Genomic DNA, 144,179 nt, shown 5'->3' with positions numbered 1-144,179 from the left:
GTCACTGTAGGTTGAATGAAATTAGCAATTTTTCACATTGGAAGCACCATTTTTTTCCTCTTTTAAAAAATAGCTATCTTGAGATATAAGTGAACATACCCCACAAAGCAACTATTTGAACTATACAATTGGGTAGTTTTGGTATATTACAGTATTACCTTTTTTTTTTTTTTTGCTCTTTTGGATATTTTATTTATTTATTTTTTAATTTTAGTAGCCCCAGGGGTACAGGTCTGTAAATCACCAGGTTTATACACTTAACAGCACTCACCATAGCACATACCTTCTCCAAGGTCCATAACCCAACCACCCTCTCCTTACCCCTCCTCCCCCTGGCAACCCTCAGTTTTGTGAGATTAAGAGTTTCTTATGGTTTGTCTCCCTCTGATCCCATGTTGTTTCATTTTTTCATTCCCTACCTCCCAAACCCCCCACTTTGTCTCTCAACTTCCTCATATCAGGGAGATCATATGATAATTATCTTTCTCTGATTGACTAATTTTGCACAGCATAATATCTTCTAGTTCTGTCCATGTCATTGCAAATGGCAAGATTTCATTTCTTTTAATGGCTGCATAGTATTCCAGTGTGTGTGTGTGTGTGTGTGTGTGTATCACATCTTCTTTATCCAGTCATCTGTTGATGGACATCTAGGTTCTTTCCATAGTTTGGCTATTGTGGACATTGCTGCTATAAACATTCAGGTGCACGTGCCCCTTCAGATCACTATATTTGTATCTATAGGGTAAGTACCCAGTAGTGCGATTGCTGGGTCTTAGGGTAGCTCTATTTTCAACTTTTTGAGGAACTTCTGTGCTGTTTTCCAGAGTGGCTGCACCAGCTTGCGTTCCTACCAACAGTGTAGGAGGGTTCCCCTTTCTCCGCATCCTCGCCAGCATCTGTCGTTTCCTGACTTGTTGATTTTAGCCATTCTGACTGGTGTGAGGTGGTATCTCATTGGGGTTTTGATTTGTATTTCATTGATGCTGAGTGATATGGAGCACTTTTTCATGTGTCTATTGGATGTCTGGATATCTTCTTTGCAGAAATGTCTGTTCATGTCCTCTGCCCATTTCTTGATTGGATTATTTGTTATTTGGGTGTTGAGTTTGATAAATTCTTTACAGATTTGGGATACTAACCCTTTATCTGTATATAGAGTGTAAACATTTTCTCCCATTCTGTCAGTTGTCTTTTGGTTTTGTTGACTGTTTCTTTTGCTGTGCAAAAGCTTTTGATCTTGATGAAGTCCCAGTAGTTCATTTTTGCCCTTGCTTCCCTTGCCTTTGGTGATGTTTCTAGGAAGAAGTTGTTTCAGCTGAGGTCGAAGAGGTTGCTGCCCGTGTTCTCCTCAAGGATTTTGATGGAGTCCTTTCTCGCACTGAGATCGTTCATCCATTTGGAGTCTATTTTTGTGTGTGGTATAAGGAAATGGTCCAGTTTTATTCTTCTTCATGTGGCTGTCCAATTTTCCCAACAGCATTTGTTGAAGAGACTGTCTTTTTTCCATTGGACATTCTTTCCTGCTTTGTCGAAGATTAGTTGACCATAGAGTTGAGGGTCTATTTCTGGGCTCTCTATTCTGTTCCACTGATCTATGTGTCTGTTTTTGTGCCAGTATCATACTGTCTTGATGATGACAGCTTTGTAATAGAGCTTGAAGTCTGGAATTATGATGCCACCAACTTTTGCTTTCTTTTTCAACATTCCTCTGGCTATTTGAGATCTTTTCTGGTTCCTTATAAATTTTAGGATTATTTGTTCCATTTCTTTGAAAAAAATTGATGGTATTTTGTTAGGGATTACATTAAACATGCAGATTCCTTTAGGTAGCATAGACATTTTCACAATATTTGTTCTTCTAGTCCATGAGCATGGAACGTTTTTCCATTTCTTTGTGTCTTCCTCTATTTCTTCCATGAGTACTTTATACTTTTGTGAGTACAGATTCTTTGCCTCTTTGGCTAGGTTTATTCCTAGGTATCTTTTTTGGGTGCAGTTAGGTTTGGGGTGCAATTGTAAATGGGATTAACTCCTTAATTTCTCTTTTTTCTGTCTTGTTGTCGGTGTACAGAAATGCAGCTGCTTTCTGTGTATTGATTTTATATCCTCACACCTTACTGAATTCCTATACTAGTTCTAGAAGATTTGGAATGGAGTTTTTTGGGCTTTCCACATAAAGTATCACATCATTTGCAAAGAGTTTGACTTCTTTGCCGATTTGGATGCCTTCGATTTCTTTCTGTTGTCTGATTGCTGAGGCTAGGACTTCCAGTACTATGTTGACTAGCAGTGGTGATAATGGGCATCCCTGCCATGTTCCTGACCTTAGTGGAAAAGCTCTCAGTTTTTTTTTTTCATTGAGAATGATATTCATGGTGGGTTTTTCATAGATGGCTTTGATGATATTGAGGTATACACCCTCTATCTCTACACGTTGAAGAGTTTTAATCAAGAAAGGATGCTGCACTTGGTCAAAGTGCATCTTTTGAGAGTATCATATGGTTCTTGTTCTTTTTTTTAATTAATGTATTGTATTACATTGATTGATTTGTGGATGTTGAACCAACCTTGCAGCCCTGTAATAAATCCCACTTGGTTGTGGTGAATAATCCTTTTAATGTACTGTTGGATCCAGTTGGCTAGTACTTTGGTGAGAATTTTCAAATCTGTGTTCATCAAGGATATTGGTCTGTAATTCTCTCTCTCTCTTTTTTATTTTTAAAGATTATTTATTTATTTATTTGACAGAGAGAGATGACAAGCAGGCAGAGAGGCAGGCAGAGAAAAAGGAGGAAGCAGGCTCCCTGCTGAGCAGAGAGCCTGACATGGGGCTCGATACCAGGACCCTGAGATCATGACCTGAGCCGAAGGCAGTGGCTTAACCCACTGAGCCACCCAGGCGCCCCTGTAATTCTCTTTTTTAATGTGGTCTTTGTCTGGTTTTCGAATCAAGGTAATGCTGGCCTCATAAAATGAGTTTGGAAGTTTTCCTTCCATTTCTATTTCTTGGAATAGTTTCAGAAGAATAGGAACTAATTCTTTAAATACTTGATAGAATTCCCCTGGAAAGCCATCTGGCCCTGGGCTCTTGTTAGTTGGGAGATTTTTGATGACTGCTTCAATCTCCTTGCTGGTTATGGGTCTCTTCAGGTTTTCTATTTCATCCTGGTTCAGTTGTGGTAGTTTATATATCTCTAGGAATGCAACCATTTCTTTTAGATTGTCAAATTTGCTGGTGTATAGTTGCTCATAATATGTTCTTAAAATTGTTTGTATTTCTTTGGTGTTGGTTGTGATCTCTCCTCTTTCATTCATGATTTTACTTATTTGGGTCCTTTCTCTTTTCTTTTTGATAAGTCTGGCCAGGGGTATTTCAATCTTACTAATTCTTTCCAAGAACCAGCTCCTAGTTTTGTTGAATTGTTCTTTTGTTTTTTGGTTTCTATTTCATTGATTTCTGCTCTAATCTTTATTATTTCTCTTCTCCTGATGGATTTAGGCTTTCTTTGTTGTTCTTTCTCTAGCTCCTTTAGGTGTAGGGTTAGGTTGCATATTTGAGACCTTTTTTGTTTCTTGAGAAAGGCTTATATCTCTATATATTTTTCTCTCAGGACTGCCTTTGCTGTGTCCCACAGATTTTGAACAGTTGTGTTTTCATTTTCATTTGTTTCCATGAATTTTTTTCAATTCTTCTTTAATTTCCTGGTTGACCCATTCATTCTTTTTTCTTTTTTTTTTTGTATTTTTATTTTTATTTATTTTATTTATTTCTTTTCAGTGTAACAGAATTCATTGTTTATGCACCACACTGAGTGCTCCATGCAATATGTGCCCTCCATAATACCCACCACTTGGCTTCTCCAACCTCCCACTCCCCGACCCTTCAAAACCCTCAGATTGTTTTTCAGAGTCCATAGTCTCTCATGGTTCATCTCCCCTTCCAATTTCCCTCAACTCCCTTCTCCTCTCCATCTCCCCATGTCCTCCATGTTATTTGTTATGCTCCACAAATACGTGAAACCATATGATAATTGACTCTCTCTGCTTGGCTTACTTCACTCAGCATAATCTCTTAGCACTGTGGTCTGAAAATATGCAGGGAATGATGCCAATCTTTTGGTACTGGTTGAGACCTGATTTGTGACCCAGGATGTGATCTATTTTGGAGAATGTTCCATGTGCATGAGAGAAGAATGTGTATTCTTTTGCTTTGGGATAGAATGTTCTGAATATATCTGATGTTCATCTGGTCCAGGATGTCATTTAAGGCCTTTGTTTCCTTGTTGATCTTTTGCTTGGGTGATCTGTCCATTTCAGTGAGGAGGTTGTTAAAGTCCGCTGCTATTATTTTATTATTGTCAATGTGTTTCTTTGATTTTGTTATTAATTGGCTTATATAGTTGGCTGCTCCCATGTTAGGGACATAGATATTTAAAATTGTTAGATCTTCTTGTTGGACAGACCCTTTGCGTATGATATATGTCCTTACTCATCTCTTATTATAGTCTTTGGCTTAAAATCTAATTTATCTGATAAAAGGATTGCCACCCGCACTTTCTTTTGATGTCCATTAGCATGGTAAATTGTTTTCCACCCCTTCACTTTAAATCTGGTGATATCTTGGGGTCTAAAATGAATTTCTTATAGGCAGCATATTGATGGGTTTTGTTTTTTTATCCATCTGGTACCGTGTGTCTTTTTTGTTGTTGTTAATTTTTTAAAATTATTTATTTATTTATTTGACAGACAGAGATCACAAGTAGGCAGAGAGGCAGGCAGAGAGAGAGAGAGAGGGGGAAGCAGGCTCCCCACTGAGCAGAGAGCCCGATGTGGGGCTCGATCCCAGGACTCTGGGATCATGACCTGAGCCGAAGGCAGAGGCTTTAACCCACTGAGCCACCCAGGCGCCCCAACCGTGTGTCTTTTGATTGGGGCATTTAGCCCATTTACATTCAGGGTAACTATTGAGAGATACGAATTTAGTGTCATTGAATTTCCTGTAAGGTGACTGTTATTTTATATTGTTTCTCTTCCTTTCTGGTCTACTACTTTTAGGCTCTCTCTTTGCTTAGAGGACCCCTTTCAATATTTCCTGTAGAGCTGGTTTGGTGTTTACAAACTCTTTTAGTTTTTGTTTGTCCTGGAAGTTTTTTATATCTCCTTCTATTTTCAGTGATAGCCTAGGTGGATATAGTATTCTTGGTTGCATGTTTTTCTCATTTGGTGCTCTGAATATATCGTGCCAGTTCTTTCTGGCCTGGCAAGTCTCTGTGGATAAGTCTGATGCCAGTCTAATATTTTTACCATTGTATGTTACAGACTTCTTGTCCTGAGCTGCTTTCAGGATTTTCTCTCTGTCCCTAAGACTTGTAAGTTTTACTATTAGATGACTATTCATACTGATTTTGGGGGGGGTTCTCTATGCCTTCTGGATTTTGATACTTGTTCCCTTTGCCATATTAGGGAAATTCTTTGCAATAATTCTCGCCAGTATACCTTCTGCCCCCGCCTTTCTTCTTTTGGAATCCCAGTTATTCTAATATTGTTTCATCTTATAGTATCACTATCTCTTGAGTTCTTCTCTCACGGTCCAGTAGTTGTTTGTCTCTCTTTTGCTTAGCTTCTTTATTCTCTGTCATTTGGTCTTCTATATCTCTAATTCTGTCTTCTGCCTCATTTATCCTAGCAGTAAGAGCCTCCATTTTTTATTGCACCTCATTAATAGCTTTTTAAATATTAGCTTGGTTATATTTTAATTCTTTTATTTCTCCAGAAAGGGATTTTATTTCTCCAGACAGGGTTTGTCTAATATCTTCCATGCCTTTTTCGAGCCCAGCTAGCACCTTGAGAATCGTCATTCTGAACTCTAGATCTGACATATTACCAACGTCCATATTGATTAGGTCCCTAGCCTTTGGTCTGGCCTCTTGTTCTTTTTTTTGTGGTGAGTTTTTCCACCGTGTCATTTTATCCAGATAAGAATATATGAACGAGAGAATAAAATACTAAAGGGGTGGCAAAGACCCCAGAAAAATGTGCATTAGCCAAATCAGAAGAGACCCCAAATCGTGGGGAGAAGAAAAGGGGTAAAAAGAAGTTCAAAATAAGTAAATAAATAATTAAGGAAAAAAATATATATTAGACTGGTGAATAGAACAGAGCCACCCACTTGATTTTGGGAGGAATTTGGTCTCTTAGAAGAAGCTATCTCCCAAAATTTTAAAGAAAGAAAACCATACACACACACACACACACATGCATGCATACATACACACCAAAAAGGCAAACATGATGAAGGGGTGGAATATGATTGTAATGAAAATTTTTAAAAAAATTATAAAAAAGGAGTTGATAAGGTAAGTTGGTTGGGAATAGAAAGAAAAAGAAAGTGGAGAGAATTTTCTCAGGCTGGAGACTAGAACAAACCTGTGCTGGATTTAGGGTATATTTTGATCTATTAGAAGAAGTTGTACCCCAAATTGTTTAGAAGAAAAACCCTGTGTGTATACAAAAGATAAAGTTAAATACAATGAAGGATAAAATATGACTGTAATAATAAAGGTTCAAAAAGATTTTTTGAAAGAAAGGTATTGTTAAGACAAACTAGTTTAAAAAATGTTAAAAGAGGAAAGATTAAAAGTTAAAAAATAATTGAGTAAGAAAAAAATTTTTTAAAAATTAAATTAACTTTGCAAGACTAAAGAATCATAGTGAGAAAGCCATGAATTCCATGCTTTGCTTTCCCCTCCTCTGGAATTCCACTGTTCTCCTTGATCAGTGAGCTTGGTCTTGGCTGGATATTCTTGCTGATCTTCTGGGGGAGGGGCCTGTTGTAGTGATTCTCAAGTGTCTTTGCCCCAGGCCGAATTGCGCTGCCTTTGCCAGGGGCCAGGCTAAGTAATCTGCTTGGTTCACTTTCTGGGGAGCTTTTGTTCCCTGAACGCTTTCCGTAGAGATCCGGAGGACAGGAATGGAAATGGCGGCCTCCCAATCTCTGGCCTGGAGGAGCGGAGAGCTCGGGGCCCCACTCCTCAGTGCGTCCTCGGAGAAAAGTGTTCACTCACTACCATCTCTCGGGTCTCCCGCCATGCTCTGAGCTCACCTGGCCTGTGACCAAGCGTCTCTGTCTCTGGCACACAGTCCCGTTTGGAGTCTCCAAACCCAGCAGATCCTTGCACTCTTCCAGGGGTGTCTCCCCGGATCTGACACGTGTGGGGTCCCTGCTCAAAGAGTAGTGGTCTGACTGTGCCGTGGATCACAGTTTAAGGTAACCCCGAGTTGAGAGCTCACTCCTCAGCTCTGTCTCTGTTCCCAGCTTTCCTGCTATGATACCTGTGAGCTCTGCGACACTCAGACACCCCTGATCCTTTTGTGACCCTTCAGGACCTGGGGCCACGCTGTTCCTGCAAGGGCTCCACCCCCACTTAGCCTCTGGAGCAATGTCCCTCAGTGGAGCAGACTTCTAAAAGTTCTGATTTTGAGCTCTGTTTGCTCCGCTGCTTGCCAGGAGCCGGCCCCTACCCCTGTGGTCTATCTTCCCGTCGCTTTGGATTCACTTCTTTGCCTGTCCCACATTCAGAAAGTGGTCGATTTTCTGTTTCTAGAATTGTTGCTCTTCTTTTCTTCGATCTCCTGGTGGCTTTGTAGGTGATCAGAATGGTTTGATAAGCTATCTAGCTGATCTCCTGCTACCTGATGTAATCTCAGCCATCTTGACTCCTCCTCCTACAGTATTGACTTTTTAAACATTGTGGTAAAATATTTATAACAAACTATCATTTAAACTGTTTTGAAAACTTTCTTTATAAAAATATTAATTAGTAGTTAAAAAAATCAATATATATAATATCAAATTTACCATCTTAACCATTTTAAAGTATACAGTTCTTCACTTAAATTAATGATTAAGTGTATTTGCATTGTCATGGAATCCTCATATCCCTACACAGAACTCTCTTTATATTGCAAAACCCACTAAACAGTACCCCCCATTCTTGCTTCCTTCCAGCTCCTGGAGACCACCATCTTACATTCAGTCTCTCTGATTTTGACTCTAGGTGACTTATTTAAGTAGAGGCATACAGGATATTTGTCTTTTTATGTCTGGCTTATTTCAGCTGGCAGGTCTTCAGAGTTCATCTATGCTGTAGCACATGTCAGAATTTCCTTCCTTTTTAAGACTGAATAATATTCCATTGTATGTATAGACCATGTTTTGTTTATCCATTCACTGGTCGCTAGATATTTGAGTTGTTTCTCAGTTTTGGCTATTGTGAACGATGCTGCTGTTAACATTGGTATCTGTTCATGTCCTGAAAGGAGAATTTTTGACCTTTTCTTTAAGGTCACTATAATACAATATAAGCTAACAAAAGAATTTTACTTATATTCTGGGGCAATTGTTCAGAAATATATAGGGTTCAAAAGGACTCCATAGTGAGAGATGCTTAGAGAACATACTGAGAAGGGAGAACATGGAGAGGGAATAACTCTGTCCTGCAAGGAAAGATTTAGTTCACGCAGTAGGAAGAAGACAGTGATGGGCAGAGAAAAGAGAGCATCACGTAGAGAAATGGACATGCTACTTCTTTTTCCTCTTTGCTAAAAGGACAAAGTTTGAGCAGGAAGCCAGACTTAGACAAATATCACCCTGACCTATATTTTCTGGATGGCCCATAGTTCCACACCCCGTGAACAGTGCCCAAACTTCTTTAGAGACCAGTAGAAGACTTTAGCTGATTAGAGTTTTGGAAGCACAGGGAAGTAGGGGTTTCAAATTGGCTAGTTTTTATTTATTACATTCCTTTCCAGTAACTCTGTATCAAGAGTACTTACCCTTTACTTCAGACGTACCCAAGAATGATTGGGTAGGATGAAAGAACAATGCTCATGAAAGTACCTACCCAGGAGAATTTATGTTGCTGGGCACTACCGGACGATATTCCCAGGACTTTTTTCTAAATGATTTGGTGGCACGTTTGGCTATAAATTCTAGTTGGCTTTATGACCAACTCTTAATTCTTTTTTTTTAAAGATTTTATTTATTTATTTGTCATAGAGAGAGAAGCGAGAGCAAGCACAGGCAGACAGAGTGGCAGGCAGAGGCAGAGGGAGAAGCAGGCTCCCCGCCAAGCAAGGAGCCCAATGTGGGACTTGATCCCAGGACGCTGGGATCATGACCTGAGCCGAAGGCAGCCGCTTAACCAACTGAGCCACCCAGGCGTCCCCCAACTCTTAATTCTTAATGATACTCTCCTTATTTGAGTGGAGAATGATTTGGCACAGTTGTTCTCACAGTTCTGTGGAGGTTCATGTTCACAAATTTCTGAACATTCAACAGAGGTCAAAACAGAGCCATTGTTAGAAAGGATAACATCTAAAAACTTGTGTGTGGAAAGTAGCTTCCACAAACATTGATTGTTGTAGCAGGAATAAGATGGACATGTGAGCATTTCATTTCTGTTTTTGGGAATGGAAAAAAGGAAACCTAATACTGAAACACAACCCCCAGGCATATGTTAAAGCTATGTTTAACTAATTTATCAAAATATACTTAAATATATATTTTAATATATTCAAGTATATTTAATATGTTAATATCACTGAATACAGAAATTGGGTAAAATACTGAAAAGTAAGTATTATACTCTACTGAGTTTACATACATATATGTGTGTAATTGAATTAAATATTTAAAACATATTGAGCCTTTCCTGGTTTCCTTGTAAATTTTTTTCTCGTCGTATTAAGTGAAGAGAAAAGTACTAGAGTGATTTGATCCAATACTATGGCAGCTATATGTCCTGAATTTTTCTGGGGTATTTAAATTTCAAACTATTACCTCCATAACTATACTTCCGATTTACATACTATGTGTCTTGCTTATTCACCTTTTTGTGTTTTGTTATGTTACTATAGAAAAATGGGGCTGCCATATCTATTCCTCTCCAACTTATCTCAGAATCTTCCGCTCTTGGCTGTCTGGAGACTTTGGGGAGGAAAAGTGTATTATTGTTGTTTAGTCTGATAATTTGACTCATTTACATCTTCAAAAATGTTGTCCTTATTGTTTATCTACCTTACCTATTTAATACACTCATTCATTCATCAGGAAACATTTACCGAATGTCTGTTATGTTAGAACCTCTGTACTAGACATTGGAGGAGAGTAATAAGGCAAAGCCTTTGCTGTCGGCACACTTGCCATCCAATAACTCAACTGGCACAATCAATGATGGCATTTTATACTTTCACTGCATGAGTTGTTAGCAAAGAAAAAAAAAAACTCATAAGCAGAAAATTGCTTTCCCGGTTAAGTCTGTGAGATAATTCTTACAATCTCATTTACTATAAGTCTTGATCTGTTAATTTAAATCTTCAGTGTTGATTTTTCTATAGCAGTTTTTTTTTTTTTTTGAGATTTCATTCATTTCATCTCTGATCAACAAAGAGGATATCCCACATCTTGCTAATGCAAAGGATATATCAAATATGGTGGCCATTTAACTACTGTGAACAGGTCTCCCTAATGGGAGACTTGGACTTTGTTCAATCAAGTCCAGCAATATAGCCCTGTTTCTTTGGAAAACAGTGTATTTTTAGCTTCAGGGCTGATATGGGAGTGGCCTTGCTGTGCTTCATTCCTGCCCCCTGTGAATCTCTTTGCAGGTGTAGCTCCATTCTCATCCTGGGAACCAGGAGTTATTGAAAATAGGAAGCGTCTGGAAGAATGGGCTGGTTTCTCCCATGGTTCCTTCTGCTTATCTTTGAAAACTTCTCTTTTTGGAGGGAAAGAGGCCTGAAGTCCCTTCTACAAATTATAATCTATTTCTTTGTTGTCTTCTTAGTGGGCTTGTCTTATTTCTTAGATATACAACCTCCATTTGGAGGATGAGGTTGTGTGTTTCTAGTGTTCCAGCAGGATAATCAGTCAAATTTTGTGCCAGAAATGTTTACCCTTTTAGCAGCTTTTAACTTTCATCAGTCTACCTCTGGTATTCTTCCAGCATAGCTATGCAGCCATATTCCATATTTCCCTAGAAACTTGATGAAATATTTGGATAAGCTAGTTTCATCTAGGATCTGTAACATCAGAGTAGTTTAAAAAAAGAAACTCATTCAGACAGGTGCATGTTTGTTTGGGGTCAGCTTTGGTGTAGTTTTATGTATTTATTTATTTTTTTAAATTTTTTTAGTTTTATGTATTTGAAGAGTAGGAAGAAAAATAGTTTTCTCCTTTCTTCTTTCAGAGCTATTAGGAAGCCCTATGGTTTTTGTTTTTGTTTTTGTTTTTCCTTCACTACTGGAGAAAAAATTTTAATTTTTGTATTCTTACTATTTTAAACACCTGAGTTTTTATGTTTATTATGTTCAATATTTCAGTAATAAAAGCTACTCAGTGATAATTCGTTCCCAATATCTTTTAAACTATATTTTAAAAGTAGTGGAGATGAATCCTAGTAAATCATATTTTTCTTAAAATTGAATTAGAGAATAAAATCTTAGTCTCCCTGGTGGGAACACATATCTCAGCTGTCTGCCTTGCTTTATTTTTTTCCTTCTGGCAAGGAGCAGATTTATTATTCGGGCTCTGTCTTAACCTGTAGTTTGACAGCCATGTCCTTGTGGTCACCAAAATATTCTTTTTCCATAAACTGAATAGCTACAAACAACCTATAAAAAGTTACATTTACGTCTCCATGGTAGAAAACTCATTACAGTAGCAGCATCGGGTTATAATGGAGGCTGCATTTATTGATGAAAATCTACTTTCTCCCTTAGAAAAATTAACAAACAAAAATATTTACGCAGGAAAAGCTAATACTTTGTTTTAAGCCTTGTTTTGGGGGTCCCCAAGACCATCCACACATTTGGAGATTTATTGGAAGGGTTCACAGGAACAGCAGATAGCCCCACTGTGGTTGAGATGGAGTCCAGTGACACAGCCAGATACAAGGGGGAAAGACACAGGTGGAGTTGGAGGAATCCACGCTCACTCTTCCTGTGCTCTCTCCACGAAGGGTCACATGGAGTGCATGGACCCTTCCTAATATTGCAAAATGCTGCCATCTATTTGCACTGTTTCTGCCCAGAGAAGCCCAGCTGAGACTCAGAGTTTAGTTTTGAGGAGAGGGATGGTCATGTAGACGTTCTCTGCCTAGCAACACCTACTAAAATTCTAGGCTCTCAGAAAGAGAGCAGGTTTTCACCATAAATCAGTTGTTTTGTACAAACAGCCTAGGCACAGCAGAAAAACCTTATCAATTAGGAAACTGTTCATGTCAATAAAGGGAACTTCTGGTAAGCCACATTCTTGGCCAACGGCCAACCTTGCAAATTGGCCTTTCAAAGGACAACAGCCTCAGGCCTGCTGTGTTAATGCTTCCCACTGGACCTTCATTTATGTTTGTAAACAGTTTGCAAAAATACACCTAACTTTAAGTGATAGATACTGATGGAGGAAGGCAGTGTGATTATTTCTCTGAATTGGTGTCAAGATCAGACTTTGCATTTGATAAAGGCACCTGGAGCCAAAGATGAGAAAATGACAATTCTCTGTGTAATACATTTCTATTTTTAGAAACCACATGAGCGTAATATTTTATAGAATTACAATTTGGTCATAATCTGGGTTACATTTTGAATATTCAGGTCACTGCTTCTGAATTTCTTGGATGTGGGCATCATGCGGTTGAAATTGGTTTTATTGCCAGTGGCTTAGCCTAGACCATGCTGTCTGCTTATTGCTGAAATATCCCACCTGTGGGGGATATTCTTGGAGTAGCTCTTACCTGTCTGATAGTTCATGGTTGGGAGTATGAACATGAAATTGGATTCATCAGGAAACAGAATTAGAATCATTACTTATATAAAATTAACCCAACAGTGTTGAAGCCATGTAGGCACCGGAACAATTTAGAAATTATGTTTTCTTCTTTCGTTTTGTTTTGTTGAATAACAACTGTTCCTAAAAATCAAATGAATTAAGAGGTTTTAGTTGGGTAAATAAATAAAAACGACGGGAAGATGAAGCAGCAGCTAGCACAAGTGGCTGCCTCTCTGCCTTCATACTAAGAGACATGAGTGTGTTTTCCTCCTACGCACAGATTCTCACAACTCCCCCACAGAGATTCATCATCATCTCTTGTCTCTGTAACTCCATTAGGATTTCACAAGGTGTCATTCAGAGCCTGAGGAGGTTGAAGAGAGGGAGGGCAACACCTCCCCCTCCCTTGTGGAGGAAAGGGGAAAATAGGCTGAAGAGGGGGAGGGCAGCACCTCCCCCCTTCCATGTGGAAGGAAGGGGAAAATGGGCTGGGAGATCTGGGGCCAGGGAGACTGTGACAGGGACCATGCCGTAGAGCCTGCTGTTGAAGATATTCAAGAATCTCTTTGCCACAAATACAGTCTTAATCTGTGAAATGAACATTCTTCTCTTTTGGTTTGGCTTAAGTGATACAGCTCTTGTTTTATTGACAGTGTTTTCTTTATAGGGAATTCAAATGGTTTTTCTTGGGGCTTATCTCATAGGCGTCAGTGAACAGTAACACTGTGTGTGTGTGTGTGTGTGTGTGTGTGTGTGTGTGCGCGCGCGCGCACGTGCATGCTAGCTTTCACATGCATGTGTTCTTGTGCTTTCTCTCTTCTTTCTTGGGAACTTGGAATAAAATTCTTGTCAAAACCAAGTGGCTCACAGAAGGGAACATTCAGAAAACGTGTCCTTGTCATTTAAATACTTCTTTTCCTTCCATCAAAAACCAGACAATCTCTTGGATAGGAAATATTTTCCATAATAAAATCTGCCCATGCCAGTTTCCTCTTCTTTTGTATAAGCACGTCTTTTCTCCATTTCAGTATTTGCTGATAACCGAAGACCTTTTCTGTCAAATGCTATGAGAGTCAAGTGAGAACTGCCAAAAGCATTATTTGACAGGAGCCTAAGGGGACTTCATTTAAAAGAGGCCCTCCATGCTTCCATTCAGTCCAGACAGTCATTTTAAGGAATAGGAGTATGAAAACATTCAAGAGTTACATTTTTTTTTCTATTACAAAAATACATTTTTATTAAAATAAATATTGAAAATGTATAGGAGCCAAATTAACAACAGCAAAAAGTCTTTATTACTCTACTACTCAGAGAAAATACGTGTGGCCTCACCAAGGTACTGGTGCATGGCCTGACTTACAGTCTCATGTGTGTGAGTCGGGGGGGTCCCCACAAAGCTTCCTGGAAATTGGCATGGAAGCTGATGAGGAATGCCTGGGGATTATTCTGACAGAAGTGGTAGGAGGTGAGGAGAGACTTCCCCACAACAGGAGGAACAGAGCTCTCCAGGTGCGGGGGAAGGGTAACACGTTGAGAAATTTACGACATAAATCAGTATGGCTGAAGCACAGAATCTAGGAAGTGAGGGCTGAGAGTTGAGGCAGGAGAGGCTAGTGGAGGGAGAACAGATCACAAAAAAACTTGGCCCACCATTTCATAAAGTGTGAAAATTTTCATTTCAGTGTTTTTTTTTCCCTTTCAGTCTCTTACTTCTATGTAATGGTCTCTCCTTACTTGTCATCACAGTGCAAAACATTTATTCACTAGTGGGTTTATGAGGATTTACTATATAGGCCAGAAGTTTTGAAGTTAAATTTTGTCATTTTTGTATCTGCACAGTGAGCCAGTGTGGGGGAACCCTGGGAGCAAGGGGAGAGGGGTAGACCTACCTTATCATCTTGACCCAGGTGACATAATAGCCTAAGTGCTTTTATCCTTCTTACTACCCAGCATTTCCAACAATCATTTTAAGTCTATACAGTAATCCAACAGATGGAAGGACCATAATTAACTGGATAGGACATGATTTTTTGGTTGCATATTTAGGTTGTTAGACTATTTTGGTAATAAGAACAAACTCCCATATATCATGTGAGGCTGGGATAGGGTTGTTTTTTTTTTTTAAGTTTTTAATTTATTTATGTAAATTTTTAAGCCCCAATGTGGGCCTTGAACTCACGACCCTGAGATCAAGACCTGAGCTGAGATCAAGAGCCTGACACTTAACCGACTGAACCACCCAGGCGCTACCGGGGTGGGAAAGTTTAAAGAAACACATGAGGGAGGCACAAATCTTATGAGAACCAGAAATGTCCATTTCTCAGGATCTACAGTGATTGTAGAGATGTTGTCTTATTACCTGTTTAGCGCCAGGAATTTGTGATCTTAAATCTAGTGTTTTGTGGCTTTGCTATTCCTTCTGTGTCTCTCTGTCTCTGCGTCACTTCTGCCAGCCAGTTGACAAATGCACTATTTCTTCATTCAAGAGGCTGCTGCACCCAGGTACTTACCACCACTCTTGACACACTTTCTTTCTAGGCTATGTCATAGGTGTCTCTTTTTTTCTTCTCCTGTCCTCCAAGATCATCTCACTGGCCATCTGTGTTCACCAGCCCAAGACTAGGCCCTCAGCAGGGGCTGTGGGAGGGGAATCACATTATAGAGTGAGTTGGGGGCAGTCACAGTCACCATGGCCAACATTTCCAAAATCAGTCATCTCAACTTTTTTCTTAAGGAAAAATACTGCTGTTACACATCACTATGCATGGTTCAGGTATGGCTAGTACAGGACTACCACCTCCTTTAATACAGAAAACATTTATTTCTTGGGACAGTCTTGGTTCCATTACATGCCTTGACATTTTGTAAGAGGACATTTTTCTACTTAATAGTCCTCCTGATTTTCATGATTTATGGAAGCCTTAGTCTTAATTTTCTCTCTTCCTTCCAGTCAAAAAGTACTTATTCATTCAGTGCCTTCTAAATGCCAGGCCATGTTTTAAGCACGAAGATTACAACAGAGAATAAGATGCTGAATATCCCTATTCTAATGGATTTAACTTTCTTGCAGGGGAGGCATAGAGTAAAGATGAAAATTAATAATGAGATCGTTTCAGATAGTTTCTTCTAGGAAGAAAATGAAACAAATGTCTGAGAGACTGCCTGGGGGTCAAGCACTACTTTCTGGTGTTTTCCCAGTGCAGGGTCTTTAAAGAGAAATGCCTTAGCTGAGACCTGACAGTATAAGCTAGGAGGGGTGGAGGTCTAAGGGAGAGCATTCCAGGCAGAGAATATAAATGTATACAAGCCTGGGGGCAAGAATGAGGTTGGTGGGTCCATAGAAGAGATGGTGAGTTGGTGTGGAGCATCATGGGAACAAGGGGAAAGGGTAGAGACCTACTTTACTACTCTATAACCCCTACCCAAGTGTATACAGAGAGTATTATACAAACCCTGGCATTTCCACCGATCTCATAGTTACCTCTCACTTGCCTTGCTCAAAGCAGAACTCATTGTTTTCCTCTTCGCCTGTACATCTTCCAAGTCTCCTTCAGCTCAGGAAATTAAACTACCCAATGGTTCATGTTACTCTAACACCTTCTCATTTCTCCATCCAAATCACCCAGCCTTTCAGTCTTAAATCCAACAGAAAGCTCAAGTTCATTCACTTTTCCCCACACCCATTACTCTCACCCTCATTCAGACCACTATAATCTTTTGCCTAGATCAATGTCTTAGTTTCTTGGCTGATTTCCCACCATGGGAGGATGTCTCTCCCATTTTCTAATAAGATTGTTTGTGTTTTTTACTGTTGAGGTTTGAGAGTTCTTTTATCTGTTCTAGATATTATTTCTTTGTTGGATATGTTGTTTGTAAATACTCTCCCCAGTCTGTAGCTTATCTTTCTATCCTCTTAATATCTTTTGAAGAGCAAAAGTCTAATTTTGATTAAGTCCAGTTTATTCATTTTTCTTCTGCTTTCAATGTCAAGTTGAAGAACCCCATCTAGTTTTAGATCCCAGAGATTTTCTCCTGTATTTTTTTTTTTATAAAAGTTTTCCCGTTTAACATTTTATTTAAATCTGCGATCCATTTTGAGTTATTTTTTTTGTAGAAGGTGTCAGACTTAGGTTGAGATTCTTTTTGGAAGGGGAGGGAGCTATTGATTTTCAATTGCTTCAGCATCATTTGTTGAAAACTATTTATTTTTCATTGAATAACTTTTGTACTTGGGCATCTCAGTTGGATCTATTTCAGGCTCACTATTCTGTTTCATTAGTCTGTGCATCTGTGCCTCTGTGCCTTTAATAATTCTTAAAATGGGTAGACTGACTCCACCCATTTTTATTCTTTTTCAAATTGCTTTAGTTACTCTAGTTCCTTTGGCTTTTCATATAAATTTTAGAACAATCTAGAATATATGCATAAAACAATTTTATTGGCATTTTTGTAGGCATTGCATTGAATCTACTTATCAATTGGAGGAAAATTTCTAAATTTCCTATGTTGAGTCTTCCAATCCATGAATATGTTTTCCAACCCATGACTCTGTTTACAGTTGACGCTTGAACAATGTACGGGTTAGGGACACCGATCCCCTGCACAGTCAAAAGTTTGCCTATGGGGGGCGCCTGGGTGGCTCAGTGGGTTAAAGCCTCTGCCTTTGGCTCGGGTCATGATCCCAGGGTTCTGGGATTGAGCCCAGCATCGGGCTCTCTGCTCAGCAGGGAGCCTGCTTCCTACTCTCTCTCTGCCTCTCTCTCTGCCTGCCTCTCTGCCTACTTGTGATTGCTCTGTCAAAAAAATAAATAAAATCTTTAAAAAAAAAAAAAGTTTGCCTATGACGTTTGGCTCCCCCAAAACTTTACTAATAGCCTACTGTTCACTGGAAGTCTTAATAACATAAGCAGTCTATTCACACAGATTTTATATGTTATGTGCATTTATCCTGATTTCTTACAATAAAGGAAGTTAGAGAAAAGAAAATGTCTTTAAGAAAATCATAAAGAGAAAATAGATTTACAGTGCTGTCTTGTAATTATTGGAAAAAAATCCTCATATAAGTGGACCTGCATAGTTCAAACCTGGGTTGTTCAAGGATCAGCTGTATTTAGAGGTTTGAATTCTTTCATTAGCATTTTGTAGTTTTCAGCACGCAGGTCATGCTTTGTTAGGTTTATACCTAATTATTTCAGCTTTTTGAGTGATTGTAAATGCTGTTGTATTTTTAATTTCAGTGTCCACATGTTCATTGACAGTATGTGGATTCAGTTTGGTTTTGTGTTTTCTATATAGATAATCATGTCATCTGCAAATATGGGCAGTTTTATTTCTTCATTTCCAATCTATATGCCTTTTATTTTATTTTCGTGGCTATTACACGAGCTAGAACTTTCATTACTAGATCTAATAAAAGTCGTGGGGAAACTGGACATCCTTGCTTTATTCCCAGTTCAATGTGTCATCATTCAATATGATGTTAGTTGTAGGTTTTTGTAGGCACTCCTTATCAAGTTGAGGTAGTTCTCTGTATTCTTTTTTTTTTTTTCTTTAAGATTTTATTTATTTATTTGAGAGGGAGAGAGGGAGTGAGTGAGTGAGCAAGAACGGAGGAAGGGGAAACAGAGTCCCCGCCAAGCATGGAACCAGATGCAGGCTGGATCCCAGGATGCCAGGATCATGACCTGAGCTGAAGGCAGTCGCTTAACCAACTGAGCCACCCAGGTGCCCCAAGGTTCCCTGTATTCTTAGTTTCCTGAGAGGTTTTGTGTGTGTGTTTGTTTATTTCCTGAGAGTTTTTGTCATGAATGGCTGCTGAATTTTGTCAAATGCTTTTTTGTATCAGTTGATAAGATAATGTGATTTTCCTTCTACAGTCTGTTAGTATGGTATATCACCTTATATATACATGAGTTCAACTTGCCATCCCACAATTGGAATCCTGTTTAGTTTTTCATTTTCCAGAAACTGACTTGGAGCATTGTGTTTCCCTCAGTCATAAGATACAAATTCTTACTTTGTAGTTGTTAATGTGGGTTTATTGTTTAAATGACTAGAAATATTTAAAACATTATTGTTGTTATTAATGGACATTTAATTTAACTCGTGATTTTGAGCACGAGTATGTTTTTTTCCTAAACCTTCTAATCAGGGGAATTCAGTTGAATTATCTATTACAAGAGGTCTGCTTTAAGAAGTCATCAACCTTTATCCCATTTTTATTGTTTTCTTTGGAACAGAAGTTGTAAATTACTAAGTTATCTCAGACCATCTGTTCTGGAAATCGTTTATGGGAAGCTTGGATGATAAAGCCTTCTTTAAGGTGCTAGGAGAATAATCTTAAATTTTTTTTTTTTGTAGCCTTTTAGCGAACTGGAAAGCTTTACTAATAATTTCATAAAATTAAAGATGGGAAAGACTATTTCCTTTATTGTTGACTGTATGTTGTAGTCTACTTGTAACTAATAGGCACAGGGCTGATGACTTGGAAATAGGTTTAAAAATGTTAAATACATTAGAAACCAATCTCTTTACACATTCCATTTCTTACCACAGATGGCTTGATACATGCTATCCTTCTTTCTAAACAGTCCTCTGGTCTTCCCTGCTAACTCTGCTCACTTACTTTAACCTGGCAACATCTTCGGCCATGTCAGCTACCACCTAATTTTTGGCAGCTTTTGGGTCTTGAAGTTTCTTTTCTGGGAAAATACTGTGAAGTGCAATTGACACAAAATCTATTGTTACAGTCACCACAGCTGTTTGGATTACAAACTCCTGACTTGAAGAGGAAAAATAATTCCGCCTGCAAGATTAGTTCTAATAAACTGCCTGTTATTATTACCTGATTTCTTCCAGGCATTTTTTATACCCCTTTAAACTGTCATTTTCTGTGCATTTTAGATATGTGCGAGTGAGTTTAGGTCACTTGGGGCTTTTCCATTTGTGATTCAATTTTCTATTCCTTCTGCCTTTAGTTCTGCCAAGAAATAGCTCTTGGTGGATTTCATTTAGTCTTTGGCCCCTGGCTTAATGGCTTCTGCAGGGTCTTGATGGGTGTGTTTTCCACTAACACACCACCATCTATGGCAATATGAGGGATCGGCAGTGGGTTCCTCTGGAATTTGCTTCTTTATTATATAACTACTCTTATGCAGCTGAATATTATATACAACCATGAACTTGCTAATATCCGGTGTGATTTTTTTCGCCCAAATTAGTTCTGTTTTTCACACATCACTGAAAAGGATATGTTTTCATTATTATACTTATTACAGATTTAGACCTTTGAAAGGAAAGAGAACCAAAGGCTGGATCTGAGCACCTCAGAACTGGGGGTTTGGTCAAGGGCGAGAGGAGATTTGCCAGAAAATTTTGGAGGCTATATTTTGGTGAATACTGAAGATTCTTTCTTTCCTTCCCTTATGGTTTTGAGAACATCTTAGTTCTTTTTAAGAAGTTCCATTTAAGCTTTGTTTTTCATATATCTAATTTTTTCCCTCCCCAATTAGATTGCATATTCCTTGAAGAGAAGATCTTTAAAAATTTCTCCTCTACTCCCACAGCAAGGAACTTTACGCATATACTGTAGTTGCTCAACAAATGGGAACCAAATGTTATCTGGTGCCCTTCATGCCGGTGAGATACGGAATGCACAGGATCCCATCCCTGTTCTCAAAGGGCTTCCCATCTGTAGGATGTGAAGCACATAAGAATACATGATCTGAGACCCAGTCTGGGGCAGGAGAAAGATGAAATCAAAGTGCTTGTAGACTAAGTAGGACAGAGTATATAGCAGTCAAGCAGAACTTCCTGAAGAATCTGGCATTTGAGGTAAGTTTCAGAGAAGGAGTAGGATTTGGAAAAGGGTATTATTTTAAAAGTAGGGAATGAAAAAGAAAAGACTTTTAGACAAAGTTGCAGCATGAGCAAAGCTGTGGTGCTAGGAGACGACCAAGTGCAGCGGACAGCTTGGTGCTACTTCGGTGACAGTAGAGAGAAGGCAGGGGATGTGCGCCCACCGTCGCGGCTGAGGTGGTTCTGAGTCCAGGTGCATGAGCTGACCCCTGACACTCTACTCCACCTCTGCTAAGGGGTTAACTGGCCTGGACATGTGCAGCCTTGCAGATGGGGAGCTCACCAACTCTTGAGGTACCAGCTGTCATCTGAGCGTTCTTACCGTGGGGCGCTGGCTGGAAGACTGGCAGGTAGGAAGAAGTCCCCATGAGAGGGACCGAGAAGGTCAGCCTGAAGAGTTTCTAGGCATTTCCTTTTTTTTAGGCATTTTTGAAGCTGTGAGTTTAGTAGAACTCTAAGGGCAGCTGCGCAGGAGAACACGGAGTGGGAAGCTCTTTTGGTGATCAAAATCTAAAGTGGAAAGATGTTTAAGGGAATAAAAAACAGAGGACATACCCATACAATGTTTTTGAAAATACTGAATGAACCAGTTGTTCCCAGTAACCCTAACTGTACCTTGTTGCCCTGCATCTTTCCAGCAGTGGCAACCAGGATCTTTATTATTTTTGGAGAAGGGTGGATACTGCCTGGAGGAAGCAGCCATGACTGGGCTTCCGGGATCAAAATGAGAGTTTGTTTTAAGATCCAGGGTGAGGCAGTCTGAACGCAAGCATTTTTGATTTCCAGAAGCAAGGCTTGGTTGAGAGAGGGAAGCAGGGAAATATCACAGAAGGAAGGAAAGGATCTGTGCTTCCCTATGAGCCAATGCTGACAGCCAAAGCATAGGATTTCCAGTTGACCTTCGTGTTGATGCAGGATGTAGCATCAGGACTGTTTCCTGGAGAATGGAAAAGAAGGACTCAGGCAGCAGGCAGGAAGGAGAGGAATTCTGAGGGGATAGGCTCTTTCTTTCTCTTCCAGGAGCCTGTATATCCAGGGGGAAGGGAGGGCGCAGACGAGAGAAACCTTGGGGCTGGAAAGAGACAGAGCTCTGCACTAGATAGTGCCTGATGCACAAACCCCGAATCAGACCAAAACAATCACTGGGTTGCCGTGAGCCCACCAGAACCGGATAGGACAGGCAGCCTGCGCCACGCAGAATTGGGGCGTGAAAGCGAAGTTAAATTCAGTGGTAGAAAAAAAAAATTCTCTTCTTCCAAAGAAGTCATAGTTGACATAAAATTTCACCTTGGCTACTCTGAAGAGGGTGAGGTGTTCCTGTCAACTGCTGGGAGGTGAGTAAGGTTTGACCACCATTTCACACTTGGGAAACTTAGGTCTGTGATTAGTTGGTGTGTGGTGCTAGGAAGGGACTGTGGAGCTGCCACTGAATCATAACATCTGACTGAGAACCAGAGGGATGTCAGAAATTATCTGGTCCAACCTTAGAATATTCCCAGATAAGAGATCTTAAATAAATGGAGTTATCCATTCAAAACTGCGTATCTGGGTCGGGCTGAGCAGTGCTTTCTGGAGTTTCTTCACTAGTCCTGTCTGATCAGCCTGGAAAAATTAATATCTATTCCATTTGACCTCCATTTCCTGTCTTAATTATGTGTTGGTAGGAGTGGACATTCTGACAGGCTGATTAAGGAATTAATTATTTTACATTTATCTGAAAAATTTGTGCTTTGGGGATTTAAGTTTTTTTTAATCACTAAAATAAGGATGATAGATATCTGATCCCTGAGTAGCTTGTCATGAGGATTTAGAGAATAACTTTGTCCCGAGTTTCCGGCTTCGTGGAATCAGTCTCGGGTTTTTCATTGCATTTAGCAGTAAGTGGTGGCTCTAGCAAGTCACCGCTGGTTTGGGTTCTTTGAACCCACGGCAAAGCCGAAGTTCCAGGCGTGAACTTGAGCCCAGCTGGCCTCAGTGGCATGAAGTACATTGCTGCGGAGAGTGGCAGAGAAGAGAGCTGTGGCCTTGGCCCAGCTGTGCTGGACCCTGTAGCCTCACAGACGCTGGATTGCTGTGAAGTGTTTGTGTTGAATGGAATTGTTCCCCTCGCTCACTTTGTGGGAATCTTTCTTTCCCTGATCCGTTTCTCAGAATATCTTTGAGGCGAGATGTAAAGTCCTGCAAATTTCGTGGACAGTTGCCTTTTTCTGCTTTGCTAGGGGTTCCACAATTTCTTGGAGGGAATTTAGAACTATAGTAAATCAGAATTTACTGACCATTTTTTTCCCCGATGACTCCAATCTGTACATTGCCATTATGATTTGACTGAACAAATCAGTGCAAACCCTATTACTTATCCATGTTAACGAAGGAAAGAGTTGCAGAGAGTATGAACTTATACATATGTATTTGGGGGTTTGGTGCATCGGTGCCATTTCCTTTTACCTTCCTTTCATTCACTCCCGTTCTTCCTACTTATGTCATCTGTAATGGGGGAGGGGGTTTGTGGTGACGTCAGTTAAGTGTTAATCAGAGCCCAAATCGTAAAGTCAAATGAAGCAGAGGGCCACAGGGTCCTCTTCCCAATTCAGCCGCCACCCACTTGCTATCTGTGCTGAGCTGAGACCCAGAGGCCTCCTCACTCATGCCGATGTCACGGGTTTCTCCCCGTCACACACTTTTCCAGCCATTGCTTGCCTCCTCATGCTTTTCCTGTGCAACTGAACTTCTTGAAAAAGCTTTCTGTAGTCATTGTCTCAATTTCTTTCCTGCTCTTTAATCCACTCTTCTCTGTCATTCATACCCATCCGACCACCAGACGAATTTTCCACTGAGTTACCAGTGATCTCTGTGTGGTTCAGCTCAGTGGCATTTTTTCCGGTTCTCAGTTTACCTGATTTCTCAGCAGCATCTCACATTGTTGATTTTGTATCATTCTTCTTCAAAGAATATTGTTAAAATTTTCAGACTGAAACATTTTATTAAGAGTATGACAAACAGCCTCATATACTCCTCACCAGGTTTAAGAAATAAAATTTTAGCAACATGAACACTTACTTCCTTATAGAACTTCTGAAGGCTCTGTACCCCTCTCCAGTCATGTTCAGCTTCTCTACTCCTACAGGTAACTGCTCATCTGACCTTGATGTCTGTGGGGTCTTAGGGTCTCAGTACTTTTATCTTCCTCATCTGAGTCTCTCAATATCCTCCAGCCCAGGACCATCAGGAATGCAATATTTGGACATGCTGGGTTTATTACTTGTTGCAGGAAGTGAGAACACACACCATGGAGAATCCTGGGGGGGTCTCAGTGAAAGGGCAGTAGAGAGAATCTATTCTGTGGATTTGGGTTTTAGTTGGATGATTTGCAAGAGTCTGAGGAAGGGGAGATTTCCTCCAGAATAGATGCTGTCGGAGAGCAGGGGTAATTCTCTGATTAGGTATCTCAATAAATCTTATCTATTGGGAGACCAGAATAAACTGGTAACCGATAAAGTAAGAGCCATCAGTCATTTTGGCCAAGAAAGGATGTTAGATATTTTGTGGGTGACACATTGATTCTGTTTTTGTCTGTGATAGGACAAAATGATGAAGTGGACTGATTTTGTTTCTTTCATCATGGTCTCAGAGTAACCTTGTCTGAGTCTGGTATTTTTGGAGATGGTTTATGTCTAGCAGGAGAATACATGGCCTGGCTAGGCATCTCGGAGGCAGCTTCTGATCATCAGGCGATTGCTTTCTTTATTTCTTTCACATTTTTGCACAAGTTGAGAAACTGAATTCAGGCAGATGGAGACCAAAGTATCCCCTTGGTTATAAGGTTAATTTGGAGAACATAGTTTGGGTATGCGGTGAAAATGGGCTTCCTAGTCCTGGACCCAGGACAGCAGACATCCCTGCTCAGTCATAGGTGGTACTGGCAGTGTTGAGGCCGACCTGTGCTGTCTCTCAGTTCGTAACTATACAGTTGGAGGCCATTCAGAGTCAGAGTGACTAGGGACTCAGAACCAGAATGCTTCTTGCTCTGGACTTCCCCAAAGTTGTCTCATCACTCTCAGGGTTTGATGACCATTTTTTCCCCGATGACCCCAATCTGTATCTCCAGGCTAGACCACCTCTCTGATAGGCTTGCTTAATCTCCATCTCTACCTGGCTGTTTCAGAGCACTGAAACTTAACATGACCCAGGTCAAATTCATAATCTCCTCCCCAAATTCAATGTTCTAGGTCCCCACAGCCGGACCCTACAGCTTCACCCTACATGCCAGCCACCTGAGCCACTTGCACTCTGTATGCTCTACATTGGCTCATGCCTCCAAGCTCTACCATCTGGTTATTTCTTGCTACACTCTTCCTTCAAGGCTTACCTTAGATGTCATCTCCTGCAGAAAGCCTTTGTGGAACCCTCTAGGTTAGATTGAATGCTCCTGCTCTAACTCTTCTTACCTTTTGCTCCTCTGTAGAACAATTAGCTCATTGATTTATCTGTTTGTGTGTCTGCTTCCTTCACTGTACCTTAAATTCCTTGAGGCCAGAACCCTGTGTTACTCATCATTGTATCTTGAGATACATCTGTATCTATATGTAAATACATCTGTACTTTGATCCTATGCCTATGTATCTATAGAACTGTGGGTTGATACCTATCTATCTGTATTGATAGAGCTAGATGTCTTAATACCTTGAACTAGACTTGGCACTTAATGAGTGTTCAGTAAATTCTTGTTAAAGAATTGTTGTCGAAAGACATTGTTGACATTTTGTCTAGCCCTGGAATGACCAGAGCTTTGGTAATTTCAGTATCAAAAAGAGTAAGACATGTTATCGAAAGACCTTGTTGACATTTTGTCTAGCCCTGGAATGACCAGAGCTTTGGTAATTTCAGTATTGAAAAGAGTAGGCCAAGTATTTTTTCATCTGGTTGTGTTTTACTTCACTCGAGGTGTATTTCAGATAAGTCATATTTAGATTGAAGTTTGTAAAGGACACAACATTTTCTTATTAAATTACATGATATTTTTAGCAAATTTGTTTAGTTTTATTTATCGACTAGGTCGTAGGTTAGGACTCCTAATAGTTTAAGTAATATTAACAGTCAAGTAAGCACTTTTTTTCCCCAAAGATTTTATTTATTTATTTGACAGAGAGAGCGAGAGAGATCATAAGTAGGCAGAGAGGCAGGTAGAGAGAGAGGGGGAAGCAGGCCCAATGTGGGTCTCGATCCCAGAACCCTGAGATCATGACCTGGGCCAAAGGCAGAGGCTTAACCCCCTGAGCCACCCAGGCGCCCCTAAGTTAGCACTTTTCATTTTATCTCTAATTTTTATCTGTAAATCATAAATTCATAATTTTAAAGTTAAGACCCTTTGCAAAATGGCTGTCCTACCCTTCTACGAAGGGAATGCAAGTGTCTGGGATGGAAATCTCTCAGTCCCATGTCCTTTCCCGGGCCCTGGGATTTCAGGCGACTGGTCGGTGGGAGGTGGGTTTCGACATCAGTCAGCTTTACTGGGCCCTGCCAGGAATCCCTCAGCTGGCAGCAGAGAGAGGAGATGTCTTTTCTCACCCAGCTGGCACTGACAACCTTCTCAGGTTGTGGACCTGTGGCTCTGGGTGTTCCTGTGACTCAGCTACCCTGTCAGGGCTGGCTGCCCTACTCCTGGTTGGCAACTCCTTCTGAAGGAAGGCTTTTACTATGGCTTTCTGAGCAAGGCTTTGGTTGTCTCCGCTCATCTTTTAAAGCTGGACCACACACTGAGCTATCTCTGCCAGCTGCCCCTCCTCTCTCTGAGGGGAGGGAATGCTGAGTGGGGTTGTCCAGGCAGGACTCTGCAGGGAAGACACCTGGTACCAAAAATGCCATGTGTGGGGGACTCTGCTGGGGGGAAGGGCAGGAGGACCAAGGAGCTGGGGGAGAGGCAGGCAGGTGCCAATGATCTGAGAACACACTTGACTGAACTGCAATTCATATGTAAACACAGATTTATTTTTCCGATTATCACCTCCTAATTTGGTTTTCTCAAGTCGTATTCCTTTGAAATGTCTGCGAGTTCTTAGCACCAGTCATAATGAAGATAAAAGCGGTAATGATACCACCCGTTGTGAGTATTTCTGTTTGTCCTCTGCAAAGCAGTTTCACATTTGTTTGAAGAAAGTTGACAATATTTTTCATCACCTTTGCAACGAGGATTTTGTGCCCTGGAAGAAAACTCTGGCCCTGGCAAATAAATTGGACAAAGAACACAAAGGTGCCCTATGGAGGGGCATGCTTCCCTTTCCAAAAGGGGTCTGACAATGTGGTCAGTTTGTGTTCTGCGCTGTTTGTGACTTTCAGTGGCCATGTCTCTGGGCTGGCATGCCACCTTTTATGTGTCTGCAGTGGAGACCATGTCCTTATGTTCTCTTTGGCTTCTTTTGTCTGATTCTTAAACTGAGAGTGTAGAATGTGTAACAGAGGTACCCTTTGTTGTGTTGTGTTTTCACTTATGCCTGTGGTAACACAGAGCCAGCAGGTTGGAAATAAACACCTGCCAGGCATCAGTCATCAGCAGGGTTAGCCCACGGTAGCTGAGGAAAGTCCTTCAAAATCTTATCTCATTATAGGCTTTTAATAGAGATAAAGCAATGTTCATTAAAAGCTGAACCCTCCTTAGACTCACTACTCCGCAGAATAATTGCTTTTATATCAATCTCGAGACCCATTAGCTTGGTGCCAAGAAAACAATTCCAACTCTTCTTTCTGGATAGAAGGAGCTATATAAAAAAATAAAGAAGGATGGTTACAGGGCCCATTGCATTTCTTTTCACCATGCCCTGGGGCATATGAAAAGAGTTGAACACTAAGAAATACTCAGACCAAAAAATCATACCAAAAAAATCAGACCAAAATATTTTAGAGAAGTATTAGACAACATCAATAAAATGGTGGATATTTAGAGTTTACAATTCCCCCCTATTTTAAATTAAGTAGTGGAATTGGAGTAGGAGTAGAAAAACCTTAATTAGGGGTGCTTGGGTGGCTCAGGTAGTCAGGACTCTGACCCTTCTCAGGGTCCTGAGTTCAAGGCCCGTATTAGTCTCCATGCCCAGCCTACTTGAAAAAACAAACAAACAAACCAAAAACCTTAATTAGATCTGTTGTCTGTTTTATATCCATAATTATTTAGGGTTTCTCCCCAGGGTCCCCTTTCCTACTCAATAAATAATACCCACCTTGAAAATTTCATCTGAAATTTCTCTGGTCTTTCTAACCAGAGCAGTCTGTCTCTGCTTGGAACTGCAGCGACATTTGTTCCTTCTATATTGCTCACAGAGCCCTAGTATCTCAGTTATTTTTATAGGGTCAGGGTCTGTCTTTAGCTTATCAGTAAATAAAATTGTAACCCCTGTTAATTTTACCAGCTTAAGAAAAGTTTTTCTGCGTTTGTATCTTTATTTATTCCCATTTGCAAAACTATATGAATAAAGGGGATGGATTATTTTAATGTTACATGCTGAAAAGATATATATGTAGTGTGTCATTTAGTATATTTAGACGTTTCTGTTGACCTTGATTGAGCATGACTACTAAATATTATGTAATAAAAGTAATTTATCATTAGTCTTGCAAATTCTTTGAATACAGAAACTTCCATAATCTACCCCATGAAAGGATGGTTTTTTCACTTTCTTTAGAAATGGAAATGCATGTAGAATGAGCTCATATGCTTGCAGTATAGCACATAACCTTTTTATATTTAAAATGTTGCTGTAGGGGCGCCTGGGTGGCTCAGTGGGTTAAGCCGCTGCCTTCAGCTCAGGTCATGATCTCAGGGTCCTGGGATCGAGTCCCACATCGGGCTCTCTGCTCGGCAGGGAGCCTGCTTCCTCCTCTCTCTCTGCCTGCCTCTCTTCCTGCCTCTCTGCCTACTTGTGATCTCTCTCTCTGTTAAATAAATAAATAAATAAATCTTTAAAAAAAAAAAAAATAAAAAATAAAAAAAAAATAAAATGTTGCTGTAGGAATAGAAGGCATATTTTGCTAATTTTATGACTAAAACATTTTAGAATGACCTGAATAATTATTTTTAAGCCATCTTGAAGTTGTATTTCTACCTAATGGGAAAATGGAACAAGATAGGTTAGTGCAGTTGTTTCATACTAAATCATCTACTAAACGGTGGTATTTGTGGCATATGTAAACATTCTATATGTAGTTGATGAGTGAGTGGATAAAATTCATATGAATTGGAACATCAGTGAAGAATTTCAGAAAACTAATTTTTTGTGTTCATGACATAATTTCTTCCTACAAGAGTCCCATACTCCTTTGTGGTAACGCAGGGAGGGTGTGGACTGAGTGTGCAGACTTTCAGGGTGGGGGTTTATCTTCCACCAGCATAGCCTGGAATGAAACCGTGTATGTTTTTCTCCTTTGACATTATGTAGCGCAGTTGTAGAAACTGTAGAAATTGTTACAGATTCTCCTAAGTCATCAAAAGGATAATATTCCAATTTGTCTTTCAGGAAGAGGGATTTTTTGCCTGTTGCCCATCTTGGGCAGCTTTGAACTGAGAGCTGTTGTATATCAGGATAATGAAGTACAGTCAAAAGAGGGAATCCAGGAACTCTTCTCACCAGAGACATTGTGAAGCCCTATTTTGGGAAGCAGCTTCTCTTGGTGTCTGAAGTTTTCTGTTGAACCCCAGGAATGTGCCAGCAGGTGAAATCAGAACACTAGTGTATTGTCCCATATCCTTTGGAGTTACTGGAGAATTGCATTTCAAAAGTATCCTAGGAAGTTCTGAGAGTTCTCCCAAATAGAACCTGCCAGCCTTTTAATAGTGACTCGGTGGGGCTAAGTGCTGAGTTGTGCCCGGAGTCCAAGTGGTCCGTTCTCTGGTCAGAGAAGTTTGCTTGTGGCTTGTGCTCTCATGTTCATAGCTCTGAAGTCTGTTATACTGAGGCTCAAGCTGTGTTGAAGAAGCTCAAGAAAACCACCCTTTTCCCTTCCACTCCGCCCAGAGATGCAGCCAGCTAAGCTCGTCAATGCCATTGCCCTTTCGTACCCCCAGCAGCCTGGCGAGCTTTCTACCACTTGGTGTAAATGGCAGTTTGGGGAGAACTTTTCAGATTCACTACCATTTTCTTTTTCTTTTCTTTTCTTTTTTTTTCAAACTGGGCTTTAGGGGAACAATAGGGATGTGAAAGAGTTCCTTCGATCGGAAATCTTGGGAGTGTAATTCAGAGGCAAGAGACCAGGAGTCTGGAGCCCTAGGTCCTGGTTCCACCTGCTTCACAACGCCGTAAATTTGTGTAAACATCAGCTATTCCTCCTTGGTTGATTTTTCTGAGCTGTGAAATGACATCAGTGCCAGGCTTGTACCTGGGGGTTTGAGCCTTATTTTGACTTGCGCGGATTACGTGTGAGCTTCGTGCCGGGCTCTGTGCCCAGCGCCTCACATGCACCGTCTCCTTTGCTCTCAGGAGGACCTGAGGCCCCTGTGCTCCCGTGTTTGGGAAACAAAGGCCAAGAGAAGCCAAGTAACTATAGGACTCAACTAGTCTGCACCCTAGAACCTGTCCTCTCAGCCACTGAGCCATACTGATAGGCTGGAAGGGGATATGAGATCGTGCTTCAGAGTGTCAAAACAAATAGAAGTGTGAAGTCTTGTCGAGGTGCAGGAATTGGCAGAACCAGCATTTGCCTATTCTGGTAATTCAAAGAAGGCAGGCAGAGGCCGCCTAACACAGGCCCCCAACCCCACACCTGACATTCCACAAGCTGTGCCAGGTCCACAGGTCCAAAACCAAGCTTGTCTTTCTGCTAAATCTCCTCTTGTGTGTGCTGGTTTCTTCAATGGTGGCCCTATCCTGTGAGTCTCTCAAGCTAAACCCTAGGCCTCGTTCTTGGTGGACACTTCTTTCTCCCTCTCATCTGATTGGTGTCTGCATCCTGGAGATGGTACCCAAGGAAAACTCCTGGAATCCACCCTCCCGCCATATTTACTGCTGCTGCTTCCACATGCCTTCGTTGGAACACCGAGGAGGTGGGCTGGCTTCTTACCTGGCCTCTCTAAAGCCGGTCTTTCCCTCTTCAGCCCGTCTCAGCACTGTGCATTTGCTAGAATTCAGTTCTGCTCCTGTGACCCTCTTATCTGAAAAGTTAAATGGCTGGTAACCATCACCTGTAGGGTAAAGTTTACCTCCGCTGTCATGATATAAGGGCTGGCTGTAATCTGTGTGGGCTCCTGTTATAAGATACCATACACTAGTGGTGTAACAAATGAGCGTTGATTTCTCACAGTTCCGAAAGCCAGAAGTGTGAGATAAGGGTGCCAGCATGGTTGGGTTCTGGGGAGAACTCTGTTCTACGCCGGACTCTTTGCTATGAAACTTTTCCCAGCTCCTCTCCTACGTTCTTACAGCCCAGCACTGTGCCTCATGCATTGGCATGCCAGCCTTCTCTCTACTTTTCCCCGTTACTGTGAACAGGTCTCTGTTAAGCATGTAGTAAGCTCTAGAGAAGCCTTGTAGCATAGTGTTCAAGAGCACAGACAACAGAGACATACAGCCTGGATGAGAAACCCAGTTCTGCCGTTTCATTGCCAGTTGACTCGTGCAAATGACTAACCTCTGCCTAGATGTCCTTATCTGCAAAATGGGTATGATATTAATAGAACCTACATCATAGGAAACATCAGAGAAATTGGAGGAAGATGCAGATAGAGTGGGATCATAGACAGAAAGGCAGAAGTTTGCAGAAAGAGCGTGGATTATGTTAAGAGTGACAGAGACATCATGTTTGTGGAACGTTACATAGTATTAAACTATAAAACGAACTTGGATTAAGTAAGTGCTCCATGCTGTTTAGCTTCTGTAGAAGTAGGATAGCGTCTTCTGTGGATAAATTTCTTGATAGGAGCAATGTCTTGAAATATTTTTAGGCAGAACTGTAATAATAGTTAACCCTCTGTCAGGGACAGTTGACTACAAGATAGACTTGGCACGGGCTACCGGGAGTGGCAGCCGAAGAAGGGGTAGGGAAGGCTGGAACAGGTGCTCATAGGCGCAGTGGGCTGGAGCAGAATCTACCTGCAGTCAGTGCAAGGTTTTATTTTTGTGAAAAATAAAATACATCTTGTGTTTATGTAATATTGGACTTCTTCCTATTAATTTTTTCTCTATTATTGGTTCTCTTTCCAGATTGAGATAGATGGCACAGAGAGAGAAGGCTTTGCTGATCTCGCTTTGTGGGGTTTCTAAAATAATTCTGCACAATCCGTGCTTTCTCTAGTCCTGTTATATAATAACCACTTGCTAAAAGAAAGCCCCTCATTTGTGTGCTGCTGTCTGCCTTGTAGGTGGGGAGGGAAGAGGAGAACCAAAAGGTGGTAGGCTGTTCATTTCATCTTGACTAAAAGTAGCAGTTATCTTCTTAACCCTTCTTACTCCAAACATGCCAGCAGAACACGTCAGGTGACACATGAGAGCCGCTGTCAGCAGCTTTTCGATTCAGGATGTTTCTAGCAGTTGCTCCTTCCAGCGTCTGATGGGGGCAGAGAGCCGGCACGGCCCTTTCTTCACAAGATGGGAGGCGGCCCAGACTCACGCCCAGCATCGTGCTGACCAATGCCCAGGACTGGGGAGCAGGGGCAAGAAGGACAGCCCAGGGAGAAGGCAGCACACACCAGTCGTGAGAAGACTACATATGCTGGAGAGAACAGGCTTCTCGGTCATCGCTCTTTGGCCATCGCTCTTTGCACTCAAGCACAGAGTCCCACCTAGGGGAGCCCGAGATGGAGAGGGGACACTGTCCTGTCTGTGTTCCCCCAACTCTTGCCTTCAGGTCGGAGTGCCATTTTGCACTCTGAGAGACTGGTATCTATGGACCGCTTCTCTTCAGAGGTCTCTTTTGTCCTGTTTCTAGGGCTCTCCCTGCTGTGTGTGTTCTCCGCTTCTGGCTCTTTGTCTGTGGCCCTGCTGGTAGGCATTGCCTCCCTTTGCTGGTTTTCTCTAATTCTGCATATTGCATAGCTCTGTCTATGCCCCACAGCATCAGCCTGATGGAAGCAGGTGACTGTGGTGGTGTTTGGGGATGTGCAGACCCACTAGCTGCGTGGGAAGATCACTGGCCTCCCTGGTTCCCAGTTTCCTCGTCTCAGAGAACAGGGATCAACGACTCACACATGGTTTAGGGGAGACAGCAGATAATGCATGGGGCCTAGTGGTTCTGCTGGGCTCTTCACTGGTGCCCCTCCCTGTCCCAGAGCTGCCTGAACAGACAACCCAGGGGAGCACTTTTATTTTACTCTGGGAGCTTTATGTCTACAAATGTTGTAAAGCCATTGGGTGGTACACGGTAAAGGCATTTGGTAAACATTTTTAAATTAAATTAAATTAATTTATTTGAGAGAGAGAGGGGTAGTCCATGAGTGAGGGAGGAGCTGAGGGGAAGTGGGAGGGGGAGAGAGGATCTTAAACCAGTTCTATCCTCAGTGTGGAACTCCACACACGGCTTGATCCCATGATCCTGAGATCATGACCTGAGCAGAAACCAAGGTTTGGGGGCGCCTGGGTGGCTCAGTGTGTTAAGCCGCTGCCTTCGGCTCGGGTCATGATCTCAGGGTCCTGGGATAGAGCCCTGCATTGGGCTCTCTGCTCAGCGGGGAGCCTGCTTCCTCCTCTCTCTCTGCCTGCCTCTCTGCCTACTTGTGATCTCTCTCTGTCAAATAAATAAATAAAATCTTAAAAAAAAAAAAAAGAAAAGAAAAAAGAAACCAAGGTTTGGGCTCTTAACCGACTACGCCACACTTGTTCCGCAGTAAACCTCTTTTCTCATCCTCCTCTTCCTTTTCCTGTTTGCTGATAGGGGGCATGGATCGTGTTAGCAGAAAGGAGAGAAGTCCAGTTTCCCTCTCTGTGCTGCTCTCACCATAACTGACGTGGGGCCCATCTCACCGTAGAGCCACCTTGGCCTTCCTGGCCTGGTGTGATGTGGTTCATACCTCTGACCTCACCTTGGAGCTGATGGTTACCACTCAGCAGCTCTGCCTGACATCTGCTCAGGGCTCTGTGCTTGTTATTCAGCCAGAAGTTCCTTGGCTGTGAGCATTGCTCACTCTCAATTAGTCCCCTCCTTGTTAATTAACAGCATGTTTTTCCCTGGAAGCTGTGCTGTGTGACCTTGGAATGTGGTCTCCTTGGGATGGGGGGCAGGGGAGGGCATACTTTTGCCCAAGTCTCCATGGATGCCAGGACTGACTCTGGCCTGCACATGAGGGTATTAGTTGATACACTGTAAATGGCCATGGCATGGGCGTCTCCTTTGCCATGCTTTGGGTGGAAAGAAGTGAGAAATCAGTGTTTGGCAGGAAAGAATTCCATAGCAATGCCAGCCAGCATCTTACCCATCTGAGAGATGTTCTTTTTTTCTTCTTTCAAAGAAGAACATCTCTCAGTTGATTGAAAATTCGACTTGCTAGGGTGCTTTTTATTGGAGCTGTCTTCAACTTGATATGTGGGCATAAGCCCTTGGCATCTGCTCAGAGGCACTTGAATGTTGCCGATGTCTTCTTTCCTGGCTCCCCCATGGGGTCAGGGCAGCGCTCATACTGGCCGTGGCCATGACCGGTGTTATTTCTAGGGATAGCATGAGTTTGCAGAGCTGGTAAGCGATGTGGAAGTGCAAACCACAGCTAAATGGGGAGCCAAAAAATTATATGGAGAGGAACCATGCTTACTGCCACAGCCAAAGGGCTGGACAAGCTCATAAATAGGAAGGTTCATAATGAGTTCAGAAGCAAGAAAGATTGGACACGATGGGGGCACGATGAGGAACGGGTCTCAGCAAGCAGCCCGGGATTATTAAGGGTGCTGAACAGGATAGCCCAGTGGGTAAGAGCAAGGTTTTAGCGTCATCAAATCCAGACAAAGCTGGATTTGAAACCGGGCTTGGCCGCTTGCCAGCTTGGGCAAATGACTTCACTGCTCTAAGCTTCGGTTTCCTTATCTTTAATGGGGGTTAATAGGACTTAGCTCATAAGATTGTTTTAAGGATTAAATGAGAAAATGTTTATAAAGTGCTTAGTGTGATGTCTGGCCCAAAATAAATGCTCAGTAAGTGGCTGTAATTATGAGCACTGAAGGGTGTTGGAAGCCTGGTTTCCTGGGGTTCTCATTTTGTGGGGCTGGGCAGCTCCACCAGCCACAGAGAGCCCCGTGGGACCGAGGGGGGAGACGGAGACCCAGGCAGATCTGTCTGTGGTGTTTCGGCAGCTGACTCAGCCCTGCATATGTGCACAGACACCTTCCTGCTGGGAAAAGGTTCTTTATTAGACTAAGACTTACTCTGAGTAATGCCTTCTTGTGCTAGGACCCTTCTCTCTTTTCACTCTGTGGGCTCCACAGTGGCCCCTTGTGCTCACTGACCCCGTAGGACCCTTCTTGAAGCAGGTTGGAGGTAGCGAGGTAGGGGGTGGGTGCAGGGCGAGTAGTAAATGTATGCACACTCAGGAACCCCCCCCCATCAGTTCTTCCCTTTGAAGTTTCACCAGCAAATTAAAAACCAAAATCAAAACAAGAGAGAAGAACAAAAATGATTTAGACCCGTTTCCTGATTTTGGGGCATGTGTGGTTGTGATTAAACTCTGTACCTTCACTTTCTGACGAGCAGACCCTAATTTCTTCTACCACATTTCTTTTTTTCCTGCTTTGAAGTAGGGAAAACGGAAGCAGAATGATTCTCTCAGGAGACCACTGCAGAGTCGAGGGGATGGAAGTGTATCTCTTACCTACGAAGTTGTCGACAGAGGTCATTAGCCCCATTCCTCTGAGCCGCTCCTTGCTGGTCCCTGGAGAACCTGCTCTGAGAGCCAGGTTATAGGGAGGACCTCATAGAACAGACCGGCCAAGAGTCTGAGTGCTCTAGGAAGGCAGGGGAGTGTGTGCCTGGCAGTGGTCTGGGTACGTGGCCTGGCGGCAGGCGTTGCACACCCTGCGATGCAGCGAGTGTGGTCCAGAGGCAGGAAAGTCACCCTGAGAAGGGGACAGCAAGGCAGGCGCCCTGGGCCGTGGAATTCGCTATTGACTGGGGGCCATGGAAACGAAGCATGATCAGGTCAGTAACACCCTGAAGTAAGGTCCCTGGGAGTGCCCAGGAAGGTTCATCAGGGTGAGAAAACAAAACAAATGTTCTACTACATTATTTTAAGAGTGCTGTTTTGTGAGCACATAACACAGCAATACTATAAAACGTGTATAGAACTTATAAATGAGTAGATTTGCATCCTTCTCTATCATCTATAGGTCACCTATCATCTATCACCTGGAGTGTGCCTTCATTTTGATAAGTTTGGAGTTGGCTGATCCTGAGGGCCAAGGTCAGAGGAAGAAAGTGGCAGAATAGCTGGCGTGCCGGGCGCCACAGCCCACGTAGACCCCGGTCTGTGTGAGGGCAGAGCCTCAGGCCCAGCCCAGATAGCTGGTGTCAGGGCTGGACGAGGTCAGGGAGGAATGCTTCAGACTCCTCATGGCCAGTCGGATGCTGCTCTGAGTGTTGGACTGTTGACGTCGCTTGGAAGCCCTGTCCCCATCTGGGACTCGGCTGCGGCCCTCCTCCATTTTTGGGCGATGATACTGACCCTCTGACCTCCTTGCTTTAGCTCTTCACTTGCTCTCAGGGTCATGGTTGAGGATAAAGCATTTGGCACTAGAGTCGACGCTGACTAGATTCATGGGGGAAAGGAAACCCACGTTCAGACAGCGCTGTGACACCTGGGAACCCCTGCTTGCACACTTCCAGGTGGTTGTGGTTTAGGGAGATTATGAGCTCTTGTGCTCCTTTTCAGGCCATTTTCCCTTCTTTGCAAGTGCCTCGACCCTCCATGAACTGTGAACAAGGGGCCGATGATTATGGACAAAAGCACTTGCAGGAATTGGTTGTACGTGCTCATTTCCTTTAAGAGAAGGCAGATGGGAAAAACTTAGGCAAGTCTGTAAACAGAATGTACTGGGAATAGGCACTGTGAGCTTCGGGCTTTTCCAGTGCTCATAATGACTTTTAGCTGTTTTCTGTTGAATTTTGCAGAATTGTGCTCCACTTTTGCCTATGCTACTGGCCACTGACCTCAGATCCCCAGGACAGTGTGGGAGGTGAACACACGGTGGGATGAAAGCCCACAGGTGACGACGCTGAGGGTCAGATTGGAAGCCCGCTACCATAGGCTGTATGGAGAGTCAGCCCCAGGTGGAAGGAGTTCTAAAGGGACCCATGTGCTTGAGTAAAGGTTGCCGTGTTACATACATTTATATCACATACACATTTTTGAGAGCATTTGGAAGCTCTTTGAATAAGAATTTTTGCATGATGCCTTTTCCATGCACATCCAGGATGATATATTTATCCAAGGGATAGAACCTCCATTTACATTCTGTTAGTACAGCTAATCCTTTGACTGAAGGTTACCTTGTGGCCTGGCCATCCAAGAGCTGACCGTGTGGGCCAGGGTGGACCAGACTTTCATGGCTATCCTGGGGCTTTGGTCTACCACTTCCTGGCCCGGGAGACCCTGCTTGTTTTTCCCCCATCAACCCTCTTGCCTGCACATAGGTTGGAGATGCCTTACAGAATTCACGGCCACTCCTTGAATGGTTTCCTTTATCACTCACAAGGCCTGTCATTGTGACATGTAGAGCTGCCAGACCTGGTCTCGAGGTGAAGCCACTGTCTTTCTGCCCACTGCTGATCCTGACAACGCTGCTTCTGTGGGACTTGTCCTAGAATCCTTAGCGATTTATGAGGATCTTGTGGCAATTAATAGACACATCTTGGCAGGCCTCTCTCATGGTACACAGATTTCGTGACCAGAATGTTCACTGGGATCTGTAGAGCAAAGTGCCTACACCCATCCTTCTACTTCTCAGAATAGGTACTTTTGTCCTAGTTATAGAACTTCTAACTTCCATTGTCCCCATTTGGGGTAAAATGTTGGACTCCGAACCAGACTTGGGCTTGTCTTGGTTTTATCCTCTAAGATCTTCCACTCTAAGATGAAATGATGCCCATAGCCACTCATCTATCTTATCGTAACTAATGTTGATTCCTACCATTTATTTTAACCTTTGACATTTTAAAATGTATTCATTTATACTTCTCAACACCCCTGCTTTCCACGTACATTTGGTAAGCATTAACATTTTGTGTCTGTTTTAATGGTGTTTGCCTGTAGAGTGCTTATATTACTGTCATTTGAGATGGCCTTATGCACTCTATAAGCTTATAAACGTGCTGATACTGGAGTTTGTGCATGGTTTGTCTTCTCCTGTAACTTCTTACAGGAGTGCATTCAGCATAGTGGTGCTTGGTAACTATTTGTTTTAAGTGTGATAATGGTATCCTAGATGGAGCTGACTGTGCTTCTGACCCACTGCTGGGTCCCTGCTGGGTCATTTGGAGATCTGGCTAGTTGGTGTTCTGGATGCTCCCTGAGCCCAGCAGGATGTCAGAGCTGTCAGACAACTTCCACCTAGCATCTGAGAAACCCATCCATTGCCGGACCCTTTGGCAGAGGTCCACTGGGTCTTTCAGACTTTCTGCCTTATGTGTTCAGAAATTGTTACAGATTCCTTAAACAACCCCCTATCTAGATACCCTAGGGAAGACGTTCTTAGAGTTATTCTGGCCCATTGATGCCAGTCTGCACTGAGAATGCTTTTCCATTCTGAGATTTTGGAGAATAACATTGCTTTACATGGGCTCAAACCTGGGTGGGTAGGTACTAGAAAGCATTGCTCTTCAGCACTGTCTTGCCTTTATAAACTATGAAAAAGCCTTTACGCTGTGGTTTTGTTGCTCAGAGATAGCAAGAATGGCAACAGAACCATTGTGCTTGGATAGTCCCTCCACTCTAATCAATCAATCCAGTGTTTGGGGCAAGATGTGTCACAGAACCATCCTTGGGAGGTTGGGCCATGGACAGGAAAGTATTTAGACAGAAGAGCAATTAGTAAGGATGGACATTTAGAAAGTAAATGGCAAGAGGGGTGCGTGGTTGCCTCAGTTGGTAGAGCACATGACTCTTGATGTTGGGGTGTGAGTTTAAAGCCCATGTTGGGTAGAGATTACCTAAGAGAATAAAATCTTAAAAGAAATTTAAAAAATTAAATTGAAAATGGCAAGAAATCTGATGAACACAAGGATTTTCTATAATTAAAAAAAAAAAATAGGAATGTGCATCTCTCTTCTCCCAAAGTTTCTAAAATTGGTTATTGACAGGCCTCCAAGCTTGCTCTCTACGCCTCCCCTGTTCCCAGCCACCCCCAAAGATTGAACTAGTCTAAAATCTGGGTGTCTTTTCTACGTTTTTAAAATAGTAGCACTATGCTGCTTTGAGCACATAAAGCTATATTTTCACTGTCACCTCTAACTTGTAGTAGTCCTTGGTAATTACATGGTGCTTTCCTTCTGTAAGTCTATGAACACATGATAAATGTTAACTCTTACTTCTCCCAGCACCTCTGTAGAGAGAGGGGGAGACTGCATGGTGTCTGTTATCCCTGCGCTTGGTCTCGTTTACGTACAGGTTTCGCTCCATGTTTGGTCTGGTTACATCTCCTTGAGGTGTTCTTTCCTGTGTGTGGAAGAGCTGGTCAAGTAGCAGGTGCTCTTAAGAATGATGTTCTGTGCTGCCAAGTGGAAACCCTAAAGTCTCCATAGAAGCAAGAAGCCAAAGGACAGGCCTCCTGGCTTTAGGAAGCAGATAGTCCTAGCCTCTACAGTTTAACCATTTTTTACTGTTTTGTTTACAGAGGAGATTGCTAGATCAGTTAGAAAGCATTCTGTCTGTCAAAGAAAGTATCTGCTCCTGACATGTAAGAGGAGAAATCCTTCATTGCCTCTTTGGTTGTAATTTTTTATGGCTTTTTCTTAGTTCTTGTAAAGAGTCATTTCTTCCTAAGATCTGTTTTTTTCTCCTTTTATATCCCGAAGAATGGAATATCAAGTAACTTTGAAATTTATACTAGTGAATTGCAAAAGCTGGACGAGATGTTGAAGAGACTTATGGAACAGAACAAAATAATTACAGTTTTAAATTTCTTTAGCCATCCATAGCTTTAATATATTGCTTCATTAAACAACATGATTTTAATTTATTATGCAAATGTAACAATTATTCCATTAAACAAAATCTGTTAGAAAGATCATTCTGTGGCACAATAAGTAATGTTGAATGTTCCATTTTTGTTTTTGATTTGCTTATTTTGTCTTTAATGACAACCCATTTAAAGTAAAAGTCTTTAAAATGGTAGAATAACATGATAACATGTTTTCACTGGTAATTTAATACTTGGATATAATGAGTTCATCTGAGAGATTTCATTAAAAACAGCAAGGTGCCTGAATACCAAAGCTGAGATGTTTTTAATCACAGAATTATAGTAATTACACAAATCCCAAGATTTTCATCAGACAGAACGGGCTTCCAGAGCTAAACATGCACTTTAAACTTAGCACTAATAACTATGTATTGTTCTAAATTATAGCAGAGAGACTCCTTGGGCTAAGGGGAATATTGGAATTGAATTTTTAAGGAAAATTGAAAAATAAACTATTTTGGTAATGGTATTTGTAAGAGGCACATCACCAGGATAATGGAAGAGGATCTCTGTGTGCTTTAGACATAGCAGGTGCATATCAGATAAAGTCAATGAGCCCATTATCGTTGACTATATTTTCAACATAGAAAGAATGCTAGAAGGAGCACCTCTTTCTTCTCCCAGGGGTCCTGAAGTTTCTAATTGACAGAATTCCTCCTTCCAGTCAGTAAATGAGACAGCAGACCACCAGTGAGATGATAATTGGCCCAGAATCTGGATTTTCTGGGTTGGATGAAGACTCTGGAAATTTGGTTATTGTGGGAATGTTCAGGACATAGTACCCTCAGGGAGCTTGCTTTAAGAGAAGTTATATAAAAAATCTCCCTAAGCAAGAAACTTTGTTTGCTCTGTTTTCCATTTATTGTTAATTCTTTCTGTTTTCTGGCTCAGAAGGGTAGGGGAGACAAGAAGCGGGAGTGAGGGGAGGAGAGGACATTGAAGGAGCGTGCTCTGAGGTGTCCGTGGTGGGTGGAGGAGGGAGGAAGGAGCCGGGGGCAAATGAAGAAGGGTTAGGTTGGCCTCTCGTGTGTTACAAGGGGTTTGGAGTTTGAATGAAAGGCTCTGCGATCCATCTGGGTATTCCTGATGATCAGGAAGGACCCAGGAGACAGAGACATGCCTGGGATTGGGGTCCTGACAAAACAAGTATTTCTGGTCTCCGTTCTCCCAACCGCATCCCTTTTTGTGGTAAACTCCTCATTCCTGGTGTTCAAGTTCCAACTGCCTCTGGACTCCATCTGATTATGTTGTCGTCCACATGTGCTATTTGCATATTTGAAGCTACCCCCCTGCCTCATTAGAAAGTTGGAAGACCATTCCCAGCCCTGCCCTCAGTGAGGGTGCACAGGTGAGCTCATTTAAGCCTCTGCTTTCTCATCCCTTGCTGCTGGGCGGGCCTGGCTGGAGAAGTCCCTGCCTGCAGCATCAGCTTCCTTGAAGCTTTGCTTTTTCCCTTCTAACCATCAAAATGATATGTGCCGTTGTGGAAAATTTATAAGACAGAGAAAGATGTAGAGAAGCCGGAAAGTCACCATTAATGCTTGCAGAGGAAACTCCCATTTTGCCATCTTTCATTCAGCTCTTTTTCCTGTATCCTTTGTTTTTTATGTGCACAGCCCTGCACGAACATATGGGTGTCCTGATTTAGAAATGGGTAACAGTATTTAATCCCCTGTCATAAACATTTTCTGTAAGACTCCTGGGAGGCCTATTGAATATCCCTTGCCACGGTGAACGTAAGGGTGTTCCTGTCTTGATTGTCATTGCCGTTTGGTGTCTTCCCAGGTCCCTTCTTTGTGGTCTGCTGCACCTCTGGAAGGCTATGATGGGAATGAAGGTGGCCGCCTGCAGGTTTCACTGGACCGGCTGCTTCTGCCTAGAAAGTCATCCTTTCCAAGCAGGAAAAGTGCTCCCCGTGGTGGTCGACCTCAAGGGACCAGACACACTGTAGAGAGAAATGGATGAAAGCAGCCTGGGGGGCCCCAGACGCGTGCTCCCCGCGGTCTAGTCCAGGGACGCCCTTCGGCGGGGCCCTGGCCTTCTGGAATGTGGCCGGCTGCGGCTGCATGGCTGATTGCTGAGTGACGATGCTTCGCCGGGGGCTGCTGGCGTGGGTCTCTCGCGTGGTGGTTTTGCTCGTGCTGCTCTGCTGTGCCGTGTCCGTGCTCTACATGCTGGCCTGCACCCCGAAGGGCGACGAGGAGCGGCTGAGGCTGCCCCGGGCCAACGGCCCCACGGGGAAGGAGGGGTACCAGGCGGCCCTGCAGGAGCGGGAGGAGCAGCACCGCCACTACATCAGCAGCCTCAAGCGGCAGGTCGCACAGCTCAAGCAGGAGCTGCAGGAGCGCGGCGAGCGGCTCAGGAGCGCGCAGTCTCACCCCAGCGACGCGGCGGGCCTGCGGCTAGAGCCGGGGCCTCCCGAGAAAACCCAGGCGGACCTGCTGGCCTTCCTGCGCTCGCAGGTGGACAGGGCGGAGGTGCACGCCGGCGTCAAGCTGGCGACGGAGTACGCCGCCGTGCCTTTCGACAGCTTCACGCTGCAGAAGGTGTACCAGCTGGAGACCGGCCTGACTCGGCACCCGGAGGAGAAGCCCGTGAGGAAGGACAAGCGGGATGAGCTGGTGGAAGCCGTGGAGTCGGCCCTGGAGACCCTGAACAGCCCTGCGGAGGGTAACCCGAATCGGCGCCCCTACTCGGCCTCGGATTTCATAGAAGGTTGGTGATGTGAGAATGGGGGTGGGGAGGCACCAGGGTCCAGGCGCCCTGGCCAGTCCCCGCCGCAGCAGGCTGGCAGCTGGCTTTGGGCATGGTGGGTAGAAAGTGTTATGGGAGCGACCGTAAAGGTATATGGCATGGAGTCTTATTTCTCAGAAATATCCGTTCTACTTACTTCCTCATGAAAATCACGCCTATTGAAAGGTCAGGTTCATTGCTTCCTGGTAGGAAAAGGCAGAAGTTCTTGCTTTCATTAATAAAAAAAAAAAAAAAAAGAAGAAGAAAGAAAGAAAGAGGGGCACCTGGGTGGCTCAGTGGGTTAAGCTTCTGCCTTCGGCTCAGGTCATGATCCCAGAGTCCTGGGATCAAGCCCCACATCAGGCTCTCTGCTCGGCAGGGAGCCTGCTTCTTCCTCTCTCTCTGCCTGCCTTTCCACCTACTTGTGATCTCTGCCTGTCAAACAAATAAAAAAAAAATTAGAAAGAAAGAAAGAAAAGTAAACCAAACATAAACAAAACCCATTGAAACTCCAGTGGAGCTTGATAGGCGGTTTTAACAGATCTCTTCCCTGGGCCCTTCTCCTAGGGGTCAGGCCTGGTTATCAGCCCATGAACGCCAGAGCGGTTGTGAACATGTAGTCTGCGGCACTCATCATCTGCCAGACACTGTTGGAGGAACTGTATACTTACTGATTCCCTTTTTCTCCTTAATGACCCTGTTAGGGGATGAGGAAACTGAGGTTCAGGTTAATCGCGTAAATGACCTAAGGTCGCTCAGTTAGCGAGTGACAGAGCCAGGATTTGAACCTGTGAAGTCTTATTCCAGAGTCCACATCCTTCCACTAGGTTACATTGTACAGGCTGCCAGATGGCATGAACACTAGTAAGATGAACAGATCAGCTTCTTTCATGGGCACAGAAACTATTAGTTTGTGTTTGTGTCTAATTTTGGAAGAAAGTGGCCTCGTCTCATTCCTTGGAAGATGAATTAGTATCCTCTTACCGGCTTTTCCCTTGTTACCGGGGCAAAAATCAACTAACAATTTGGGAGTGGAAATAACGTTCGAGGGCAGCCAGCTCTTCCGCCTCTTTCTGGAGAGAATCTACTTCAACTTCCCAGAAGTGTGGCTGCGTCCTTGTCACCCTGCTCCCAGCTTCGGCTATATAACCGTTCTCTCATCAGCCTACAGGCCAGACGGACTCTGTTTAGTCCTATCAAAAAGCTCTTGCCGCCATTTATGCCTCTTCTTTTCGGACACTTCCCCATCTTCCAATTTTTTTCCACTTTATATGTGAGCCATACCTCGTACAATTTTGGTAGAGAATTATTTTTCATATGCCTCGAGCCAGGCAAAGAAATCTTTTCCAAAATCAAAGTTTTGGTTGTCGAGATTTGTTGTTGTTGTTCCTCATGTATACGAGGTATTAAAGACACCCAGCATACCAGCAGCTTGCAACTGTAAGCACATGGTCAGCACTTAGGGGAGCTCGAAACATCATGATGCTGCTGCGTCCCATTTTATTGTGCTTCAGAGTTTATGAAACCTTTCCACATAGAGTATCTTATATAATAGCTGACCCACAGGGAAGGCCATTAAACATCCTTAAAAAACGAATCCTGGCTACCACTCACCCTGGATATGCTATGGTAATTGCCCCCACACAAAGCGATTTCAAAAGAACTTGATTACAAATCAAAGCCTGCAATTTGGAATGTCTGCCCTTGTGATTTTTTTCATCTGCATTCATGTTTGAAATCTGCTTTCCTGCGTAGAGTATCTTAGTACACCAGGCCTGTTGTCCTCACTCAGCAGTGACACAGGCCTTTGGGGCCTGCGTTCCTTTGCTCAGAGAGGTGGCTGGTTTTCTGTCAGAGACGCTGCTCTCCTGGCTAGCCCGGGCTGCTTCCGAGTGCAGCCCACAGCCTCTGGTGGCAGGCAGATCCAGCCTTCTCCCAGCGTTGGTGAAAGTCTAGTCAGCTATTTTCCTGGAATGGCAACTGATTGGCTGAACCTAGAGCGAGAATGGGGATTCTTTGTGTTTCAGGAAATAATAATAAAAGCATATGGAATGCTTCCAGGTGATAATAGTTCCACAAAGCTTAAAGCTGACTGTGAGGCAGGTGGCATGACGACATGACAGGGAGCTGTGTGACTCTGACCAAGACCCCGAAGCCCCACGGAGACTCGGTTTCCTCATCTGTCCTCAGAGGCTTGACTTAATGTCCTCTGAGGCCCTATCCCCCACCCCCCAACCCTCTGCAAAAAGCAAAGCACAGCTTCAGCGTCTTCTTATCTTTGCCAAGCAGCCATCGTGGAAGGGTACTCTACCACCTGCTCTGCTGGGTGACCAGGACATGCCACCAACCCTTTGGGATCTTCCTCTATAAAAAGGAGAAGTTCCGGAGCAGAGAGCCCGATGCGGGGCTCGATCCCAGGACCCTGAGATCATGACCCGAGCCGAAGCCTGCTTCCCTCTCTCTCTCTCTCTCTCTCTCTGCCTGCCTCTCTGCCTACTTGTGATCTCTGTCTGTCAAATAAATAAATAAAACCTTTAAAAAAAAAAAAAAAAAAAAGGAGAAGTTCTGGTAGATTATCACGTGTTGACTGACTGTGGCCACTTCCTCGGGTGGCATGAAGCTTGCAGAGGGAGAACACCACATCGATGACAATTTATTATCTGTATTAATGTAGTTATTTTCCATCTCTAAGACAGAGGGAACGGCACAAGCCTCCCTCTTCCCTTCCCTCGATGTTCTGTTGGCATCGATTTTTGCTTTGGCTTCTTACATAAGAGCACGTTTTTTTCTTTTTGCTTTTTCCAGCTATCTGGGAAAAGAATTTAAAGTAGAAAAATGGGATCAAATCCTGTACTGTAGGATGCCTAAATGTTTATCTCCTCAAGTGAACAGAAAATCTTTATGTTTGTGGTTTAGCTCTTCCTCAGTATTTACCTCCAAGTGGCATAACTTTTGGCTTTGGTTTCCTATTTTTCAGTAGACTCTTGGACATAAATTTGACATGGTTCCATGAGACAATTTCGCCTTCCAAATCATTCCTCTTTTACAATCCAAGTATCCGAGAACATGAATCTACATGAGGCATTTGTGTCTCCTGTCTCCACGGGGTTGCTTCTCTGCCGCCCTCCTCCAGCTTCTGCACCTTAGTGGTGGCCAGAGTGGGTCAGATACTAACAGAGTTGCTTTGGGGGTGGGGGTGGACCCAAGCCATGATCCGCAAGAAAGTGAAGGTCTTGAGGGCACCCTGAGATGCATTTAAAGCTAGGGGCATAGAAATCGTTATAAGACCTTAGTAGCTCTTCTATGGTAATTCCTGACCTATGCTCAATGACCAGCACCTCATGCTTTCTGGGAGAGAAAACTAAGGCAAGAAGTGAAGACTGAGTTTTAGACTTCCGTTGTGTCTCACTATAACCTCTAAGGGATGTCCTGTGACCCCTTTGCTAATGCTCTTTTGGACAAGTCAAATCCATTTCCAGGTCCTGGGTACTTGGAGAGCAAGGGGCTTGGGGCCGTGAGGACAGGAAGTGGGTTCTTAACTCAGCAGACATATCAGTGATATGCTTCTTTGCTGGCAACTTTGTGACTGGGGGGTTGAAAAGGGAAGGCAGGCATTTGGATGCATTTCTGGCCACTTCTGGGGATCTTGGTGCAGAAATAGGGGAGAGCTGGGGTGGGAGTGGGAGGGGGATTCTGCACAGTGGGTGGCTCTGACCTGTTTTGGGGTGTGGGGAGAGGGGCTGGCAGGTGGGACAGCAGGACTTTAGGTCGTGAGTTGGGCCTTGATTCTCGGCCAGCATCTCCAGGGCAGTGAGGGTGTTGGAGCTTATGACCACATCTCACCCTACGGTGCGCTGGAGTGATCTCGTTGGCTCCCTTTTAAGTTCTGAGTAGGCCTGCAGAATATTGGGTTCCTCTGTCACTCACCCTGTCCCTTCTATCCATACACTTCCTACCTTAGATCTCCTCCGCCTTTGTTTGCTGATGCTTTAAGGTCCTTTAAGGAGGGAGAAATGCTTTTTATTCTGAAATCAGAGATAAAAGGCTTAAGTGCACATAAATGGTTTGAGGCTACCCTTTGAAGAGGGAATCCCTGCGGTGATGGTGGGAGAGAAGGTGTCCCAGCCTAGAACTCAGCTGGTGGGCAGGAGTCCAGCTCTCCACTAGGGCGAGTGGGAGAGCCCCAACGTAGAGTGAATGCTCTGCTGTTGTAGAACATTTTGAAATTCTCAGTAATTTTGAAACAGGGGAACTTACATTTTCATTTGGCGTGGAGACCTACAAACTAGGTAGTAAGTCCCACCTCCAAGGCTGAGAGGACGGAGGGAAAGGTGAAGGGGGAGGGCGGCGGAATGGGGGGGGTGCTGTGCAGTCTGGCACCTTAGCTGAGGGTCGGCTCGGTTGACCTTCGGTGTGCTGAGACTAATGGAACCTGTGTTTGACATACATCCTGTGTGTACAGGGTATTTTGTCACAGCACTGCAGAAGCTGGCAAGTCTGCCTTTTTGGTGTATTTTCATTGTGCTCGTGCAAAGCAGTTTTGTTCCCAGGGGATTTTTTCAAAAATTGAGGTTGTCACTGTTCTCCTGCCTTGTTTCCTGTTAAGAACAGGCTACAGGGGCACTTGTGAAAGTGGGGGATGTCTAGGATGGACATTGGCTTTAGCAGGAGAGGATGCCAAGGCTCAGTGATGAGAGGGTCTGAATAGGGGCCTCACACAACGTGGAAGGATGGGGGGGTGATGGAGACGGGGAGACCCAGGCTGGAGCCCTTTCACAGGAATGTGTGGCCACAGCTGTTGCTCAGACTTTGGCCTGCTCAGCCCCTTTGGGAAGGAAGCGGTGTTTGCAGAAAGGAGCTGTAGTTTTTGTTGTTTTCTAACCAGACCTCTAGTTTATCCCCTTTTAGAGTTGCGGGTGAGGTCTTGCACCAAGGCATAATCAACATGCATGGACAGGACCCCTGTTATTTGTGTAGGGTGTCCCCACCTGTTTTGGGGGTTGGGAAAGGACCTGATTATGTACATGGGCAGACACGACTCTGGGTGACTGAGGGTTCAGTGGGGGGTACTTTTCGTGCTGTGGGCTTCGGAATTGGTGGCTGGGTGCAAGCCAGATGGTCAGGGAAGATGTCAGAGGAGGCTGGACCTGAACTGGTCTCTAAAGCTGAGAAGGGGTTCCTGGAGAGGGAAGGAAGCAGCAAGGACGGGGGTACCAGAAAGCCGACTGCCTCCAGAATAGGACTGGGGTATAGGCTTAGCATGGAGACCAGCCTGGTCAGCGTGCAGGACCTGAGAATCGCTAGGAGTGGACTTCGCAAGGGCCCTGAGGGCTGAGCCTAGGAGTTTAGCTCTGCAAGGATCATCTGGATCTGGAGTTAGGAGGTGGGTCCCTCCCAGGAGGCAGTGAGCTCAGCTCTTGCGTCTTAAAGAGCCCTCCTCCTCCTTCTGCTTGCAGTGGTTCCCAAGTGCTCAAACAATTCTCCAATTCTCCAATGTCTTGGAGGTCCTGTGGTCAGAGATGGGGATTGCCATGGCTTATCCCAGCTGTTCTTCCGTCTGTGCGCTGGGCACTATTTGTGACAGTTCACACACATCGGTTTATTTAATCCCCTCTCCCACCAGACAGATAGACATGCTCATTATCTCTCTCACATCAAGGTCACCCCTCTGGTGGGTGTCAGGGCCAAGAATCCAGTGCTTCCTGTCTTGGCTCCGCACCATGCCACGTCTCACCACTGATAGTCTCTGACCCAACGCACACCCGCCTTAGGTGCCGGAATGAGGTGGGGACACCTTTTAAAAACACGTCCAAAGGTGTGCAGATACCCTTGTGGGGAGGTCCTACACTAGTGAGTTCCATAAGATTGGGAAGAAGTTTTAACAGGAAGAGAGGAAAAACATGAGCTCCTGGGGTAGACGAGCAGACGGAGACCCAGGCAGAAGCTGCCAAAGACAAATCCTTCACCCAGCTGAGGGCAGAACCGACAGCCTCTAGGAGCCTTGAATACAAAAAGCTTTATTTAAACTGCTCAGACATGCGTTTCTTCAGAATCATTACAGCTTTATGGAAAAGGGTTTGAGAGAGGAGTGAATATTCAGTTCAAAACAGCTTGCTGAAAGCTGTTGAGCTGTATCGACATGCTTGTCTGTTCTTTAAAAGACAGGGTTTACTTTTTTTTTTTTTTTTAAGATTATTTCAAAGAGAGAAAGAGAGTGAGTGAGCAGGGGAAGATGTGGGGGTGGGGGGAAAGAGAGACAAATCTCCAGCATAGTCCCTGCAGAGCCGGGAGCCTGACACGGGGCTTGATCCCGGGTCCCCCAGATCATGACCCGAGCTGAAATCAAGGGTGGGACACTTCAACTGATGGAGCCAACCAGGTGCCTTTTGCCTTTTTACTACTGTCTCCAGCACATATTGCTTTGCCTAGTCTTGGAGGACTCCACAATCGGATCCCAGCTTATCTTTTTAACTTCACTTCCTCCTGCTCCCTCCTGCCCTTCTCACCCTGCTCCTGGATCCTCATTCTCTTGCGCCTGCCCTGACACAGCTTCCCTGTGCCTGTTCCTTCGCCAGAAAGACCCAGGTTCCCAACCTCTCCACCCAGCGTCCCCCATCCCGTAAGATATTCTTCTCTGAAACCTGTTCTCATTCTTTCGGCTGAAGTTCCTGCTCGTTCTGCCCAGCGCGGTGTCCCGCATGTGCCCTCTCCATCCGGTTTTATAGCTCTTCCTTTAGACTCAGCCCACCTTCGCTGGCAACTTCTAGCAACGGTTGCAGCTGCCAGAGCGGTCTTTCCTTTTAGCCAGCTGCAGGAGCCTAAAAGTCTGACTCCACCAGATCCAACCCCATCCCCTCTCTGCATGCACGGTGAGGGGGTGGGGAGGTAGACCTGGCCTCCTGACTCTCTTTTCCCCCTTATGTGCAGTGAACCCCCAGAGGGCCGGAACCACGCCCCATTTAGCTTTCAGCTCCCTTCTAGTTGTAGACACTTCACAATTAGTATGTATCAAAGAAATTGCTTTAAACCTTTTGGAATACTTGTGTACTTAAAATCCTAGGTACGCAGGGCACCTGGGTGGCTCACTCTGTTAAGCATCTGCCTTCTGCTCGGGGCATGATCCCAGGGTCTCCCATCCTGCTTTCTGCTTCCTGGTCTGCAGGGAGTCTACTTCTCCCTTTGCCCCTCCTCCCATTCGTTCTCTCGATCTCTCTTTTTCTCCTTCTCTATCTCAAATAAATAAATAAAATCTTTTAAAAAAATCATCACCTTACAAATCTCCTCTCCTCTTGAGTTCCATTGTAAATTAGGTGTTTGGATTAGAGGAGATTTTCCATAGAAGTAATACAGTAAATATTACTTGGGTTCCTGGGACAGACCACAAATCTGATTTAAACTCCAAGTGCTTGCCTGAGGGGAGGTTGGTGTGTGTGTGTTTCAGGTCGGGAGGCATGGTGGCAGGAAAATCAGTAAAGGGGAGTGGGAGGTACAGGCTTCCAGTTATGGAATGAGTAAGTCCTGGGGGTGAAAGGTATGGCATAGGGAATATCATCAATGCTATTTTAATAGGATTGTATGGTGACAGATGGGAGCTACACTTGTGAGGATAGGGTAATGTATAGACTTGTTGAATCACTATGATGTACCTGAAACTAACAAAATAGATTTTGTGTCTATTATACTTCAATAAGAAAAGGGATGTTACCCTCCCCCAATTTTTAAAATAAATTAGTAAAAGCAAAACAAAAGCTAAATAAAATTCTGTTCTTGGCATTACAAGTACATTCTCAATGTAGTACCTGACAGTAAAGCCATTTTCAAAACCTTTTATTTTGAAATACTTTAGAATTACCAGAGAGTTGCAAAAATAGCACAGGGGTCCGCTCTAAACCCTTTCCCCAGCTTCCCCTAATGTCAACATTTTATACAGCCAGGGTACAATTATCAAAATGAGGAAGATAACATGGGTACAGAACTATTAGCTAAATTACCCCTGGGTTTTGTTTTGTTTTTTTATTTCTCCTACGTGGTGTTCTCTGAGTTTCTTAGATCTGTGGTTTGGTGTCTGTCATTCATTTTGGGAAATTCTGAGCCAGTAGTTCTTCAGATATTTCTTCAAACATGTCTTCTCTCTTCTGGAATTCCAGTTATGTGTATGTCCCACTGCTTGATATTGTCTCACAGTTCTTGGATGTTCTGTTCCTTTGTTTTCACTTTTTTACTCTTTGTGTTTCAGTTTGGGTAACTTTTAGTGACCTACCTCCAGTTAACTGACTCTTCCCTCAGCAGAGAGAGGGTTACTCATGACACCACCATCCCGAGCATTCTTTATCTCTATTACTGTATTTTTAAATTTCTACATTTCCATTTGGCTCTTAGAGCTTCCATCTCCCTGCTGAAATGACCTGATTGCCCATGTTGTCCACTTTTTCTGCTAGAGCCTTTAACATATTGGTCATAGCTACTTTAAATTCCTCGTCAGAGGATTCCAGCATCCCTGTCCTATCTGAGTCTGGTTCTGATGATCACTTTGTGTCTTGGAACTTTTCTTCCTCATAATTTTTGTTGAAAGCCAGACATGTTGGGTAGTTCATAGAGACTGAGGTGGTGTTTATCCCTGGAGATGGCACACCTTCTTCTCCTAGGGTGTGTGTGTGTGTGTGTGTGTATGTGTGTGTAGGGGGAGTTCATCTAGTCAGCAGTGGGGCTGGGTTTGAGGTTTGTTGTTGCTATGGTTACCCTCAGAGCACCACAGTCTTCAAATTCCTCTTGTGATACCTTGTGTTCAGAGTTGAGGTTTCTTCCTCCGCCCAGCCCTGCAATTTAGGTCTTCCCTTCTTGCCTCAGAGAAAGTCATCTGGTACTTCTCTCCTGTCCCTCTCAGAAGTTCTGTTACTTGTTATTCAGGCCTGTAGGTTTCACCCTGCAGGAGAGTGGGGAAGTCCCTGGTGGTCCACTGTGTCACTAGGCCTCATCGTGTTCTGATCCGCCTCCAGCAATAAGGCTTTTTTGTACTTCTCCCTTCCCCTAGTTGCAGTGAGTTTCACCAGTTCCTTGAGGGTAAGAATGTTCTTTGCCTAAGCTTTTTGTTCCTGGGAGAGGAGGCAGGAGAGACTGGAACAGGAAGGATTTCTTGCCCTCTCGCACATGGCTGCTGTCCTCTCCCCTGGCCCGAACCACATAGGTATTTTCTTTTTCTTTTTTAAAATTGAAGTGTAATTGACATACAATATCCTATTAGTTTCAGGTGCACATACATTACAAAATGAGCCCCATCTGTCACCATACAAGTTATTACAATATTATTGTCTGTATTCTCTATTCTGTGTGTTACATCCCTGTGATTTATTTACTTTATAATTGGAAGTTTATAACTCCTAATCCCCTTCATCTATTTTGCTACCCTTGGTCTTCTGGGAGCCAACAGTTTGTTTCCTATGTCAATGAATATTTCCTATGTCAATGAATTTTATTTGTCTAGTTTTTCAGATTCCACATATAAGTGAAATTGCATGCTATTTATCCATTCTGTGTTTGACATTTCATTTAGCATCATACCCTTTGGGTCCATCCGTATTGTCAAAATCAGCAAGATTTCATTCTCTCCGTATATATATCTATTTGTGTGATTTTCTTTATCCATTCACCTACTGATAGGCACTTAGGTTGCTTCCATATCTCGGCTCTTGTAAATAATGTTGCCGTGAACGTGGGGGTGTATGTACCTCTTTCACTGGTGGTTTTATTTCCTTCATTTCATCTCCTTCAATTCAGGAGGATTGCTGGATTGGATGGCAGTTCTATTTTTAATTTTTTGGGGAGTCTCCATACTGTTTTCCATAGTGGCTGCACTCACTTATGTTCCTACTAGCAGAGTACCAGAGTTCCCTTTTCTTGTCATCTTCGCCAACACTTATTTTTGTTTTTTTGATAATTGCCAGTCTGACAGATGTGAGGCGATATCTCATTTTGGTTTTAATTTGCATTTCCCTGATGATGGGTGCTACTGAAAATCTTTTCATGGGCCTAATGGCCATCTGCATGTCTTTATTTTATTTTAGTTATTATTATTATGTCTTTGGAAAAGTATCTGTCAGGTTCTTTGCCTATTGTTTAATCAGAATTTTTGGCTTTTGATAGTAAGTTGTGTGAATTATTTATATATTTTGCATATTACTTCTTATTAGATATATGATTTGCAAATAACCGCTCCCATTTAGTAGCTTGCCTTTTTGTTTTGTTAGTGGTTTTCCTTCACTGTACAAAACCTTTTTGGTTTGATATCATCACATTTGTAGCTTTTGTACTTTTCACATTTGTACTTACCTGAGAAGACTGGTCCAAAAAAAATATTGTGTGAGGCTAACATCAAAGAGTTTACTGCCTGTGTTTTCTTCAAGGAGTTTCATGGTTTCAGGTTTTACATTCAGGTCTTTAATCTATTTTGAATTTATTTTTGTACAGGGTATAAGATAATGGTCCAGTTTCATTCTTCTGCATGTAGATGTCCAGTTTTCCCAACACCAATGTCTTTTCCACATTGTATATTCTTGCCTCCTTTGTCATAGTTAAACTGGCCATATAATTGTAGGTTTATTTCTGGGTTCTCTATTCTGTTCCATTGATCTATGTGTCTGTTTTTTTGCCAGTACCATACTGTTTTGATTACAATAAATTTGTAGTATAGTTTGTAGTCAGGAACTGTGATGCTTCTAGCTTTGTTCTTCTTTCTCAAGATTGCTTTGGTGGTTGGGGTCTTTCATGGTTCCATACAGATTTTAGGATTATTTATTCTGGTTCTGTGAAAAATGCTATTGGTATTTTGATGGAGATTGCATTGAATTGGTAGATCTCTTTGGGTAGTATGGACATTTTAACATTAATTCTTCCAATCTTTGAATATGAGATATATTTCTATTTATTTGTGTGATCTTTAATTTCTTTCATCACTGTTTTTTAGTTTTTAGAGTACAGGTTTTTCACCTCATTGGTTACACTTATTCCTAAATATTTAATTCTTTTTGATGCCATTGTATATGAGATTGTTTTCTTAATTTCTCTTTCTGAAAGCTCCTTATTAATGTCTAGAAATACAACTGATCTTTCTGAAAGTTCCTCCTGTTCTTAATTTCTCTTTCTGAAAGCAACTGATTTATATATGTTAAATTTGTAACCTGTAACTTTACTGAATTCATTTATTAGTTCTAATAGTTTTTTTGGTGGAGTCTCTAGAGTTTTCTATGTAAAGAATCTTGTCACCTGCAAATAGTGACAATTTTACTTCTTCCTTTCCAATTTGGATACCTTTAATCAATCTTTCTTTCTTTCTTTCACCCTTTTTATATTTTTCTTGCCTAATTGTTATTGCTAGGACTTACAGTGTGATATTGAAAAAAGTGGTGAGAGTGGTTTTCTTTGTCTTTTTTCTGGTCTTAGAAGAAAAGCTTTCTATTTTTTACCATTGAGTATGATGTTAGCTATGGCTTTGTCATATATGGTCTTTCTTATGTTGAAGCATGTTCCTTTTATACCCATTTTACTGAGAGTTATTTTTCATAAGTGGATGTTGATTTTTATCAGATTTTTTTTGCATCTGTTGAGATGATCATATGATTTTTATCCTTCATTTTCTTAATGCAGTATATCATGTTGATTGATTTGCAGGTATTGAATCTTCCCTGGACTAAATCCCACTTGACCGTGGCGTATGATCCTTTTAATGTATTATTGAATTTGCTAATATTTTGTTGCAAATTTTTGCATCTATGTTCATCAAGGATATGGCTTGTAATTTTCTTTTTTTTAATGATGTTCTTGTTTGGTTTTGGAATCAGTATTGCTGGCCTCACAAAATGAGTTTGGAAGCATTCCTTCCTCTTCATTTTTTTGGGAATAATTTGAGATGGATAGGTACTAATTCTTTATATGTTTGGTGTAATCCATTTGTGAAGCCATTTGGTCCTGGACTTGTGTTTTTAGTGAGTTTTTAAATTACTGATTCAGTTTCATTACTTGTAATTGGTCTATTCAGACTTTCCCTTTCTTTGTGATTCAGTTTTGGGAGGTTGTGTGTTTCTAGGAATTTATCCAATTTTTTTTTTCCTAGGTTTTTCAGTTTGTTGGCATATTTCAGTTTGTTGGTGGGTGGTCTCTTATGATCCTTTGTATTTCTGTGGGTTCGATTGTAACCTTCTCTTTCATTTCTGACTTTATTTATTTGGGCTCTCTATGTGTTTATCTTCATGAGTCTGACTAGATATTTATTAATTTTATCATTACAAATAACCAGCTTTTAGTTTCATTAATGTTTTCTCTTGCTTTTTAGACTCTATTTCACTTATTTCCGCTCTGATATTTATTAGGTCCTTGTTTATGCTTCATATGAATACTTTAAGGCTCTATGATTTTTCTTTGGTTACTTAATGAAGTTCCCAGAGAAAAACCCTGTAAGAGAGTACAGAGTTCTCTACTTTTTTGAACCCCAGGAGCTTCCCTTTTTGCCAGCCTTCTCTTAGCCTCCATCATTCTGTTAATTACTTCTTACCAGTGTCCAGTTGCATGTATCCCAATAAATGAGTGCTCAGGTCTCTTTTCTATCTGTGGGCTACTGCCTCTCCTCAGATTTTAGGCCAGCTCTTTGTTCTGTGGACTTTGCTGTCTACTAAGTCAAAAGAAGTGATGCTTCTCCAAACTCATTATATACTGGAGTGGAAACAGAAATGTGAAACCACTTCTTAAAATAATAATTTAAAAGCTACTGATTATTTTGTCTACTTCTGTTTCCCTATTAATCAATAATCTCTTCTCAAATGTAGTTTCAACCATCATACACAATCCAACAGTTTGAAAGAACTTAATTATATTGATTTAAATATAAATATTTAAATAAATTTAAAACATTTAAATAAATATTTAAAATAAATAAAATTTAAATATAATGAAATTAAATATATTGATTGATTTTATTGAGTAAGGATGCTGTGGTAATATCCCAAATCTGGAAGTCTGAATGAAAACCTCAAATTCCATGATCTCTTTTCTGTGACCAACAATCAAAGGAATGGCATTGTTGATTAATACCCTATCATGTACTATAACTCCATTCTTTATTTGAATTTAAATATTAAATATTGAACACCTGGGTTTTTTCTCAACTGTTGTATAATCTTATGAAGTAAAATTATTTTTATTGTGACAATTTATAATTTACAAATACACTTCCCAAAATTGGTGGTGTTGAGCCATCCCTATCTTCTTCATTGCCAGAATTTGGGATTATTATTTTCCATCTATGTCTTCCTTCCCCCTTCTAGGATCCCTATTATCCTCATGCCAGTGTTGATATCAGTCCTAAGTCAACCGCATTGGAGGAGTTAAAAGGGTAGTAGAGGGAAGGGAAAATGTAATTATCTTGTTCCCAATAAATATCCACCTTTTTGCTGCAGTTCTCCTCTCCCCTCCCCGCAGGCCTGGAGACATACACAAACCCTTAGTTAGGAAATAAGCCAAGACTTTAAAGTCCAGGAGGCTATTCATTACCTCTGATCCTTAATCCCAGGCAGTCACCTCTGCTTCCTTGCTTTCCTGCACCTGTCCTCCTGATCTGGAGCTTGTGCCCTAACCCACCATCAGCAGTGCCATCAAGTTCCCTCATCTCCAGTCCCCCACCTGTCCTATTCAAAGTGTTTTTCTACCTTTTGAAATCTAAATGTGAACGGAATTCACAGTTACACGCTTGGGTTGATTTATATAGCAAGACAAATGCTATATCACAGGCACATAAGGGGTTGAAGAGGTTTCTGTGAGCTGGTGTGAGGACTTCACCACAACAGATCATATTGTTTCTGTGCCTTCTGAGTGACTTACAAATACACTTTGAACATAACCAGTTTGTAAATAGATTACCCCCAGTATTTCCTTTCCATTGTGAATATTGCTGCCAGTGACAGCCAGTGTTTTTCCTGCGCTGCAAGTCAAAGTCTCTCTGATTTAGCCAAGAAAAGGGAACATATGGATGGCAGGGATGAGACTATTTTGACTGTAAGCAAGAGACGGGGGTCTATGAAGTGCCTTTCCTTTCTCCATCTGTTTCCATTAAGGTTGCTGATAAGAAGTCAGTATCCACAGAGAGATACGGTCTTGTTCTTCTTCAGTGTGAAAGGTCTGCTAAGCCTTCTGCCAAGATGACTTTACTCTCATTATAGGACCTGTAGGAGCTGAGGTGGGAGAGAGGTAAACACCAATGAAAGTGTCTCCATCATGGAAATGCTTGCCTAAATCCTACGCGATTCTCCTTCTGCCCTCAGCCTCCTGTTTTTACCGAGGACACAGATGAAGGGGAGGACCTTTCCAGCCTTGGAGGGTTCCATTGGATTCCATTATCAATGGGTATGGAAAATGCAATTCTGAGAGATGGCTTCATCTGAAGATGTTTATAGGGAAGACACTGATGGTAGAGAACAGAGCCAAAAAGAAATTAAATTGCAAGAGGAGGCAATTAGGTCAAGCACTACTTAAAACTTCACAGCTTGTTAAATGTAGGAACAGATGGGTAATGGGAGACAGTGGATTTATGCTTTGAAATTTTTAAAGACTTGGTTATTCAGTGGTCTTTTCATTCATTGGTTATGCCCTACACATGAGACATTGTCAGTGCTATGCATAGACAAAGTTACGCATAGAGTCCCTGCCCCCTCAAAAGCCCAGGGCCCAGTGTGAGGGATACCCACGTACACAGATGACAGCAGCATCACGCCTTAAACAAGTGATACAGGGGAGAGGAAATTAGCCTTAGGTTGGCACAGTCAGAAGGCATGAAAGGGAAGGCTGCCCTTAAATAGGGTTTTGAAAGAAAAGTAAGAATCAGTTTAGGTGGGTATGTGCTGTAGGGAGGAAAGAGTTTTAGGCATCAGGAATAAGTAACATGCTCAAAACATGGAAGCAAGTAAGGGTTGGTGGATTCAGGGAATCTGATAATGCTGGAGAGTTAAGCAGAAGCATGATAGGTCTGGGTGGTAGGAGAGGTCGTGGTGAGAAAACAACCCTGAAGAATTAGGCAGGGCGTCAATTATCAAGGCTTTTCTACACTGAGGGTTTAGAGTTTACCCTACAGGGCAGATGGCACTATTGGCTTTTAAATTGTGTGTATATTTATTTTTTGGCTGGGTTGTGATAGCAGTTTGGGGGTTATATTTGAGTGGGTTAAGAGTAGAGGCAGGTTTGGAAAATAGATTGGTAGTTCCTCAAAATGTTAAACATAGAGTAACTATAAACCCAACAATTCTAGTTATAGGCCCAAAAGAAATGAGAACTTACATTCACACAAAAAGTTGTCCACAAATATTCATAGTAGCCAAGTGGTAGAAACAACCCAAATGTCCATCAGTGAATGGATTGATAAACAAAATAGGATTATCCATATGACAGAAAAGTATTCTCCATAAAATGCAATGAAGTCCTGATACATGCTACCACATGGATGTCCCTTGAAAACATTTTAAGTGAAAGAATCCATATGCAAAAGATGACATACTGTATAATCCTTTTTATGTGAAATGTCCAGAGCAGGCTAATCTATGGAGACAGAAAGTAGATTATTGGTTGCCTAGAACTCTGGGTGGGTGGGGATGAGGAGTGCCTTCTAAGAGCTACAGGGTTTCTCTTTTAGGGAGATGAAATGCTCTAAAATTAGATTGTGTTGGTGGTTGCACAACTCTGTGAATATAGTAAAAAAACTGACTTGGATACTTTAAATGGCGCATTGTTTGGCATGTGAGCTATATTTCAATAAAGCCACTTATAAATAAATAAAAATAAATCTAACACTTTCTGTGTCCTAAAAAAAAAAAAATAGCAAAGGCTGGTTGACTAATGAGAAGGTTCTAAAATTAACTGAGGGGACGAGGGTTCCTGGACTGAGGCTGCTGCAGGGGTAGGAGGGTGGGAAGAATCCTCAGGATGCCCAGGAGAAGGCAGTTCTATAGGCGTAATCATAGCTTCCTAGGCGTTTCCATAGACCTTCCTTAAGAGTGTTTGATGAATAAGTTACTATGAACGTATTTATTTTTACCACAGCTTTTTCAAAAAAAGATTTAAGGCAGCTAAAATATTTATTGATGTCAAAGCTCTTTCTTACGTATATCAATGCTAAATTATATCCCTCTTATACAAGACACAAATATGGGCAGACACTGGGCAGGGGAGGTGGGGCAGAGGCTGACAGCAGGAAGACCCAAATCCTAGTTGAACTTATAAGGTTCATTCACCAGGCAGAAATATGAAAAACCTCTGTCAACGAATTGTCTTGGCAATGAATTTCCAATTTGTCAGCAGTCTTCCAAACATGTCATCATTGGTGGGAGGCTAAACATTCAAGCATGGACGCCATCACTGGGTGGGTGCCTGTCAGCAGGGAGGCCCAGGAGCCAGACTGGCAGGATGGAACAACTGGACCAAAACACAGCTGGGCCTCCAGCTGGTGTTGAAGTGGAAGACGCCCTTATCGCGAAAAGCCTTTAGGGCAAAACCAAGTCAGACAGAGGCCTCAGGCCTGACACAGGCAAGGCTTGGCCCTAGTTGGCGGGCGGGCCCAAGCAGGGTACATGGCACAAGATTCAAGGGACTGGACACAGAAGTTTGGGGTTCCACTGCATGCCAAGAAACAGGCCAGAAATGTGGGCCAAATCAGGAGATCAGGAGCCACTAGTGTGCTGGAACCTGTGTACCACTAGTGAGTGTACCACCCTGGGATGATTATTCAGCAAACATTTATTGAATGTCTACCACACGTCAGACATAGCTCAGGGGTATGTTGGTAGATCTCAGGATGAGGGCTGTGTGCTTCTCTGAAAAGGAGCCTTCATGGTTCTTATGTAGATAATATTCTGTTACTTAAATCCTATACATTTCTAGACATTTTCCAAGGGATTCTCACTATTTACTGATGTTCCTGTAAGACTGTAGTTTAAACACGTTATTCATTTTTAAGTTCATGGCTGAACCTCTTTGAATTATGAATATGTTTATGGTCAATAAGCAAAGAGAATTTATTAATAGTACTGAGTGTTCTATGGCCTTCCTTCCATGTTTAATGAAATCATTAATCTCTGTAACCTCTACCCACAAACTAAATTGCACTGGAATTCATGAAAAATAGCACTATATGACCTCATATAAAGTGTATGGATATAAAAAGTACGTCTTAGTACCCTTCAATTATGTACCAAATTTATGCAGAATCAGTCTTGCCCTTTGCAGATTATTGGACAATAGAGAGACAAACATGAACTGCTAAGAGTAAAGTCTAAAAATACCTTTATTTCAATAAAGATATACATGAATGTGACACAAGTTCTTGTTTACACTTAAGTCCAGATGAAAATCATGAAAGAAAAATGGGCAAAAGATACGAACAGACCACAAGGAAGAGATACAAGTGTCTGTTATACCCATGAAAATGTGAGATAGAGGTAAAAATGAAAACAAGAGTAGCATGTCAAATTGCCATAATTTTAAAAATGACAGTACGTGGGGTGAGGGTGGGGTAAAATGAACATTTACGGAGTAATTCAAGTATAAGTTGCTATAACCATTCCGTAAGGTGATTTGTACAAGACCCTGTGAACGTTCATACCTTTGCCCAGTATTTTCTCCTGAAAACTTACTCTCAGAAATGCCCCTGAATATTTATATCAAGAATGTTCATCAAAGAAGTATTTGTAGTAGTTACAAAATAGAAACAAGCCAAATGTCTGACAACAGGAGATGAATAAAATCGTGTTGTATCTATATAGTGGAATATCACACGACAACTAAAAACCACTTATTCAGTAAAATGGGGCTCAGCCTATGCCCTGAGAAAAAACCTGTAATTTTAAATATGAAAATAATTACAAAGTTACATCTCTCTGTGTATCTGTGGAAAGGAAAATGATTGAAGGGCGCCTGGTGGCTCAGTTGTTTAAGCAGTTGCCTTCGGCTCAAGTCATGATCTCGGGGTCCTGGGATCAAGCCCCATATCAGACTCCCTGCTCAGGGGGGAGTCCCCTTCTCCCTCTCCATTCTGCTCCCCCTGTCCGTGTTCTCTCTCTCTCTCAGATAAATAAAAATAAAATCTTTTAAAAATGAGAGGATAAAAATACCATATCAAAGCATTTATGGTTTTGTGCCTGAATGATACAGGGAGAGGTGATGCTGTGTTTTCCAGCCATTCTACTTTGAACATCTGCTAGTTTTACACTTGCACAAAGATGTACCAATGCTTGAATCATGTTGGCATCCTTAAGAAAGAAACTAGTGTTTGACCTCCTAAAAGCGATAAAATCTGGTGTTTGAAACAGACACAGACTTCAGGGTGGTGTTATGAGTGTATTTCCTGCTTCCTTAGTCTGACTGGAGAATGAAAAAGAGAAAAGAAAAATTGTAGGTCACTTTCTCAGTCTTACCCTAAATACCAAGACTGGAGGAAGCAGCCACCCCGCAGGGGTGAGGGTAGTTTTAGGAAAGGTGACTATCAGCCTCTTGGAAGACATTTGAATACAGCTGCTTTGTGCCCTCGGTTCCATTTCTGCCTTCTTCACGATGGATCCTGGGTACCCACGCTGCAGGGGTCAGCTCAGCAGAAAGCACCCCGTGGGTGCAGACGTGCCCCCATCAGTTAGCTCTGACGGGTGGTGGCTCCAGGTCCTCATGGTCCCCGGACAGGTTTGGCAGAACCTGCTTCCCACTGCCACTGCCCAGCTGCTGTGGTGCTGTTGCCGAGTCCCTGTCCTCCTCTCACGGCCTCTTCTATTACTCTCTGACTTCTTTGTAAACCCTCCTAGTGCTCCCGTGAGCAGAATGGGAATTTTAAATGGCAGGAGGAAAGAGAACAAAACACCTCTTCCTCCTATTCCAGAAAGACCCTACTGTCGATGGCACTTTTTTTTTTTTTTTTTTAAGCCTGTCTCTCCCTTTTCCCTTCTTTCCCCAAAATATGTTTCACAGTCAGTTTGTGAAAACTAGTGTGAGCTGCGGCAGCCTCCCATCCGTGGCCTTCCATCTGTAGCTCAGTCTGTGTTACGTGCCGTATATTTAGAACGCCTAAATTTGTAGAGCTACGTGTGCTATTTCAGGAGGAGCTGGAAAGTCAGATGGAAGAGTAAGGCTATTGATCAGGAACGGCTCTTGAACGGGTTGGCTCTTAGCCTCGAGTCCCAGAAGTTAGAGATATTTTGGGGACATCGAGACAACAGATGGTCTGCAAAGGCAGCTGGCCCATGGAGGCAACTGGTCATTTTCTGAGCTTGGAGCTAATGTTTGTGCCATTCAAGTTGTGGCCAGAGGCTTCGGTTAGAACTTGTAGGCCCCGGACGTGTATAAATGAATCATCAGAAATGGATAGATGGCCGCTCAGCCTGGCTTCCCAAGTGAAAGGTTCCTAACAAAAAGATGGAGATAGTTTTTGTTCTGTTTTGTTTTGTTTTTAAAGTAGGAGATGCTCAACTGTGTTTCATAGGGTTAGGGAAGGATGTCATTGTCAAGGGAGCCAGCGAAAATACAAGACAGGACTCTTGATGGTGCAGATCCCGCACACTCTTCTTTCATAGCCATCGTTTCCCATGATGCAAAGCTTTGTGGGTCCCTCCATTAGATTGAGATGAGGGACCATTTCTTATATCACTTTGTAGCCTAACACGAAACAGTGTGCCTGGTACACACGTGATAAATGTTTGTCGAATGAATACATGAATTCACAGAGGCTGTAGGGACAAGAGCACAGGTAGAGAGATTGATCTTTCCCAGGAGGAAAGAGAAGGATTCCTTTGAGACCTAAGGAAAGAATAGCTCTGCAGAATGATGGGTAAATTTTTGTTGAGTTGATTTTTCCTCAGAGAGAGAAAGACTAGGAATTTAAGGTCTAAACATACAAAAATAACCCCTGTCTAGTGAATAAGTGTTTGACAGTGATGATTTGATATGACACTTTTATTCTTCCATGTCTCTGTTTCTCGATTTGAGTCTTTAAGGCAGAAAGCTATCTTAATTGTGCATTTGCCATTCCTATTTTAGTAATATCCTGTTCCCTCTCACTTGGTCTGTCTTCCTTCCAAGGGCACCATCTTCCCACTGCAATTCACACCACACTCTGCCGTTCACCTGTCTTGGTGACCTGGCTTTTCCATCTCTCATCTCTATACTGTACCTGTAGGCGATACATCTCCTGCCCTTTACACAGAGGCCATTATTTCTTCCTGGCCATGCACAATCATAACTGCTTATCATAATTTTTCAACAATCTCAGCTCTGTGTAAAATGAGAACCTTCCAGTTCTGCTGTGACTTGTGGGCAAGTAAAAGGTTCTCAACCCAATGCCACTGTGTTACGTGGGGATTTCCCACACATCCAACAAGTAATTCTCTGACACCAGCTGGGTCTCCTAAGTTCCACCCAATTCTGACACACTCTGCCTACAGTTAGCATCAGCTCTCACAGGGTACGGTCTCAGTCCCACAAGACCATCCTCCCCACCATTTCAGGATGTCGGGCGCAAGCTCAGATTGTCTACTCTGCTTCTCACTGACCAGCTATCGACTGGAGAACCTGTCCTTTGGTCTGATTAATTTGCTAGAGTAGCTCACAGAACTCAGAAAAACATTGTATTTGCTGGATTGTGGGCTTACTATGAAAGGATAAAGTATAAAGTATATGGATGAACATCAGATAGAAGAGATGCACAGGGTGAGGTGTGTGGGAAGGAGGGCGGAGCTTCCTTGCCCTCTCTGAGCACGCCACTTTCCCTGCATCTCCCAACCGGGAAGCACCCTGACCACCACGCATATTTTGGGAATTGTTATGGAGGCTTCTTTGCGTAGACGCAATCAATCACTAGTACATTTTCAGCCTTTTTCTCTTCTCAAGACAGTGGAGGCAAGTTGAAAATTCCAACTTTCTAATCATGGCTTGGTCTTCGGTGACCAGCTCTCATCCAGGAGCTCATCCAGAGTCACTTCATTAAAACAAAAGCCTCTCCTATCACCTAGGAATTTAAGAGACTTTCAGGAGTCCTGGGTCAGAAAGATCAAAGACCAAGACCAATTAGTAAGACAAAAGATGCTCCCAGTGCTGTTCTCACTTAGGGAATTATAAGGACCTTAGGGGCTCTGTGCCAGGAACCAGGGACAGAGACCAATACAGTACATAGATTTTTCTATTCTCTAACCATTTATCAGACAATCCTGTCCCCTCTCTTGTAAGTTTGGCTTTGAAGTCGAGCTACTTGATTTAAATCTCAGCAGAAGAATTTTTTTAAATTTTAATTTAATTTTTCTCAGTGCTCTAAGATTCACTATTGATGCACTACCCCCAGTTCTCCATGTAGTACATGCCCTCCTCAACACCCACCACCAGGCTCACTCATCACCCCACCCCCACCCAAACCCCTCAGTTTGCTACTCAGAGTCCACAGTCTCTCATGGTTTGTCTCCCGCTCCGATTTCCCCCATCTTACTTCTCTCCATCTCCCAATGTCCTCCATGTTATCCCTTATGCTCCACAAGTAAGTGAAACCATATGATAATGGACTCTGCTTGACTTATTTCATTCAGCATAATCTCCTTCAGTCCTGTCCATGCTGATAAAAATGTTGGTTATTCCTCCTTTCTGATGGAGGCCTAATATTCCATATATGAACCATATCTTCTTTATCCATTCGTCTGTTGAAAGGCGTCTTGGCTCTTTCCACAGTTTGGTGACTGTGGAGGTATTTAATTGTGTCATGTAGATAGAGTGCTTAGCCCCTCCATGTCTCAATTTCTCTCATCATTATTAATACCTCCTAGGGTTTTGCAAGGAATATATGGATTAACACACATAATACACTCATTTTAAGAACAGGGCCTGGCACAGTGAATGTTCATAATTATGACTCCTCTTTCTGTTATTTCTTGGTAGGCCTCCAGAAAGCATTTTTATAGCTCCAGAAATTTTTTACACTCTTTCCCTGTATCCTCGTACCCTTTTGAGTTGAGGTTGATTTTCTCTAAGACACCATCGAGACAGCAGTGGGTTCATTTCCCTTTCTTGATTCATCTCCAAAGTCTCATGTGATGTAAACAAAATTTAAAGTTTCTCAGTGAAGACATTTTGAGCCATTCTCTTCACAAAGTTAGAATTCTGATCTAACCCAGTACTCGTGTTCTGGGTATCGGGAGTCATACTGGAGATGTCTGTAGGACGTTAATCATGGTTTCTGCGCAGACAGTATCTGTTGATGTGAGAAACTGTCTCTTGGGAAGTGTATGATAGGGAGAATTTGGGATCTAGGGTGTATATTAATGTATGCTCACATTTATTTCATCATATCTTGAAATGTGAGTTTTCTTCTTTATCCTTTCTTTCTCTGAGCTGCTGTGTTCCAGTCTAAAACACGAAGCCTGCTTTGGCTAGAAAGCTCCGTGATTTCAGGGTCCCTCCAGTGTTTTTCTAATTAGAATCCTATTAGGGGACGGATGGCATGGGACGGATGCCGCAGCTGGTGTGTACAGACATGTTCTATGTGGAGAGCTGCCCTGAACACAGGCGTGTACCGGGCCCCTTAGCCGAAGCTACAGACACACTTGTTTGGGCTGTGACTTCTCGCCTGTTGGGGTGTGTGAACAGCTGAGTCTTTCAAAGCCTGACCATTTTTATTTTCTGGTTTTCACCCATTGTTTTTGTTGACTTTTCGTTCATCATGTTAATCGCTATTAAATTCCAGTTTCGTTAACCCAGGGCTTGTTTTGCCCTCTGCACCCAGTGCTAAGACTCCACCGCAGGCCTCTGGCACATGACGGCCTCTTCCTTGACTGTGGCCTGCGCTGTTTGGATTTGGAATCAGCTTGACTAAGCCAGAGCAGCAGTAAGCAAAGGAAGTCATCCTTTTACTTCCGGATACAGTAGCTACAGTTGGGAGGTGAAATGGTCCTCTCTTCTGGGTATTGGTTGGAGTGAAATCATTTGTCTTTTTAAAGCAATACTGTATTTTAAGATGTAGTTTCTTCATAGTGCTTTTCAAATATTAACATGATAGATGAGTCTCTGGGGCAGAACATGAGTAAATGTTAAAGCATAAGCTTTCAGGAATAAAATTTAAGTTCTTTAGAGTTGTCAGCCTGAGAAAGAATTGAGGTAATTCTTCAGAAGGAAAACATCACATGAAAGCATGAGTTAGCATCTGAATGTGGGTTAACTTTCTTCCCCAAATATAATAGTTTAAGGTGTACTCTTTGCCTTGGCTTCCTAAGAGGGTGTATAGTAAATCCCAAGACCCATTCCCATAGGCATTAACTAGTAGATAGTCTTTTTAGTTCCCATTCATTCAACAACCACATGGAGCATCCACCATGTGTCAGGTGTGCCCCTGGCATTGGAGATCCAGAAGTGAACACCCAGACAAAAAGCGAGGCTCATGGAGTTTACGTTCCAGTTGGGGAAGAGACATAATCCTACATAAGCAAATTATATAGTAGGAGAAAAGATAATTTCCTTTATATGGGAAAAATGAAGGAGTTTAAGGACAGCGGGGGCTGCTGGGGGGAATTCTACCATCTTAAGATAAATTCATCCTTGTTGAGAAGGCGACGTCTGAACAGAGACCTGAAGAAGGTGAGGGAGCAAGTCATTCATGCATCTGGAGAAAGAGAATTCCAGAGGGAAGCGACAGCTGGCTCACTGGCTCTGGACAGCGCCCTGCTTGTGTGCGGAAGGAACATACGAGAGGCGTGGGATAAGGGGGAGGGAGGGGAAGAGGTGCAGTGGGGGGCAGGGGTGGGGGCAAATCATGTGGGCCACTTACCGTCCGTGAAATGGGAAGACCCTGACTAGTTTTTTTTTTTTTTTTTAATTAACTTATATTATTTGTTTCAGGGGTACAGGCCCGTGATTCATCAGTCTTACATAATTCACAGCACTCACCTTAGCACATACCCTCCCCAATATCCATAACGCAGCCACCCCATCTCTCTCACCCTCCCCTCTAGCAACCCTCATTTTGTTTCCTGAGATTGAGTCTCTTACGGTTTCTCTCCCTCTCTGGTTTCATCTTGTTTCATTTTCCCCTCCCTTCCCCTATGATACTCTGTCTTGTTTCTCAAATTCCGCATATCAGTGAGGTCATATGATATTTGTATTTCTCTCATTGACTTCTTTCACTTAGCATAGTACCCTCTAGTTCCAACCGTGTTGTTGCAAATGGCAAGATTTCTTTTTTATGGCTGCATAATATTTCCATTGTATATATAGACCACATCTTCTTTATCCATTCATCTGTTGATGGACGTCTAGGCTCTTTCCATAGTTTGGCTATTGTGGACATTGCTGCTAAACATTGAGACCCTGGCTAGTTTTAAGCAGAAAGGTCACATGATCTGACTTAAGTTTTAAAGGGATTATTTGGGATGCTGTGTTGAGAGTAAGCTGTGGGGAGGCAGGGTGGAAACAAGGGAACCTTTAGGTGTTCTCACAGTACGAGGCAGCAACCAGGATGGTTGTGGCTTGGCCCAGGGTAGTGATAATGGAGGTGATCAGCAGTGATCAGATTCTGGGCATATTTTGAAGGTAGAACCATTATGGTTGCCAGTGTATTGATGAGAGAAAGAGGAGTCAGAGATGACCGGGAATTTAGCCTGAGCAGTTAGAAGGGGGCATTGCTTTAAATGGAGATGGGAAGTCTCTGAGCGGAGCATGTGCATGTGTGCCCGTGTCTGTGTGCCAGGCATGTGTTTTTGTGTGTGGGGGAAGTTGTAGATGTCTAAATTGCACGAAAATTATTTAAAAAGTACACTGACAATAGATTCCTAAAAAACATATATATAATACATTGAAAAAATATATATATATTCATTTCATTCACTCAGTAATTGATAAGTACTTATGAGTTAGGCACTGACACAAGAATGAAAGAGTTTCCCTAGTCTAGGTGGGCAGCCAAGTGAGCAGGTGATCAGTGACAGTGGTGAGGTGCTATTTTGGATCACAGAGATTATGCATGTACCACGTGAGAGCGAGCACTTAGGAAGGAAAGACATCAAGCCCACTCTTGTAGATTGTAGAGAGGATGGGTTCCCAGGGGAGGATACTCTATGCTGAAGTCTTCAGGGAGGAGAGGGAGCTGGAGAAGGAGGGGAACAGGCAGGATGGAGATGGGGGTTTGGGCCCAGAGTGGCAGTGTGCAAAGTCCTAATAAGGGCACCAGAGCCTGGTGAATTGGGACTGCTATCCGTTTTGACTGGGGCTTTGAGTTCAGGGTCAAGGTGTGTTTCGAGGAGGCTGGGGATATCACTGAAAACCAGATGACAAATTGTTTTCGTTTTCCATGCCCTGGATGCCACCAGGGAGCCACTGAAGGGCGCCAAGTTAGAAGGGTGATACTATCAGAATGGGGAAATGCTGCTTTGGCTGCTCGGTGGTGAATGACGTGTAGGGACTCTGCCCAGGGGTCAGAGATCTACTGTAGTGATTTGGGGCTGCAATGACACTAGCCTGATCTGTAGTAGCAGAAGTAGGGATAAGAGAACTGGGCAGTTCCAGAGATAACAGCTGACATTTGTATAAAGCTCATCATGTCCCAGGCATGGCGTGGAGAAGGACGGGAGGATGAACCTCAGATACAGGCGGCTCATCTGACACTGGTTTTATCACTGCCCCTCTGGAGGGGATGGGCGGGGCGCAGGGGAGATGATCACATCAGTTCTGGTGGGTGATCGTGAGGTGTCTCTGGGATGCAGAAGGGGAGAGGCTGAGACCCTTAGAATATGCATTTGGAGTCAAGACAGAAATCAAGTGTAGAGTTGGAGCTGGGACTTGTTAGGCGTTGATGCAAATTTAAACTGGAGAAATGGATGAGGTCTCTGGTGGTGATGTTTGAGTAGAGAGAGACCTGAAATCAAAACTCTGGGGACCACCCACAGTTGCATGATGAGCAGAGGAATGATGCTTTGTGGGACTAAAGAGGAAGTTGGCAGGGAAGTAGTACCAGAAGAATGTGGTACCATGAAAGCCAAGGGAAGAAAATTTCAGATGGAGAGAGTGAGTATTCGCTTTGAATACTGGTGAGAGGGAGAGCAGTATAAAGGCTTGGAGTTTCTGTTGGATTTAGCTGTAAGGAGTCATCGATGACCTCTATTGGTGAGAACATTTTTAGTGGTATATCAGGGCAGAAATCCGATAGGAAAGGAAGTGGGTTGAGGAAAAGGAAGGAGAGGAAGCGGAGTCCTTGGGTATAGACTCTGGGTATAGACTGTTGCTCTGTACAAGAGGATAGCCACTAATCATATATGGCTACTTAAAATTAAAATTATATGAAATTTAAAATTCAGTTCCTCACTTTCACTAGCCACATTTCATGTGCCCAATAACCATTTGACAGCACAGATTAAGAGCATTTGTGTCATCACAGCAAAGTCTGTCTGACAGTGCTGTTCTAGATGCTGAGCATGGGGGGCTCCTGGGTGGCCCATTTGGTTCTGCATCTGCCTTCAGCTCAGGTCATGATTCCAGGGTCCTGGGATCAAGCCCCACATGGAGTTCCCTGCTCCACGGAGAACCTGCTTCTCCGTCTCCCTCTGCCTGTCTCTCAGCCTACTTGTGCTCTATCTCTCTGTCAAATAAATAAATAAAATCTTTTAAAAAACACTATTAAAAAAATAGATGCTGAGCAGTGAAGGAGAGAAAGAAATAGAACAGTAACTATTCTGCGTGTGCACATGTCTGTGTATACAGGGGTACATGTGTGTGTTTATGAGTATGTGTGTGCATGTGTATTTAATATAAATATAAATATAAAATATTTAGAATTGGTAGAAGAGCTCATGTAAGATCCCTTCCACTCCCACCAGCATTTTTTTTTTCTACCCTTAAAGAATTATTTTGAATACTTCTAGGTATGTTAAAAAAAATTTACCTAGGAAGAGAAAATACTGTTTGGTCCCTGTATCTCCATAATTTTTAGCTTGGCACATAAAGTGGGGTTTGCTGATGTTTGCTGATAAATTCTCGGTTGCTATTGGAGCACCAGTGTTCTAGTGATGTAATACATCCCATAATCACATAGCAGACCCGAGCTGAGTGCTTTCTGTGCTCCAGCAACTGTGCTGGGTTTGCAGACATAGAAATGAATTTTGACTAAGAATATACTTGTGTCCCAGTTGTGTACTCTCTTTCCCCAGAGGGGTTCTGAAGCCCACTTGTGCGCTGCCCTGTGCTGTTATTTGGAAGGTGGGGGCGGGGGGAGGTTAAGATAGTCCTGCTGAAGTCCTTGGGCTGGGTAGTTAGCTAGAGGTCTGTGACTTTGCATCCCCTGCTACATTGCAAACCTCAAGGTCACACCTGTCCACATATGTTTACTGAGCTCCTGCTAATGCCCTCCCCATTTGTTAGGCTGGGGATGTAGTAAAAATTTTAAAATAAGATTAAATCCCTATTCTCGTTGGGGAAGTGAGACACTCTAACCACAAAAAGCTAAAAACAGAACAGTGTGATCAGAAGGGTGGCGGCAGATCAGGAGGGTGAACGTCCAGAGTGCAAAGGGGCCCTTCAGCAAGGCTGCGTAGGAGTGAGAGGTGATTGTAAGAGTCATTGTGATTTTATGAGCCACAGAATATGCCGCATTATAAGGCTAGTGTCTGGTTAATGACAGCCTTTCAGATTTGGAAGAAGAAGTTTACCTTGTTCCCAGCCATGGGAACCAGGTGAGGGCCTTGTGCAGGGAAATGACCTGACGTTAGTGGAACCTGCCAGGTGAGCGGACCAGGAATGTGTCACTAGCGAGCACGCGAGACCCAGAGCAGCAGAGCGTGCGGGTGGGAGGCACTGCTCCTGCCTGCACTTGACTCTGTGTGAAAACTTCCATGCAGTCATTGAGGAGAAATAAAAATTCTTCCTTTTCCCTGCCAGTGCAATCAGCACCTCTCCTGGTCGCACAGTTAAGCCACTGCTGGGGTAGCCTTGGTGGGAATGGGACACAAGAAGAGAGAATAGCCCTTGTTGATACTCATTCTTCTCCTCAGTGCTGGACGCCAGACCTCTACTCACTCAGAGTCCAAGATGCCCAGGGATGCTATGGCGTCTGTGCTCTTGGCTGGGTTTGTATAAAATACACTACTTGTTCACTTACCAGAATTTCACCTGAAATAGGCATTGCTGTAGTTATTTATAACTCAAACTTAGGAAAAGAAGCCTACCAGATTGAGAAATGGGCCTTGAAGGCTCTGCCACAAGGAGGTATCGCATCCCATTGTTTCTGTCACACCTGTGTGCAAGGAGGATCCTGAGGAGAGGCCTCAGTGTGATGCACGGAGAGGAATCTTTTTGCTTAGTTAGAACAGCACTTCTTATGCCTTTGAGCTGTATTTTGTGGAGCACCAGTTTTCTTTCTAAGCCTCAGTTACTAGAAGAAGAAGAAATCCAGCTGTTTCAAATTATTGACATTGATAAAACCACAGACCAGCCTGCATGGCTCCTGGACTACTGGTCTCCAAATGACACTTTGAGAACCCTGGCTCTCAATGTGGGTTGAGTCTACCAGTCCTTAGAGACTTTCATCATGGTCTACTCGGAGAATAAACTCTTCAACAAAGGAAGACAGTCTAGAGTCCTTTATAGCTGTGGCACCCGAGGTACCTTGTGCTGTGTCAGTGACAGCTGTGATGACTGCTATATTTTGTGGAATGGATGGGGCCCTCGACCTAGAAGACAGTTTTTACACAAGTTGTACAGACAGGACCCTGTCCTGAAGTGTATTTTCACTTATCTCTTCCTAGTTTTATCTGCACATCATAACAACCCCAAACCCCATCTTATGAAGCAGTCATTCCTCAGACCACTTACCCTTTGGTCTACACTTTGTGTTCTGTTCTTTAACACCATCAAATAAGCCGTTCTCCACGAAATATTGTGCTACCAATATTTCCTCTCCACACTCTCCTCATAGAAGCGTCCACCATCCAAACACTAGTGATCTAAAATGGATTTTATTTTATTAAGATTTTATTTCTTTGACAGAGAAAGATACAGCGAGAGAGGGAACACAAACGGGGAGTGGGAGAGGGAGAAGCAGGCTTCCCGTTGAGCAGGGAGCCTGATGTGGGGCTCGATCCCAGGACACTGGGATCATGACCTGAGCTGAAGGCAGACGCTTAACAAATGAACCACCCAGGTGGCCCTAAAATGCATTTTATATAACAGGGAAAACCAGGGTTTCTCAAGATCATCATGGGTCCTCTCGTGGCAAAGATGCACAATGGACTTAAAGGTCCCTTTAAGGGGAGAAGCAGGTGCAGAGGGCTGGAAGCTCTTCTTGATTTGTGTGTTGTTTGCTGCTGTTTCATTTGACTATTAAGCCTTCAAGTGATAAAAACCTCTATCACATTAGGTCTCCGCAACATTAACGCTCCTTTACTGATGCAGTTTAGAGTACTAGAGCAGTTCAGTGGTGGAGAAAGGGGAGGCATTACTTCTGTCATTACTCAGCTCCTAGAATCACTCTAAAAAGTACCAGTGCCCCGTGACTGCCTGAGGTTGACTTTGCCTCCATTTGGGAATCACAAGATTGGGGAAGCATTAAAGTTCTGTTCCCTAAAGCAGTGTTTTTTAACCTTGGCTGCACATTACAATCTCTTGGTGGGGAGAGGGGGGCTGCACTGCAGACTCATTGAGAGTCTCTTGAGGGGGGACCCGGGCAACAGTATTTTTAAAGCTTCCGGGGTGATTCCAGTGTGCCACCCAAGTTGGGAGTCCCTGATTTAAAGGACTCACCAGATCTAGAGCTGGAGGCACCTGGCTCTGGAGCCTGTCCTCCCGGCTTGTGCCTCCTAGTCCCCAGAGTGAGAAAGGCAACACTGATTCATTAAACAGATATTTGCTGAGCACCTAGAATGTGCTAGGCGCTGCTCTAGGGTGTCCAAGCACACTGACTCGTACTTTCACCGTTATGAATGAGGGGTGGCTTTAACAAGTAATAGACCTGTGTATCACGCTCAGAAAAATAACTTAAAATTGACTGTCTCCAAATAATTATTCTTGATAGATGTTCTGGAATACCATCTCTTCTGTATCTAACTTGTGCTTATACAACAAGTTTAACTATTTAGCTGAATTTTTTTTTTTTTTAATTTTCTTTGAGATTCCCTTTTTGACCCATGGATTATTTAGATGCATGTTATTTAATTTCCAAGTGTTTAAAGATTTTCTTGTCTTTCTGTTACTGATTTCTACTTTGAATCCATTAGGAACAGAGAGTGTACTCTGTATAATTTCAATTCTTTTCACATTGTTGATTTGTCTTATGGTTCACAATATAGTCTGTCTTGTTGGATGTCCCATGGGGGCTTGAAAAATTATGTGTACTATTGGGTGGAAGATTCAATCTAAGGGAATGAGATCCTGTTGGTTGATTGTGACGGTCACATCTTCTGTTTCTTCCAGATTTTATGTCCAGTATTTTTATTTGTTGCTGACAAGGGGATTGCAGTTCCCAACTCTAACTGTAGAATTGTCTGTTTCTCCTTTCGGCTTTATCAGTTTTTCTTCTCTACCTTTTGAGGCTCTGTTGTTCGGGGCACACACTTTTGGCTCCTCCTGTCTTCGTGGTGAATTGAACTTCTTATCGTTTGGTGAGGTCCTTCTTTGTCTCTGTAACTTTCTTCATTCTAAAGTCTACCTTATCTTACACAGCCACTCCTTTTTTTATGAATGTTTGTAGGATATATCTTTCCCCATCCTTTTTCCTTCAAGTTACTGAATTTGAAGTGAGTTTTTTGTAAAAAGCCTATAGTTGTGCTGTATTTGTTTCTTAACCCCTCTGCCAGTCTCCTCTTGTAACTGGCATATTTAAAATACTTACACTAAAGGCAATTAATTGATATGTTAGAGTTTATATCTCTCAAGTTAACAATTTACATAACCAGCCATGGTTTTATCTTAGTGAGTTCACTAAGAGATTAAATTCAAAATAGCTATCAGAGGGTATTTAACTAAGAGGCCTTTTCTTATTTGTGTGATTTAATAGCCAAAGTAAGAGCTGATAGTCACTTGAAAGACTTCCTCAGCTAAAACACTGTGGCCATGCTGTAGTGCATGGGGCTTGGGGATCTCAGCTGCCCATTTGTCCACATATTTCGTGGCCCCAGAACTTTCTTCTGCAGAAAATTTTAGTCCTACGTGGGGGACTCCCGTCTGTCCAGCTCCATGCTGAGATTGGGTGGCCTTCTGCTCTGGTGCTTGCCTGGTGAGTCATAAGAGGATGTCCGTAGTACCATGAGCACAGGCACTGAGAATGTCTGCATGCGCCCTTAATGAGCAGCAGAGCCCATTTGCATATTTACGTGTTGTGATCAGTTACTCAGTTACTTAGTTCCAGGGGTAATGTGTATTACCGCTGCAATACACATTACCCCACCGTTTACTGGCTGGAGGTCATCGTTTCCATGTCCTGACAGACTGTGTGGGTCAGGGATTCAGAGAGGACGCAGTGGGGATGGCTTGTTCTGTCCCAGCATGTTTGGGGCCCCGTCTGGGAAGGCTGGAAGGCTGGGGCTGACAGGGAGGGGCGCAAATCATCTGGATGCTCATCCACTCACAGATGTGGCAGTGGGGCTGTGACGACAGGAGGAGCAAGACTGCTACCTGGATTGCATGCTTGTCCCTGCCACGTGGCTTCTTCACAGGGCGGCGACCTCAGGGTAGTTTCACTTCTCACGTGGCTGCCTGGGCTCCCAGAGAAAGTGTTCCAGCAAAGTTGAGACCATATCATTTCACTGTCCTCTCTTAGGCAAAGCAGTCACCCACTCCTATTTAAGGCAGTGAGATTAGGGAAGCAGAGACCAGCAGATAACTTGGTGGTCATGACTTACTTGAGGAAAATATTGAAGTATTCCCCATATAGGTTATTATCTATTTTTATAGTTTCTCTAAGTTAAAAAAAAATTCCTTATATGAAACCATCACCTGAAAACTGCGTACCTAATAGACCACATATTTTGCTTTCCTCCATAGGAAGGTTGTTTTAGAGAGAGAGAACACACATGTGCCAGCAAACAAGGGGGGAGGGCCAGAGGAAGAGGGAGAGAGAGAATCTTAGCATGGTGGGGCTCGGTCTCACGACCCTGAGATCATGACCTGAGGTGAAACCAAGAGTCGGACACTTAACGGACTGAGCCACCCAGGTGCCCCCGCTATGCAATTGTTCCTCTGCTTCAATAAATAATACATCATTGGTCTTACGATGTCACTAAATTTGCTATAGGAATTTCATAGAAGCAGTAGCTCTCTTAATCCTAAGGTTATAATTTGTGTTTCTTCTACTTTTTTGTTATTTCATGGGCACAGTGAATCGTGTATTATTTAGCGCCTGTGTTGCATAGCTGGGGAAACTGAAGCTTTGAGCACTGACCTTATCCAAAGTCATAGGGAAAGTTAATGGTTGAATGGAATTAAAATTCAGGACTGTCTCTCTCCTGGGCCAGATTATCTCTGTAGAACTTTTCCCTGGCTTTGTTATCAAGTGTCACTTTATGACTTGCTACCTCACAAGGCTCTCACATGACCACAATGTGGCTTGGCATTCTGAGCAGATAGTTATATTAAAAAGGATGGCTCTCTTGTGTTGACATACCTCATAGCTCCCAATAGTCGATATTAAAGTTGTTTCTTAATGTGCTTTTCATCCCAACGGAAAAACACTTTTTACTCTCTCAACATGTTGATTTTACTCTCTCATTACATGTGTTCATCCCTTGGTGATCAAATTGAGGTGTGTGTCTGAATGATGTGGAGGAAAGTGCGACTGAAGCTAATCTCAAGGGGTCGGAGGCGTTTCTTCTGAACTTTATACTGCTTAGAACATACTTTTCTGTTTGATTCAGATTGTTATATTTTTGTTATAGCGATTGTCCAAAAAAAAACATAAAAGAAAATCCACAAACCAATAGCAACACAAAACCCAAAAATCTGTTTCGGTGGCAAACAGGAAGTCCTCCTGAGCATGACTCACAAGGCCACCGTGATTTGGAACCTGCCTGGCCCTTGAGCTTCCTGTCTTGCCGTGTTCTTCACCGAGCCCCTCTCTTAGCCTTACTGAACTTGGGTGCTTTTCTGAATGGACCTATTCTTCCCCTGTACTGCCGCACACTATTGTATATGCTGGTCAGGTTGCCCACAGAGTCCTCATGCACCCCATACCGAGTCCGCCCCCACCAGAGCCCCCTCCCCCACGTTGCTCAGATACCTGCCTCTGGGCGGCTCTCCCCAAGTTCCCCCCAAGTAGAAGCTGAGGTCTCTCACCAGCACCCCTGGCCCTAGCCACAGTGCTACAGCTACTCATGCCTGTTTCAGTGCTCTTTGTGGGGGCAGATCCATGTTTTATTCATCAGTTTTGGTTTTACTCATCTGGTCTGTTCCCAAAAACTGCAGGTGCTTTTTGAGGGATTGTTGAGTGAATGAGTGACTGGATTAATGGGTTCACGGTAGCATATCCTATTATTCACTGTCATCTTAGCTTTACTTACTGTCCTTGTGGCCCTGGAATGTTTGCAGGAAATGATCCATTTTGTAGATTTCCTTTAAAATATTGCCAAGGTTTGGGCCATAGCTCCAAACTTTGTATTATGAAGTAGATGTTCTAAGACCAAAAAAAAAAAAAAAAAAAAAAGGATTCAGGTTTAAGATTGTGCTTTTTATGCTGATTCTCCAGGTGGGCATGGGGATCGGTTCCTCTTCCTTTTTGTGACCAGCCTGGAAGCATCAGAGATAAGGATCCGTCCTTGTCATAGGATGTGTTTAGTGGAGCTAGCTCTTCTCCCATCAGAAACTCCATTGACTGGAACTGTCATTATTTATAATAATGGCTAATTCTTCATTTTTTACTCTCTAACTTTTGTCCTGGTTTGGGGTACAACAGTGGTTCCCAAAAGTCCTCAGACCTAATTTAACAGGTCTGGTGTAGGGCCCAGGAATCTGTCTTTTCTAAAGGTTACCAGCTCCTGCTTGCAAGGAGATATACAAGTCATTTAATGTCTCTTATGGTGGAAAATTGTGACCTATATTCTGGGTTTTCTGATTCTTTCCTAGCTCTTCAGCTTGGTGTGGTTTATATGTAGATCAGAGGTTCCACAGAAATATACATATTTTCCCTCAGATGGCCAGTGATTTGCTCTTCTAGCCTATTTGTAAAGCCAAGATGAGTTTTTAACCACTAATTACATGAGTTAGTCAAATAAAATAAATGCTTTTATGTAAGATCCAACTAATGATTTTCCTTGAAGCACAAAGCAGTTGTTGTTGATGATTTGAGCATAGCCTGTGGTTCAATTTTAAGAGGTAGGAACCCTGTGTCATTAAATACCTTGTTTAAAGTGGCACAAAGTGTGCAGTGAAGCCAGAGTTGGGCCGCAAGTCTCTGGCGTAGGTCTTGGCCAAGTGCAGAAGCTGTCAACAAAGCCAGAAGACTGGGTGTGTCTGGCAGAGAGAGGGAGGCTGTTCTGATTATGTCAGTGTTGGGCGGGGGTGCCCATGTGATATGGTGCAGGGTTTGTTAACCAGTACGGTTATGAGGGAATGGTATAGTCAGACAGAAGGTCATGATATCTGGTAAAGGGCTATTTGGGATCAATGGTTTGAAAATTCCAGCTGAGACAATGAATTAGAAATGGAGTTCTCAAGCAACATCTAAAAAAAAATTCTACTGCAATATTGCTCAAAATCTCCTGGACTTAAGTATTATATATGCTAATTTGCATATTACCAGGCTTTTTACCAGAGTATTCGAGAATCCTCATATCTCTGGATCCACGATGATGACTTTTAAAAATGAGGGTCTGGGGACGCCTGGGTGGCTCAGTTGGTTAAGCAGCTGCCTTCGGCTCAGGTCATGATCCCAGCGTCCTGGGATCGAGTCCCACATCGGGCTCCTTGCTCCGCGGGGAGCCTGCTTCTCCCTCTGACTCTGCCTTCCACTGCTCTCTCTCTGACAAATAAATAAATAAAATTTAAAAAAAAAAAAAAAAATGAGGGTCTGGATTCAGCTTCCAAACATACGGAATGCCGGTGTAGTGCAGCAAGAGGAAGTCCTGTCCCAGAGCTCTGACCTGTCGGACCAAGGGCAGGAGTTCATTAAATGGCTAATGGAGCAAACTAGGAGACATAATAATTACAGAAGTAATAACAGTTACTAGGGTTATTGCTATTGCTGACATCGCTGAGGACTTCCCATGTACCAGGCGTGTACTAATTTATGTAATCTTTACAATAGCCCCGTGAAGACGTCACTATTACTTTTATCCCTTTTCTTAAAGATGAAGAAGTTGTTGTCCATGAATGAATTGATAATATATTAAGCTTCAACTATGAGTTTTTTTTTTTTTTTTTTTTTTTTATTTTTTATTTTTTATAAACATATATTTTTTATATACATATATTTTTATCCCCAGGTCTGTGAATCACCAGGTTTACACACTTCACAGCACTCACCAAATCACATACCCTCCCCAATGTCCATAATCCCACCCCCTTCTCCCCAACCCCCTCCCCCCGGCAACCCTCAGTTTGTTTTGTGAGATTAAGAGTCACTTATGGTTTGTCTCCCTCCCAATCCCATCTTGTTTCATTTATTCTTCTACGCACTTAAGCCTCCATGTTGCATCACCACTTCCTCATATCAGGGAGATCATATGATAGTTGTCTTTCTCTGCTTGACTTATTTCGCTAAGCATGATACGCTCTAGTTCCATCCATGTTGTTGCAAATGGCAAGATTTCATTTCTTTTGATGGCTGCATAGTATTCCATTGTGTATATATACCACATCTTCTTGATCCATTCATCTGTTGATGGACATCTAGGTTCTTTCCATAGTTTGGCTATTGTGGACATTGCTGCTATAAACATTCGGGTGCATGTGTCCCTTTGGATCACTACATTTGTATCTTTAGGGTAAATACCCAATAGTGCAATTGCTGGGTCATAGGGCAGTTCTATTTTCAACATTTTGAGGAACCTCCATGCTGTTTTCCAGAGTGGCTGCACCAGCTTGCATTCCCACCAACAGTGTAGGAGGGTTCCCCTTTCTCCGCATCCTCGCCAGCATCTGTCATTTCCTGACTTGTTGATTTTAGCCATTCTGACTGGTGTGAGGTGATATCTCATTGTGGTTTTGATTTGTATTTCCCTGATGCCAAGTGATATGGAGCACTTTTTCATGTGTCTGTTGGCCATCTGGATGTCTTCTTTGCAGAAATGTCTGTTCATGTCTTCTGCCCATTTCTTGATTGGATTATTTGTTCTTTGGGTGTTGAGTTTGCTAAGTTCTTTATAGATTCTGGACACTAGTCCTTTATCTGATATGTCGTTTGCAAATATCTTCTCCCATTCTGTCAGTTGTCTTTTGATTTTGTTAACTGTTTCCTTTGCTGTGCAAAAGCTTTTGATCTTGATGAAATCCCAGTAGTTCATTTTTTCCCTTGCTTCCCTTGCCTTTTGCGTTGTTCCTAGGAAGATGTTGCTGCGGCAGAGGTCGAAGAGGTTGCTGCCCGTGTTCTCCTCAAGGATTTTGATGGATTCCTTTCGTACATTGAGGTCCTTCATCCATTTTGAGTCTATTTTTGTGTGTGGTGTAAGGAAATGGTCCAATTTCATTTTTCTGCATGTGGCTGTCCAATTTTCCCAGCACCATTTATTGAAAAGGCTGTCTTTTTTCCATTGGACATTCTTTCCTGCTTTGTCGAAGATTAGTTGACCATAGAGTTGAGGGTCTATTTCTGGGCTCTCTATTCTGTTCCATTGATCTATGTGTCTGTTTTTGTGCCAGTACCATGCTGTCTTGATGATGACAGCTTTGTAATAGAGCTTGAAGTCCGGAATTGTGATGCCACCAACGTTGGCTTTCTTTTTCAATATCCCTTTGGCTATTCGAGGTCTTTTCTGGTTCCATATAAATTTTAGAATTATTTGTTCCATTTCTTTGAAAAAGATGGATGGTACTTTGATAGGAATTGCATTAAATGTGTAGATTGCTTTAGGTAGCATAGACATTTTCACAATATTTATTCTTCCAATCCAGGAGCATGGAACATTTTTCCATTTCTTTGTGTCTTCCTCAATTTCTTTCATGAGTACTTTATAGTTTTCTGAGTATAGATTCTGTGTCTCTTTGGTTAGGTTTATTCCTAGGTATCTTATGGTTTTGGATGCAATTGTAAATGGGATTGACTCCTTAATATCTCTTTCTTCTGTCTTGCTGTTGGTGTAGAGAAATGCAACTGATTTCTGTGCATTGATTTTATATCCTGACACTTTACTGAATTCCTGTATAAGTTCTAGCAGTTTTGGAGTGGAGTCTTTTGGGTTTTCCACATATAGTATCATATCATCTGCGAAGAGTGATAATTTGACTTCTTCTTTGCCGATTTGGATGCCTTTAATTTCCTTTTGTTGTCTGATTGCTGAGGCTAGGACCTCTAGTACGATGTTGAATAGCAGTGGTGATAATGGACATCCCTGCCGTGTTCCTGACCTTAGCGGAAAAGCTTTCAGTTTTTCTCCATTGAGAATGATATTTGCGGTGGGTTTTTCATAGATGGCTTTGATGATATTGAGGTATGTGCCCTCTATCCCTACACTTTGAAGAGTTTTGATCAGGAAGGGATGTTGTACTTTGTCAAATGCTTTTTCAGCATCTATTGAGAGTATCATATGGTTCTTGTTCTTACTTTTATTGATGTGTTGTATCACATTGACTGATTTGCGGATGTTGAACCAACCTTGCAGCCCTGGAATAAATCCCACTTGGTCGTGGTGAATAATCTTTTTAATGTACTGTTGAATCCGATTGGCTAGTATTTTGTTGAGTATTTTCGCATCTGTGTTCATCAAGGATATCGGTCTATAGCTCTCTTTTTTGGTGGGATCCTTGTCTGGTTTTGGGATCAAGGTGATGCTGGCCTCATAAAATGAGTTTGGAAGTTTTCCTTCCATTTCTATTTTTTGGAACAGTTTCAGGAGAATAGGAATTAGTTCTTCTTTAAATGTTTGGTAGAATTCCCCCGGGAAGCCGTCTGGCCCTGGGCTTTTGTTTGTTTGGAGATTTTTAATGACTGTTTCAATCTCCTTACTGGTTATGGGTCTGTTCAGGCTTTCTATTTCTTCATGGTTCAGTTGTGGTAGTTTATATGTTTCTAGGAATGCATCCATTTCTTCCAGATTGTCAAATTTATTGCCGTAGAGTTGCTCATAGTATGTTCTTATAATAGTTTGTATTTCCTTGGTGTTAGTTGTGATCTCTCCTCTTTCATTCATGATTTTATTTATTTGGGTCCTTTCTCTTTTCTTTTTGATAAGTCGGGCCAGGGGTTTATCAATTTTATTAATTCTTTCAAAGAACCAGCTCCTAGTTTCGTTGATTTGTTCTATTGTTTTTTTGGTTTCTATTTCATTGATTTCTGCTCTGATCTTTATGATTTCTCTTCTCCTGCTGGGCTTAGGGTTTCTTTCTTGTTCCTTCTCCAGCTCCTTTAGGTGTAGGGTTAGGTTGTGTACCTGAGACCTTTCTTGTTTCTTGAGAAAGGCTTGTACCGCTATATATTTTCCTCTCAGGACTGCCTTTGTTGTGTCCCACAGATTTTGAACCGTTGTATTTTCATTATCATTTGTTTCCATGATTTTTTTCAATTCTTCTTTAATTTCCCGGTTGACCCATTCATTCTTTAGAAGGATACTGTTTAGTCTCCATGTATTTGGGTTCTTTCCAAACTTCCTTTTGTGGTTGAGTTCTAGCTTTAGAGCATTGTGGTCTGAAAATATGCAGGGAATGATCCCAATCTTTTGATACCGGTTGAGTCCTGATTTAGGACCGAGGATGTGATCTATTCTGGAGAATGTACCATGTGCACTAGAGAAGAATGTGTATTCTGTTGCTTTGGGATGAAATATTCTGAATATATCTGTGATGTCCATCTGGTCCAGTGTGTCATTTAAGGCCTTTATTTCCTTGCTGATCTTTTGCTTGGATGACCTGTCCATTTCAGTGAGGGGAATATTAAAGTCCCCTACTATTATTGTATTGTTGTTTATGTGTTTCTTTGATTTTGTTATTAATTGGTTTATATAGTTGGCTGCTCCCACGTTGGGGGCATAGATATTTAAAATTGTTAAATCTTCTTGTTGGACAGACCCTTTGAGTATGATATAGTGTCCTTCCTCATCTCTTATTACAGTCTTTGGCTTAAAATCTAATTGATCTGATATAAGGATTGCCACTCCTGCTTTCTTCTGATGTCCATTAGCATGGTAAATTCTTTTCCACCCCCTCACTTTAAATCTGGAGGTGTCTTCGGGCTTAAAATGTGTTTCTTGGAGGCAACATATAGATGGGTTTTGTTTTTTTATCCATTCTGATACCCTGTGTCTTTTGACAGGGGCATTTAGCCCATTCACATTCAGGGTAACTATTGAGAGATATGAATTTAGTGCCATTGTATTGCCTGTAAGGTGACTGTTACTGTATATGGTCTCTGTTCCTTTCTGATCTACCACTTGTAGGCTCTCTCTTTGCTTAGAGGACCCCTTTCAATATTTCCTGTAGAGCTGGTTTGGTATTTGCAAATTCTTTCAGTTGTTGTTTGTCCTGGAAGCTTTTAATCTCTCCTTCTATTTTCAATGATAGCCTAGCTGGATATAGTATTCTTGGCTGCATGTTTTTCTCGTTTAGTGCTCTGAAAATATCATGCCAGCTCTTTCTGGCCTGCCAGGTCTCTGTGGATAAGTCAGCTGCCAATCTAATATTTTTACCATTGTATGTTACAGACTTCTTTTCCCGGGCTGCTTTCAGGATTTTCTCTTTGTCATTGAGACTTGTAAATTTTACTATTATGTGACGGGGTGTGGGCCTATTCTTATTTATTTTGAGGGGCATTCTCTGAACCTCCTGAATTTTGATGCTTGTTCCCTTTGCCATATTGGGGAAATTCTCCCCAATAATTCTCTCCAGTATACCTTCTGCTCCCCTCTCACTTTCTTCTTCTTCTGGAATCCCAATTATTCTAATGTTGTTTCGTCTTATGGTGTCACTTATTTCTCGAATTCTCCCCTCGTGGTCCAGTAGCTGTTTGTCCCTCTTTTGATCAGCTTCTTTATTCTCTGTCATTTGGTCTTCTATATCACTAATTCTTTCTTCTGCCTCATTTATCCTAGCAGTGAGAGCCTCCATTTTTGATTGCACCTCATTAATAGCTTTTTTGATTTCAACTTGGTTAGATTTTAGTTCTTTTATTTCTCCAGAAAGGGCTTTTATATCTCTCGAGAGGGTTTCTCTAATATCTTCCATGCCTTTTTCGAGCCCGGCTAGAACCTTGAGAATTGTCATTCTGAACTCTAGATCTGACATATTACCGATGTCTGTATTGATTAGGTCCCTAGCCTTCGGTACTGCCTCTTGTTCTTTTTTTTGTGGTGAATTTTTACGTCTTGTCATTTTGTCCAGATAAGAGTAAATGAAGGGGCAAGTAAAATACTAAAAGGGTGGCAACAACCCCAGGAAAATATGCTTTAGCCAAATTAGAAGAGATCCAAAATCGTGAGTGGGGAGAAAGGGGATAAAAAGAGGTTCAAAAAGGAAGAAAGAAAAAAGAAAAAAAAAAAAAAAAAAGAAAAGAATTTTTTTTTAAAAAAGAAAACACCTAAGAAAAATGTAAAAAAATATATATATATATTAGATAAACTAGTAAAAAATCGTTAAAAAAGAAAAAGGTAACAGTTAAAAAAAAAAAAAATTTTACCCGAAGGCGAGAAAAAGAAAAAAAAAAAAAATGAAAAAGAAAAAATTAAATTAACTGCAAGACTAAAAAAAATCACAGGAAAAAAGCCATGAGTTCCGTGCTTGGCTTTCTCCTCCTCTGGAATTCTGCTGCTCTCCTTGGTATTGAAACCGCACTCCTTGGTAGGTGAGCTTGGTCTCGGCTGGATTTCTTGTTGATCTTCTGGGGGAGGGGCCTGTTGTAGTGATTTTCAAGTGTCTTTGCCCCAGGCGGAATTACACCGCCCTTACCCGGGGCCGGGGTGAGTAATCCGCTCGGGTTTGCTTTCAGGAGCTTTTGTTCCCTGAGCGCTTTCCGTAGAGTTCCAGAGGACGGGAATACAAATGGCGGCCTCCTGGTCTCCGGCCCGGAGGAGCCGAGAGCCCAGGGCCCCACTCCTCAGTGCGCCCTCAGAGAACAGCGCCCAGTTACTCCCGTCTGCCTGACCTCCGGCCGCGCTCCGAGCTCACCGAGCCTGCGACCGGTTCAAGGTAACACGGAGCTGCGAGCTTACTGTCGGCTCTGTCTCTGTAGCCGGCTTTCCCGTTCCAATACCCGCAAGCTCTGCGACACTCAGACACCCCCGATCCTTCTGTGACCCTGCGGGACCTGAGGCCACGCTGACCCCGCGTGGGCTTCGCTCCGGTTTAGCCTCTGGAGCGATGTCCCTCCGCGGAACAGACTTTTAAAAGTCCTGATTTTGTGCGCGGTTGCTCCGCCGCTTGCCGGGAGCCGGCCCCTCCCCCCGGGGTCTATCTTCCCGTCGCTTTGGATTCACTTCTCCGCCGGTCCTACCTTTCAGAAAGTGGTTGTTTTTCTGTTTCCAGAATTGCTGTTCTTCTTCTCTTCGATCTGCCGATGGATTTTCAGGTGTTTGCAATCTTTAGATAAGCTATCTAGCTGATCTCCGGCTAGCTGAAGCAGTCTCAGCTTGCTACTTCTCCGCCATCTTGACCTGAAGCTCAACTATGAGTTTTAAGATCGACTTTCCTGATGCACTTTGGAAAGTTAATGATGAGCTTTCTGAAGTGATCTCTGTTGATGTTTTTCTGTCCTTGAAAGTCGGTCTTGAGAAGAAAGGAAGAGCAAAGGAGAAAGAACTACAAACACCCTTTTGATGGTCAAGTTAAGTTACCTGTAAAGAGATTTACCATGACAGGCTCTGAAATGCAGTCGTCTCGCCCGTCATCAGCCCGCGTACCATTTGTAACCTTGAGCATGTTCCTCATTTAACTGCTATGAAGGTCTCAGTTCACCCATCTGTAAACGGAAATGGGTAACTGGCTTACCTCGCAGAAAGACTGTTTTAGCTTAAGAGGAAGGTTCTGAGTGTGGTTTGAGAGAGACACCTGCAGTTATGTCCTCTGTTTGGGCAGTATGTTGCTTAAGTCGTTCTGTTCTGTGCAGACAAGCACAGCGGTTGGCTAGAGACAATACGGTCACACATTCCCTGCCCTTTGACCTTGTAAACTCCTGCCCCTTGCTGCTCCCTGGATCTGAAGTGATCTGCTTTCAGCTGCATTCTTCTGGTTGTACCGTCCCACCGTCCCACCGTGTGTGAAGAGGAAGTTCCTCACGGTGGCCGCTCTGACCACCGCCCCCACCCCAGGTGTTTCTTCTGGAATCCCTACACAGCTCCCCACTGCTCTATGCCCCACTGCTGCATTGAGCCCTTTAAACTCCCTTTATCCCAGGTAGGCATCTAGGCTGCCATTTTTCACCATTGGTTTCCTGAAGTTATGGGAAGAGATGGATCTACCACATCTTCATAAGAAGCCCACAGCCCTGGAGCGCCTGGGTGGCTCAGTAGGTTAAAGCCTCTGCCTTCGGCTCAGGTCATGATCCCAGGGTCCTGGGATCGAGCCCTGCATTGGGCTCTCTGCTCAGCAGGGAGCCTGCTTCCCTTCCTCTCTCTGCCCCTCTGCTGACTTGTGATCTGTCTGTCAAATAAATAAATAAAATCTTTAAAAAAAAAAAAAAAGAAAGAAGGAAAGAAAGAAGTCCGCAGTCCTTGGAGAATAAGAGCTCAGGGCGAACATGAGGTGTGTGAGGTCAGGGCTCTCGAGTGGCACACTGTGTGGTCTGACCCGCTCAAGGGCACGGAGGGAGCCGACGTGTGGCGGCTGGTTTCCAGGGCAGCGTGGGCCTCGTCCTCTCCTGCAAGAGCCCTACTTCTTCATTAAACGTACGCATCATCAGAAATCCATTTCCCCCCAGGACTTATGTTATTACTTCTGACCTTGGTCTTTCCTTTGCTTATTTGCACTCTGACCCATTCCGTGTCTTTGACCTGCCTCTCCCTAGGCTTGATGCCTCCCTCTCCAGCCTGGACTCTGTCATGTAGTCCTTCAGTCACTTGCTTCCCAGTGCCCTGACCTCCTTGCCCTGCAGAGCCTGGTCCTAGATCAGTCACTCACCGTCTTTTCCCCTCCTTTGCCTGCTCTTCAGGCTGTTGGAGGAAAGCCACTGAAGGTCCATACAAGCTGATATCCGTGCAAATTTATGATCTCCAGCCCAGCTGTGTTCTCTGGCCCCCCACCCAACCCCCCAGCCCCCCTCACGAAGACTGTATCCACCCTTAATCCCCTTGTCCTCAGCCTGACATTCCTCCCACTTCACCAAGAAGTTAAAGATATTTGTTCTCATGGATTCCTTTGGCTCCTTGCCCTGAATCTGCAACCCCGGCACCCTCGCTCTCCTGTGTCTGCCCTGTTTTGGAGAACAGGTGATGCTGCTTTGTCCAAAACCGTGTCTTTTCTGGGTGGTGATTCCCACCCACCTCTCACTTCGTCATTCCATCCGTGCATCCTCATTGCCTGGGTCCGCTTGTTCCTTCCTCTTGACGTATGAAAGGTTGTTTCTTCTTCCTATTTTTTAAAGATTTACTTATTCATTTATTTGAGAAAGAGAGGGAGAGTGCATAAGCAGGAGGGAGAGAATCTCGAGCAGACTTGGCGCTGAGCACAGAGCCTGACATGGGGCTCGATCTCATGACCTTGAGATCATGACCTGAGCTAAAACCAAGAGTTGGACGCTTAACCAGCTGTGCCACTCAGGTCCCCCTTTCCTATTTTTAAAAAATATTTATTTATTTGAAAGAGACACAGATAGTAAGAGAGAGCATGAGTGAAAAGGAGGGGGGAATCAGGCTCCCCGCTGAGCAGTGAGCCCAATGTGGGGCTCAATCCCAGGACCCCGGGATCATGACCTGAACCGAGGGCAGATGCTTAACCAACTGAGCCACCCAGGCACCCCCAGGCACCCCCCGCTCCCTGCCCCATATATATATATATATATATATATATATATATATATATATATTTTTTTTTTTTTTTTTTCCCCCCCAAGAGGCACTGTCAAGTCTAAGTTCCCCTGGCTGCTACTCTGTTGTATTTATTCCCTTCTAATTGAGCACCTTCCTTCCCACCCTCCTACCTCTCCTCGGTGTGCGCATTAGGGTTGCAGAAACAGTTCTGGTTTTCATGGTGGTGGAAATCGTACTGAATAGACGGGTAAGTAGACACATTCACATAGTGTGTGATGCAAACACTCAAACAAACGGGTAATGCGAAAGCGGTGACAGAGTGATAGGGCCGGTGGGGGTGGGGAGTGAGACCAGAGAAGGCCTCTTGAGGAGGTGGCTTTGGGCTGAGACTCACCGGCGAGAGGATCCAGCCATGTCCAGACCTGAGGGAAAGCATCCCAGGCAGAGGGGAGAGAAAAGGCATCGGTCCTGAGGCAGCAGTCGTCACTCCACTTCAAGGAAATGAAAATCCTCGACTCTGTCCACCGCGTGCTGCCGCTTCAGCTCTCGCCATCCTTCACGTCTGGCTGCAGCCCTGACTCTTCTCTGAAGCCCACACTGGTCAGGTCACCAGTTGTCTCCTGCTTACCCTCCAGGGGGCCAGTTTCATCCTTGTTGTACTTAACCTTGGAGTCACACCTGGCACGGCTGCCATCCCTCGCTGGCTCTCGCGGGCTGCTCCTGCCTTCTGGGTCCTGCTCTCCTGGCTCCAGCCTCTCAGCCTCCTTTGTTGATCCACACACGTGGCTCCTGCAGGGTTGGGACACCCCAGGCCTGAGTCCTGGCCTCCCTCTTCTCTGCTCAGAGACTTCCTGGCTGCTTGGACCTTCCACATGCTGGGGACACGTACCTCTGTGTGTCAGAGGGAGGCCCGAGATTGCCTGAGCATCATCCATCCTCATACAGCTCCGGAAATCAGCACATCCAATGCTCAGCTCAAAACCCTTTTCTCTGAAACCCCCAGATTGTTTTTCGGGGTCCATAGTTTCTCATGGTTCGTCTCCCTCTCTGACTCCCCTGCTTTGGATTTCCCTCCCTTCCCCTACAGTCCTCCGTGCTTTTGCTTACGAGTGAGACCGTATGATGATTGTCTTTCTCTGCTTGACTTACTGTGTTGAGGAGGGCACGTGCTGTGATGAGCTCTGGGTGTTAGACTTCACTAATGAATCATTGAACACTGCATCAAGGACTAATTATGTACTATATAGTGGCTAACAAAAAAGAAAAGAAAAAAAAAGAAATCCTTGTGGTATTAAAAAAAACCATTGAAATTGCTTGGGATATGAACCGTCAAAGGTCCTCGGGCATTTTTAAAAAGAAGAGTAAGTGTTGGATCAATTTTGTAAGATAAGAAGACCTAAAATAAAATAATATTTAAAAACAAACAAACCAACCCTTTCCTCACCTGTGACCAGAGTCACACTATGTTTCTCCCCCTCCACTACCTGCTGTCCCATTTCCTAACCACGTTTTCTTGAGTTGTTTGTGCTTCTCACCCTCTCCATGGGTGCTGTCACAGTTTAGGCCTTTGTCCTTTCTTGCTGAATCATCGTAGTTCTCTCCTCATGGCAGTCAGATCCCAGTCTCATGGTCCCTCCACACTCCCGCCACTGGGAGATGGTGGCACTGACATGGTCTCCCGGCTCCCCTGTGAACCACCTGCTGCACTTCCCTGAGCTCTGGGTCACCGTTTGCTCCCGTGAGGATGATCTTACGGGCCAGCATGGTGTGCCCTACCTGACTCTCCAGCTTCGTCTCCCATCTCTGTCCCAGACCTGGCTTTGGTACCCCCAGCTTCCCTGAATTGCCTCAAGTTTGCCAAACACAACACTGTGGTTTTTATTTTATTTATTTCTTTTCTTTTTTTCCCCCAGTATCTTAGCTTATGCAGCTGTCTTTCCATAGCATGCCCTCTCTGATTATGCAGTCTTGGCAAACACCCACTCAGTGTTCAGTTCTGGTGAAAAACCTTCAATCAGACTGTTCATACCCTCCTCTAGGTAGAAGACTCCCTCCTCCCTGTTCCCTCACAGCTCAGACAGACTCTCTTAGGGGCTTATCATGTCTTTACGCCAATGTTGCTTACTTATCTACCTTTCTCTCTGAGAACACAGTGATTTTATTATGTTTATTTTTGTATTTCTAATATAAAACACAATCCACAGTAAATAATAACCCATAACAAAAGTCAATGAGTATGAGAGTAACTGTGTCACATGAATACAAAGTGTGTCAGGCTGGCGGGTCCCTGGTGAGGATCCCAGCTCACTGTTGTGCTAGAATCACGGCGTGGCTTAGCTTCCTCTTTATTGTCAAGTACCTGATAGCCTTCCTGAAGTGATAGGTGGGTTGTAGTTTTGTGTGTGTGTTGGGGGGGCAGGTAATGCCTCTGAAAAGAAAGTCAGCTGTTAAGAGTAGTGATGAAATAAGGACGAGCTCTAAGTAAAGTGAAGGTCTTAGAAATTTCTGATAGATTAAGGTGATAAAGTTGTCTGCATGGGTATGTAACAAGAACAGATACACACAAAATGCAATAAATAAAAGTAAGAAAAGGCAATTCATGAATTGTTTCAGCAAGGACACTGGTCAGGGCAACCATTTCTTATCAAACAAAAGAAATGGTGGGTGAAGGTTGAAAACGGTGATAAACATGTCCAGAAGCTGACGCACCGTGATGAGAGGAAAGCCAAGGGGTGTACAGACATTTCCCTACCCTGGCAGTTGAGGAAAAGCCTGAGAGTGGTTACTTTTTATTGTTTTTTTGTGGGGAGAATTACTTCCATGAACATCTGAAGATTCATGGAAGTCTCAGGAGTGCCTCCTTCTCAAATGTCAAATGTCTACCATTTTCCCTGAGAAAACAGAGCTGACAACAGATGGCACTGTAACAATGTCCCATTTATCTCACAGGGTCTGGGAGTGGGATAGGCCTTCTGAGCAGGGTTTTCTAACCGAAAACCACGGAAGCACCAAAATAGTTAAAAACTACTGTCACTACTGTCGGGAGTAAAATCTTTCTCAGGCGTTTCTCTGTTTCTCTTCTTGAACAGAGTAAGGGGGCTCTGCTCTTACAGTGATGTCTTCAAAGATGATTTACATGGGTAGAGTGTTTTTATAGTCAGTGTCTCAGACATTTAAGTTAAGAGCAAACCATGTTCTGCCTCTCACTCACCATGCTGTCAGAAGGCCACTGTGTACTTCTGCCAACATTTCTGCCTGTTCTAGATTTCTCTTTTCCCATATACTCTTTCTTTGTGGTTAGAAATTTTTTTCATGAAAATCCCCTCTTAAAATTGACTACTTTGAATGCACTGTAGACGCTGCATTTAGGGAATTGTTATTTAATAACTGTTACAATTGTGTGTCAGCGGAAAAGAAAGATTCTACGGGTGGGTGTGAAGACTATCCGTGGATACATGAACCAAACTTTTTTTTATGACTGATTTTCTGTTATTTATTCTGACTTCTGTTTTTCATGCTTCTGCATCTTTGCCCTGCTCTGAGCAATTCATGTTGCGTATGAGAAGTGACTCCTAGGGAGTAAACCCTTGCACAGGGTACGTTCCAGTCAGTCATTAAAGAGTTTTGTGGGGGTGCCTAGGTAGCTCAGTTGGTTAAGAGACTGCCTCTGGCTCAGGTTATGATCCTGGAGTCCCGGGATGGAGTCCCACATCAGGCTCCCTGCTTGGCAGGGAGTCTGCTTCTCCCACTGACCTCTCTCCTCTCCTGCTCTCTCTCTCTCTCTAATAAATAAATAAAATCTTGTAAAAAGAGAAAAGAAAAAGAGTTTCATGAACATCGGCAGATCACAACTGACCTGTGACTCAGTGTGTTCACCTGTAAAGTGACAAGGCTGGACTAGATGATCTCCAAAGTCCATACAAGCTGAAAAGATAGTTCAGCAAAGAAAAGTTTAAAATCTCTGAAAACCAGAGTGTCCGGGGGATTGAATGGCCAACTTTGGGTTATGAACATCTTGGGAATCTTCCCAGAGGAGGAGATCAAATTTGGAAGGGGCAAAAGGTGAACTGTTGGGGAAGTGTGTCTTGAGAAAAGTACAAGCCCTCTTCAGAGGAGACCAGTTATTGTGGTAAAGTATATGTAACATAAATTTTACCATTTTAACTATTTTTTTAAAGTACAATTCAGTGCCATTAACCCGATTCACACTGTTGTGTAACCATCACACTACCCATTTCTAGAACTTTTTCATCATGTCAGACTGAAACTCTGTGCCCATTAAATACCAATTCCCCATTCCCTGCTCCCCCGGCCCCAGTTAACCACATCTGGGGTCAGTGGTCTACTTTCTGTCTTTAGGAATTTGACTAGTCTAGCAACCACACAGTTTTTGTCCTTTTGTGTCTGGCTTATTTCACATGGCACATGTCTTTAAGATTCATTCCTGTTGTGGCATGTGTCAGAATTTCCTTCCTTTTCAAGGTTGAGTAATAATCCATTGTATGCATCTACCATGTTTCATCCATTCATCCTTTGTTGGAGTTTTGGGTTTTGGCTTCTTTTGGTATTATAAACAATGTGGGTATGAACATGTGTGTACAAGTATCTGATTGAGTCTCTGTTCTCATTTCTTTTGGGTACATACCTAGAGGAAGAACTGCTAAATCATGTGATAACTCTATGGTTAACTTTTTGAAGAATTGCCAAACCATTTTCCATACCACACTTCTGCCGCATTGCAGGAAGTTTACAGTTTCTCCAAGAGAAAGAGGAGTAGTTGTATATGCACATTATGAACCAACTTGACTGGAGCCCATCTTTCTTATGAGGCAGGGGCAAGGCCTACAGTTAGGATAATAGATTGAGGCCATAGTATGGAGAGTCTTGAAGGCCTGGCCGTGGTGTGTTGGTACTTTAGATGCTAAGGAGCTGGTGAGGGAAAAGCAGGATTAGAATGGTGCTCTCTGAAGGTGAAGGGCCAAAGGATATCCTTTGCAGGATGGATTGGGCCTTGGAAGTGGGATGTGGATTGGCAGAGGATTGTAGTTATCCTGCTGAGAGATCGGACCTAGGCTTTATGTGGAAAGGCAGGGATGAGAGTGGAGACACTTCTGCGATCAGCAGGCAGCATTGGCCACAACCTATGGACACTCATATTGAGTGAGGGTAAGTAAGAGTGTGAGGGTAAGGAGTGGTACCTTCTTGACATTTGGCATCTTGATTTCTGAGGTCCTGTGTGGATGACAAGATGTAGAGAGGGGGCCTGTGACTGGTTTGTTCCTCTCCTGGTTAAGGAACAGACATTTGTAGCAGACCGTGGAGCTCTATCTTGGCTGCCTGGGGGTGTCCCCACCTAGTGGGTCATCCCAGAGTAGCATAAGGTACCCTAGGATGCTTGCACAGGAAGCGGAAACACCAAACTCAAAGTAAACTTAGTGTCAGTGGAGAGAAAGAGGGCAGTTAGGGTATCTAACCCAAAATCTAAGCGAGCTCCAAAGTTTTTATTTTGATCTTTAATTTACATAATGCCTAAAAATGATGTTATCCCATGTAGAGCTGGTTTGCATCTGCTGGTGTGCATGCCAGCATTGGCTGAAAGGCCATTTCTTTCTCAGTAGGCTTCTGCCTGCCCCCTTTCTCTCGGGCTCTTTGTGTTACCAGCACTGCAGATTTCCAGGAGGCACAGGGATCTGCGGAGGTGTTATCCTTTGTGTTACAAGCAGACCAAGAGTGCCAGTGTGCAGGTGTGGGAGGGCGTGCCTGCGGGTGTGGTGGGTGGATGGCTGGGTGTGGGTTTCAGTGGACACAGGTTGCAAGAGAGTTTTAAATAACTCACTTGAAGTGGCATTAAGAGATCTAAATCAGATTTATAAGACATAATTAACTTAATTAGGTAGAGTATGGGGAAATCTGCTAAAATGCTGATGCAATAACTATTTCGAGGCATGGGATGTGGAAGATGGTGAAAAAGCAGCCGATATTGTGGTATCTGAGCTCGGCCTGGGCATGGTGGCCTCCACAGGGATTGATGCCATGACTGGAGACCACGACCACAGCTGCCGCCTGTCCCGGCAGGCTGACCACAGAAGCAGTTCCTCGGCGTGCTTGCGAGGATCACTGTGATGAAAATTCTCACATTCCCTGGGCTTTCTCTGAGTAGATGCCCATCTCTTCAGATGGGTCCGCGTATCTTTCTACCTATATTTTCAAACCTGTGGATTCAGATTTTTAAAAGTTAATGATTCTTAGCCTGGTGCTGAGAAAGAAAATGACTCAGTTAAAAAAAACACTCTCTGGCCTACATACGTTTTTATCTGCCCATGAAACTGTCAGCAGCCTTTCCCACATTGACTGCTGTGTGGAGAAGGTTTGCTTGCTGACACCAGACATCAGGAGCTTGACAAGGCCCAGCCACCGGCCCCTGGCAGGCCGCTCTCCGCTGTGCAGCCTCTGTTAGCAGAAGCGACTCCTTCCTCCCTCATCCAGCCTTATTTGGGCCCTGGAAGTTGGTGGTGTCCCCAGCTGCTGCAGACAGCATGAGAGATGGCCCAGAGCCTCTTTCCTCAGTGAGTACTAATTGCCCAAAAGAACTAACAGATTTCGAAGGGAACCACTTCCCATTTTCAAAGAAGTCCTTTGAGCTTCCTAAGATGTGAACTTTCTTCTTTCTTCCATGAATGGCCCACACAGGGACTCTGAATTCTTTTTTTTTTTTTTTTTTTTTTTTTTTAAAGATTTTATTTATTTATTTGACAGAGAGAGATCACAAGTAGGCAGAGAGGCAGTCAGAGAGAGGAGGAAGCAGGCTCCCTGCTGAGCAGAGAGCCCGATGTGGGACTCGATCCCAGGACCCTGAGATCATGACCTGAGCCGAAGGCAGCGGCTTAACCCACTGAGCCACCCAGGCGCCCGGGACTCTGAATTCTGTTCCAACATGAATGCAGCACAACCTTTTTTGGCTTCCATGGCTCTGAGGGCTGTTGAGCAGTGGTTACCTCAGGGATCAACAGAGGCTTCAGAAGAGACCTCAGGCCTTGTCACTATGAGCTTGAGGCCTTAAATCACCGTGCCGGCTGCCAGTGCATTGCGCAGTTCAATTCTGGAGCCAGGCCCTTGGGACAGCTGTGAGGAAGGAGACTGCCTTGTGAATCCACGGTACCAGACTCCTCCCTCGGGCTCCTGAAGGCGATCCAAACTTTGAAAAGGATCAGAGAAGCCGTGAAGCAGGCTGTGAGCATGAAATGCTCCTGTATGGTGCAGAGCGGAGCAGAGAGCCTGGCGGTGTTTGTGAAGGAGAACTGGAGTGTCCGCAGAAGCAGAAGGAGTGAGGAGGAGAGGAGAGCCGTGGTCGGGGCCCTGAGAACTCTCCCTCCCGTGGGCGGGCACTTCCCTGGAGACGCACTTTCGAAGCGACTCCAAGACGGGGTGCTTGCCAGCTAACGTGGGGATCAGGAGGGGAGAAGAGGCTGCGATAGAAAACATGGCGAGTCAGAGGTAAAAGATGAAGGAGTTGTCAGGAGATTTGTTGGATTCTTCCAGGAGTTTTTTTGGACTGTAGGAAAAAACAGCCACAATACCGGCGATGTCGGGAAGGCCGTGGGAACCGAGGCACTGGGGATTGTTTGCTTATTTGATAGAAAATTTCTGTCGGGTTGGGCCCTTGGGAGGCTCATCCTGAGAGTTGGCAGGTCACAACTTCAACCTGACAGGTGTGACTGTGGAGTTTCAGTACCGGTGACGTGTGGTAGAGCATTGTCTGTGCGGCCTTAAATAGATATCCCAGGTAGTCTGGCCCGGGAGCCCTGAGCTGTGCTGCTTCTCAGAGGCAGGAAGGACAATATGGAATTAAAGAAGACGTGCACCTGCTACTGTGCTGGATATTTTATGTGTTGTGCCCTTTAACGCCTCCAGAAGCTTCCAGAGGGCCACCCTGAAATTCCCTGAATGGGTCGCTATGGTCAGTCCATCTGAAATAGCTGTAATTTCTAAGAGAGAATTTTAACATTCTTTTACAATTAAGTAAGTACAATAAGTATAGTATTTATCTAATCGTACTGCAGAAAGTGTGGATAACAGCAGAAAAGAAAAGAAAAGAAAAGCACAACCCCAGTCCTCATCGTAGCCAATTTTATTTTGGCATATTTCCTTACCATCCTTTTTTTAATGCCTATGTACAGTATAAATACAGTTTTGTATCCAACATTACAGACTTCCTTTTGTGTTTATAGAAAGTCTTCAAAACATGATTTTTAAATTGATGGTATTTTGATTTCTTTGAGGATTTTAAATATGGGTTTTTTAATACTTATTACATGTAGAGATTTAATCTTAATGTTTTAAAAGGCATTTTGTGCTAGATCTCAGGTATTAAAAAAATATTCAGCAGCCACAGTTAATTTTTAACACTGTCTTTGTGTCTCCATCGACAGGGATCTACCGCACAGAGAAGGATAAAGGCACTCTGTATGAGCTCACGTTCAAAGGGGAGCAGAAGCACGAATTCCGACGACTCGTCTTGTTTCGACCGTTTGGCCCCATCATGAAAGTAAAACAAGAAAAGCTCAACATGGCCAACACACTCATCAACATTATCGTGCCACTGGCAAAGCGGGTAGACAAGTTCCGGCAGTTCATGCAGAATTTCAGGTTTGCTCGATTGTACGTGCTTACCTTCCTCTGTGTGGTGGGCTTTCAAATCCTGGTATCATTTCCCGCCATCTTCCTAGTTTCCCCAGGCCACGTACAAAGGCCCCTTTCTCTTCTTGTTCAGCTGTTTTCTTCATGTCAAGTTTACCATCTGCATTTGCCTTTCCCTAAGCAATTAGAAAACTGCCAGGCAAGCAGGTTTGCCTTCGGAAGGGGAAATTCTGCGGGGTGGCTTTTCATCAGGCCCTGAAGAGATGGCTTAATGCCTCCTGTGTCCAGGTCTAGCTGGAGTCTGGGCTCAGGTCTGGGGACGACACGGGCCACGCTGTCTCATCAGTGGAGTGAGGCTTCTACCAGACACTCCAAGGACAGGGGCCTGCAGCACCCGGGATGGACGGAATCAGAATCCAGTTTTTAATTCTGACCTACATCTCCTCAGAGATTAAATTTAGAATTATACCCAGAAGTTTCCGAGCACTCACTTTTGTAGCTACTCAGGAAGAGTAAGCAGGGATTGGTTTTTAGAAGCAGTAATGTAGTTTTTACATGCGTGTCTTGAAGCTCTTTATTGTGCAGTGTTGGTTCTTGTAAGCTATCATGGCTAACATTCATATATTGGTTCACCTGTATTAGCTAACTTACCCAGCCAGCTTATTGGATAGATGAAAGTTGTAGGTGTCTAATGATAATTCTTGGAATAGCTTATAAATAAATAAACTTAGTTTTGTTTATTTATTTTTTTAAAGATTTTATTTCTTTGAGAGAGAGGGAGTGAGCATGAACGGAGGGAGGGACAGAGGGAGATGGAGAAGGAGCAGACTTCCTGCTGATTAGGGGACCCAATGCAGAACTCCATCCTAAGACTCTGGGATCATGACCCGAGCTGAAGAGAGACACTTAACTGACTGAGTCACCCCGGTGCCCCTCAAACTTCTTTTTATTCATTTATTTATTTTTTTAGAGAGAGAGTAGGGGGAGGGGCAGAGGAAGAGGAAGAGAGAATCTTAAGCAGGCTTTGTGTCTGCGGGGGAGCCCAGTGCTCGGCTCCATCTCACAACCCTGAGATCATTCAAGAGCCAGACCTTGAATCAACTGAGCCACCCAGGTGCTCCTCCATCTTACTTTTAATCTTTTATCCTTAAATTCACATTATTAAAAGCCAGTAATCTTCAGTGTAAGGGCGTGGTTGATACTTCTCAAAATTCTCGATAACGAGTGCAGTCTTTTAAAAATTTTTACATTTGAAGGCTGACCTTTATCTAAATAAGTTTTATGGTGAGAATCCCATAGTCTTAAAAGAGGCCTTTGGAGGTCACCTGGTCGAGTCTTCCCTTAGCTCAGAATGCCTCCAGAGCATCCCCACCATTTGGTCCTCTGTGCAGCGTGCGTGTCTGTGCGTATGTGCACATGTGCGTATGTACGTGCACACGCCTCCATCCCCAGGCAGGCTGCTCTGAGTTGAGCAGCTCCAGTAGGAAGCTCGCCATTATTTGGACCTGCCATCTGCCTCTTATGATTTCTACCCAGCGGGTCTAGTTCTAGTCTCTGAGGAAATGGCTGAACAAATCCATTTCCTCTTAGATATCAGAGCCTTTCAGATCTTTCAAGACAGCTGTCACAAGGCCCACTGTCTTTCTTTTCCTGGTTCAGGAGTTGTGCATTCAGTAGTGCCACCATGCAGAGGAACGGTGGGCCGATCTTGTCATCTGTTCCTAATTTGTAGAGACGCTGTGGCCCCTGTCCCCTGAGTGTTGGCAGTGCCCTCTGGCTCCAGTAGTGAAGTGAATGTGGGACTTCACTTCTGGCAGTTTTCCTTTGGTGTTTCTGTGCCCTCTGCCTTCTCCCTGGAATGTCAAAAGCTGCCGGTTGATTCGGCATGATTTCCCGAGAAGGACTAAACCCGTGGTTGGTGCTAGACATTAAGTCCAGTCATTGCTTCCGGTGGCTGGTGTGCCCATTTCTAGGACGAGCTGATAATAAATTTCTCTGGCTAGGAAGCTGCCTACAGCGTGCCAGGTGAAGGGCCCCGAGATCTGCAGCTGCCCGTCCTCAATGCCCATCACGGAGCGTGCTGGATTAGCGAGATGGCATTCAACGCTAAAGCCACGTCTGCCCCATCCTCTGTGTAGGACTCTGGGCCCAGAGCCGCAGGATTCCCTTGGTTATATAGGACCCGCTCTGGCTTTCGTGTCGTGAGGACTGCAAGTATTTAGTAGCGGGACTGAAACTAGGAGGGAAATATTGTTGAAAAAGGTAAAAGGACTAGCTTGCCAGTCTCCAGAATTGAGATGGGGTAATGAGTTGTAATTCTAGTTAATGTTTTAAAAACAAATAAAATGCCTGCTGTGGCACAGAGGCAGGAGCAGGTGGGTGGGAAGGCTTAGGGCTTGGGGAGGATATTTGGAAGGCCTGTGTGTGCCAGACACTCGACCAGATGCTGGGGTAGGGAGAGGAGTTGCTGGTGCCCGCTTCATGCGGACCAGAAGCCACTCAAACGGAGCTAGGAGCTGCAGCAGAAACAGAGACAAGGGGAGTGGGCCATGAGAAAGGCTTCCCAGGGCAGAGGAAGCTGAGTGGGGAGTTTGCTCTGTCCTCTAGGGTTTCTGAATGTGTTGGGTCTCTGAAAAAAATGAGATAAGGATGTCTACTCAAACCTGAGAGTATCTGATTCTGTGTCAGAACTTAGTATAGGTGCCATTTCAAATCAGCCAGCAGAGAACGGGTTGTTCAGTGTATGGCTTTAGGACAACTAATCAAACGTAGCAGAAAATATTTAATTCTTACTGCATACCAAAACTATGGTATGTAAACGCTGGTCAGTTAAATATTTGAATAGCAGTAATACAAACATTAAAGTATTGGGAAAATATAAGGAGCTATTTATTAAATAACGTCTTTATGAAATCCCTTCTATCATAAGATTAGCAGATTATTAACTCTGGCTGGAACTGAAGCTGGCATTATGAGTGACTTGTTTTCTTCCCTTGAATTCTGTTTTATAAATTTTTGTGTAGTTATCATGTGTTTGATGTTTTGTTTAAAAATTTAACAAAGAATTTTTTTGGCTGTTATAATTTAAACATGGTTTTGGGGCACCGGGGTGGCTCAGTCCTTAAGCATCTGCCTTTGTCTCAGGTCTTGATCCCAGGGTTCTGGGATCGAGTCCTACATCAGGCTCCCTGCTTGGCAGGAAGCCTGCTTCTCCCTCTTCCACTCCCCCTGCTTGTAGTCCCTCTCTCTCTGTCTCGCTGTCAAATAATAAATAAAAATCTTTAAAAACTGGATTTTTAGTTTGTAAAAGTGATATATAGCTATTATGAGATATTTAAGTAATATAGAACACAAGTAATGAATTATTTTAAAAATCCACTCCTGGCCCTGCCTCCCCAAATTAACCATTTTTAACATTAATTGAACTCTATTGTAGGTACTTTTATTTGCATATATGCGGATAGAAAAATAACTTGTTAGCTAGAAATAATTTAATACAGCATGAGATGTACTATATATTGTTTTTAATTAAAGAATTGCAAAAAAAAAAAAAAAAAGAATTGCATTTTGCCTGACTCAATTTATAGAAGCAAATCCAAAGTATAAATTCAGAAACTGAGATATAATCTGAAGGAATTGCTGATCTTTAAGAAAATGTTTCTCTGCTATGAGAGATATTATTAGCTCTGAAGAGATCCCTCTAAAATTACCTATTTTTTTTTTTTTTGAGAGAGAGAGAGAGAGAATGGAGGAGAGAGCAGAGGGAGAGTGAGAGAGAAAAATCTTAAGCAGGCTCCACGGCCTCCACGGAGCCCCATGGGGGTATCAAGCTCACGACCCTGAGGTCACGAACTAAGCCTAAATCAAGAGTTGGATGCTTAACCCACTGAGCCACCCAGGCACCACTGAGATCCCTCTAAAATTTAAAAAAGAGAGAAAAAAAGATTTTGTGTAACAGAAAAGATTGGAATTATTATATATTTTTTGTTGCATATTCTCACTTTAGAAGGGGTTGACTGAAAAATCACCATAAGTAGAGGAAATCAGCACAGTCCTACTTTCTCCCTTTCCTACATATCTTCTTCCAGTGCTGGCCATCTATTATTTTCACCTTGTCGGTGGTGGCAGCCTTTGTGTTCTGTTTTGTAGTCGCAAAGCCTGTGTGGACCCATCAGCAGCCCTCTGACAACAGCAGCTACAGTCCCGAGGTCTTGGTTGGCTAGATTTCATGGGCGAGACATTTTTTCAAAAAGTGTCCTAAGTGCTGAGTGGAATGTCTACATACGGTCATTTCAGTTTAAGGATAACTTGGTTGGACTTAAAATTCTTGGGACACACTTTCTTTCCTCGGGAGTTTGTAGACATTCTTTTGGCATCTGATGATCCCACAGAGAAATGTCGGGACAACTTTATTTCATCTCTCCTGAGAATGACTTACTTTTGCCCGAGTGCCTGAAGAATTCCTTCTTGAATCTTGAATCATAATTGCTTCATCATGGGGCATCTGGGTGGCTCAGGGGGTTAAGCCTCTGCCTTCTGCTCAGGTCATGATCTCAGGGTCCTGGGATCAAGCCCCATGTCAGGCTCTCTGCTCAGCGGGGAGCCTGCTTCCTCCTCTCTCTCTGCCTGCCTCTGTGCCTGCTTATGATCTCCCTCTTTCTGTGTCCAATAAATAAATAAATAACTTAAAAAAAAATAATAGCTTCATCAGGGTATGTCTCATCTCAGTGTCTTTTTCTAACTCAAGTTTTCCTGTACTTAATTGAGTTTTCTTTGTCATTTTATGGATTTTTTTCATATCAGGAAAATTTTGGTGCTTAATTCTGTATTAGTTTCTATTTCTTAATGCCTCAGTCTTTTAGCTGCTTTCACATAAGGCTTTCCTCAAGATGAGCAATCTGATTCTCAGATGCATCCATTCTGTCCCTCGCTGTGTTTATTACTTTTGTGTGTTTGGGCTGCCACCGTATTTTCTCAGCACAGAATGCGCCTTTTAATCTGTTGTTTATCATTTCTTCTTTGAACTTTTTTTAATTGAATTCACATTTTTATTTAAGAAAGTGTGAATCGCGTAAGATACTTTCTTCTGTTTGAATTGTATCTTCTTTTAGACTAGGTTTTTCATTTACTTTTTGAACGCTATTGCTTTCTTGTTTCTCTCTTTCTTTCTTCCTTTAATTTTGATACTGTTCTTGAAACATGGCTGCTGGGAGGCGGCCTTTCACCTTCCTCCTGCCTGGCATGCAGGGGCCGCCTGGACTGTTTGCTCTGACCATGTGGTGGGGGGCAGTTCTACTTGGCTACCTCCCTGTCTCGATGGAGACAGGAGATGCCTCTCCTGGCAGTATTCGGAGGGCAGGGTATTTATTTTCCTATTCACTTTTTTTGTAGCCTCCAAGAACAGGGGGAGGAGAGAAAACTCAGTGGAGGCTTTGTGCAGCCTTTGTTGGAGGTTTCCAAGTCCCGTGGCTCTTCTGTGTCCTGGGGTGGGTGTGAGCTGTGCTAGGCTCACTCTGTCTAGTGGTGGGTGGATCTTTGTCCTCCGGCGACGATGATTTGGCTCCCAGAATGGGACCTCAAAGGGGCCTGGAACATCAGCCCCATGAGTTTCCTTCTCATCTCCACCTGTTGTCTTCAGCAGCTCTTTCCACCCCCACAAATCAGAAAGAGGAAAGAAGATAAAGTTTGCGCCTTCTGTTTATGATTGGCTCTGTGTGTGTGTGTGTGTGTGTGTGTGTGTGTGTGTGTGTGTTGTGGAGGATGTATAAAAGATGTTTCATCTGACTGTCAGCATCTCCCATCCCTTCTTTTTCTGCTTATAGGAAGGATCATGACTATAGTCCTCTTTTTTCCTTTGCTTTCTGCCCACCTCACCTTTTTTGCAGGGGTTAGTTCACAAAGTGTAATGAAGATGGTCCAACTGTCCTTCTCTACTTCCCATGCGAGGTGGAGAGATGGTGTATGCCACTGTGGCTCTTCCTTCTCAGAGATCCTGAATTGGGATTTGGGCTCTGTCCCTCCCTGGACCAGCCATTCCCCTTGGCCACCTTCTCCCCATCTGGCTGCCACTCCAGCTCTTCTGGAGAGAGTGGCTGGAGCCAGGAGCCAGGAGCCACAGGACAGGAACGTCAACCTTTAGTTTCTTCCACTGTCTTCTTGTCGTCCGTATGGAGATTACGTCCCATTCATTGGTCATCGATTAGTAGCAAGATTTGCCATTTGCCACTATTTTTGGTACAGGGTTTGCAATGATCATTGTGAGATTAATGTGTTTAAAAGATTACTTTTCATGGCATATCTTTTAAAATGTAGATACCCTTTGTTCTGACACCATTTGAATGAAGAATCTTGTACAAGTAGCTTTATATATCTGGCTTTACTATCTTCTGTAAAATCAAAGTATGTCCAGATGGGTCCCCTTGTAGCTCTGACACTGGTTATTGCCGATAGATTTAGGGTTTTGTTTCGTTTCTCACTTCAGCATCAGTTTGCTAACTGTTCACCTGGAAAAGAGCCAGATGGCTAAGAATTATTTAAAAAGAGCCCAGAATCATGCAGAGAGAATGGCCCCTAGGGAGGACTGGGTCTGAGAAATCAGCTTACTTGGGGTGAAGGCCAAGCATTGGGTGCAATCAGCTGGGAACCAAAGACCACGTTTGTATGTTGCAGAACTGTGTTGGGGCTGGGCCTTCGGGACAAAATTGATTCCTGGGTGCCTGGAGCATATGGACTAAAATATTTATTCCTATTACTATTTTATCTTCATTATTATTTGAGTCATGTCAACTAACTCGAAAAACTATTTGTGTTTACAAAAATTACCAATTTAATAAAACCATTTTAATAGAGGTCATTAACAAAGACTGAATAACAATGTGGGATGGAGGATAGGTGTGCCTGGAACCCAGGACCAGGGGAAAGAGTTACAGATTGTCAAAAATGCCAGCTCTGAACTTTCTGTCAGACAGAGGGACAAGGGGGAAGCTAAGGCTAGTTTGCTTCAGCCCTCAGTAGTTAATGAAAAACTGGCTGCTATTTGTTGGGGGCAAAAAGCTTTCTCCTGGCAGTAGACCCTAAAGGCCTTTATTGAAGAAGCGGTAGGCATTAAATGAGAGCTATTCCTGGGATTTACAAGAAATTACAAAGCTAAAGCTCCAGTATTGTCATCTCTGTGAGTAGGAATGCAGCTGGAAAGAGCAACATGGACCACTCTGATCTGGCTACTGTGGCTGCTTTGTGGTGCCATTGTTCATGGAGATGAGATGGCTTCTTACTATGGCTGGTTGGTTCTCTGTTGCTGTTGTCATAGTCCTGGCCTGTGGGGGATCTTCACAGGCTCCAGGTGCTGTTTCCTGTTCCATGAATGCCCCCAGATGACTCCCTTGGGGTCTGGAGGACTCCATCATTAGTGCCCCACATTGACTCCCTTGGAGTCTGGGGGACTTCATCGTTAAGGACCCCTTTACCTGTGGCCAGAAATAGAGGGAGTGTATCCAGGAGAACTTGCTTCACATCTAGCCAAGTTTTCATGTTTCCCCTTTGCCCTACAGTGTATTAACTTAAACCTACCTCCTCCTACTCTTCTTTTTTTTTTTTTTAAATCACCTGATTTGCCTGTGAAACTATTCTAGCCTTTGCTTTGTGGCTCTTTAGTTTCTTTTGGCTTCTGGGTTATAGGTCTCAAGCTCAGTTATTTCAAGGTGTAGTTTGTGATAGCAGGAAGAAACTCCTAATAACAAAGCTATAGATTGTCTTTGTATTCTTATCTCTGAGCCGCTCCCAGGGGAGGGAAAAAGATTTTTATGTAAATGATTTTTTTATGATTTCTAAAAATCTTTCCCAGTTCATTTCAAGTTTGCTTGATTTTTATTTTGACTACTTCCAGCTGGTCTGAGAACCCTTTTTCATGTTGCTATGATTCTCCTCAGACTTTGGTAGTTAATTTTGTTTTAACGTACTTTCTTTCCCTCTTCTGACTCTTCTCTCGTCCCTCTCAAAGCATTTATGATATTTTCAGGCAGTATCAGGGACATGTTTTGCTTCAATTTTCTGTAGTGGTATTTTAATCCCTTTTTTGCCTAGAACTGTGAAGTTGTTTCTGGAGATTTCTGGATCTTTAAAAAACAATGAGTATAGACTTTCCAGGCCAAAATGAGCCTTGAAGGTAGGGCTAGCTAAGCTGGTGTCATTTAGAGTGTAACAGGAAGGCTCTGGTCATCATAACATTGCTGATTGTGGTTGAGCTGGGTCCCTTATCGTCTTTATTGTTCAGAAGGAAAACTAAGGTAGTTTCCATTACGGTATCATCCTTCCTCCCGCTCCCTCGGCCTCTCCTGCGGGCCCTTTCTCTCTTCATATACTGGTGTTGCACCCAGGAAAGTTTTACGGTTCATGCGTGGGAGAAACTTTATTTTACAACACTCACCTTATTTGGAGAAAAGTTTCTATTTTGGGACCTAACTGAAGTTGTTTCTTATTTCATTTGAGCCACAGAATATGTGAAAACATCTACCCAAGAGTAGGAAATGGTCAGTAGGAACCAATTCCATTTGCTCTTCTGAAATGGGCAAACAAGAAAGTGGGTCCTGATTGCTTGGTCGAGACTCAAAAATCAGGCTCATTTCTTTAACACTGACCAGACTACTCAAAAAATGGAATCCAGGAATTGTGTATTAATGTAGCTTGGCATACGGGCTGGGGAGAGGACCCGCCAAACCAAAAGAAGAATATTATTTTTTTGAAGCCAGATTTCAGGAGGCCCAGTTACTGCCTCTGCCCTCTTCAGGGTAGTACTTAGTCCTTTTCTCTAATGCCTTTTGGCTAAGCAGTTTCTTCCCGTTGGCTGTGCAGACCAGAGGTAGCATTTGGAGACTAATGAACTGTTGTTATGTATTTATTATCTCATTTGCACAGGACATAATTAAAGGTAAATCACAGATTTTTTTTTCATACTTGATATATTTGAGTAGAAAACTGACTTAGAAAAGAATAGTGATATAATTTCTTTGCAGTTGTGCCTCCTGAACCAAGAAAACCCTTTCTCTCCTCTTCTCCACCTGCATGGAGCCTGTCAGGACTCACTTTCAATTCTCCCTCTTCTTTGAGACCCCTTCTCCAGTCCCCAAAAGAAATTAATCACATTCTTCTCAGTCCCTTGGCTCCTTATACCTCCACACCATTGCTGTAGGTAGTCCATCCTGCCTCATACTCATTCGCCATCCCTTCCTTCCAAGACACTGGAAGGTCGCTGAGGCAGGTAGGGTGACCAGTTGTACCATTTTGCCGGGACGGAGGCATTTGCCAGGACATAAGTGCTAAAACCTGGAGAATCCCAGGCACACCTGGGTGGTTGGTCCCCCTGCAAGGCACCATAAAAGGTTACATTTTAAAATCTTACTCCACTGAGAATAGTGCATTGCACCACAAAGTTACTCAGTGAATATTCTTGAATCCCTGTTTCCACAGGCCACTTAGCCCGAGGTTTAAAAACAACTACGCCTAATTATATAAAAACACAATTTTCCTTCTCTCTCTCTCTGTCACCTTCTGTGGTAAGATGTCCAGCCTCTTGTGCCCTCCCAGGCTTTTTGGGAATCTGCAGGGATGTTTCACATATGCTCAAATACAATTTCAGCTTCCAGACTGCTCAGACGTCGGCTCTGTGATGCCAATGCACAGCTTCTGACAACAGCCAAAGTTGTTGACACTTGTTAATGCCACAGAGGCTGCTGGTGCAGCCACCACTGTGCCGACACTGCCACATTCATTCCCCAGGAGTCCTGGCTGGAGCTCCCAATGCCCCCTCATAATCGTATTTTCTGTAAAGAGAGCCTTTTGGCTCTTTCTGTAGCTCCATCTCTCTCTGGGACTTACCTGGGAGTCCACAGAAACCAGCTGGAGAGCAGGACAAACCCTGGGGACACACACTGTTTTCACAGCTGTGCACCCCTCTGACAACTCCTATGTTCAATTGAAACTGCTTCTTCCTTACAAGAATGGTTCTGACCAGGGGGGCTATTTTGTACCTTCTATCCTGGCATTTAGTATAATCTAGTGATGTTTTTGGTTGTCACAACTGAGGTGGGGGCTTGGGGGTGCTACAGACGCCCAGTGGTTAGAGAGATGCTGCTAGACGTCTTACAATGCACAGGACAGCTCCTTCCACAATAGGGAATTCTTTGGTCCCAATGTCGATGGCGTGAGGTTGAGAAGCCCTAATTCAAGATGCATTTTCTCCCTAGGAGTACAGCGCTTCCTCCAAATAGACCTTGGGCTCCCCTGTCCCTCTTTCCACCAGATTGCTCAGTCATATCTGACTGGTCCCAGCAGGAATGCAAGTTGAACAGTCATTCCTGTGGCCAGTTTACACTTGGAGTTTTGTTGAGGCTTCTTCCAGTCTCCTGGCCCACAGACCCATTCTGCTTTGTGGCTGAGTCCTGGACGGGTCAGACCAAAGCTGTGAGATTTCAGAAGTAAAGCCTTCGTCCTGCTCAGGTCTTAAACACCAGGCTAGTCCTGGATTGCATGCCTGGCTTGGGCAGGTCACTGGAAGTCCCTTCCTTATCTCTGTACTGAGGGTGGAAATGATGATCAAGTAGTTCTCTCCGCAGTGTGTGGTTCAGATGAGTAACAGAACTCCAAGACCGTGATGTGCTTTCAGCCCCTTGAGAAATAGAAATATAGTTGTAAAGGTGACTGTAATACATGTTTTCTGATTGAAAATTTATCTTAATTAGTCCTAGTACTTCTATGGCACAATATTCTCAGGGAGAAGGAACTGTTGTTTTCCAGGAAAAAAAAAAAATGTCTTAAAAAGACAAGGTCTTTTGGCGCCTGGGTGGCTCAGTGGTTGAAGCCTCTGACTTCAGCTCAGGTCATGATCCCAGGATCCTGGGATCGAGCCCCATATCGGGCCCTCTGCTCAGCAGGGAGCCTGCTTCCCTTCCTCTCTCTGCCTGCCTCTCTGCCTACTTGTGATCTCTGTCAAATAAATTAAAAAAAAAAAAAAAAAAGGTCTTTGAGGGCTCCCTTTTTGTTTTGTTGATGTTTTCCTTTGCTGCACAAGAGCTGTTCATTTTGGTGTGGTCCCAATAGTTTCATTTTGCTTTTGTTTCCCCTGCCTCGGGAGACATATCTGGAAAAATGTTTCTATGGTCAGTGTCAAAGAAATTACCACCTGTGTTTTCTCCTGGGAGTTTTATGGTTTTATGATTTCAGGTCTCACATCCTCAGGTCTTTCATCCATTTTGAGTTTATTTATTTTTTATTTTTCAAAGATTTTATTTATTTATCAATGAGAGAGAGCACGCGAGAGCACGTGCACAAGCAGGCAGAGTGGCAGGCAGAAGCAGAGAGAGAAGCAGGCTCCCTGCTAAGCAAGGAGTCTGATGCGGGACTAGATCCCAGGACCCTGGAATCATGACTCGAGCCAAAGGCAGTGGCTTAACCGATTGAGCCACCCACACGCCCCTTGAGTTTATTTTTATATATGGTATAAGACAGTGGTCCAGCTTCATTCATCTACATGTTGCTGTCCAGTTTTCCCAACACCATTTGTTGAAGAGACTGTCTTTTTTCCATTGGATAGCCTTTCCTACTTGGTTGAAGATTAACTGACCCTGTAGCTGTAGGTTCATTCTGGGCTCTATTCTGTTTCAGTGATCTGTGTGTCTGTTTTTGTGCCAGAACCACACAGTTCTGATTACCACAGCTTTGAAGTATATCTTGAAGTCTGGGACTGTTATTCTTCCAGCTTTGTTGTTCTTTCTCGAGATCGCTTTGGCTATTTGTGTGGTTCTATCCATATTTTAATATCATTTGTTCTAGTGCTGTGGAAAATGCTGCTGGCATTTTGATAGGGATTGCATTAAATATATAGATTGCTTTGGGTAGTACGGACATTTTAAGAGTAGTGGTTCTTCCAATCAATGAACATAGAATATCTCCATTTGTTTGTATCATGTTCAGTTTATTTCATCAGTGTTTTATAGTTTTGGGAGTACAGTTCTTTCACCATCTTGGTTAAGTTTATTCCTAGGTATTTAATTATTTTTGGTACAATTGTAAATGGGATTGTTAATTTCTCTTTCTACTACTTCATAATATTAATATATAATATATGATAATATATAATATTACCACAGATTTCTGTATATTAACTTCGTATCCTGGGGCTTTACTGAATTCATTTAGTAGAAGATATTTGTCAAAGACGTAATTGATAAGGGGTTAATATCCAAAATATATAAGGAACTTTTGCAACTCAACACCAAACAACAACAACAACAGCAAAAACAGCAAATGACCTGACCAAAAAAAATGGGCAGAGGACCTGAATAGACATTTTTTCCAAAGAAGACATCCAGATGGCCAGCAGACACCTGAAAAGATGCTCAGCATCACTCATGTAAATCAAAAGCTCAATGATATAATCACCTTACAACTATCAGAATGACTAGAATAAAAAAAACACAAGAAACAATAAGTATCGGTGAGGGTGTGAAAAAAAGAATCCTCGTACACTGTTGGTGGGAATGCAGCCACTGAGGGAACAGTATGGAGGTTCCTCTAAAAGTTAAAAGTAGAGTTAACCATATGACATGGTAATTCCGCTTCTGGGTATTAACCCAAAGAAAATGAAAACAATAATTCAAAAAGATATATGCACCCTTATGTTTATTGCAGCATGATTTATGATAGCCAAATGATGGAAGCAACCAAATGTCCATCCATAAGTGAATGGATAAAGAAGATGAGGTATATTTATACAATGGAATATCACTCAGCCATTAAAAAAGGGTGAGATCTTGCCATTTGCAACAACACGGATGGACCTCAAGAGTATAATGCTAAGTGAAATAAGTCTGAGAAAGACAAATACCCTATGATTTCACTTTTATGCGTAAGAAACAAAAACAAATGAACAAAGAAAAATGAGACAAGTGAAAGAACCCCAGTGGACTCTTAAATACAGAGAACAAACTGGTGGTCACCAGAGGTGAGGTTGGGGGAGATGGGGGAAATAGGCGGAAGGGAGCAAGAGTACACTTATCGGGGCGCCTGGCTGGCTCATTCCGTTAAGCATCTGCCTTCGGCTCAGGTCATGATCCCAGAGTCCCAAGACTGAGTCCCACATCAGGCTTCCTGCTCAGCGGAGAGCCTGCTTCTCCCTCTGCCCCATGCCCCACTTGTGCTTGTGCTTTCTTTCTCTTTCTCTCTCCTGTCTCTCTCTCTCAAATAAATTTTTTTTTTTTTAAAAGTACACTTACCATGATGAGCACTGAGTACTGTACAGAATTGTTGAATTACTAAATTATTGTACACTTGAAATTAATACAACACTGTATGCTAACTATATTTCAATTGAAAAAAGAAGGAAAAAAAAGACGAGGTCTTTGTGAAGAAGAAATAATTCTGAGGTTCTAGATCGGGACAGAAGAATGACCACCTAGGATTGTGGAGCTAATGTAATACAAAGCACCCATGTGAAATGCAGAGCTTTCCTGAAGGATTCTTAGGGAGTTGGGGTGCCCTGAGATTCATTCCATGCGCCTCGCCACAGCCCTGCTATGGGTCCAGGTGCAAATAATCACCCCAAACACAGACATCTCTGTGTGCATAGTCCCCCACATGCGCACTCTTCTCCCACACACATTGTTCCAGGGCATGGAGTCTAGTAAGACTTGTTCGGAAAACTAAAAATCACAAGATCCATCTGACAGATTGGTGGTGGTGTTTCCATAGTTCTTATTCTCCCTCCCTCGTGGGGCATTTGTTTATTGCGTCTCAGGGAGTTTTAGTTACCTAGAGTGGACCGAGAAGTTCTCAAGGGCAGAACGGTTGAGCTCTTGGAGAGAGCATCTGGCACCTGGTAGATTGCTTGCGTGGTTATTGTTCGTTGAAAGAAAGAAGGAAGAAATGAGCATGAGGAGTGGAACCGTGGAGGAGAACCTCAGAACCGAGTCTGCTTTGCCTTTTTGGGAAACCTCAGCTGGGGAATGAAGGGTGAAGGTCCAAGGGATCTCTGTTTTAGTCCTTGAAAACAAAAAGTGCTTCAGATGGATTTTAAAATGCCAGCAAAGGTGTTACTAGAAACACAAGAATGCTTTTTATCCAGGCTCAGCGGTGACCCTCTCCTGATTCTGGGATACATTTTTTCCCAACTACACGTGCAATTTTAAAGCACCATTTTTGGGTGCTCGGTGCTGCGTGTGTGCTTTTATCCTACCCTGGCAAAGGAAGCTAAAGCACTGTCTGGCAGGTTTGCAAAATAGCTCTTTTATGGGCAGAGAATTTTGTTGTCGGCGGGTGATGGTTCCGTCTGCAGGGACTGGTCTGTGACGGGGCTCTCGGTTTGAAGCACATTGTCCCACGCTGGGCTTCTGTTCCTGGTCTCTTGTCTGTGTCTAAGTGCTACACCATCAGACTGAGTTTCAGAGTCCGCCATCAGACGGGATTTCAGAAGCAGCCCTTATCTTTCTTCCATGGGAGAGAAACAGATTCTCAGAACCAAGACAGGATGACCCCTGCATGCCTCGAGCCTCGGGTCAATATCATCTTCCTTGATGGTTCCTAAATCTGGAATTCTCTTCCTCCTCCGCTCTTCCTCTCACCCATCCATCCTGCAGGCCCTCGCCATTCCAGCTGATAGGATTTGCTGTGCTTTCGGAATCCTGTGTACTTGTTATCTGTGCCACAAGGTGTCATGATTTTATTTGAGCTCATTTTATTTCCCAAGTTTTTCAAGCACAGGAAACATATCTCCTACATCTTTGGATTTCTCCCAGCAACCCCAGCTAGGTCATCGCTCCTTTCGGATGGCATTATAAAAAGCATTGAATAAATGGGCCTCTGCGGTTACAGCTCAGGGACTGGCGGAAAGCCACGGTGGTGTGTTTTTCGGAGGTTAAAGAAAGTAATGAATGGAGAGACAAAAGGAATAAAAAAAGGAAGGACATGCAAAATGTCAGAATATCACAAAATGTCACCCCACCAGTAGAATCTTTCATTAACTTGCTTCCAGAAAACTCCTGTTTAAACTCCACACACACACACACACACGTATATATACATGTGCACACACAAACACATATTTACATACATACACACCTGTCTATACAGAATTTACGTACATATTACGTACGTGCCGTAAACCCTCAGCAGAGTATCTTACCAGATTAGCTTAGGTGTTACCATTAGAGCACGGGACATGGACAAATAAATCAGCTTTGTTGGAGAAAGCAGGTCTGGCCCAGTCCAGAGCTGGAGGCCTGTCCCTTAGAGGGCTGTCGGGGCCTTAGAGTGTGTGGGACAATCAGTCACAGAGGGGAAAAAAGGGGAAACCGTGAAGGTGATTGTGTCTGCATGGGAAAGGCGAGAAAGCCTAACTGGGCTTCTGCCTTGTCATTCCCTTCGGGGTTAAGAAGGGTTTGGGGAACCCTACATGAAAGAATGTCTTTTTGCCTTTGTTGATTCAGTCTTTAAGACTGTTTGTGTTTGGCACACGCAGGAAAAGTCAGACACAAGGATTCTAGTCTCACCCTCCCTGGACTTTAGCTTTCTTATCTGTAAAACGGAATTTATGTCTTCTGTCCTTCATAGACTCCTTCTGGCAAAGAGGGGGAAGGACCCAGTGCCGGTCCCATGACACTAGGTGCCCCATGGGCTAAGCCGGTGGTAGTTTGCACCGTGGCCTTGTGCCATCTGACTTTTCATTCACCAGATCTGCATATTTACATTTCATTGTTTTCTTGGGAGGATAAAGACAAATGTAGGTAATTGTGATGACCAACCAGAAATGTCCTGGTGTCCCATCTCTGCTTTTTTGGCAGTTCACTCAGTTTACTCAAGAACATTTTGCACTGGGGCACCCGGGTGGCTCAGTTGGTTAAGCGTTTGCTTTCGATTCAGGTCATGATCTCCAGGTCCTGGGATAGAGCCCAACATTGGGCTCCCTGCCCGGCGTGGAGTCTGCCTCCCACTCTTCTTTTGCTTCTTCCTCCAGCTCATGCATTTGAAAGAAAGAAAGAACGAACGAACAAAGGAACATTTTGTACTTGACAAAACAGGTGTTTGTTTGGACCTTGCCTGTCACTGTGAAAACAGACCAGACATACGTGTGTTTTGTTTTCTAGGGAGATGTGCATTCAACAGGATGGGAGAATTCATCTCACCGTTGTTTACTTTGGGAAGGAAGAAATGAATGAGGTCAAAGGAATACTTGAAAACACTTCCAAGTAAGTAGGACTTGGAGTCGTAGTAAGGAGTCATAGCAACTGACACCAGGAGTCTATATCCGAGGCTGGAACTTCTGCTTCAGTTTTATTTTCCTTAACGCCCTGGGTCAGCCGGGAGATGGACTGGTCGCTGGCTGTTCTGGGGGAATTGTGCATCCTCCCATCCCTGGGAGAGCTCTCTACCTGACACTGGTCCTCACTGCGTGGGTTGTTGGCTTTGGCAGTGATGAGATGAAGGGCCCTGAGCTGCAGAAATGGGAGGGGGGGTGTGGGGCACTGGCTCCTTTGGACTTCTGCGTGACTGGGTGTCGTCTCAGGGCTGCCGATTTGGGGACTTGGCATTCCAGATTGGGAATTAGGGACCACGCATCTGTGCACTGAGCTCCAGCTTATCGATGACCATCCTGGGGTTTCCTTCCCTTAGCAAATGGTCTAACCCTTTTGACTTTCATTCGGTATGCATTTTGAAAGATTAGGGGAAGCCAGAAGTGATGACTAGGGCAGGATCCTGGATGAAACTTACTCAGCTGAACAGAAGTGATTTAACCGAAAACCTTAGACTTCAGGTTGTACGTATAGATATATACATACGTGTACAGGTCAGCTGTATGGGAGAACACATGAAAGCAGCGCAGACGGGTTTTCTCCCTTCCCCAGATAAACAAGTATTGATGGAATAAATATCTGTGGCATTTTCTACTAGTGAGGAAGCCAGAATGGTGCCCCTGCCACCGAGTTCTGGTTTTCCAGGGAGGTTTGAGGGCCTCCACTTGAGTAATCAGGTTGGTAGTCTCTCCATAAGTGAAGCTTGGCAGGGTGGGGGGTCGGTAGTTCTCAGTGGCAGAAATAGCCTCACGAGGTCCATATGGACAGGGGCCCCCTGTTGGCGTTTCGTGTAAATGGTAATAGGATGAGAGTCAAAGGATAAGATTAGAGGAGTGAGTGTACCTGTTGTGTTTATGTTCACATGTTACTAATTTGGTATTAATGGGCACAAATCAGAATGCTTGTTCTAATTACTCAAATGCTTGTTCCAATTACTCATATGATCTAAAGCAGTCTTATTTTCATGAAAAAAAGAAAAAAAAGTTGGATTGGAAGGCAGCCTTCTTCATTTGTTTACATATTATTTATGTCTGCTTTTGTGCTGTAACAGAGTTGAGTAGCTGTGACCAAAACTGTATGACTTGCGAAGCCTGAGCTCTCTACTGTCTGGTCCTTTACAGAAAAAGTTTGCTGACCTCTTCCAAAGCAATACGGAATTCAGAGTTTGAAACTAGTAACAGCTTAAAAGCTAGGCCCCAATTGAAGGGAGATCGGAGAGAAGAGAAGAACTGAACAGCCTAATTGTCAGTGAACTAGAACCCTCAGGGCTCCAGCGCTCTGTGATATCCTTGTTGTCTCCACTTAGGCATGAGGTGTAGGAATTATTAGAGCTCGTGTCCTCTGCCCAGTGGATAGGTTTCAGCATCTCTGGAAGTTTCCATTGTTGGGCATGGATCTTTTTTTTTTAAGCTTCCCAGCTGATTCTGACTTGCAGCCAGGACTGAGAATCACTGTCTGAGAAGGCGGTGGTCTACCCCGGGGGCCCGTGAGAGGCCTCCAGCGCAGCCGGCTGCCGCCTCCTAAGGTGTTTCTCAATAGCTATCCGGGCGACTCTGAAGTGCAGTCAGGACTGAGAAATTCAATCCTATTGGGTCTGGCACCCTCTGAGGACTTTAAAGGACATTTGCTGATAGATACATATAACCAACTTGACATGAGTCTGATGGGTAAGTGGAAGGCCAGTTTCAATGTTGTTATGGGAAATATCCATTTTAGTGACTGGAAGGCTTAAGGGCTTTTACTATCAAGACTTTCTTCTCTGTATCAAATGACCTGGCAAGATGAATTCTCAAGCAGGAGGTTGCTTGGTGAGCAAAGAACAAATAGAATCCAAGCAAGAGAAGTAGAATTATTTCAGTGGCAGGGATGGCGTACTTAAAATTTTGGAGAATTTCCAGAGATCAGCCTATCCATAACCGAGAACTTCGTGCCAGGGACTGAGCCCATCAGAGCTTTAAAAAGCACTTGCAAGGGGCGCCTGGGTGGCTCAGTGGGTTAAGCCTCTGCCTTCGGCTCAGGTCATGATCCCAGGGTCCTGGGATTGAGCCCCGCATCAGGCTCTCTGCTCAGCAGGTAGCCTGCTTCCTCCTCTCTCTCTCTCTGCCTGCCTCTCTGTCTACTTGTGATCTCTCTCTCTCTGTCAAATAAATAAATAAATAAATAAATCTTTAAAAAAAAAAAAAAAAAAAAAAAGCACTTGCAGCACTGGGGAAACTCTGGTGATATGAATTGGAACCCCATTTTCCTGTGTCACTGTTCTCCTTCTGTTAATTGGGGAAATCTGCAGTGTTAAGGTCTCTCATGCCTTGGGGGTGTCCTCCCCCCTCCCTGGTATTGCTCTGACAGGACCACCTCCCGCAGGAATGCCCCGCCCTCTGCAGCCAGGCCTGAGCTGACCAGACACTGCAGCACTGCCTGCCACTCCACCTTCCAGATCAGTCTTCCTTGTCACTACTGCCGGAGTCTCCTACCCAGACCTGCTCTGACTTGTAACCTCGCTTCGATGACTTCCTGTCTCCAACCACACGGTGAGGGTGTGGTCTGCCCCTTCGTCCTCGTCTTCTACTTGGTGTTCTCTCCGTCCTCCTTTCTACGTTCTCAGACCACCACCCTTCCGTACCCTACCTCTCTTGAGAGCCCACCTCGGGAGCTCTTTCCAACCTCCAGTCCTCTCTCTGATCTCCAAGTACTCCCTGCTCGCATCTCGTCTGCTTGGCACTTGGTGTATGGTTCGGCTATTCCTTACTAGGTTATAGGCTGCTTAGTAAGTAGTACCATATCACATGGCTCTTTGTAACTCCAGCGTGGTGCCTCATTCAGAAAACGTCCCGTGTTCGCTCATTAAGAGAAGGATGGGGTGCCTGAGTGTTGCAGTCAGTTAAGCATCCAACTCTTGGTTTGGGCTCAAGTCATGATCTCAGGGTCCTGGGATTGAACCCTACATTGGGCTCTGTGCTTAGTGTGGAGTCTGGTTGACATTCTCTCTCCCTCTCCCTCTGCCCCTCCTATTCATGCTGTATCTCTCGCTCGCTCTCTCTAAAATAAATAAAATCTTTTTTTAAAAAAAGAGGAAAATCCCACATACACAGTATATTTATACTCCTAGTAATCCATATGAACATTTATATAATAAACCCTATTCAAATGTCATTTTTTATTATCTTTTAAGGTAGCAAATCTTTTGTTCAGATGCATCCTTAAATAATGATAATAACCATGAATCATCTTATTGAATATTCACAGCAACTTATGAGATAGATGCTGTTATTAGCCCCATTCATAGACGAAGAAACTGAGTCTCAGAGAGGTTGTTACTAAGGCTGTCATCCCTACCACAAGGGAGAGCCAGGATCTGAGCCTCAGCTGTTAACTTGGGATAGTCCAGGTCTTCCCATGACACCACATTTTCTCTTAGAATATTCCCTTGCTCCCTCCTGAAACTCATAATTGTCAGTTGAAAGTAATAAGATTTGAAATCAGCCTGAGTGATATTTATTTCATTAGGATACCAGCATTGTGATTAAACTGTTCTAAATGCAGCTAAATGCATATATGTTAAGAATAGCTTTTTAAAATCTAGTTTGGCTCATGAGCAGTGTTTTCCTCTCTCTGTCTCTGGATTTATGCTTACTCAGTTGAGCTGTACATTTCAGTTGATGGCTATAGATTAGTGCTTTGGAAACAGCCATTTGTGATTCATTACAGGGTTGTGTAATAGCTCCAGTGGGTTCTGTCCAGTGTTTTTAAAACATTGAAATAGGATAGGATAGAAGATATCAGAGTGCATCACAAGTAGTAAGGGTAAATATTGTTTTGTAAAACTTTAGTGTGTGCGTGTGTGTATCTACTATGTCATGATGTAGAATATTTTCCTTTGTATGGGTGGAAGTCAAAATATTTAGAAACCACTGCCATCGATAATAGTACAAATCAGTTCTCAGTATCTGATTCTTATTCCATAGTTTTCCATATTAAGCTGCAGTTAATCTCAGTTTAAAGTCTCACTTGGTGATTCTCAGAAATAAATGTGCTTGGGAGTAACATGGCATGCTTTTTAAAAAAATATTTTATTCATTTATTTGAGAGAGACAGAGATAGCGAGAGAGTGCACAAGCAGGAAGGAGGGGGAAGAACAGACTCCCCGCTGAGCAGGGAGCCTGATGTGGGGCTCCATCCCAGGACCCTGGGATCATAACCTGAGCCAAAGGCAGAAATTTAACTGACTGACCCACCCAGGTGCCCCCAGGGTGCTTTTTAAAATGCAGATTCTTGGTATCCAGCTCCAGAAATTCTGAGTCAGTAGGCCTGAGATGAAGAAGTTTGGTCACTGATACCTAGAACAGGTCCCACATGTGATGGTGACATGGGTGACCCATAGTGAAAAATGCTGGCCTAGGTAGACATTTGCTTGGAGCTATGTATTGGGAAATTTTTAAAAATTGTAACAGGTAGGCAGATTGGCATGAGTTAACATTTACTACATCGCAGCTTCATCTTTGTCCAATCATAAGGATACAAAGGCATCTTTCAGAGGTATTATCTGTGAGATCAAAGTACTAGAGATGAGACACTGCCCTGTCATTGCAAGTCTGTGACCTAAGAGAGGGGTTTTTCTGTATGTCTTCTCGGGGACCTGTCTTGCTTGGGGGTATGTCATCATTTCATGCCTCTTTGAAAGGATTTTTTTTTTAAAGATTTTATTTATTTATTTGAGAGGAACAGAGAAAGAGCACAAGCAGGGGAAGAGGCAGAAGGAAAGAGACACAGACCCCACCGAGCAGGGAGCCCAATGCAGGGCTCTCTATCCCAGAACCCTGGGATCATGGCCTGAGCCAAAGGCAGACACTCAACCAACGGAGCCACCCAGGTGCCCCTGGAAGGATTTGTTTGACATGTACCCTCAGAAGGATTTATCAGGACATCACAGGAGAAAATTGGGGAGGAAGGTTTTATTCTGGTTTGTGATTTGTTTCTTAAATTTGAGCAGAATTGTTGCTTTGTTTTAATTTTTTTCTTAAGCAATTTTTAGATACTATCTCATTCACTGAAATAAAAAAATCAACACAGCAAATCCCTCCCAAGGAGATAAGAAATCTTGGGCCCTGGGAGGCACCTCACGGATGAAGGCAGCATCTCAGGCTTGTGGCCATCCCACCTGGCATTTGCAAGAGGGGCTAAGTATGATTCTGCTTAGTGGAGATTCTACTCTTTGTGGAGATGTGCCTGTAGTCCGTATTCTAGATTGTTCTTTGGGGGATTGGAACATAGCATATAGGTTATATAATATTGTAATAATTTTAAATTTCCTGGGTGTGATTATTATATTATTATAATGTTACATAGGAGAATGCCCTGGTTCTTGGGAGATACTTCTCTTCAAGGGTAAAGTTGTCATGATGTGTGCAGCTAACTCTCAAATAGTTGAAAGCAAGCAGGCAGGCAGAACGTTAATACTTGCTAAATCTAAGTGAAAGATATATGGATACTTACATTATTCTTACATTTTTGAACGTTTGAAATTTTTCCAGATAAAAATATTAGGAAAATATATTATGAAAAAAATGAATTTTTTCATATATTATGGGAAAAAAATGATCTATTTATATAATGGAATATAACTCAACAGTTAAAGAAAGGTGGTATCAGCAAAATGGTAAAATAAAGACCTCTGTAAATACTCTTAATAAAGCAATGAGAAAATTGCTAAAAATGGTCAGAATCAACTTTTTGAAGAACTCTGGAAATTAAACAAAGCTTACAATAATCTGAAAAATGTTTATCCAAGAAAAATGACTGAATTTTTGCACAGCTTTAACCTGCCTTGTTCCCACCTTCTCCTTAGCTCTTCTGTAGCTTTGAAACCCAGTATCCCACAAGCACAGCAAGAGCCACATCCTGGCAGCCATCAGGGGCCAGCATGGGGCAGAAGCTCCTCTACAGTTTCAGAAAAATGTTGTGATGTGACCTATCTGGGGTTTTCTGGAAGACTCCACTCAGAGAGTTGTCTTTATTTAATCGACTCAGAGCTCTCCCAGCGGAAAAAGCCTTCCCTCTAAAAAACAATTATAGGAAGTCTGTAACTTTGTGGCTGCCTGAGGTAGTAGATAAGAGTTGGGGCAAACAACAGACTAACCAAAATGCTTAAAAAGTGAGGCTGAGGAGCGAGATCTCCGCTGGGTTTTGAAAAGCTTGAATACCTTCCTGGGGATGTAGAAGGCCATGCTCACATTTAGGGCTGTGGTCATCCTTAGGAAAAAGGTGAGCAGGCCCTAACTTTCACCTCTGGCTGACCTTGAGGCTTTGTGCAAGAAGTAAGTAAAGGCTAAGTTAAACAGTTAACTACCTGGTTGAGTGTTGATGGCAGGCCCCAACATGTACACAAAATCCCTTGACAAAGATTTGGAGACTTATTGATTCTAGACACTTAAAGAAATGTCTTCTAATCGTTGACTTACCACTAAGTTGTCACACTCAACAAAGAATACAGATTTTACAGAATTAGTTCAAGAAAGTCACTCTGAGAAACAAACTGAGGATTTTGGAGGGGAGGGGTGGGGGGATGCGTGAGCCTGGTGGTGGGTATTAAGGAGGGCACGTATTGCATGGAGCACTAGGTGTGGTACATAAACAATGAATTTTGGAACACTGAAAAGAAATTAAAAAAAAAATTTTTTTAAAGTCACTAAACAAGCAAACAACAACAAAAAAGACGAACAACAATAAACCTAGGGGTTGGGGGGAGTTGATTCTCATTTCTAGGATTGCCACATTATATTATTTAAAATGTCAAGTTTTAAACAAAAAGTCAGAGATATACAAAGAAACAGAAAGTATGGCCCATGCACAGGAAACAAATCAATGATTAGAAATTATCCCTGACAGCGGTGCCTGGGCAGCTGATTCAGTTAAGTCATGATCCTAGAGTCATGGGATTGAGCCCTGCACTGGGCTTCCTACTCAGTGGGAAGTCTGCTTCTCCCTCTCTCTCTGCTTCTCTTCGCACTCGTGCTCTCTCTCTCTCTCTCGCTCATTCTCTCTCAAAGAAGTAAATAAAATCTTTAAAAAAAATTGTCCCTGAGGAAGCCCAGGTTTTGGACTTACTAGACAAAGAATTTAAATCAACTGTATTAAATATGTTGGAAGAATTTAAAGAAACCATGTTTAAAGACTAATGAAAAGTATGAGAACCAAGTCTTGGCAAATAGGACCATGTCTTACCAAATAGAAGCAGAAGTTATAAGAAAAGAGCCAAATGGAAATTCTGGGGTTGAAAAGTACACTAACTAAAATGAAAAATGCACTAAGGTGTGCTGAATATCTGGTCTGGACCGGCAGAGGAAAGGATCTGTGAACTTTAAGGTAGGTCAATTTATGTGATGAGGTTCAAGAAACAAAAATGCATAAACATATGAATGCATAAACTATGAATATCAGAACACTGGAAAAATAAGATAAAATTTAAAAAAATAAAGAGGAACGAAGAAAATGAACAAACCTCAGAGACTTGCAGGATAGCATCAAGCATGCCAATATAGACATTAGTGGGAGTTCCAGAGGAGAGGAGGGAAAGGGGCAGACAAAAAATTTGAAGAAATAATGGCTCCAAACTTCCCAAATTTGTTGAAAAACCTGAATCTACACATCTAAAAAGCTCAACAAACTCTGAACAGGGAAATTCAAAGAAATCCACAGTAAACATGTGATAACCAAATAGTTGAAAGACGAAGACAAAGACAGAATCTTGTGAGTGGTAGGAGCAAAGCACTCATTGGGTACAAAGGAATCTTAATAAAATCGGTAGCTGATTTCTCATCAGAAATAATGGAGGCCAGAAAGTGGGATGATATATTCAAAGTGCTGGAAGAAAAACATTCAACCAAGAATTCTATATTCAGCAAAACCATCCATCAGAAATGAAGGGGAAATTAAGACATGCCCAGATAAGTAAGAACTGAGAGACTTCATCACTAGCCTGCCTGCCCCACAAGAAGTACGAAAAGAAGCTTTTGAGGCTGAAATGAAATGGTACTACACAAGCTCCAATTCTTTTGAAGAAACCAACAGCTGAAATAAAAGTAACTATTTCCTTATTTATAGGATATAAATGTATTTTTTGTTTATAACTCTTTTTCTCTTATCTGCTTGAAAAAATAACTGCATAAAACAAGGTTCATAAATCTGTATTGGTAGACACAGTGCCTATAGATATCATTTTAATATGATAACAGCACAAAGGAGGGGAGAGGGAACGAAGGACCATAGTTTGTACACTGTCGAAAATAGGCATTTCTTCAAAAAGAAATGGAAAATCTGAGTAGATCTATAACAAGTAAATGAATGGAAGCAGTAATCAGAAAACTTCCTCTAAGGGGTGCCTGGGTGGCTCAGTGGGTTAGGCCTTTGCCTTTGGCTCAGGTCATGATCCCAGGGTCCTGAGATCGAGCCTCGTGTCGGGCTCTCTGCTCAGTGGGGAGCCTGCTTCCTCCTCTCTCTCTCTGCCTGCCTCTCTGCCTACTTGTAATCTCTGCCTGTCAAATAAATAAATAAAATCTTTAAAAAAAAAAAAAAAAGAAAGAAAAAGAAAAGACTTCCCCTAAAGAAAAGACCAGGCTCAAATGGCTTCACTGCTGATTTCCACCAGTCATTAAAGATGGATTAATGCCGGTGCTTCACGAACTTTCACAATTTAGAAGAGGAGGGAATACTTCCCAACTCGTTCTATGAGGGCAGTATTATCCTGATACCTTAACCAGGTAAAGACCAAGAAAAGAAAACAGATGTAGAAATTAGAGATGTAGAAATCCTCAACAAAATACTAGCAAACTATATCCAGCACTATGTAAAAATGATTTTATACCATGACTAAGTAAAACTTATCCTAGGAATGCAGGGTTGACGCAATATACGAGATTCAATCAATGTACTACGCAAAACTGCATGACCATCTCTGTCCATGCAGTAAAAGCATTTGGAAAAAAAAGGGGGTTTACTGTATTCTGGATATTTCAGATAAGTGGACTCATGTAGTATATGATGTTTTGTGTCTGGCTTCTTAACTTAAAATAATGATTTCAAGGTCATCCACACTGTAACATGTGTTAGTCATTCACTACTTTTTATTTTATTGTTTTTGATATGACTGTAAATGGGATTATTTTCTTAATTTCTCTTTATGTAGAAACACAACTGATTTTACATGTTATTTTGTACTCTGACACTACTGAATTCATTTATTGGTTCTAACAGATTTTTGGTGAAGTCTTTAGGTTCTCCTATATGTAAGATCATTCCATCCAAAGAGATAATTTTACTTCTTTCTTTCTGATTTTGTCATATATGGCCTTTATTATGTTGAGGTACATTCCTTCTATATCTGATTTGTTAAGGGTTTTTATCATGAAAGGATGTTGAAGCTTGTCAAATGTTTTTTCTGTGTCTTTTGAAATGATCATGTGATTTTCAACTTTCCTTCTGTCAATGTTGTGCATCATGTTTATTAATTTGCAGCTGTTGAACCATCCTTGCATCTCCGGGATGAATCCCACTTGCTCATGGTGTATGTTCCTTTTATTTATTTATTTATCTATTTATTCATTTGACAGGCAGAGAGGCAGGCAGAGAGAGAGGAGGAAGTAGGTTCCCTGCCGAGCAGAGAGCCCGATGTGGGACTCGATCCCAGGACCCTGGGATCATGACCTGAGCCGAAGGCAGAGGCTTTAACCCATTGAGCCACCCAGGCGCCCCGTGTATGTTCCTTTTAATGTATTAAATTTGGTTTTCCAATATTTTGTTGAGGATTTTTGCATCTGTGTTCGTCAGGGAGATTGGCCTATAGTTTTCTTTTCTTATAGTGTCCTTATCTGGCCTATCAGATAATGCTGGCCTTGTAAAATGAGTTTAGAGCTATTCCTTTCTCTTCGGTAATTTGGCAGAGTTTGAGAAGGATTGGTATTAATTCATCTTTAGATGTTTGGTAGAATTCACTCACGAAGTCGTGTGGTCCTGAGGCTTTTATTTGTGGGAGAGGTTTGATTATGGATTCAGTGTCCTTGCTCATTATTTGTCTATTTAGATTTTCTATTATTTTATGATTTGGTCTTGGGAAGTTGTATATTTCTAGGAATGTATCCATTTCTCTTAAGTTATTCAATTTGTTGGCATATAATTGTTCATAGCAATCTCATGAGATTTTGTATTTCTGTGGTATTAGTTGTGATGTCTCCTCTTTTGTTTATAATTTTATTATTACCTCTTAAATCTGTCTTAGATGGTCTGGCTAAAGTTTTATTCATTTTGGTTATCATTTCAAAAGAAACTTGCTGAAACAGAGTTGTATAAGCTGGCTTGTATAAGCTCAGAATCTAGAAAATTCTAAATTATTTAAGATGCCGTCTATGAAAAGCTGCCTGAGAATACGTTTAATTTTAAATTCTTGATCCTATTCAAGTGTTTTCAGTAAGTAAAACTCCTAAGCAATTTCAATATTTAGAGCTGTTAGATTTAGATTTTTAAATTATACATTGAATGTAATATGGATTTGTATGTAAATTTTTAAAGTATTTTTTTAATGAAGGATTATTGTGGGAAGTGCCACATTAAGGGAATTTCCTTATAGTGGTGGAAAGAAGTCTGTATGAGAATAAATCACATTAGACAACAAGATCTTTTATCATTTTCAATCCGGCAATTCTGGGAAATAAAGTCAATTAGAGAAATTAAATCTCCAGTAGAAACAGTAGCTTTCTGAGGTCATTATAACCTCTAGCAGAATAATTGTATATAACTTGGAGGAGTCCCTGTGCACTAGCCTTATTATATAAAAAAGGGGAATTGAATGAGAAACTTGAGAGTTTCATCAGTCAGTAACAATTCAAGAAGAAAAGAAGAATAGTGAGTACTCATGGGGCCTATTGGAACTACATATTCTGGAGTCATAGTTGGAAATTGCATAGTATAGAATCTAGTGCCCTCACTCTACCATGAAGAAGGCCCATTTTCCTTACCAGGCCGTTACTTTAGACGTGCCACTAAATGTTACAGTTCTTTGTATGGGATAAATTAAATATTTCAAACTAAATTGTATCTCCTTTTTCTTAGCTCTCATTTCTTCCCTTACTCTGTATTTGCCATCTTTCTAAAAGCGTGGGTTTGTGTCTATCCTTAGAAATCTGTAGGTTGGGGACACTTTCTGCTGATGTATGAGGGGTTCCCCAGTACCCCCCAAGGGAAGAAGGAGGAATTGTGGGCAGTCCCCCCAACAGTGAAGGTCTGAGATACACCTCAGCTTTTCCTGTGGCTTTATCCTCCATTCATCCAATGCTTACCGATCACCCACTATATCCCTGTGTGTGTCACTTACTATATATTGTGCCAGATAATCTCTGGAGATTACAAAAGGGGGGAGTCACCCCTGCCCCCCCAGGATTTATAGCCTGTAAGTCAGCCAGTACATATCTGTACAGGCAAAGGCACAAGAAGGCACCAGGCACAGGAGGACAGAGGGAGGACTGGGCAAAGTGCTAGGGACCCCAACTAGGCCCTTCAGTCTGCAGCAAGACCTAAGAGGTGGTGATACTTGTCTCTCGGGTTGTCAAGACTGAGTGGGGTTTCTGTGGGAGAGGTTGGAGAAAGCATATTCCAGGAAGGGACCCTGGGGCCGAGACAGGAGGCACACGCATACCATCCATGATCATTGCCTGGATGGTCCCTGGGGGTTGTCCAGGACAGAGGACAAAACAGTGTCCTTGCCTGGGCACCTCTGTGGCACATTCCCAAACCCACCACCACACCTCCTTGGGGGCAAATCAGGGTTTTGTGTGGAAGCGGTCCTTGCTTTTGCATGGCTCTGCTGCCCCTTCCTCCACTGTTTCCTATTCAGGGGGGCAGGGCTGCTCTGGCCAGTGAGCCCATCCCCTGCCCAGCGAGTGAGCAGCATTTCTGAGTGAAGCCGGCGAGCGTGTGGTGGGAGGGGCCCGGCCATCCTGCCGAAGCCAGTTTCTCTTCATCCTTTTGTGCCCTCTGCTCTGGGGCTGGTGCTGATGAGGCTGAGGAGGGAGGAAGATGTCCACTTGCCAGGCCCAGATGTTTGACAGTGTATTAATCTCTCTGTTCTGGAAAAGAGAGAAAGGGAAGTAGTTCCCATTGTTTTTCTGCTGTTTCCAGCTCAGCTCTCTGTTCGTAATAGAAAATACCTGTTAATTATCTGAGGCCCTTCCTGACAGCAGAGAGGAGAGCATGGGGTTCGTCCAGAGCCTGGTCAGTTCTAAGAAGGGCCTAGGCTGAGTGATGGAGAGGGAGGGCAGTACCATTACCCTCTGCAGACAGACTCACAGCTGAGCCCGGGGACCTGGCAGGCACCCTGGGAACCACAGACGGATGACGAAGTTAGCCCTGGGCCTTCTCCAACACCTGTGAGTGGTGAATGGTGCCTCCCAGACCAGCCACGACTCTGTCCCCACCCCGCCTCTGCTGTGCCCTCACGTCCAGCTCTGTGAATCAGGCCTTCGGCACAGAGCCGCCATCTGTATGTCTGCTGTCAGGCCGGCAGGAGCAACGCGTGTCTCCTGCTGGCCAGCGCTGGTCGTGGTGGATGAGCTGGATGCGGGAGCCTTCTTTGCATGAGCCTGGGCCCCCACTGGGTCACGGGGCAGCTGGGCAGACAGTGAGCCGAGTTGGGTGCCCACCCTGCCCCTTTCTGCATGGCCTGTGGGTGCCCTGAGAGGGGCCTGGAAGAGCCCATTTGGAGATTGGGTAGCGCCTGGACAGAACATGGATTGTCTCATCCTTGTAGAGAGCTTCGCTGAAGAGAGAGGAAGCAGATCGCCTTTCACTTTAGGGCCACAGGGAGGGTCCATCGGCGTCCGTGCTCCTGAATTCCCTTTCTCTAGAGGCAATATGTTGAAGCCTAGAAATTATGTTTTAAGATTTTCTTAAAAAGTTCTTCCAGATTAAGGTCATCTCAAGCACTAGGCACAGTGTCCTCCTCACTCCTTTCCTTTCCCTGGGGGCTCCGAGTGATGGACGAGCCCCACCCCCAGCTTCCTCCGCCCCCTGTCCTTTGCTGCCAAAAAGCAGCTCAAGCCAGGGTTGGGGAAATTTAGAGATAGAACAAACTTGATTAACTTACACGTTGGGTAAGTGTAGATATCAAATTGCCACTGTCCCCTCTGAGTTTATAGTACTCAACTGTCTTTCCACCATTCACGCCATGGTCTCTAATGCTGTTACCTCAGTTTCTGGTGCTGCCTTGTGTTCTTAAATATTCAACATGACTTAACTTTTGTAAAAATTTGATATATGTGCACAAAGGACCGTAGGCTGTTCCAGGAGGGAAACTGGGCTGTTCCTTTAAGAGGAACTGCATTCCTCTTCCTCTCGTGAAAGTTGCTTGCTGTTGTTCAAATAGAGCATTTTTGTATTTGAACTCTCTAATGGTAGAACCTGGAAAACCTGGAAAATGGTGATCCTGAAGAAAGAAGGCCTTCCTGCTCTGCCAACTAGCTAATGCAGATATCCCTGCATTCTAGGAGGGTCCCCAGAGCCTATGAGCCTTGAGACAAGTCAAGAAAGAGAACCATGGGGGCGCCTGGGTGGCTCAGTGGGTTAAGCTGCTGCCTTCGGCTCAGGTCATGATCTCGGGGTCCTGGGATCGAGTCCCGCATCAGGCTGTCTGCTCAGCAGGAGCCTGCTTCCTCCTCTCTGCCTCTCTGCCTACTCGTGATCTCTGTCAAATAAATAAATAAAATCTTTAAAAAAAAAAAAAAAAAAAAAAAAAAAAAAAAAAAAAAAGAAAGAGAACCATGACTGGCTGTTAGAAAAGATGAGCCCCAGGAATGTGGCTAAGTCCTATGAGACCTGGCAAGAGGCTTCCTTAGATGAAGAGCGGAGAATCCAGGTGCCTCCCAAGGGTAAAACTTTCCTGAAAACTGCCCAGACAGGGCAGGGAGAAGTGGGCTGAGCTTGACTTGCAGGAGCGGAGCTGTGGAAGCCTCTAGCAGGTGTGGACATGGCTGCAGAGGCCACACTCCACCTGCATGTGTCTTTGCAGCAGGGAGGTGGCCTGGTCCTCATCAGGGCCAGGCCAAGCATGAGGAGGCCCCAGAGCATGACTTCAGTGCCACTCACAGAAACTATGACCCGGGGGGCCACCTCCCTGGGGCACGCAGGAAGGGGCGGATCCCTCCACAAGTAGAGCCCTGCCTAACCGAATGCAGAATCCCAGAGAAACAGAATTTGAGGGTGGAAAGGGCCCTTTGGGCAATGAGGAACCTGAGGCAAGAGAAGTGAAATGACTTTCCCCAAATAGATGAGAGAGCTGGGATAAGAGCCATTTGTCTGCTGACGTGTTTCCTCACAGACATCTGCTGAGCACCTAGTGGGTGTGGGCGTGGCTCTGGGCCGCGGATCCAGGTTTGCTGACGCAGACGCCTGTGCTCTCCCAGTCACCAGCCCTCCTGCCCTGATCTAAATCTGAAAAGCCTGTCTGGCACTAGATTCAGACAAGGTTGGGCCCACAGATTCCAGGAAAAAAAAAAAACCCACCCCAGTCCCAGATTTGAAAGAAGATGTTGCGTCAGGAAAGGGGTAGCGGAACTAGTTCCACTCAGCTGATTAAATGACCAGGTATAAGCACAACCTCACATTTGAAAAGTTTCTGACTCTGTTTTTGTGTTGACTTTCACCCAAGAGAGTTCCTTGGCATACAAACTTTGAAACGGAAGTGGGTTTTTATATGTTTTGAATACCTCAAGATTAGAGAGGCATTAGGAGAGGGCAGTGGGTGGAGGGGAGAACCCAGGCTGTGGAAACAGAGGAACCATGATGAAAAGACGGGGGCATGAGCCAGAAAAGAAGATTTGTCAAAGGCCAAGGCCGCCTGCTGCACAGGCAGGGTTAGGAGCTGGACCAGGACTCAGAGTCATTCCCTAGTCCTGTCTGGCAGAAGACAACTCCTGTACCACTAGGTACCACATGAATTCCTGGAACTTCTGCTCAAGACATGCCCCATTTCAGAAGGTTCTGGTGTCCCTGGGAAAGAAGAGCCAAATGAAGAAATGTCTTGCTTGGCTTTACCACCACAGGCCTGGGAGTCCTTGCCGGGGCTGAGGACAGAGAGAGCTGATGCTTACAAACCACTTTATGCTCTTGGCAGCATTGACCTAACTAGTAGTGCTCTGAGTAGTTAAGGGAGGTGCTATTATTCCCATTGTGCAGATGAGGCAACTGAGCTCTCACGATATAACAGGGCTGGCCTAGATCCCAGAGTTAATCTATAGGAGATTAAGGCTGTCTGGGACAGCCTTAGTGATATGAATCCAAGTCTGTCATTTTTTCCTCCCATACTCTCTTGCTGTTCCTGAAGATGGGAAGGAGTCCAGGCTTAGATGTGTTTGGGGATAGACATACATCAAGATCGTCATGCCTGGTCTCGAGTCACATAAAGATGAGAAGATACCAGGTGGGTCCATTCCGGTGTGATTTTGTTTCTTTAGCTCAGTGGTTTCATTCAGGTGGCTTGGGAGGCATGGAGATTGTCCTGGGTTCTGTTCACCCAGTCTCCACTGGTTCAATTTTCGCTATCATAGATAATGTCCATTAGCTACAACAGTACACTTTTCACTGTCGGGAAATTGCTAGAGAAAGAAGAAATAAGTTGGTGCTAAAACCTTCCCGAGTGTTCTTGGTACCTTTAATCTCAGGGAATTTCCAGTGAGTCTGGGTCATTCTGTATCTTCTTGGTAATCTCAGTGTCTTCATGGTTACAACGCCTACGTGGCAAGATGTGGATGGGCCCTGGACTTGTGTTTCCCAGGGGAATCTGTCCGCCTGGGCATGTGAACACATGAGTGACTGTATCTGGTCTTCCCTTTCAGAGCTGCCAACTTCAGGAATTTTACCTTCATCCAACTGAACGGAGAGTTTTCTCGGGGAAAGGGCCTTGATGTGGGAGCCCGCTTCTGGAAAGGAAGCAACGTCCTTCTCTTTTTCTGTGACGTCGACATCTACTTCACCTCCGAATTCCTCAATACGTGCAGACTGAACACACAGCCAGGTGAGGGTCTCTGGAGGCGGCGCTTCCCTTTCTCTCCCCCGTGGTGGTGTTTAGCTCTGTCACACTCACATGCGTTCCTTCACAGCTTCCTCAGCTCTCTTGCTTCTGCACTGGCGCCATTTTACCCCAGAGGGAAGGAAAATCATCTGGTTTGATTTCTCCTTTGATGTCAGTGTGGGCCTGTCAGCCACCATAAGTCTGAGGCTCCTCGTGCTAAGTTCAAGTCTGTAACCCATTTTCCATTTTCAGCAGGGAGGTCGGCCCACACAGGAGAAAGTGTGGGGGGAGGACAGAGGCTGGAAAGCTGTCTGAAACTGAAGGGAGAGGGGGGCTGTAGGCATGCACTAACGGATATCAGAGAGGCTGTCTGTCTGGTCTAGGTGCGCAGAACTTCTAAGATGTGATTTAGGGTTGAATGATAAGAAAAGGAAAAGTGGATGGAAATACCTGGGATATTTCGGAGGGCTGAATAGAAGCCAACCAGCCCAATAGTTCCGTCTGTTGCTTTAGGGGAATGTTTGTTTCCTGGTTTGCAGGGAAGAAGGTATTTTATCCGGTCCTTTTCAGTCAGTACAATCCCGGCATAATATACGGCCATCCGGACGCAGTGCCTCCCTTAGAACAGCAGCTGGTGAGTAATGATCCGCAGGGGCCCTTGTGTGGCTCTGGGTCCTCTCTTTCATTACCAGGGGCACCTGACCATGAGTAAAGGTGAGTGGAAATCTGTGGATTGATTCCCATAGTAATTTTTAAGTTTGGCATATGTTCTGGCCTTTGCTCCCAGCACCTTGTTCATTAAAAGTGCTTGCAATATTTAAAAGCGGAAGATAAATAGGAACAGTACCTCATGGAAGGTAATTTCACACCTTCGTAGTTTTCTTACATGGGTTTGGGAAACTAGGATTATTGCATTACGGATGCAGCACATTTTCTCTTTGTTATTACAAACGCTCCCAGGTAAGGAAGGTGACGGATGGCAAACGGAAGCCAGAAGGGGGTGACTCTCCCCAGGTCACATGGCGAGTGAGTCAGTGGAGGAGTGAGGACCAGATCCAGTGCCCGCCCCGCATGCCACCATTCCCACAGATCACAGTCCCTCTGGGCCTTGGTCACCAGCAAGGTGGCTCTTAAAGGAAAGCTGGAGGGGCTTCTCTGCTAAGATCGTAGCTGCGCAGGTCACGGACAGTGGAACACACGACCACCAAGGAGCTCTGGAGGCTGAGTGGTCTTGGTGGCAGTGGTGGTGGCAGCAGTGAACCCATTTAGCAGAGAAGCCGTGCGGGCCACAGGAGAGAGTCTCTGGAACGCATGTAGATATGCCCTTCTGAGATGAAAGTCCCCATTATTGTGTGTCACCCCCAACTCGGATGGTGACCTTTTCCGGCAGAGAGAAGAGCTGAGTGTGTCTAAGGCTGCCTTCCCGCTCAGGCTGAGTATCAGGAGACCACTGACCTTGGGCTGTCAGTTCTTCACCGCCTTGAGCATTTCTTCTGTTTCCTCTGGAGGCAAAGCCGTGTCTCTTCCCACGAAGTGCATCTTAGGGTGGGGAAGGGAGATCTGCTGTGTGAACGTGAAGGTGGGAAGGAACCGAGTCTCTCATGCTTCTGTGCAGTGGGAGAGTAAATTGATTTTCATTGAAAACATGCGTTCTTTGAAATTCTCTTGGAGGACCAATTCTGTCCTGAAGCTTTCAGAGTAGCAAAACCTGTTCTCTCTAGCCCCATCCTCCAGTAAACCTCTGGCAGCTGTTACAGTGATCTTCTCCAGAAGATTTCAGCTTGGGTTCCCTGAGGCTGGATGGGGTCGACTCCTCACCCATCCAGCATGGTTTCCCTTCAGGCCCATGTTGCGCGGCGCGGGAATAATACAGTTCTCTCCCCCGCTCGGTGGAATTCCAGCACCAGATACGCTGAGTATCTGTTGACGTAACTGTTTGTGTATGTGTGCTGCTGTGTATGTCGCCACGGAAAGTGTTTTCCATTCCCCAAGAAACAGTTTTTATCTGCTTGAGGGTGAGATCGCTTCTGTTGAGACACAAACCTTCTTGTTTCCCTTCCCTGAGTTCTGAGCTTAAAATAGGGTTTCGGGGGGGAAAAGGGATACAGGATTTATTTTCTTTCAACCTACATTCCTTTGGTTTTAAATAAAGTGCTTCTTTATGTTTGACATCAAATGTGATTAATGTTTTCAACTTCAAACTCATAAAGGTCCTATTTGCTTGCAAAGAATTCTTTTCATTTCACACTTTAAAAGTTTTATCCTTGTGTTAGCATTCCTGCAGAGAAGCAGGTGCAGCGGGAAATGAGAGGTGTGATACGGTTCAACCAGTTTCTTGGACCCCTAGAATTAATGGACAAGCAGAAGCAGAACTCAGATTGCCGTGTCCATAGCTAGAGCCTTGGAATTATCCCGCAACCGGGGACCTTTACTTCCAAATAGACCTTAGAGCTTTCCTAGAGCATATATATCTGCTATGTTAGGATTCAGTGTTCATGAGGATTCAGTCCAGAGAAACACAGGGTTCTCATCCACAAAAGGAAAGTGTTGATTATGTGTGTTATTGGATGAGCCATTTCTGGAACACTTGCTACCTGCAGAGAACTAGACTGGACATTCTGGAGGAGTCGGAGGAACTGAAACAGTTTCATATGCTCGGCAGTGACTGGAGAGGTCACTTTACTCTCTCGTTTTTGTAGACTTGCCCAAGATCCCACAACCAGCTAGTAGCAGAACTCAGGCCCAGAGCAGGATCTCCTTACCCTAGTGCACTGAAAGACTTTGGATCTAGATGAGGGCTGAAATATAAAGGAAATGGGCTGACAAAAATTCCAAGGGAGAACATCAAGCTACAGAAATTCATATAATGGAGACAGAATGTGTAGGTCCTGAGAAGGTACCAAATAAAAAGAGATAGTTAGGAACCGTGAATTAGGAGGGACTTCCTAGCAAGGGTTCATTTTGTCTCCGTTGTGAAAGATCTGAGATCTACAGATACTCTGGAGAGCCACCCTTGGAGTACATCCGTCTCAAGGTGGAGGGAGGATGCAGGTCCAGAAGGGAGCTATGACAAGAAGGACTCACGGATGCAAACACAAGACGAGTGCTCAAGCAGCCCCGTAAATATGACCTCCTGAGTGCTCCGTGCTGGTCACTGCTGTTTGATAACACTTTGTCTTCAGACTAAAGCTGGAAGCCACATGCCTGGTGTGTGTGTGTGTGTGTGTGTGTGTGTGTGTGTGTGTGTGTTTAGACTACTTGTTTCTTTACTTTTGAGTACAGACCATTAATAATTAGAAGTATGTGAAACCATGGGATTTTATGCTAACATTTAATTTCTTGAGTTGTAAACCTGAGATAAAACTTGCTCATGCTTTAATGAAGAAACAGCTCAGAGATCAAGGAATGACTCTGATTTAAATAATTATTGGGGCTCCTGGGTGGCTCGATGGGTTAAAGCCTCTGCCTTCAGCTCCGGTCCTGGTCTCAGGGTCATGGGATCAAGTCCCGCATCGGGCTCTCTGCTCAGCAAGGAGCCTGCTTCCTTCTCTCTCTCTGCCTGCCACTCTGTCTACTTGTGATCTCTCTGTCAAATAAATAAATAAAATCTTTAAATAAATAAATAAATATATATATTTATATATATATATATATTTATATATATATTTATATATAAACTGTAGACATTCCACTTTCCCGGTTCAAGCCTTTACTCATACTGAGGCCACCGCGGGAGCCTCCTGCCACCTCCCCCCATAGACCCTCTCCCTCCCATCATCCGGTCTTTCCTTCACCCTCTGCCAGAGATACATTTGCAAAACACAGATTAATCCCATTTTAAATCATCTTTTGTGGCCCAAAGCCAGTGGTGTGCTAGTAAATGTGTAACAACGCACTCCCGGAAAGGAGAGGGGAGAAAAAGCCCTGATTCATCTTGTTGGCCATTTTCTGTGCCATCAGTGCCCTCACCGCAGCCTGGGGGGGCGGGTCTGAGCCGCTGAGGCAGGCAGAGACTCACAGGGTCCTGGGGAGCTGGGTGGACCCGCACAGCGCTGCGGCCTTGATGCCTTGTGGGGACTAAGTGCTCCCCACGCTGACTCTGACACTGATGACCGAGGAGAAGGCTGCAAACCGCAGCAGCAGGTGTGCAGTCCCCAGCTTAAAAGATGCCCCCCTCAGCTGCTCTGCCAGGTGAGCATCCCGCGCCGCTCCAGCTTCCTCCTCGGGCCCTCTCCTCACCCGGGGACGTCCTCAGTGCCAGAAGCCCCAGTCCACCCTGCATCATTGAAACCCAGCGACTTGGTGCTACTCTGTCCAGTGTGTGAGTGGCACTGCATCCTCTCTGATTCTGTCTCCTCCCTATCCCCCCTCTTCCAAGAAGTATTGCACCACCAACCTGCTCAAATGTCTGAAGTTTGCTGACTGGAACAGTTCATGCTTTTAGTCTGTTTTTCTATATTTGGGAAGCAGGCGCTCACTGCGGACCGAGACTAGTGTGAACAGATGCCATCCGCAGGCTTTCGGAAGCCAGCTCGGTGCCCGCTTTATTTCGTGGGATAGCCAGGAAGGTGAAGAGGCCTTATTCTGCTCACTTCTCTGAGGAAAACCTGCAGCTCAGAGGCATAAGTCGTTGCCTGTATTGCTGAGTGGGATTGCTGATGGGGACAGGGCCGAGGGTGCTGAGTGGCCTTGCTTCCAGAAGGGCGTAGTCTAGCTTTCCGTGTAGATTCCTAGACCAGAGAACCTGGAGGATTCCTTTTCCAGTACGATACCCTTCAGAAGACACTTTATTCTTTTCAAGCAGGCCCCAGTGAAAGACTTGTGGGGAAATGTGGGTTAATACAAATCTTGGAGGAGGTGGCCTTTGACCTGTTCTGTGAAAGCTGTGCCTCCAGAACAGTGCATTTCTCAAGAAATGGAAAGGCTCCCAGTAATCCTGGTGTCGGTCTGGGCTTAGCCACCATTGGCTGACTTAGCTCGGACAGGCCAGGCTACCTCCACACTGTAAGGCCCATGCGTGCCCCACGCAGCCTCTCTCTGGGCCCACATAATGAGGAATGTATGATGCGGGGGCTGGGGACACCCAGCTCAGCCCCTGAAGCTCAGGATGCCGGCTGCTCACAGGCAGGACGGGCTGTGTAATCGGCGTGGCCCAGTACACAGTGAAAATGCAGGGCCCTGGCTCTGGACTTAGCAAGAATTTCAAAAGCACGAAAGCAGGCAGGGCGCCCTCTGAGCGCGGGGCCTGCGGGCTGCACGGGGTGTGTACCGCGGGCACTGTGCGTGAATGCAAGCCTGGGCAAACACGGCCTCGGTGCTTCGCAGGCTCTCTTTGATTTAGAGGAAATACTCGGCCTGAGTATTTGTTATTTATTTTATTTCAGGGCCCAGATTGCTTCGCGGGCAGTTGTCCAAGTCAGCACCATTAAACCAACAGGCGCGGACTGCCTCCCGGCTCTCCACGCAGCTGCGGGACGCCGCCTTCCCACATCTCTGGGGAGAGACACCGATTTGTGCTTTGTGCTCTGGTCCCTATAGAAAATAATCACCCCCGTCACGTGAATTGCCCACAGAGCTGCGGGTCTGGAAGCTTCCTGTGGGAGAGCGGGCTTGACAACTGTCCTTTGTGGTGTGTTCCTGCCCTGCAGTGCTCTGCTGAGATCTAACTAAGGTGGGGGGAGAAAGGGGCTGCAGGGAGTTGAGAGGAAGCCAGCCCTTGAGAGAGAGTTTTTTAAGTGAGGATAGCACTTGAAAACCGATAGGTGAAATTCAGGACGGATGTTTTTCTTTTAACATACAATCTTTATCTGAGGGTGTCTTCCTCCTCTGTTGTAGTAAACATCATTGGTATCTGTCTTTTCAAAGTTCGAACAGAGCAGGGGAGCTTCTTGTGCCTGGGGTCGAGGCTCTAAGCAGGAGAGCCGTCTGCTCAGAGCCCAGGAAGGTGAAAACGTTTTAGTCTGTTCCTCCAAAGCCCCACAGTTCTTTTCCCACTGGAATTCCTAGGCCTTTGCTGACCCACTAAAGAATTCTCTGCTGGAACCCTGTCTGTTTCCACTGGCATGGAGCCCTCTCTGCCCTAGGAGGGCTCCTCATTCTCTATTGGAGGAGCATTTATGGAGTACCTCTGTGTGCTGGACCTTGATCTGGGGGTTGTGAAGGAGTCCAGGGCCCTGGGCTGACCTTCACCAGCAGTGGTAGGAAGGACAGAAAAGAGAGGAACAAATGCCTCAGCAGGACAATTTCAGAGAGCTGTGAGTGTTACAGAGAAAAGAAACCAGGTGACGGGTTAGAGAGTGACGTGGTGGTGACAGGGGTGGGGGTGTGTGCTGACACTGGCTGGGAGGGTCAGGATGACTGCTCTAGGCAAGTGACATGGAAGCAGAGCCCAGTGGTGAGCAGGGAAAAGGTGACCCAGGCCAGGGGTCTGCAAGTGTCTGGCATCGGGGACCTGGGAGCCTCGTGTGTTCGAGGGGTGGACTAGGAGGAGATTCTACACGAGGGGGTGAGGTGGACGAGGCAGGCAGGGGTCAGGTCACGTAGGACCCTTGCAGGCTAGAGGTTTTCTCTGGGTTTTATTCTAATTGCATTAGTGAGAATGCAATTAAAGCGCCTCAGGGTTTTAAATTGGAGCGTGCTGTGATCCGATACACGTTTGAGAGGACTCACTCCCAGCAAGGCCAAGGGCATGGTGCCAGGGACTCGGCACAGCTGTGTGTCACAGAGCCTGTCAGAAGCAAACCCCCTCTCGCCCTGATGTCCTAGGCCATGGGTAGGGTGCGAGCCAACCCGTGTCCACCAAGGGCTCAGTTTCAAGGAGCATTTCAGATAGTGGCTCTTTCTTTCTTTCTTTCTTTCTTTTTTTTAAATATTTAATTTATTTATTTGACAGAGATCACAAGCAGGCAGAGAGGCAGGCAAAGAGAGAGGAGGAAGAAGGCTCCCCACTGAGCAGAGAGCCCAATGTGGGACTCGATCCTGGGACCCTGGGATCATGACCTGAGCTGAAGGCAGAGGCTTCAACCCACTGAGCCACCCAGGCACCCCAAGATAGTGGCTTTTTCTGGCTTGCCAACTTTAAAGCCAACGTTAATAAGTGTTTACAGAGTGCGTTCCCCAGCTCATAAATCAGTTTGTGTCTGTCCCACGGTCCCCAGGTGTGAGGGTCCGTCTTGACCTTGTTCAGCCTTGCCGGGCACCGCATGCACAGCCCATGTCTGGGGTGACCACCTCTTGCAATCCTTCTTGTCTTTCCTCCCAAGCCCTGGCCCATTGCTCTTCCTGTTTGGGGCGTCCCTGCTTGGAGTCCAGGTACACCTCAGCCAAATGCTTGATGTTTGGTTACTGGCCCTTGTCTTTGACTCCATTTTTATCCAGAAGCTTAGAGGACTCGTCTGTCTGTGTCCTTGCCAGCAGAAAGGATATTAAGCCATTAGCTGCACCAGAAACCGTGTACCTGGTATGAAACAGAAACTGTTTTTAAAAAAAATGACTCAGTGGAGATTTCCCCAAACTTTCCTTCCCTGCAAAATCTTTCCAGTTGATACTAATGAAATTGCCTTGTCACTTGGGAGCTATTGTATAACGGGCCTTTGTTCCAGTTGGAGCACATCTGCGGGGACCACACCGACTGACAAAACCTCTCTTGGTCCTTGTTCCCCCGGCAGCCCTGACGCGTGTGTGTTCCCTCAGCCCAGCCTCTGCAGAGGCTGTAGCGGAGATAAGATGGTTTCATGGATCACAGAGCCAAAGAATTTTTGAGTTCACAGTCCTTCCACGAGCCATATATGGAATATAATTGAGGCTTTGGGGGACGTAACTTGGAACTTCGGGAAGGTGGAAGGGCAGTGAGGCTAGATGTTTGGATGGTGGAGCTGGAAGAGACCTTAGCGGAGATTTAGCTCCACCTCCTCTTTTATTTTATTTCATTGTAAAAGATTTTATTTATTTGAGAGAAAGAGAAATGGCGAGAGAGCACAAGCGGGGGGAGGGGCAGAGGGAGAGGGAGCAGCAGGCTCCCCGCTGAGCCTGGAGCCTGATGTGGGACTCGATTCCAGGACCCTGAGATCATGACCTGAGCTGAAGGCAGACGGGTAACCGACTGAGCCACCCAGGGCCCCTTACTTATTTTTTTTTTTTATTTTGGGGGTGGCACGGAAGGAGGGAGAGAGAATCGTAGGCAGACTGCATGCCCAGCATGTGGCCCCATGTGGGGCTTAATCCCAGGACCCTGAGATCATGACCTGAGGTAAAATCAGGAGTTGGATGCTTAACAGACTGAGCCATCCAGGCGCCCCTTAACCTCCTCATTTATAGGAAAGGAAATAGAGGCTCAAAGAAGTGAGGGACCTGCCTGCGGCAGAGAAGCTAGCCGGTGGTCAAGCTGGAAGGAGACACTGGGTCTCCTCCCCTGCTATACACTGTCTCTGAAGAGCAGCGAAGGGAGCCAGACCTGGGGCGGGCAGAAAATGCAGGAATCCCAGTGGAGGGGACCCGGTTCGGCCTGGCCTCCCTTTCCCTTCCCCAGGAGGGGACTTTCTCCCCTAAGCACCTATGTTAGTCTCAAGAATGAAGAACTATTAAGCTCTCAAAACAAGCCCTGGAATGACCTCAGCCAAAAATTTAAACCAACGTTTTAAAAAGTCTTGCTGCTTTAGCAAATACACTGGAAATTTCCCTGCAGAGTGAGAGACTGAGTGGGACCTGGCCCTGCTCTTTGGAGACGGTCACCGCTTGGATGGCCTCTTGGTAGCCCTGCTGCTTGGCACTGCCACAGATGTTTTGGGAGCAGTTTGGTTTTAAAATAGTTTAAAGATGAATGGACAGAGTCTCTCTTCAGAACCTGGACTCTTGGTGCCCTTTACCTCGGCAAGGGAGAGTTAGCAGAGCTGAAGCAACCCAGCGACTTCTCGGGTTTTCTTTTTATTCCCCGAGGGAGTCCTGTGTGTGCCCTGTGCCAGAGCAGCTGAATTCCGAGCTGTTCTCTCTTCCTTTTCTCCACTTCCTGAGCCCTTCGCTGGCTCCCTGCCCGGCCCTGTGTGAGGGGCCGAGGCCTCCAGTTCTCTCTGGCACTGGTGTTGGGCCAGACACGTAGGTGGCTTTTCCATGGCATCGCTCAAAAACTGGCTCTCCTGGTTTGTTTTTGAGAGAGAGAGAGAGAGAGTGTGTGTGTGTGTGTGTGTGTGTGTTTTCATGCCTACACCCTAGAAACATTCCAGCCAGAGGTGCCAAAAATCACAAGGCCCATTTGGGAACCCGTGAGTTCAGTGTATCCCTAACCATCCGCAGGGACTCAGATCCATCTGCATTTCCCACAGGAGGTCGTGGGGCGGCTTCTCGTCCGGTGGGCTGGGCTCCCTGTTGAACTGTGCTCACACTAGTGTGGGACTGCTCTCTACCTCTGCCCACTCGGTCCTCCCCTCTCAAATGACAGTGCTCTCCCTGCAGGTGATAAAGAAGGAGACTGGATTTTGGAGAGACTTTGGATTTGGGATGACCTGTCAGTACCGGTCGGACTTCATCAATATAGGTAAGAGGCACCGACTGGCGGCAAGTCTGGCCTCTGCTGCCACCCAGAGGCCACGAGCAGCCCGGGAGGGAGTCGGGGCAGCTCCCCAGGAGTCTGAGGGCAGAGGTAGTGCCATTTTTTAAGAGGCCCTTCCTCCTGTCAGGTCCTTGGAGACTGGACCAGGATGAGGCTTGGGTGTGCGTCGACACACGAGCCCCTCTGATCTCCACTAGACCCGCTCAGTTACCCCAAATGTGGCACACAGTCTGAGGAAGAAGACTGTTGTCACAGAAAGGTGGCTTCAAAGCAAGTCTCCCCACCCTCCCCGCCCCCCAACCCCCAATGCCTCCTTCCCACCTGGTTCTGGCTCTGGTCCCTCTCAAGCAGAACATTCTGGGCCTCCATGGTAGTAGCGGAATTCACTGAAAAAAAAAAAAAAATAAGGACAACACGGGGAATTTGGGAAAATCACATACTGGAAAGGGTTGAAATTTCTCTCTGCTGAAACTTCGAAAATTCTAGGTACTACTCTAAGCTCCAGATGAGTGTATAGTACCTGTCAACACACACACACACTCAGAGGCTCCCAGAGCACTGAGCGGAAAGGCCCTTAGGTTGCAGCTGAAAAGGGCAAAGGCACCACACAGCAAGTGAGGGATGTGGGATGAGAACAGAGCGTTTCCTGTTCCCCTTGCAAATACTACCCCACTTCCCACAGCAGCACCTCCTCCTGTGCCCTGAAACAACAAAATTGTGGATCATACGTGACTAGGATATGAATGAATAAGGCAGAAACTTTGGTCTTGTGCTCAGGCGGTCAAAGTGGACCCGGCTTGGAGTCAGGGTAGCCCTGCCCTCACAGAGCATGGAGATTTCCATCCCCACCCCCACCCCCATATGCCCTTTCTAAAGCAGGTTTTCATTTCGAGAAACTCTGTTTCCTTGTTCTTTGTACAAGAAAAGATTATTTTGTGATGATGTAGGTTTATCAAATTTGAATGGGAATGGTGGGAATGGTAGGCTGGTGAGGCCGCTCTTCCTCCATGAGCCACTGATAGGACCTCAGAATCTCTGGGTCACATCTGGACCCCGATCTTTCTTTGCCATCTTGTATTTATTTGCAAGCATCTTACTTTTGCACCTTCTATTTAAGAAGTTGTGATGATGTTGATGATAATAAATCAGTTACAGCTAAGCAAGCACTGCCCCTCACATGACTATGTCATTTGGTTTTGACATTTAGTTCATTTCAGGATAAAGAAACCACAACTCAAGAGAGGTGAAGTGGCCAACCCCAGGCTCCAGTTCCAGACCCCTGAGTCAGTATCACACCTGCCTACCATGGGGGGGAACACAGATCACTTGCATACAGAGCCCAGCTGAGGGCAGGCTGCAGGTTTCCCCCACGGATGACCCCTCTGGGCCCAGTGATGGCCTTGATCAGAACAGCACAGCTTGGGGGCTGCATGGTGGCTCTGATGAAAGGTGTTGAGGATGACGTCACTGTTTCTCTAGGAGTTAAATAAATCTCCTAGGTGAGAGAGGAACAGTGACAAAAAGGGTCAAGTCTTCTCTGGTTCTCTTTGGTTCGCGGTGGGCTTCAGGTTAAGAAAAGACATGGGGCATCTCTGTTTACAAAGATGAGTGTGGAGGGGACCATTACTCACTTTGATAGAGTCCACTCTGAAGCGAGGCCAGATTTTCAGAGTAGAAACTCTGCACAGCGAGGCCAGTCCCTTAAACATGACTCCATCACTGGCCTGGGGGTGGACAGAGCTTTTGGGACCATTTCGGTCCATGAGAGGCAGAGTGTGTTGTGGGACATCATTTTGTTCACTTGGATCCCGCTACCTTTTCAGGGGGGCGAGCCCCTGCTTCCCTGTCTGAATGACAGGAGGCCACATGCAAACAGAAACCAGAATTTTCATGGGAAGGTTTCAAGTAGAAAAGGCAGGCGGCTGCCGTTCCTCATGGGGCGGCTCAGGGGGCTCGTTCTAGAAAGCAGGCAGGTGCGGGAATGAATGCCCTTTGCAGCATTGGGAGCTCCGGGAGCTGGTGCTCGTGGCCTCCACTGCCGCGAAGTCCTGCGTTCAGGATTTCTGAATCCTCTTTCCCCAACGGCCCTGCTCCGCATTCGGAGGGGCAGGCAGCGAGACGTCTCCCCTAAATGATGCTTCTCTCCACGCACAGTGCAGGCTGGTGCAGAGGAGGGCGGCGAATCAAGATGCGGTGGGGCTGTGCGGCTGGCTTCAGCGCTGTGCTCTCTCCCGACAGGCGGCTTCGATTTGGACATCAAGGGCTGGGGCGGAGAGGACGTGCACCTGTACCGCAAGTACCTGCACAGCAACCTCATCGTGGTGCGGACGCCGGTGCGCGGGCTCTTCCACCTGTGGCACGAGAAGCACTGTGCGGACGAGCTGACCCCCGAGCAGTACAAGATGTGCATGCAGTCCAAGGCCATGAACGAGGCGTCCCACGGGCAGCTGGGCATGCTGGTGTTCAGGCACGAGATCGAGGCTCACCTTCGCAAGCAGAAACAGAAGACAAGCAGCAAAAAAACATGAACTCCCAGGCCTCGACCTGGGGAGATGCTTTCGTTTTTCCCTTTCATGATCACCAAACACGGGGCTGTGGCAAGGAAGAGGTTTCCCTAAAGGGAAAAAAAAAAAAAAAAAAAAAGAATTTGACTGATTGTAAAACAGAGGAGGGGAGACAGCCTCTGATTTCTCTCTGCTTATTTGGCTGGACTTAACAGGAATTAAAATCTCCCACTTTGCGTGCAAAAGTGGCCCAAAAGCATCCTGTTCCGGTGTCAGACAAAGCCAGAATGATTGTGAGGTTGTGAGCCCAAAGGCGTGGAGATTTTGATTGTGTTCACAACAGTGAGAACTGTTGTCTTTTGTGCTCATTGAAATAGTTATGAATTAAGACCAGTTTTATAAAAAAAGTTCTTTGGAATGAGAGGCAAGCACGTGTCTCCCCATAGGAATGACGACAGGGGTAGGGCTCTAGGGCCGGGGAGTGCTGGTGAGATTCGGAGATACACTCATGGCTGTCCTTGTGAGTGTATTAAGCAAAACCAAATGGACTCAAAAAGAAAAAAAAGAAATTATTGCATCATTTTTATCCAAGATTAACCAAAAATAATCTGCTCATCCTTTTTATTATAGTTTTAACCATCCCCACTTCTTAATTTTATTTAAAAAATGCACTTTTTTTGGCTTATGAGTTATATTCTGCTTATTTAATTAGCAATTTTCAAGCCTTACTAAGAGAGCACAAGTTAGCATAAATTTTTATATCTTTTAAGAAGATACTCGTAGGTGTATTATGAGAACTTCTAGTTCAGATCGAGCCCCAGATCCAAGGACACGCCGAATGCTGATCCCGTCAGACACCGAATGTCAGACCTCGGTCATGTGGAAGTCATGGTGTGGGGCTACTGGTACATTGAGACAGAGCTACGTTATCCGAACTGTTTCCCAAGAGGAGCAACTGAACACTGGAGGGAAAGAAAGATATACTTCTTCCCTTCACAGAAAAGGAAACTCATTCAGACTGGTAATATCTTGATTTATTCAAAAGTCAGAAAACACATTTTCTCCTCAGGAGAACTGTGGACCACTTTCTTACCTGTTTAAATAAACCAAAGTATACTGTGTGAGCCAAACTATCTTTTTTCAAAGCAGGGTGCTCTTCCTGGCGGCTGGCTTTTATGAAAAGAAGTGCAGAAAAAACGTACTTTGTGGAAGATCACTCCATCTGCCAGAGTCAAGTGGGAAGGAAGATTTTGCTACAAGTTCACCCACCCCCGTCTAGGGGAAAGTAACAACTATTTTTTAAATGAAACAGTTCTACTTAGTTGCCAAGATGCTTCTGAAAATGGCATTTTATTACAGTTTCCAACTATTAAAAAAATACAGTTAATAACATTGAGTGGTTTCTATGTTCATGTGAAAATTATTTATTTATTAGCCAGCACCAGATGCATGAGCTAATTATCTGTGATTCCTTGCCTTCTGTTTGCCCACAGTCAACTCATTGTTTAAAAGCTTCAAGAACATTCAACCTGTTCGTGTGTTTAAAAAAAAAAAAATGCATTGTATTGATTTGCACTGGTAGTTCATAAAATTTAATTAAAACACAGGACGTGAATGGAAGGTGGCATTGGACAGCTAATAAAATATGATTTGTGGATCTGATTCCTTCTTGGAGCAAGAATGCCATGGCTTTAGTTTGGGGGAAAACTTTTTTAATGTGCAAAGACCAGAGTTTCTGCTACAGACATTTTGGGCAAGATCATTCTTTGTTGGGGATGGGGCTGTCCTGTGCACTGTAGGATATTTAGCGACATCTTTGGCCTTCACTCAGTGGGACCAGGGTGTCTACTACAGACATTTTGGGCTAGATCATTCTTTGTTGTTGGGTGTGTGTGGAGGGGGTAGGCTGTCCTGTGCGCTGTAGGATGTTTAACCACATCTTTGGCTTTCACCCACTGGATTCCAGGAGCATCTCTCACCTCGGTTGACGACCGAAATGTCTCCAGTCATTGCCAAATGTCCCCTGGAGGGAGGGTACCAAACCACCCCCCTGCTGAGGACCACTGGTCTAGAAGGACAGAACCAGGAGGAAAAACCTGGCTCTTAATACATTTTACTTGTCCTTTCTGGTGAGAAGAAATTGAGAAATGATTTCTAACTGGGTCTCATATTTTCCCAGGCAGTGGCGGTACTAGACATTTGGGGCCCGTGCGGCCTCTCTTGCCAGCGGTTCTGATGGCTGTGAGGGTCTGACCGTGCACTCCTGCTTATCTTCTCCTGAGTAGGAGCATGCACCCGCAGTGAGGCTGGCAGCAGGAAGCAAGTGTTGTAACTGTGGAGATAGTCAGGTCTGAGCGTCCTGCAGACTGTAGGGTCCCTGCTGCACTCTGTGGGCTAACCAGCCATCTGTGCGTGTTTCAGCGGCAAATCCCAGATGCCTGAGGCCGTGACGAAGACTGGAGTTTGAGCAGTTGGTGAAGAACTGCGATGGGTAGCTGAAGAGGAACAGAAACAGCATCTCTTTTTGGAACTTAAGTAAAGCAGTTTTATCAAAAAGGAGGAGCCCTCTTCAAGCGCACATAAGAGGGGAATCTGTCTTCGTTGGGGGTGTTGGGTGGCTTACACAGTGAGGGATGATTCAGGTCAGGAAGGCTGAGAATTCCAGGATCAAGGCGTGGGCAGTGCAGTGTCTGGTGAGGCCCCATCTGCTGGTATCGCCACAGGCGGAGACCAGGCGGAAGGCCAGCGCCCTTCCTGTCTCAAAAGGACGCTAATCCCGTCATGGAGGCTCCCCACCTCAGAACCCAATTACCTCCCAAAGGCCTCACTTCCAGACACCACTGCGTGAGGGTTTCAACATGGGAATTTTGTGCGGACACAAACATTCAGTCCGAAGCGGGACCTATCCTATCCTATACACAGAAGAAGGGTTGGTGAAGGCCCCACCAAAACAGGACACTGAGGGCCTTGGAATTCAACCTCAGACAGCAAAGGGAGGCCGTAATGAACTCTGGCTCCAAAGACCCTGTCCCATGATGTCTTCTAAAGGAAGGATCCTGTCAAGAAAGCACCCGAGTCTTGGTCTCCTCTGAGGTCTCTTCGCACTCTCTGCAAGCCCCTCTATTCTTACGGAATGTAAGTCCCCTAGCAGCCGGCCCAGCTGTCTCCCTGGAGCTGTGCTCTCTGACACAGACCTGGGTCTTCTCCGAGCCTCGAGCCTCGGTGAGCCGACGCCGCCCGGGGGAGCTGCTCGTTTGCACCTCTTGCCCCTCCTTGCTCAGTAACGGCAGGACAGTAGCTTGAAGTCCACCAGGACGGCAGTATTTACACCAGGGAGATGGGCAATTGGCCGAGGCTGCCGAACAGGACTCCTTCCCCCTGCTGCTCCACCACCATGCGTCCTCCCAGCTCGTTGTTAATTATGGACCAGCACACCCGTGCCCCCAAGTGACACACCTGTTCTCGTCACCTGCTTTGTAGTCTTTTGTAGTCCTCAGTGTGACCAACTGGCCTCTCCCCACACATCACTGAGGAGAGAATCAGGCCTAGGAGTTTGCATCAGGTAAACAGAACTCGCAGCCCTCCTCTGAAGATTCTGTCCGACTCAAGTAGGCACTGTTAGGGTCCGTGATCAAAGGAGCGAGACTGATACAAAGCGAAGGTCAAGCAAAGCTTTATTTCGTGTCAAGCATCGAGAATCAAACCGTTCGGGGTTGCCTCTTACAGAGAGAGCGACGACCCCCAGCCTCACAGACTAACTTTTAGAGAGCAAAGGCCATGTGATTGAGCCTGGCCACACGGAGGTGGCCAATGAGATTGCAACACACAGAGAAAGCCGCACAGTCATGCTAGGTCACACACGGGTGGCTAATGGTACTACAATTCACCCCATAGTAGCTATTTGAACTAGCCTATCACCTTGGTCAGAATTGGCGCCCAAAAGGCGGGGCCCACACTCCTTGGGAGACAGTGTGCGCGCCCCACCGATTGCATGTCTCCGCCTGGCCCGACTCCTCCCTGCATTCCGGCTGTTCTCGCCACCTGACCTGACCCGCCCTTGTATTTGGGCTCTGTTATTAGGGACTGGTCGACCACATTTTTTTTTTTTTTAAGATTTTATTTATTTATTTGACAGACAGAGATCACAAGCAGGCAGAGAGGCAGGCAGAGAGAGAGGAGGAAGCAGGCTCCCCGCTGGGCAGAGAGCCCGATGCGGGGCTCGATCCCAGGACCCTGAGATCATGACCTGAGCCGAAGGCAGAGGCTTTAACCCACTGAGCCACCCAGGTGCCCCTGGCTGACCACATTTTACTGGTTTCCTGGACTTGCTTTTAAGTAAGTTCCCCTGGGGGGCGGGGTGCACAGGGTCAGTTTAAGTTTTACTGCATAAACAACAAAATCACTGTTTAACTGAGATGAAATAGCTCTGGCTAAATAGGCCCTTACAAGCACCATACACAATTCTTTTTCCTTCTTTCTTTTTTTTTTTAAGAT

General features: G+C 44.1%; 1 protein-coding gene across 1 annotated transcript; it reads left to right on the top strand.

Moving 5' to 3' along the window:
- The first annotated feature begins 41,776 nt into the window (after positions 1-41,776).
- CSGALNACT1 (chondroitin sulfate N-acetylgalactosaminyltransferase 1) lies at positions 41,777-139,790 on the top strand. The gene is made up of 8 exons (XM_059156368.1): positions 41,777-41,807; positions 41,902-42,534; positions 95,042-95,270; positions 111,383-111,484; positions 127,462-127,640; positions 128,177-128,271; positions 137,085-137,166; positions 139,420-139,790. The coding sequence occupies exons 1-8, from the start codon at positions 41,777-41,779 to the stop codon at positions 139,707-139,709; spliced, it is 1,641 nt and encodes a 546-aa protein (XP_059012351.1). The 3' UTR covers positions 139,710-139,790.
- The last annotated feature ends 4,389 nt before the right edge of the window (positions 139,791-144,179 follow it).

The sequence above is a fragment of the Mustela lutreola genome, chromosome 18 (assembly GCF_030435805.1).
Source record: "Mustela lutreola isolate mMusLut2 chromosome 18, mMusLut2.pri, whole genome shotgun sequence".
Classification (NCBI taxonomy): Eukaryota; Metazoa; Chordata; class Mammalia; order Carnivora; family Mustelidae; genus Mustela; species Mustela lutreola.
Note: the sequence above shows the minus strand (reverse complement) of the source record. Positions and strands in the feature narration are given on the sequence as shown.

Excerpts from the sequence above, each read along its gene's own strand:
- CSGALNACT1 (XM_059156368.1), top strand. The coding sequence starts at position 41,777 with ATGGATGAAAGCAGCCTGGGGGGCCCCAGAC. Across the intron at positions 127,641-128,176 it reads CAGACTGAACACACAGCCAG|GGAAGAAGGTATTTTATCCG; the intron begins GTGAGGGTCTCT and ends CCTGGTTTGCAG. Across the intron at positions 128,272-137,084 it reads CTCCCTTAGAACAGCAGCTG|GTGATAAAGAAGGAGACTGG; the intron begins GTGAGTAATGAT and ends CTCTCCCTGCAG.